Source organism: Dipodomys merriami, unplaced genomic scaffold (assembly GCF_024711535.1).
Source record: "Dipodomys merriami isolate MVZ:Mamm:240054 unplaced genomic scaffold, mDipMer1.0.p SCAF_524, whole genome shotgun sequence".
Classification (NCBI taxonomy): domain Eukaryota; kingdom Metazoa; phylum Chordata; class Mammalia; order Rodentia; family Heteromyidae; genus Dipodomys; species Dipodomys merriami.
Genome location: NW_027206096.1, coordinates 637627 through 765789, shown reverse-complemented (window position 1 = coordinate 765789; position 128163 = coordinate 637627). Strand labels below are relative to the sequence as shown.

Genomic DNA, 128163 nt, shown 5'->3' with positions numbered 1-128163 from the left:
GAATCTGGCACCAAAAGCACTTTATGCTTTAAATACTTCGCAAGGGCACCAAACAAGAGAACATAACTCTAAGAGGTACTCGAGTGCCTTTTGGGAGAGGCAAAATATTGTGTGAATTTACTCAGCTTTTAAGACACAGAGACATTTAAAGTTTTTAAAAAGCCATCAGCTACATACTTGTGATGAAAAAATACGCACCATTAAAAAACACACACATCTGCAGTATTCACAATCATTCACAAAATTTGTATAGCAGCCACACTTGAGCCGACTGAAGGTGCATTTGAAGATCGGGGGATATTGTTCCTTCTCTCCTTGCAGGCAATAATTGTCTCTGGGTAAATATAAGGTTGAATGAATATCGCTTTCCCCCCCCCCCCGGGTGGCTTTGTACCAGTGGGGGGAAAGCCCACAAAGAATTATAGGCAACTGTGATGGATGAACTCACTCTCCATCTGCTGCTGCCAGGAGCCTAGCATTGGTGGTCGGGTCTTCCTCCACAAGTTGGGATTTTATTTTTAATTTTTGCCATTCCTGGGTCTTGAACTCAGGGCCTGGGCGCTGTCCCTGAGAGTGCTAGCCTTGAGCCATAGCGCCTCTTCTGGCTTTTTCTGTGTGTGTGGTGCTGAGGAATGGAACCCAGGGCTTCATGCAGGTGAGGCAAGCGCGCTACCACGAAGCCATGCTCCCAGCCCACGATTGGGCTTTGGGCGTGGCAGTGACTGGAGGCCTGCTGTGAGCTGCAGAATGCTCTCCTTCAGGGACTTGGGCCTCGTTTGATCCCTCCCTCTGTAACCATCACTTCATCTCCATGGTAACGCACACTCCTGCTCAGGGGCAGCCTCCTTCTTTTAGGTCCAGCCCTGTAAATTTTACACGTTTTAAATACCGCCTCCCCCCCCCAAAAGAAAATAAAACCCACCTATTTAAAGCATAGGAAATACTCCTGAATATGATCATCATAGTTGAGGCTTCCTATTAGTTGCAGCCTGCAAGCATTTGTTAATTCATACTCCATCTTGTTGATTTCTGGGTCAGTGCCTCTCACACTAGGGTGTATTAGAAGACTCAAACACATTACTGGGTCCCACACTGAGTTTCTGCATTAGAGGTCAGGCATAAGGTCTGAGAATTTGCTAGCTTGCTTGCTTCCTTCTTTCTTCACTCTTTCCTTCTATCTCTCTTCCTGTCTATCTATCTATCTATCTATCTATCATCTATCTATCTATCATCTATCTATCTATCTATCTATCTATCTATCTATCTATCTATCTATCTATCTATCTATCTATCTATCTTATCTATCTATCACCAGAACTTAACTTAGGGCCTGGTGCTATTCCTTAGCTTTTTTGCTCAAAGTTGGCACTCTACCACATGAACCACAACTCTACTTCTGACTTTTGTAAGGGGGTTAATTGGAGGTAAGAGTCTTACAGACTTTCCTGTCCAGGCTAACTTCACACTTCGATCCTCAGATCTCAGTCTCCTCAGTGCCCAGCTGGATTTGCATTTCTGACAAGTTCCCAGATGTTATAAAGCTGTTTGGAAGCATACTTGGAGGACCACTGGAATCAAGACATTTTTCTTTTTCTTTTCAAATTTCTCATTATGGAAGACTTTATTTAGTTTTTTTTTTTTTTTTTTTACAGGTGTGAGCCACCAGCATCCAGCTTTTTTTTTGTTGGGGGGGGGGGCGTCAATCACGGGGTTTGAACTCCAGGTCCCTGAGCTCTTTTTACTCAAGGCTAGTGCTCAATCAGTTTAAGCCACAGCTCCACTCAGGTTTTCTGGTGGTTAATTGGAGTTAAGAGTCTCACAGATTTCCTGCGAGGCTGTCTTTGAGCTGCTCACTGAGAACTTCAGAGCTCAGCCTCTTGAGTTCCTAGGATTACAGGCGTGAGCCATCAGCGCCTGGCAGAAGATATATATATATATATATATATATATATATATATATATATATATTTTACTTAAAGCAATAACCACAAACCTTCCTCTATCCCAAAGATGTGAATGAAAAGTTGATATTCAGACTGCTAAAGCAATGGGAAATGGAAGTTGATGACTGTATACTTTGGAATCTGGAGTCTGAGACCTGGGTTCAAATCACAGCTCAGCTTTGTGTCAGCTGTCCATCTGAGCCTTTAGTTTCTCATTTGCATATAAAGTTGAATACATGGCCTACAAGCAGCTGCTGAGAAGACTGAATTTAGTGTAGTCACAGGCATGTGCACAAGCACAAAAAGTGTAAGTTTTTGTTTTGTTTTGCCCGGTCCTGGGGCTTGAACTCTGAGCCTGGGTGTTGTCTCTTAGCCTCTTTTTGCTCAAGGCTAGAGCTATACCACTTGGCTTTTTCTGAGTAGTTTTTAGAAGATAAAAGTTTCACAGACTTCCTTGCCTGGGCTGGCTTCAAACCACCATCCTGGGATTTCAGTCTCCTGAGTAGCTAGGATTACAGTGAACCACCATCACCCAGCTAGGTGGGTTTTAGAGGCAGCCTCTATAACTCAGGCTGGCCTCATTATTCCTATTTTTTCACTACACAATGTTCTGTTTCTCCAATGGTGACATACTGTGTTAAGATGCAAAAACACTGACACCCAGAGAGAAACATTTCTTCATTAATCTTACCTGTTACTTCATAGGACTTGAGATGCATACATACAAAGCCTCTTCTTCCACTTCCCTTTTTCCCTTGTTGATCTTTCTCATAGTTATGAGCTGTTCAAATATTATTAAAGCAAACACACCCTGGTAATGACATCAATTTGTCACTCAACTGAAGTGTCACAGCATCTTAATATTAAAATCTTCCAAAAAGCTGGGTGCTGGTGGCTCAAAACTGTAATCCTAGCTACTCAGAAGGCTGAGATCTGAGGATTGTGGTTCAAAGCCAGCCTAGGCAGGAAAATCTGTGAGACTCTTATCTCCAATTAACCACCAAAAAGCCGGAAGTGGTGCTGAGGCTCAAGTGGTAGAGTGCTCACTTTGAGCTGAGTAGCTCAGGGACAGTGCCCAGGCTCGAAGTTCAAGTGCCACAACCAACAACAACAACAAAACAGAAAAGAAAATCTTCCAAAAAAGATTTTTTTCAGTTCAAATCTTTAAAAGCCATTTTTCATTTGTAAGAGACATAAATCGAATGTAGTTGTGGAGGTGAGAGGGAAGGGATGGAAGGGGAAAAACAGAGGAGGAGGCAACAATGCTTGATAAGAAATGTACTCATTACCTTGCTCATGTGAACCCCTCTGTACAGTATTTTCACAATAAAAACTTATTAAATCTTATATTCTTCCCCAGATGCTATTCTTGATCAGGGATATTTTTGTCTGAACAGATGCAATCTCATAATCTCATAGATCTAAAAAAAGCAGATGGAAAACAACAAACCTGACAATATTGATTTCTGATATATAAAACTCCCCACTCAGCAAAGTAGAAGAGAATTTCCCCAGTCTTTTTGTAGGAAAGTGGCATTTCATTATAAGATATGCTGCTACAATTTATTACTTTACCTGTGAATGGTCACTTGAGTTATTTTTGCTATTCCAAGTAAAGTTAGGAATATGTCTTTTTTTTGAGGGGGGGGGGTCATTCATGGGCTTGGGCACTGTCCCTAAGCTCCTCAGTTCAAGGTTAGAGCTCTACCACTTGAGACACAGCACCACTTCCGGCTTTCTCTGCTTGTGGGGTGCTGAGGAATCGAACCCAGGGTCTCATGTATGCAAGGCAAGTACTCTACCACTGAGCCACCTTCCCAGCCCCCAGGAATATGTCTTGATATGGAAAAATGCTTAATTTACCTGAGCAAATACCTCATAGTAGGAGTGGCGACATATGATGGTGAGTATAATTTTCACTAAGCAAGTGCCAGGCTGATTTCTGACATGGCTGACTCCATCATGCCAGCACCAGCAGTGGGAGCCCCATTTGTTCCAGATCTTTAGCTTACTATGGTCAGTCTTTGAAAATACTGGTGTGCAGTGGCATCTGTCTGGTTGTGATTCGCGTCTTCCTAACTGGTACATGCTTATTGTATGTCTTCTTTGGTGAAGTATCTGGCCACATCTTACACCTATTTTTCACTGGATTGTTTGCTTTCTTGTTGTGGGACTTTTTTTTTTTTTGGTCGGCCGTGGGGCTTGAACTCTGGGCCTGGGTGCTGTCCCTCAGCTCTTCAGCTCAAGGCGAGTGCTCTACCACTTGAGCTACAGCGCCACTTCCGGTTTTCTGGTGGTTTATTGGAGATAGGAGTCTCACAGTCTCTCCTGCCCGGGCTGGCTTTGAACCGCGATCCTCAGATCTCAGCCTCCTGAGTAGTTAGGATTACAGGCGTGAGCCACCAGCACCCGGCTGTGGGGACTTTTTATATAGATATAAGACCATTGTCAGGTATGTCTTGCAATTTTATTTTTGCAGCCTGTGGCCCAGCTTCCTGTTTCTAACAGAATCTTTTTTTTTTTTTTTAAATGTGTGTTGGTTTTGAGGCTTGAACTCAGGGCCTGGGCACAGTTCCTTAGCTTTTTCTGCTTAGGGCTAGCCCTCTACCACTTGAGTCTCAGCTCCTTTTTCAGCTTTGTAGTAGTTATTGGACATAAAGTGTCTCATAGACTTTCCTGCTTGTGTTGGCTTTTAACCAGTCCTCAGGCTTCCTGAGTAGCTAGGATTATAGGTGTGATTCACCAGTGCCCACCTCTAACAGAATCTTCTGAAGAGAAATATTTTCTCAAGAAGTAATAGAAAACAGTCTTAAAGACATTTCAGCTGGTGCCGGTGGCTCACGCCTGTAATCCTAGCTATTCAAGAGGCTGAGATCTGAGAATTGCAGTTCAAAACCAGCGGGGACAGGAAAGTCCATGAGATTCTTATCTCTAACCACCTACCAGAACACCCTTAGTGGAGCTGTGGCTCAAAGTGGTAGAGCGCTAGCCTTGAGCAGAGGAAAGCTCAGGGACAGGGCCCAGGCTCTGAGTTCAAGCTCCATGACTGACCAAAAAAAAAAACAAAAACATTTCAATCTGTAGTTAAAGAAAGCTTGTGATAAGGAGAGCTTTCCTAATCCAGCATAGACTTCACTACTACAGCCCGTACAAATGCCTCTGGGAAATACAAATGGAAGGGAATGTTTCCCAACTCATTCTGTGATGGCAGTGCTTCCTAGATACCAAAACAGAAACCACACAGAAAGCCACAGAACATGCTCTATGAACACAGACACAACAATTCTTCATAAAATTTCACCGAATCATCTGGGTAAGGTGGCTCACGAATGTAATCCTAGTACTTATGAGGCTGAGGCAGGATTAAGGGTTCCTGAGCTACACAGGAAGACCCTGCCTCAAAAATACACACACACAGCTGGGCGCCAGTGGCTCATGCCTGTAATCCTAGCTACTCAGGAGGCTGAGATCTGAGGATCATGGTTCAAAGCCAGGCTGGCCAGGAAAGGCTGTGAATCTTATCTGCAATAAACCACCAGAAAACCGGAAGTGGCGCTGTGGCTTAAGTGGTAGAGGGTTCGCCTTGAGCTGAAGAGCTGAGGGACAGCGCCCAGGCCCAGAGTTCAAACCCATGACTGTCAAAATAAATAAATAAATAAAATATACACATCCCAGAAAATTCAATCAAAATGAAGAATATATAAAATAGATAACAGATGAGGACAAAGTGATATTTATCTTAGGAATGCAAGGTTGGTTTAACATCTGAAACTCAACGTAATTTACCTTACTGACAAAAAAGAAAACCATATGATTATGTCATAGATAGCAGAAAACTTCCTCAAACTTTTGCTTAAAATTTCCCAACAGCTTCTCATGACACACTTGGGATAAAAGCCCAATTCCTTGCAGTAGCCTTGACTCACAGAGCAACTTCTTTTAGCCATCTGTACCATTCACCCTTTAATACCACACCTGACACTTTCAACAACTCGATACTCTTTCAATCTATCAAGCATGTTCGCTACAGGGCCTTTGCATTTAATCCTTTTGCATAGAATGACCTTCCCTGAGTGGCCACATGACTTTATCTTTGTACTGGACTTCATGCAAGTTGATCCCCTACAAATCCACGCCCCCCTTTTCTTTTTCGTCGGTTATAGGGCTTGAACTCTGGGCCTTGGTGATGTCCCTGAGCTCTTCAGCACAAGGCGAGCCCTCTACTACTTCAGCCACAGTGCCTCTTGCAGTTTTTTGGTGGTTAATTGGAGATAAGAGTTTCAGACTTTCCTGCCTGGGCTGGCTTTGAACCGTGATCCTAAGATCTCAGCCTCCTGAGAGGCCAGATTACAGGTGTGAGCCGCTGGCCCTTGGCTCCAGATTCCCTTTATAGGACACCCTCCTGTCCCTTTTTTCTTCTTTGTATTTTTTTCCAATACTGGAGTTTAAACTCGGGGTCTTGTGCTAGCCTGGCTGGTGCTCCACCACTTGAACCATACCTTTAGCCTGGATTTTTTTCTGGTTACTTTGGATGGAATTTTGTTCTGCCTGGGCTGGCTTCAAACCATGATCCTCCAGATCTCAGCCTCCTGAGCAGATAGGATTACAGATATAATATATATGATCCTTAGAGAAGGGACATTGTTTAATTCTGTCCCTGGTACCCAGGGCATGACCAGAACACAGCAGCTACCCAGAAAAGTATTTGTTGCATAAACATATGAAATCTGAACAGAAAGGCCTAATTTTCCAATATCCTTACCAGGTATTACACAAATCTGCAAAAATCTTTTCCAATCTAAGATGTGGAAAATAGTATCTCTTTGTATTTCTTGGATGAGATTTTTTTTTTTTGGGGGTCCGGTTGTGGGGCCTGAACTCTGGGCCTGGGCGCTGTCCCTCAGCTCTTCAGCTCAAGGCTAGTGCTCTACCACTTGAGCCACAGCGCCACTTCCGGCTTTTTTCTTTTTGCTTATGTGGTGCTGAGGAATCGAACCCAGGGCCTCATGCATGCAAGGCGAGCACTCTACTACTGAGCCACCTTCCCAGCCGAGATTTTTTTTTTTGCAAACCTGGCCTCTCCCTCTGAAAATAACTTCTTATATTCTTTGTTTTGCAAATGACTTCTCATATTCTTTGTTTTGCAAGAACTACTGATAGACTAAAGAAACTCTTTTTTTGCCAGGCGCTGGTGTCTCACGCCTGTAATCCTAGCTACTCAGGAGGCTGAGATATGAGGATCACGTTTCAAAGCCAGCCTGGGCAGACAAGTCTGTGAGACTCTTACCTCCAATAAACCACCAGAAAAGCTGAAGAGTTACTGTGGCTCAAGTGGTACAGTGACAGCTTTGAGCTGAGGGACAGCGCCCAGGCCCCACAACTGACATATATAACTTAAAACTGCACATAGTGGTCCACACCTATAATCCCAGTACTCAGGAGCTAGAATCAGGAGGATCTCAATCAAGATCAGAAACAGCCTGGGTTATAGAGAAAGAGCCTGCCTAAAAAAAAAAATACACACACATGTACATATATGTGTATACACACAGATATGCATAACTATTTATAGACATACTTTATTCACATGTATATATACATGTAAGCAAAACACATTTAACTTTAGAATGAATACAAATTTCTAGATACCATTTGTACAATTTAATTTTTTCAAAAAATACCCACTTAAACTCAAAGATCACTTGTTTTACAATGTATATTTTCTTTTTTAACGTGTATTTTCATAAGTACATCTGACACACTCACATATACGTGTGTGTGCATGTATACGTATAAATATATGTGCAATAATTATATTTTCCACACTTTCCTGGAGTGTTATGTAACAATTGGTCATCATCATCACCATTATTTTTCCAAGAAGGTTCTACTTCATTTTTTCCATTTTTTTTTTTTGTTGTTGTTTGTTTTTGGGTCCGGTCTTGGGGCCTGAACTCTGGGCCTGGGCGCTGTCCCTCAGCTCTTCAGCTCAAGGCTAGCGCTCTACCACTTGAGCCACAGCGCCACTTCCGGCTTTTTTCTTTTTGCGTATGTGGTGCTGAGGAATCGAACCCAGGGCCTCTGGCATGCAAGGCAAGCGCTCTACCACTGAGCCACCTTCCCAGCCCTTTTTCCATTATTTTTTCTCTCTTTTGGATCTTGAAGAGCTCTGTTTTGCTTCACTGTATTTTTTTTTAAAAAGTTTTTTTTCTACTAAGCTTACTTCTTCATGGAGTAAGGAAGTCTTTATTCTCAGCAAGAAGGAGAATGCACTTATTATAAACTGGTAACTCAGTGAAAAATTTGACTCTTCATAGGTTGTCACATGTTTGCAGTAACTGGGAGAGGAAGAGAAAGGAACAAGTTATCTGTAGATGGTAATAGAGAGATACATGCATCTTTGCCTTTGAGCAGCCTCCAAGCAACTTCAAGTATAGAGGGCTAGTCTTAAATAGTACTGTGAGTTAGCGGGGACTTAGAACAATTAAAGTCCTTGATTATCCAAAGGGAAAAGTCTCCACGGCGTCCACACCCCTGCAGGAGACACAGCTGCAGGGGCAGCCAGGTCCTGCGAGTCCCCACGAGGAGAGACTCTCACATGGCCAATGCCCTTTTTCTCACCAGGGCCAACGCAAATAAGGGTGCACAGGGAGAGAACCAAGAATCCCTTGGTTCTTTTGGTGCTAGGGATGGAACCTGGGTTCTTGTTTCTGTGCACGGAGCCAGTCTGGACTTATTTTTAAAATAAACCAAGAAATCAAATAATCTGCAACCTTCCACCCAAAGTAAGACACTAGACTTATAATGCCATGTACACATTTGTATGCAATGTAGAAATAAGAGTTTGCTAAACAGTTTTATTTATTGTAAAACAGTAAACTGAATCTGAACAATTCTCTCAGTTCTCAACTGCTAATTCTCTTAACTAATAATGGTAACCCCAAAGTATGGTAGTCCAGTACTAGGGCTTGAACTCAGAGTCTGAATGCCATCCCGAGGCTGGTGCTCTACCACATGAACCACAGCTCTACTTCTGGCTTGTTAGTGGCTAACTAGAGAGATAAGAGTCTCATAGAATTTCCCGCCTGGGCTGGTCTTGAACCTTGATCCTTCGGATCCCAGTCTCCTGGGTAGCTAGGATTATACACATGAGCCACTGGTACCCAGTAGTAAATCTTTTTTAATTTTTTATTATAAAGATACTATACAGAGGGTTACAGTTACATGAGTAAGGTAATGAGTACACTTCCTGTTGAGCACTGTTACCCCCTCCATTGTTTTCCCCCTACTATCCCTTCCCTCCCTACCTTTCCCAAGGTTCTTTTTTTTTTTTTTTAAATTGTGATTAAGTGATTACATAATTTCCCAAATTTCACAGTATTGTGGAATAATGATGCTCATTTAAAGTCACAAGCTCATTCTAACTTTCCTGGAGCAAATTGTCTATCACGGTCTATAACATATAACGGTGTACACATATACACCATACATGTGATCAGCAGCATGGGGATATTTAGTAGTGGTTCGACCAGATGAGTGGAAGTTTTTTGTTTCTTAAGTCCTGTTAATTTTGTCGTATCACCTAACATTTAGGATTTAACATCCACTTATCAGGGAGACCATGTACCGTTTGTCTCTTTGCTCTTGGCTTACCTTGCTCAACATGATTTCTTCTAGCTCCATCCATTTCCCTGCAAATGCCATTATTTTGTCATTTCTAATGGCTGCATAATATTCCATTGTGTATAGATACCACAATTTTTGGCTCCATTCATCTGTGGTGGGGCATCTGGGTTGTTTCCATATCCTAGCTATTGTGAACAGTGCTGCAATAAACATGGAGGTGCACGTGTCCTTGTATATTGGTTCCTGTTGTTCAGGGTAGATGCCTAGAAGTGGTATGACTGGGTCGTAAGGGAGGTCAATCTTTAGCTTTCTAAGGATCCTCCAGACTGCTTTCCAAAGTGGTTGTATAAGTGTACATTCCCACCAGCAGCTAGTAGTAAATCTTAATGCAAACAACCTCATTGTACCATATCCTACTGTACTTTCTATATTTCATTTAGAAACTCTTTACACTTGGTGAGCATCAGCTCTGTGCTAGGTCCTCACAAGTAAGGAAAAACTTGAATTAGAACTAGGAGCAGATGAGGGCTGGGAAGGTGGCTCAGTTGTAGAGTGCTTGCCTTGCATGCATGAGGCCCTGGGTTCGATTCCTCAGCACCACATAAGCAGAAAAAGCCAGAAGTAGGGCTACGGCTCAAATGGTAGAGCACTAACCTTGAGCTGAAAAGCTGAGGGACAGCGCCCAGGCCCCAGAGTTCAGGCCCCAGGCCCGGCAAAAAAAAAAAAAAAAAAAAAAAGAACTAGGAGCAGATGAGAGTGACAGCTGCAATTCGCTCAGAAAAGGAATAGCAGTCTGTGGTAACAGCAGGCTCTCTGGTTGTACTGCTGCAGCTAGGGGAGCAGTTTGTGCTGTGTGAGGTCATCTTCCTTGATTCCCCAGCGGCCGCCCCCCCTCCCCCACAAGTTTTCTTACACAAGACTCAGTATAATTTGGACTCTCTGACTATGAGCTTCACATCTTCCAGGTGTTAGTAGAGGATCACTTAGCATGATCACGTAGCACGTGGCCCTGCTCAATACCCAGCACCAAAACAAAACAGAACATCCTCTTCTAATTCCAACTGATACACTAGTTGGCTCTTTTAAATATGTGGGTTTTCATTACTTACAAAATACATCTTCAGGCCATACTAGAGATTTTTTTTTTTGGGGGGGTCCAGTCCTGGAGCCTGAACTCTGGGCCTGGGTGCTGTCCCTCAGCTCTTCACCTCAAGGCTAGCGCTCTACCACTTGAGCCACAGTGCCACTTCTGGCTTTTTTCTTTTTGCTTATGTGGTGCTGAGGAATCGAACCCAGGGCCTCAGGCATGCAAGGCAAGCTCTCTACCACTGAGCCACCTTCCCAGCCCCCATAGTAGAGCTTTTATCATGTTTTTATTTCTCCTCAAGTTCTGAAAGAACCACGTACCTTTTACAGAATTTCTGGGTACTGAGCCAATACAATGAGTTCTTGGTCACTAGGGCCTGGCCTTTCTTTAGCAGGACTCCCTGGAGGCGATGGCTGTGGAAACAGGTGTCCTCCGCAGTCCAGCTGAACTGGAAGCTGGAAGGGGACTTTTTTTCAATAGTTGGTGTTGAATCAGCCAGTGTACTAAACTGTCTTTGTAGATTCTCCACCATTTCTGGAAATGGAGGAAAAGAGGCAAAGAAATAAAACAAAAAGTGGGGTGTAGTTGTGGAGGTGGGAGGGAAGGGATGGTAGGGGAAAAACAAAGGAAGAGGCAACAATGCTCGATAGGAAATGTACTCATGACCTTGCTCATGTAATGGTAACCCCTCTGTACACTATTTTTACAATAAAAAACGTACAAAAAAAAAAAAGAAATAAAAAAAGTTAAACCACAAAGAAAACCTTGGGTTTACTTGATTGGAATGCACCAACCCAAGTTGTCCTCTTGGCTTTTTGTCAGTCGTGTGGCTTGAACTCTGGGCCTGGGCACTGTTCCTCAGCTCTTTAGCCCAATGAAAGCACTCTACCACTTGAACCACAGTGCCACTTCTGATTTTCCGGAGATAAGAGTCTCATGGATTTTCCTGCCCAGGCTGGCTTTGAACCGCAATCCTCAGATCTCAGCCTACTGAGTAGCTGGGATTTTAGGTGTGAGCCACTGGCACCCAGTGACCTCTCAGCCTTTTTGTTGTTGTTGGTTGTGGTGCCTGAACTCTGGGCCTGGGTGCTGTCCCTCAGCTCTTCAGCTCAAGGCTAGCGCTCTACCACTTGAGCCACAGCGCCACTTCTGGCTTTTTCTGCTTATGTGGTGCTGAGGAATCGAACCCGGGGCCTCATGCATGCAAGGCAAGCACTCTACCCCTGAACTACCTTCCCAGCCCCCTTTTTAGTTTCTTGAGATAGGGTCTTGCTGGCTTGGAACTTGAGATGCTCTCACTTCAGCGTTTTGAGTGCTGGGATTATAAGCATGCACAACCACTCTCAGGTGGTTTTTCTGAGTTTTGATAAGAATGTGTGAGGGAAACATGAGGCAAAACTGTCACTGGATGAGGGGCAGACAGAAGCTGCTTAAAATGGCTACAATGGATGGCTGTAGCTGAAGTGGTAGAGTACCTAGCAAGCACAAGGCCCAGAGTTCAAAACCCCACGAATGCCAAAGGTGGGGGGGGGGAGGGAGACTACAAAGCTAAATTTTGTATGTACTTATCACAATTTTAGGAAAAAAATGAAGAAGATAATCTAAGGGCAATTCTCCAGACCGTTCTAAAAGAGACACACAGGATTTTAGATTCTGATGGGAATTTTGTATTTTAAGTAAAGACAATTTCCTGAAATAAATCCACAGATTTCTGGCAGAAGATAATGTTCCTTTGGATACATACTGGTACATTTCAAGTTAAAAATTCTATACAACTGTGGGTGAGGACGGGAGGGAAAAACTGGGACACTGTCCAAAAAAGAAACATATTCTTGGGCTGGGAAGATGGCTCAGTGGTAGAGCGCTTGCCTTGCATGCCTGAGGCCCTGGGTTCGATTCCTCAGCACCACATAAGCAAAACAAAAAAAGCCGGAAGTGGAGCTGTGACTCAAGTGGTAGAGCTCTAGCCTTGAGCTGAAGAGCTGAGGGACAGCGCCCAGGCCCAGAGTTCAGGCCCCACAACCGGACCCAAAAAAAAACAAAAACAAAAACAAAAACAAAAAAAAAAACCATATTCTTTACTTGACTTAATGTAACTGTAATCCCTCCGTACATCACCTTTGTAATAAAAATAAACAATTTTTTCAAAAAAGTTAAAAACTGAGGTGGGTACTAGTGGTTCATGCCTGTAATCCTAGCTACTCAGGAGGCTAAGATCTGAGGATTGCAGTTCAAAGCCAGCCTGAGCATGAAAGTCCATGAGACTCTTATCTCCAGTAAACGACTCAAAAAAGCCAGAGGTGGTGCTGTGGCTCAAGTGGTAGAGTGCTACCTTGAGCAAAAGAAGCTCAGAGACAGTGCCCAGGCCCAAAGTTCAAGCCTCAGGATGAGAGAAAAAAAAAACCTAAGAACTTACTGATGTACCACTTTTCAGGTCAAGATCCTTAGCTATTTGCAACTGTTTTGCTACCTGGTATTGGCAAGAAAAGAATCCAACTCACCTCTTCTTTTATAAGCTACTGGTCTGTCAGTGTGTGAGTAGTACAGCGGCTTTTCGCTTTTCCACATGTACCTGTGCAAGACAGAAAAAGAGCTGGTGTGTGGGGGGGAACACAGGTTGGAGGCGTTTCTCCAAAGCGACATGTGAAATTCCCAACGTCTGGTGCAGTAGCTTGGTGTGGAATGGTCTACGGGTCCACAGAGCTGCCATCTGAAGAGGCTCTGGTGAGAGCCGGCCAATGGTGTGCTGTGCTCTTCCCACATCTCCTAGCAGAAGCTACGAATTACACAAAGCAGGAATGGTTTCCCTCACCATTCATTTCCCTTGCTGTTTACTTACTCCTGTAAAGGAAAAATCACTCAACACATAACTCCTGCTTCTGCCTTAATGCACTTGGCCCGGCACTAAGTGCCAGACACTTCTAACTGACACCTCACACAAAGCAGATCGTGACTGACAGTTTCTTGGCACTCAATGACTGGAACTCTCTTAATCCCGGTGGGAATAAGAGAGCACACCTTACAATATCTCTGCACAGACTTAACCCTTTGAAGGGGGAAAGAGCAGTCAGGATGTTCCTTGTACTGGCTGGTGGGTGGATATGGCCCTCAGGGTCTCTGCTTGAGGGCAAAGACTAAGTTCCATCTGGCATCCCCCAGTGTTAGCAGTGACCAATCCTAGAATCAGGCCAAAGGAAGCAATCTGTATTGTTTGTGCTGCCAGTGGCCACCACTGGGCATCACCAGGCAGATGCTGTTCATCCCCTCCGCCCTTTCTTTAGAACTGAATGCAGGGCCTCAGACATACTAGGCCAGTGCTCTTCCACTGAACACCCCTAGCCCAAAAATAGTTTTTGATCTTGTTTCCATTCTCAGGTCCCCAGTTAGAGGTCTTCTAGAACCTATCGTCAAGAATAAGTTAGATCCTAGGCTACTTTTTACTTTAGAGAAACACTGTGGCAATAGAAAACACTGGCATCAGAACTGCTTTGCCATTTCTAGTGACCTCAGATGACAACTTCTAAAAGTCCTTAAGGGCACAGACGCGCTCAGTGTTTTTATGTTTTCAGCGCTGGCAGGCAATAATACAGAGTGGGTGCTCATTTAAATATTTGTTGATAAATGAACAGATGAGTAAGTAAATGAAAAAATGAATTTGGCATCTCTAACCTGTCTTCTGCTTTCATAGGACTGTTGTGAGGAATGATTAAAATAATGTATCTATTTCTGTCTGTCTATATGTTCTTTAAACCTAATACAACTATTAGAAGTAATTATGACTTAGCATTTGGCTAGTAGACACTTAAGAAATACCTCTAGAAAAGGGCTTTCTAGAAAAGATAAAAAGAAATAGGTCAGAAATACAGTATTTTAATTTTATTGTAGAAGGCTACAATTGTTGATTTTTCATTATTATTATATTATTTTTGTCAGTCATGGGGCTTGAACTCTGGGCCTGGGCGCTGTCCCTGAGCTCTTCAGCTGAAAGCAAGTGCTCTACCACTGGAGCCACAGCACCACTTCTGGTTTTCTGGTGGTTAATTGGAGATAAGAGTCTCACAGGCTTTCCTGCCTGTGCTGGCTTTGAACGGCGATCCTCAGATCTCAGCCTCCTGAGTAGCTAGGATGACAGGCGGGAGCCACTGGCTCCCAGTGTCACTATTCTTTCTTAATGCTAGAAGAAAACTACACACACACACACACACACACACACACACACACACACACACACACACACACACACACACACACACACACACAAATACGTGTATGTGTACACAAATACACACATATCTTTTTTCACATACAAATGTTAGTAATCATATGATAGCAAACCATCACTTTAACTGATTTAATAATTGAGATTTGCAGGGTGCCAGTGGTTCTTGCTTGTAATCCAAGCTACCCAGGAGGTGGAGAACTGGAGGACTGAGGTTCAAATCCAGCCAAGCAGAAAAAGACTCCAGGACTCCATCTCCAAAATAACTAGAAAAGGCTGGGCTAAAGGACTAGCTCAAGTGGTGGAGTACTTGCGCGTCAAGTTTGAGGTCCAGAGTTCAAATCTTGGAACCACCACCACCACTGACAAAAACCAAACACACACTTGAAATTTTTTTCAAAGACTTAAAAAAATACAAAATCCAATCAGTGTAATCATGGTCATACATAAAAGGGAGATGCTGACATTTTACTTGGAATTGGTTTAAAATGTTAAAGCCAGGTGCTGGCAGCTCACACCGTAACTCTAGCTAGTCAGGAGGCTGCCAGCCCATGAGACTCTTATCTCCAATAAACTACCAAAAACTTGAAAGTGGAGCTGTGGTTCAAGTGGTAGAGCACTAGCCTTGAGCAAAAAGCTAAGCGACAGACCCAGGCCCTGAGTTCAAGCCCCAATACCGGCACAGAAACAAAATGTTAAGACCAGAAATGAGATTTCTCCAGGTGTCAGGAAGCAGTAGAGATAGCATCAGTATTATATAGAATTCAGTCTTCTTGAAAAATACGTGTAAAGTAGATTTTGGGAAGTCATACCACATTTAAAATGTATAAGACAGCTTACCATTTAACCTTATGTTTAATGAGTCTGTGGGTTTTTTTAAATACCTTTTTTGTTATTTATTTTCTTAAATATGAGTTTAACAAACTCTCAAACGAAGAAGACCCCAGGGCAGGCTCATCCAAGCGCTCAGGCCTGCTGCTGTCAGGCATCCCTTATGACAGCCTCACCTAGACTGGATAATAAGGGCAGACCCAGCAGCACCTGCGGAACAGGGGAGGCTCGGGACTGCCTCAGGCCCTGTGCAGAGAGGATGGGAAGGGCTTTAAGATAACGCACAAGTATTTCACACCTCTTCTGAAACTAAAGCTTCAGAACCTTGCTTTACTTTGCCTACCTCTTTCCACTATAGAAAGCTAAAGAAACAGAGGTGTCACGAAGGTCTTAGATTTTCTAGTAGGGGATACCTGACTGATTCCCTAGTCTTTACCATTTATTTCCCTATTGCTTATTTGTTGATTCATTTGGGTGACATTCCTGAGGCTTGAACACAGGGCCTGGCTGCTATCCCTGACCTTTTGCTCAAGGGTAGCACTCTACTTCTGGCTTTTTTGGGATGGTTTTTAGTGGAGATAATGGTCTCACAGACTTTCCTGCTGTGGCTGGCTTCCAACTGCTATCATCAGATCTCAGACTCCTGAGTAGGTAGGATTACAGGCGTGAGCACCAGTGTTGGCCTCCCTCTTCATCTTTATCTTGGACAACTATGCTCTATTTTTCTGTCCCGGGAAGTTTAGCCATTTCAAAAAAATGGAACCATGCAGTGTCTTTCTCTTAGCAAAATGCTTTAGGGTAAGTGGCATTCATACTTTAGGAGCCTGTTCCTCGCACTGCTCAAGGTAACTGCACTGCCTGGCTGTAACACAGCTCATCAAGCCTCCAGCCTAGGAGCATGGGGGTTGCTGCCAGGTTTTGGTTAAGATTTTTGTGAGAACCCAGGTTTCATTTTACTCGGGTTAATATCTAGAAGTAGGAAGTACTAGGTATTTTTCTAGGTTATGTTTAGAGAATGAGAACTGTCAAACTTCCCAAGATGGTTATACCATTTTCTATTCCCATATCTGGTACATTGTTTTGTTATGAGCCATTCTGATTGGTATCTGATAATATTTAACTGTATTTTTAATTTGCATTTTTCTACTAAAGAGGTTAAATATCTTTTTATGTGCCATTTATCTTATTTGTTCATTTGAAAAACTGAGTCGTATTCTTACATTTGAAAATATTTTACATATCACAGATAAAAATCTTTAACCAGAAATGCAATTTGCGGGGCTGGGAAGGTGGCTCAGTGGTAGAGCACTTGCCTTGCATGCATGAGGCCCTGGGTTCGATTCCTCAGCACCACATAAACAAAAAGAAAAAAGCCGGAAGTGGTGCTGTGGCTCAAGTGGTAGAGTGCTAGCCTTGAGCTGAAGAGCTGAGGGACAGCGCCTAGGCCCAGAGTTCAGGCCCCACAACCAGACCCACCCCCCCATAAAAAAAAGAAAAAAATGCAATTTGCATAAAATTTCTGACTCTTGTTTTTTGTTTTTTTTTTGCTGGTCCTGGGGTTTGAAATCTGGGCCTGAGTGCTGTCCCTGGGCTTTTATGCTCAACGCTAGTTCTCTACAATTTTTTTTTTTTTTTTTTTTGGGTCCGGTCGTGGGGCCTGAACTCTGGGCCTGGGCGCTTGCTGTCCCTCAGCTCTTCAGTTCAAGGCTAGCGCTCTACCACTTGAGCCACAGCGCCACTTCCGGCTTTTTCCTTTTTGCTTATGTGGTGCTGAGGAATCGAACCCAGGGCCTTGAGCATGCAAGGCAAGCGCTCTACCACTGAGCCACCTTCCCAGCCCAGTTCTCTACAATTTGAGCCACAGCTCCATATTTTTTGTAGTTTACAGGAAACTTTCCTGCCCTTGCTGGCTTTGAACTTCAATCCTCAGATCTCAGCATCCCAAGTAGCTAGGATTACAGGCATGAGCCACTTGTGCCTGGCTCTTTTTCTTTTTTTTTTTTTTTTTGGGTCCGGTCGTGGGGCCTGAACTCTGGACCTGGGCGCTGTCCCTCAGCTCTTCAGCTCAAGGCTAGTGCTCTACCACCTGAGCCACAGCGCCACTTCCGGCTTTTTTCTTTTTGCTTATGTAGTGCTGAGGAATTGAACCCAGGGCCTCAGGCATGCAAGGCAAGCGCTCTACCACTGAGCCACCTTCCCAGCCATGGCTCTTTTTCTTGTAAGTATGCTTTGAAAAGTTCTTACTGATGATGCGGTGTTTTTTTGGTGGTTGTGGGGCCTGAACTCTGGGCCTGGGCACTGTCTTTAGCTAGCACTCTACCACTGAGCCACAGTACCACTTCTGGCTTTTTCTGCTTATGTGGTGCTGAGGAATTGAACCCAGGGCCTCATGCATGCAAGGCAAGCACTCTACCACTGAGCCACCTTCCCAGCCCCCAATTTCTAATTTTTTCTCTCATGGATCATGCTTTTGATGTGAGACCTCAAAAAATTTTGCCTCATCCAAACAGAAATTTTCTCCATGTGTTAGTTTTCTTCAGGTTCTTCTCCAGATCTTTAATTAACTGTCAGGCCTTCTATTTACTAATGTTGATCATCATGCTTAGCTATAGAAAATGCCTTAATAATTTTTATCTGACAACATGGAAAATGATGTTTACAAGAACAGGGAGAAAATGAGAAGCTGGGGATGATGTAGCTCAACTGTAGAGCAAGTGCTTAGCACGCATGGAATCCCTAGGTTGAATACTTACTTGTGTCAAAACAGGGTGGAGTCACACAGCTATCCTTAATGAACCCCAGCAATGGAGCTATCTTAGGATGATGGTTCAAAGAAGGTCAAACAGTGGGACTGACTGAATTAAACACACTTGCTGTCTGCTTAGTTTGGTCTTGGTTTTCACAGAGATTAGTATTCTAGGTGAGCATTCCATCTATACATGGCAGAGGGTAATAGTTGGTATCTTGGTAATGCTGGGCAGCATAGATGGGAGAGGTTAGAATACTAGAAATGCAAGCTGGACTCATACAAACTGTAAAAAGCTAAGTGCAATGTGGTACCCTGTAGAAGTGCGCCTGAATGTACAGTGCTAGAATTATAGAAAGCCCCTGTGTTGCTAAATGCATACGGATGAAGCTTCAGTTTCAAGCATGAAGTGGCTGACAGAGAAACAGTGCAGGTGGACCTGAGCAGAGGATACATACTTGGCCCTTGCTTCTTCCCAGTCTTGTTTCTTCTTGTCAAAACTTTTCTTCATAACTTGGTACCACTTTCTGAAGTTAAACCATGGCTTATCTGAAAAATACATAATCTGTACATAATTTGTGCATATGTGTGTGCATGCAGGTCCTGGGGCTTGGACTCAAGAGCCTGGGTGCTGTCCCTGAGATTTTGTGCTCAAGGCTAGTGCTCTACCACTTGAGGCTACTACACTTCCAGCATGTTGGTGGTTAAATGGAGGTAAGTGTTTCACAGACTTTCCTGCCTGGGCTGGCTTCAAACTGTGATCCTCAGATCTCAGCCTCCTAAGTATCTAGGACTATATGTATGAGCCACTGGTACTTGGTTGTACTTATTATTTTTTTCACCAGTCCTGAGGCTTGAATGCAGGGCCTGAGCACTGTCCCTGAGCTTATTTTTGCTCAAGGCTAGCACTCTACCACTTGAGCCACCATACCACTTTGGCTTTTTCTGTTTATGTGGTATTGAGGTATCAAATCCAGGGCTCCATACATGCTAGGCAAACACTCTATCACTAAGCCACTTTCCTAGCTCTGTACTTAACTTTTAAAAAGATTTTTGTTAGTATGTATTAAGTGTACAAGAGGGGAAGTTACTCTGAAGTTATTGCCACCCATGCATACTATTCATGATCAAACTCATTCCATCTCTCTCTCTCATCCCTTCTTCAAACAATTTCAGCAGGTTTCATTGTTCTATTTCATTTGAAATCCATACATATTAGAAGTCCCATAATAATAATTTTGTTCATATGGGTCTTCATTCATTGACGTATGTAACAGCTCTTGGAAATTGCAGCTGTGTCAGTGTCCCCACATTCTAATCTGAACAATTTGTTGCTCTTCCTTCTACGTTCCTAACCTGTACTGTGGCCCTGTCCAGCTTATCCTGAAACTTATCTCTACACACTCACTTCTAGACTTCATCAGTCATTATACAAATCTCCCTCAAATCTCACACTCAGCCTGGAAGCCGGCAGTGCTGGAAAATACATGAATTGAGACCAAATGACTGGTAAATGTGTAGCAGCACAACTGTGCAGCTCCCACTCTTCCTAGAGCTTGTGCAGACATGATACGGACGAGGAAGGAGGCGCTGCGCTGGGTCAGGATGGGAGGCTAGACAGGCGCAGTGTGCAGGAGAAGCTCTCTAGTGTGGGGTCAGCCTCACCTACGTAGTGAGACTGTCTCACAACCAAACACTGACAGGGGTTAGAGGCACAATGGCATTGAATGCGCCAGCATAAAAGGGACTGTTCTCCACTATTCTCTAAAAAAGTCAGTCTTCTGGGTGTTTAACTAAAATTTCTTTCAACTGGCTATGCCAATCATCACCTGCAACATAGTGTTGTGGGGTGCACAGCCAGAAGACAGGAAGTCACCCAAAGAACAGAACTTTGTGTTGACAATTAGCGCGATGAGTGAGGTGCAGCTTGAGGGGAGGAAGCAGATGGAGAGGAGCAGGATGGCAGAGCACAGAGCAACAGTGCTAGCCCTGTGACAGCACATCTACCTTCAGGTCTCTACGGGAGCGGTGGCACACATTCACAAAGTCTAAGCCACTTTCCCTTACTAGGGACGCTGGACAACCTTTCATTCTATGACCAGTGAATGTAACAATGCTGGAACAGAATTCAAACATTTACCAACTTCACGATGTTGCTCTTAGGCTAATTACTCTATTAGACACCAAAGATTAAAAAAAATAATAAAAGGTGAGACAGGGCTGCCCCTCCAGCAGCTTACAATGCTCCATTCTGCATGAGCTCAGGCTAGAGGGATTAGGATAGAGTGGTCACAGAGCTGTCACTAAGTTCAAAGTGTAGTTTGGTCACTCACTAGGTTTATGGCATAGTCTGGTCAGTGAGTGGCTGCTGGGAAAACAGCAAGTTTGTCTTTAAATACAGTAGGCCAGCAGTCACTGAAGTTGCTTAATGGCCCAAGGATATAAGAAGTCTATGCAAAACCAGCCCTGGTACAAGGTATTACCCCCACGCCCACCCCACGGCTGCCAAATACATACTATTTAAGTTTTTCCACTACCTTTCTTTCTTTCTTTCTTTCTTCCTTCCCTTTTCTCTCTCTCTTTCGTTCTTTCCCTCTTTCTTTCTCTCTCTTCCTCCCTCCCTCCCCCCACCTTTCTTTTTTGCCAGTCCTGGGGCTTGACTAAGTGCTGTCCTTGAATTTTTTTTTTGGTTGGTCGTGGGGCTTGAACTCCGCCTGGGGCTGTTCCTCAGCTCTTCATCTCAAGGCTAGCCCTCTACCACCTGAGCCGCAGCACTACTTTCAGCTTTTTTGGTGCATAATTGGCAATAAGAATCTCATGGAAGCCGGGCGCTGGTGACTCACGCCTGTAATCCTAGTTACTCAGGAGGCTGAGATCTGAGGATCGCAGTTCAAAGCCAGCCCGGGCAGGAGAGACCGTGAGACTCCTATCTCCAATAAACCACCAGAAAACCGGAAGTGGTGCTGTAGCTCAAGTGGTAGAGCGCTCGCCTTGAGCTGAAGAGCTGAGGGACAGCACCCAGGCCCAGAGTTCAAGCCCCACGGCCGACCAAAAAAAAAAAAAAAAGAATCTCATGGAGCTGGGCACCAGTGGCTCAGTAATCCTAGCTACTCAGGAGGCTGAGATCTGAGGATTGCAGTTCAAAGCCAGCCCAGGCAGGAAAAGCTTTGAGATTCTTATCTCTGATAAACCACTAGGAAACCAGAAGTGGTGCTGTGGCTCAAGTGGTAAAGCACTCACCCTGAGCTGAAGAGCTGAGGGACAGTGCCTAGGCCCAGAGTTCAAGCCCCGTGACTGACACCCCCACCCCCCAAAAAAAAAAAAAAAGAATCTCATGGATTTTCCTGTACTGGGCTGGCTCTAAACCACCATTCTTAGATCTCAGATCTCAGTGTCCTAAGTAGCTAGGATTGATTACAGGTGTGAACTACTGGCGCCAGGCTGACTTAGTGTATCTTTTGATTCATTATTTATAGCCACTTTGAACTTGGCTAATAAAAATTAAGTACCTTCATCATTCATTCCATTATACTCTTCAGCATGATCAGACAAAGACCTGGAGATAACAATAAATAAATCAATTTATTTAAAAATCATATATTTGGAGAGTTAAGTTTTGAATTCTTCTGAGAGAAAGTATAGAACAGTGCTTGAAACTAATACAAAGTTTTAATGGGGAAGCAATTTCTGAAAGCTGGGAGACTATGAATTCAGTCATTCCTTGCTGAATTTGGGAGGGGCAACACTGTAAGACTCCACTGGACTCTAAAATAAACTGAAGGACAGTGCTAGGAGTCTAAGGCACACAAAGTGGTAAATAATTGTATTTTAAATGAGAAACCTGGAATAAGGAGAAACAGAGCTTTCTAAAGAGCACTAGTAATGAACCATGAGCAGACCATCTACACAAGCTGAGTCAGTGTTAAGTGAGAATCACTGTTCCACTCAGTGCTGTCCATGTTCCATTTTCTACTGAACTAACACATGTATTCCTTTACTCTGGACCACCATGCAAAAGCAGTGTATTTTCCCTATTGTCTTAAAAAAAACTATCAGTGCAATGCAGTATTATCTACCACAAAGTTTTATGTCAGTTATACTTACCACTCTAAATTGTCATCCAATAGAAAGAGTAGCTTTAATACTACAACAATGACAGCTACAGCTTGCACATCGTATTTAACAGCCCTTTTCATTTTAGCTATTGGATCAAATGTCAGAAAATCCACTTCTCCTATTCCAGTCATTTTTACAACTTGGGAGGTTAAACCATGCATTTCATCTGTTGAAGAAAAAAAACAGCTAAATGTAATTAAACTTTTTGGCAAACTAGATCTGTAAGGTAACACACACACACACACACACACACACACACACACACACACACACACACACACACACACACACACACACACACACACACACACACACACACACACACACACACACACACACACACACACACACACACACACACACACACACTTTTTGAGACAGGGTCTCACTAGGTAGCCCAAGCTGGCTTTGAACTCATGATTTTTCTGCCTATGACCAGAGTGCTAGGATTACAGGCATGCTCAATAACCTTTACATATGTTTTGTAAATAAAATACACCAAAAATGTACAGAAAAAGTAATGGAAGAATCTTGGCAGGTCGTCTTTCCTGTTTTTAGTTCCTCAATGTGTGGGCCCCATTTTGGCATACTGCAGACAGCCACACATCCGTGCTATGCTGTTCCATGTGTGTCTCCTGATTCTCATCTGCGCCTCCGCAGAAAGGCACACTTACCCGAAACACACATTAGACCAAAAGCTTCGTGGCTGTCCAGGACCATGGTAAGCCCCAGAGGCCCCAATATGCATTTAAGTAGATGCTCTGTTTTCAAATATACCGTATGCTTCATATAGACTGTATTAGTCAAGGCTGAATAATGTAGGAATTGGGACCAGAAAACCTAGGGCCTATATTTATGCTTCTCAATCAGCATCCATGGGACTTTGGATTAGTCATTCAACCTCAATTTCCTTACTTGTTAAATGGGTTACCAAGAATTAAAAAGATTAAATAGGACAGGTAAATGCACTTTGAAAATTCTGTAACACAACAACTTTTTTTTTTTGGTCCGGTCGTGGGGCCTGAACTCTGGGCCTGGGCGCTGTCCCTCAGCTCTTCAGCTCAAGGCTAGCGCTCTTCCACTTGAGCCACAGCGTTACTTCCGGATTTTTCTTTTTGCTTATGTGGTGCTGAGGAATCAAACCCAGGGCCTCACGCATGCAAGGCAAGCGCTCTACCACTGAGCCACCTTCCCAGCCCCAACACAACAACTTTTTAACTAACCTAAGTATGCAAGACACACTGCATCCCACTCAAATTGAAGTATAACAAAAGCTTACAAAAACCTAAGGCACTGCATGGAACTGACCCAGGCCTGCGGTGTGCATTCAGTCAGCAGTGCTACTGGCTACTATTGCCTCCATGGACTGGAGCGTGCCACGCCAGCAGAACCGTGCTGCGTCGTCTGGAGGCCTGCTCATCCCTTATTAGCTCTGTGGTCTTGGGCATGATACATCATCTTCCCCCTCCACCGGCATAAAGCAAGAATGACAACAGTATGGATGATATCTATTAGGAAGACTACATGAGTTAACGTCCCTAAGGCACTCCAAGTTCTGCCAACCCTATCTCCTTTTCTCCTCTACTGCTGCTCCTCGGCTCACCCTATAACTAGACTCCTCTTTTCAGGTCTGACTCTGCTGTGGTCCAATCATCTCATTCTCCTTTTCTCATCAACCCATGAAAACTTGTAGCTACAGCCCCGTTACATCAAAGCCACTCACACACTTTCTGTTCTGCACAGACACTTTTGCCTCTTTGTCTAGAAAGTTTATTTTCCCCATTCCTCATGTCAAGCTCTGCTGGTCTGATCGTTACGTACAGCACAGATCTTGGCTATACCAATTCCTTCTTCTAAGCACACCAGTGTGACACCAGCAGGCTCCTTGGATGAGCCACTTGTGAGCACGAACACACTCTCCCAGGCTCTCAGCACCTCAAGAGCATATTACTTGTCTCTGTCTTAAACCTGAGAATGAGCCAGTCTTGCTGTGCCTTCCCAAATGCATCAACATACACAAAACTGCTGTTCACTGCACATTTATGGTAAAGGACGAGTCAACTACGAAGCAAGTTTCCTCCTTAACATATTTGAGTAAAACTTCACTAATCAGATCTGGGAATGGAGCTCAGTGACAAAAGCACTGACCTAGCACGCTGAGACCTTGGTTTAATTCCCAGGAATGCAAAAACAAGTAAATAAAAATTAAAATCTAGCCAGGTGCCAGGGGCTTACGACTGTAATCCTAGCTACTCAGGAGACTGAGATCTGAGGATCATGGTTCAAAGCCATCCTGGGCAGGAAACTCTGTGAGATACTATCTCCAATAAACCACCAAAAAACCAGAAGTAGTGCTGTGGCTCAAGTGGTAGAGCGCTAGCCTTGAGCTGAAGAGCTGAGGGACAGTACCCAGGCCCAGAGTTCAAGCCCCATGACTGACAAAAATAAATAAATAAAAATGAATAAATAAAAAATTAAAATCTCCAAAGCATCCACTAATAATTAAAATGTGCTTTGCTCACACAGAAATGAAACACATATATAGTACATTTGAAAACATGGCATCAAATTATCTTATATGTCTACTACAGTCTAATAACTTAGCTAAAGTTCTTACCTAAGAGTTCTTCATTCTTCAACAAGTTAGTATGCTCTGGGTACTTGACCTAGAGACAGCCCTTTTCCTCGGGAGCTCGGGGTTTAGTTACACGTAAGTTTCTAGTTTCTTCTAGATCTTATATTTTATACTGCTCCTCTTGTACCAGAAGCACAAGTAGAATAAAGCAGAAGTGGCAGAAGCAGGAGGAACAGAGCTGGGTGTGGGGAGAGCCCACTGTGGGGCAGAAGATGTGGTGTCAGAACCTTCTCTGCTTCTGACCACCTGAGTTTCTGAGTCTCTCAAGTTCTCAAGTATTAATGAAGGCCCCTACCTGCCTTCCCTCCCTACCTTTGCAGAGGAGAGATGTGGGGGGCACTCTGGAAATCCCAAAGGCCTCTAGAAATGACATATATTTGTGAAAGTGCCCAGAAACTCTACTGTGCAGACCTGCTCACGTCCACATGAAGCACCACACCGGCTCATTCCCAGTTGTCAAAGGGCCTGCAAAACTGTGTGTGGCAGGCTTGCTGAGGCTTTCTGGTCACATTTAAAAATCACTGAAGAAGCTGGGTGCTGGTGGCTCACACCTGCAATCCTAGCTACTCAGAAGGTGGAGATCTGAGTGAGGATCGCAGTTCAAAACCAGCCCAGGCAGGAAAGTCCATTGGACTCTTTTCTCCAGAAAACTGGAAGTGGCCTGGTGGGTCACTGTGACTGAGCACTAGCCTTCCATGAAAAAGCTCAGAGACAGGGCCCAGGTCCTGAGTTCAAGCCCCAAGAGCAACCAAACAAAAAGCAAACAAAAAAAGCACTGAGGAGCCAGGTATGGTGGCAAATGTCCAAAATTCCAGTGCTTGGTAGACAGGAAGATGATGAGTTCATGGTCTGGGCTACTTAGTGAGAGCCTGTCTCAAATAAAAAATCAAAACAATGAAGGGCACTAAGGAAGGGTATCTGTTGCTCTCACATGCTTAAAACCACTTTTAGCTCTCTTGAAAAAATTCCAAATACACAACTCTCCCTCATTTTCTTTGTGTCAGTCATAGGCACTGTTATTGAGCTTTTTGCTCAAGGTTGGTACTCTATCACTAGAGCCATAGCTCCACTTCTAGCTTTTTGGTGGTTAATTGGAGGTAAGAGTCTCAGATCTCAGCCTTCTGAGCAGCTAGGATTACAAGTGTGAGACACAGGCAGCCGACTCTTCCCCTTTTGAAAATTCTTCTGTCTGCTGCTGGACTGCACCTGACTTCCATGCATCTTAGATAGGCGGAAGCACACACGAGGCACAAAGCTACTTTGGAGATAGAGGCAGGAGGCTCACGTGAGCCCACAAGTTCAAGACCAATCTGGGCAACAGAGAGAGACTCGTCTCAAAAACAAATACATGCACACGTGTGTGTGTGCACACACACCCATACATAATAAAAATACACTCAAGCATATTTTTGGTATTGCTTAGGCAATGATGCAGTCATAGCATGTTTACATTTTAGGAATGAAAGTCCTAGGTTGGGTGTGGTGGTGCACAACTGTAATCTTAGTTCTCAAACTAAGGCTGGATCAGATCCTAGTTCCAGCTGCCTGGACCACACAGTGAGGGGCTCTGTCTCAAAACAGAAACAAACAAACAAAGCTCCTCCCATTTCTGGTCTAGCAGAGCTGGGGTTCAGGGGGGCTTCCCGCAGTGGGCCCTGCCTGCAGCCCTCGTCTTGTTGCTCTGGAAGGAGGCAGTAAGGCTGTCCTTGCCGCTGTCCTGTGGTACGTAGGATCTGACCAGACTTTGCCCTCTGTTTCTTTTAAGAGTTGGAAACAGGGCTGGGAAGGTGGCTCAGTGGTAGAGCGCTTGCCTTGCATGCCTGAGGCCCTGGGTTCGATTCCTCAGAACCACATAAGCAAAAAGAAAAAAGCCGGAAGTGGTGCTGTGGCTCAAGTGGTAGAGCACTAGCCTTGAGCTGAAGAGCTGAAGGACAGCACCCAGGCCCAGAGTTCAGGCCCCACGAGCGGACCCGCCCCCACCCCCCCCCCCCCCAAAAAAAAAAAGAGTTGGAAACAGTAAATGTTACTAAACAACAAAACTACCATACATCACCTTCTGGAGTTTTGTTGTTGCTGTGGGGTTTTTTTTTTTGTTGTTGTTTTTTTGCCAGCCTTACTAAGACCTAAACTCTGGGCCTGGGCACTGTTCTTGAGCTTTTTGCTTGAGGTGAGCACTCTACCACTTGAGCCACTGAGCCACTTCTGGTTTTTTCTGTGATAAACTGGAACTGGAGAAAGCAACTCACAGACATTCCTGCCTGGGCTGGTTTTGAACTGTGATGCTCAGATCTCAGCCTCCTGAATAGATAGGATTACAGGCATGGGCTACTGTTGCCTGGTGTTGCTGTTGCTTTTGAGACAGGGTCTCACTCTGTAGCCCAAGCTGGCCCTGAACTGCCCATCTTCTGGTCTCAGTCTCTTAACCTGCTGGGATTACAAACATGGGCCACCATGCTTGACTGGGGTTTTTCTTTTTTTTTTTTTTTTTTAAACCTTCATTATATAGTAATAATATTTCACGCAAATAAAGTGTTTTATTGAAAAAGAGAATAACTCATATTGAAATATTTGTGACTTTGCTTGCACTCAGCAGACTTTTTATATCTACTTTTTGTGCTAGTACTGAGGCTTGAATTCAAGGCCTGGGCACTGTCCCTTAGCTTTTTCCAATCAAAGCTGGTGCTCTACTACTAGAGCCACAGCTTTACTTCTGGCTTTTTGTAAAATGGTGGTTAACTGGAGAAAAGAGTCTCAGGGACTTTCTTGGACTGGCTTGGAGCCATGACCCTTGTATCTCAGCCTCCTGAGAAGCTAAGATTCCAGGAGCGAGCCCCAGGCACCTGGCTCAGACTTGCTATAAAGGCTACATATATTCTCAACACCAAAACAGAACTTTATTTCGGAACACTGCCCCTTTATGTATTTTAAGTAATTTGAATTAATTTTCAGACAGTATTATGAATTGAAGCTGGTTACTTCTAGACCCTTTCAGGCTATGGTAGACTGTGACTGGAAAGGAAGGTTTCTTATCTGCTTACCATAATCCCAAAGGTGAGGAATCCCCCACTGCCACCCCCTACCCCAAGGTCTACCACTCCTTACCAGGGAGATTGACTTCCATTAAGTATTTCATACACAAGACGTTGGGATGGAGGTAGCAGTCTTCAGTTATGTCTGGAAAACGTGGCAAGTCTAAAAATATGGCAATTTCAATCATGTTTTTATAGATCTCCTCATAGTCAGGCCAAGACTGAAATGAAAAATAGGTAATCAAGAGTGTGTGTGTGTGTGTTGGTCTCAGAGCATGAACTCAGGCCTTAAGCTCTTACTAGGCTCCCCGATCTCCCTGGCTCTATCATTTCCCTTTTTGCTGGTTAACTGGAATCTCAGATTTGTCTTCTAGGGCTGGCTTGGAACCACAGCCCTCAGATCTCGGCCTTCCGAAAAGACAGGATTACAGGTGTGAGCCACCAGTACCTCCAAGGTAACAATTCTTTTTTTTTGGTCTGGTTGTGGGGCCTGAACTCTGGGCCTGGGCACTGTCCCTCAGCTCCTCAGCTCAAGGCTAGCGCTCTACCACTTGAGCCACAGTGCCACTTCCGGCTTTTTTCTTTTTGCTTACGTGGTGCTGAGGAATCGAACCCAGGGCCTCAGGCATGCAAGGAAAGCGCTCTACCACTGAGCCACCTTCCCAGCCCCTAATTCTTAAAGAGCTGAAAGTATGGCTTGAGTGGTTGAGCACCTGCCTAGCAAGCACGAGCCTCAAGTTCTAACTCTAATACTATAAAAAACAATGAGAGCAATGCCTATAACATAAATTATTTAAAGAATATTTTCTGATTAAAAATAACATGTATCTATTGAATACATATTTGGAATGCAGAGAAAAATAGGAAGGGGAAAATACCCACAGATTCTTACTATCCTAACAGTAATTCTAAGCAGTAATAGTACTAAATTGAAAAGCCGTTAAAATTCTGTTTGGCTCATGAAACTCTTCCTGGCCTCATGAAGGCCACACTTCTTGCCATAGGAGCATCTGGAGAAGAGATAAGGCTGAGATGACACTCAACTACAGTCACTGCTGCCGTAACTACAACCATGTACAACCCCCCATGCCCATTCATCTTTAACTTCACCATAAGTGCATAGTCCCCTTCCCCCAGCAGTGTCACATGCCTCATGTGGGAGATGACATTAGGTTATTAGGTTCTGAGCAGGTAAAATCTATAACTCCATGTTGCACGCTCCTCCCACCCTTCCTCTGTCATTGGTCTAACCCCCTTCCTTGATTCCTTCCTCGATACCACAAGCTCCAGCTTCTTGGTATTCATTTTGTTAAACTGTACCTTAGTTTTCACACCATTTCTGTCCCAGGGGACCTCACTGAAAGCATCCAAATGTGCAGGAAGTGGTGGTGCACACCTGTAATCCCCTCACTTGGGAGGCTGAGCCAGGAGGACTGTGCATTCAAGGACAGCCTGAACTGCACAGCAAGACCTTATGAGACACACACACACACACACACACACACACACACACACACACACACACACACACACACGCATGCACGCACGCACGCATGCACGCACCAGAATGCCAGTCAGTTATGCCAATAGAGCTTGGCAGGGGCCCTTGGTCTCTCCTCACATTTGCTCCTAGTATAAATGAGCCAGCCCAGTCTAGTGCAGCAATATATCTAACCTTTGGCAGTGGCTTTGAGCGTTGCTGCTTAGTGTGTTTTTAGAGAGTAACAGGACCGTGCAACATTTTTGTCTCTGTCCCACTGTCCTTAGCCAAAGAGGATAAGATTATAAAACAGGAGCAACTACCACATAACAGCCATGGTACACAGTCAGTGACTTGTTAGACTGATTTGTAGAAGATACACTCACCTCTAGGACACACCTAAGGGAAGGACCTCTTAGAAGCTGTAGGCATTTGTACATATTTTCACTAGGTATTTAGAATTTCTGATGTATCAAATAGAATAAACAGAATTCTGTTTAAAACTGCAAGTTTTAAGCTGAGTGTGGTGATGCATGCTCCTAAACCTAGCTACTCAGGAGATAGAAGCAGGAGGATCATGAATTTGAGGCTAGACCAGGAAAAATCAGCAAGATACTATCTCAAAAACAAGCAAACAAAATATTCCCAAAAGACTGAGGGCAGAGCTCAAGTGTACCTCAGTACCACAAAAAGAAACCAACCAATACCAACACCCTAGCCTGACTAGTTAAGGCTTGTTGTTTATACTGACCCTTGGGTTATTTGCTAGTTCATCAAATACTATCTCAATTTTTGTGGAATGAAGTAGAACAAAGACAGGACAGGAAGAATGATAAGAATTATGTGCACTGCATAGAACAAATCGCTATGGGAATCACATGGAAGATGCTTATTCTGAGTGAAGGGTCTTCTTAGGTCCTACATTAGAACACTGGTCTGAGAAGATGCTGCTTAAATGACTTCTCTAGGAGTTTCCATTGTTTTTTTTTTTTTTTTTTCATTTTTAAAGACAGGGGCTCAGTTATGTGTAGAACTCACAACTCTTCTGCCCCAGCATTGATAGAATTATAGGTATGTGCCATCACACCTGTTTTTGTTGTTGTTGTTGTTGTCTTTTGAGAAAGTCTCCCTAAGTAACTCAGACTGGCTTTGAACACAGGCTCCTTCTGCCTCAGTCTCCCAATCTCTAGAGTATTTCTGTGTATGTATGCTGGACCTGGGGCTTGAACTCAGGACTTGGGTGCTGCCCCTGACCTTTTGTGCAGCAGTCTAGAGCACTTTGAGCCACAGTTCCACTTTTGGCTTTTTGGTAGTTAATTGGAGATGAGTCTCATGGACTGGCTTTGAACTATGACCCTCAGATCGAAGATTCCTGAATAGCTAGGTTTATGGCCACTGGTGCCTGGCTTCTTTTATTTTTATTCTTTTTGATCTGCGTTGCTTCCTTTCTCTCTCATTCCTCCCTCTTTCTCTTTTGTGCTGTTCCTGAGGCTTGAATTCAGAACTTTGGCACTGTCCCTGAGTTCTTGGGCTCAAGGCTAGTACTCTAACCACTTGAATCATCTCCAATTCTAGCCTTTTTTGGGGGGTGGGGAGTGGAGGGTGGGGTGGCAGTTAACTGGAGATAAGTCTCATGGACTTTCTTGCCCAGGCTGGTTCAAACTGTGATCCTCAGATCTCAGCCTCCTGAGTAGCTAGGATTGCCACTGGCCCCCAGCTTCCAGAATATTCTTTCTTATATACACAAAACTTCAGAACCCCTAAGAAGTAATAGAATTGCTGTGAATCCAGAGTTGAGGGGAACAGCAAACAACAAATAAAATGCAGTGCCTTCATTCTCCTTTTTCTTGTATATGGGCAGACACTCAGACCATTTTCTATGCCAGCTTGACAAGAGACATGTGCACACACAGTCCAGTGATGGCTAAAGCGTGGGAGGCCAGAACAAAAGACGCCATCCCCTGCCTCTCGCGGAGCTGTGAGGGGAGTGAGGGGATGTGAGAACACCTGTTGTCATTGCACTTACCTTCATTTCCCTGGGGGAGATCTGAAACTGTCAGATGTTATTCTAACAAAGATTGCACAAACACTCTCGAGGCCTGCCACAGTAAGATGGTGAGCACATCTGGAGTAAAGTTTGAAGACTGAGTGGACTAATATCTGACCCAAGGAGACCTTACTAGAGGTGCACCCGGAGGAGCTGACGGACAGTGCTGAAGAGTGTTTCTTCCTTCAGCCAAGAGACCCAGTTTCACAAGGGTGGAAGACCGCTCCAGGACGCGCGAGTCATCACGGCGAAGTGCCACCCGTGGGTTTGGCTGGACCTGTGCCACGTCTCCTCCTCTTGCTCATTCAAAAAGGAGAATGCTGTTGATCAACATTCAGAACACTGGAGGTGTGCTTCAGAATGAATTTCCAGTTTCATCTTTACCCCTTTCTCCTTGCTGCCTGCAGCAAGGCCTGACAAAATGACTGATTCTTGAGGATTTAGAAACATTGCCAAGGACAGTGGCAGGAGAATATGTACATCATATGTTATCTTTCTAGAACTGGTCTGCAGGTTCCCAATATAAAAGGAAAATCAAGGGCTGTAGGTATATTATGGCTAGCAAACCCCACGTCCCGAGTTCAAATCTCAGAAGAGAAGTGAGTGAGAGAAAGTGTGAGGGAGAAAGAAAGAGAGAGGGGATGTCCAAAAATAAGAAACTGACTTCCTGTCTAGCCCCTGAAAGAAATGGCGAGAATGAAGTGCAGGTGTATCTAGGTCTGACCGCTGGAGCCGCTGCCCTGAAGGAGACTCTCTTTCAGCTTATTCCCCCAGGTGAACAGGAAGATTTCTGGTGGAAGTAAATGATGTTTCAAGTCACCATTGTCCAGAAACTGGAGTCCAAACTGAAGAGGAAAAAGCAGGGGGAGATTATCTTCCAATTAAATAAGGAAATAAACTCCAGGCTGCTCATGCTGGGCTGGAAGTGACAACTCAGCAAAGACGACTGGAAATACAAAGGCCTTGCATTGCTCAAGTCAGGGTAATGGCGGGCGGGCCCAAGGAAACTGGCGAGGCCTGCGTCGAAAGACATGAATCAATGAACCACAATTCTCTGTATAGTGCTCCATTCCCTCCATTCTCAGTGGGTCTTCTCTCATCTGTTGTTGATGGGGCAGAAGAACTTAATGGAAAGAAATAGCTCACCTAGGATAAAGGTTTTGTTTTTTTAAGCCTTTGGAAGGTCAGGAAGGGTATTTTTAAGGCGTGTTCCACTTTCTGCGTAACAAAAATAAAAATCCAGACACAGAAGAAAAACCGTCCCAGCAGCCCACACACAAGTCCACTGGCAGGCATTATCTTCACCGCCATCTCTGAGCACAATTGCACCTTTTGTCATTTCTGGTGGAGGCTCAGCTGCTCAAGAAGCCAAGACTTAGTGGAGAGAGCTAAAACATGGAAGGGGAAGAAAATGCTTCCTTTGTTAGCGAAAAGCCGTTTCCATTTAAAAGTTTCAACATACTACAGAAGAGTGAATGAACTTTTGTGAGCAAAAGCAAAGCATACAAAGAAGAAAAGCTGCCTGTCAATTAAGTACACAGTCAGGCGAAGGCATCCCAGGCCCTCCCAGTTCTTAAGAAAGGGGGCCGGGTGGAGCATGGCCTGTTTCTCCACTGGGCTGCCACCTGCCTGGAAAGTGTCATAAACAGAGAGGGCTTCTGGAGTGGCACAGACCCACTTAATCACAATAGCAAGAAATCACTACGTCCTTTAAAGATGATAGAACTATAGTAAAGTACGTCTAGATGAAATAAAAAATGGAACTCTGGGAAAGCATTTTAATTGAATTTCACAAATATTCCAGTGAGTTTATTTTCCTTCATGAAGCAATGATTTAAGACAGGCAAGGACAAGCTAGAGTTTCTGTTACACAACAGCAGGCTCCGGTGATAAAGCAGATTACAATACTCTGTCAGAGATGAACTTCCTGCTCAGCTGTTTAAGACAAAAAGACCAGTGCCCCACCCTACGTACTGTTATTGTTGTTCTGAAGCTAAGACTCAGCTGAGAAACTAATGCTACATGCACCTGTTAATCCAAACCTGTCACCAGATTCTCGGTTACAAAGTAAAATTAATAAGGGAAAAAAAGCCAATCAGAAGTAATAGCAAAGCACTGTAATGGACTACTTATGGGAAAATAAAATGAATCCCACATATACAATTCATAAAGTAGTTCACCTTCTATTGTCAGTCTGCCAGAATTCTCTAATTTTTGGGTTAGCAGACATTTTTAGGAGAGGTTTTGCCGTATGTACACACAGTGCTTGGACCAAATCTCCTCTACCATCTTCCCCATCCCTCTTGCCCCCTGCAAACCTCTACCAACAGGATTTGGAGTTTCATGTTGTCTTCTTCTATTTGTATGTATGTTCTTTCAGGTGTCTTACTGGGTGTGAATCTCCCAGGTAGCAACAAACAATGCCCTCTTATATTCCAAGTCTAGTTTTCTGGGAGTCTATAGCACAGACACACTCACACTCAGACACACACAGACACATGACTCTGTATGTCCCAAGAGAACATTGCAGAAACATACTATCAATTTGCATGAACCACTGAAACTTGGGAACAAATACAAGATGATAAACTGATGGCCAATAGGACATGCCAAGTAAACAAGGGACAACAATTTGTTCTGTCCAGAAGATCAGAGGTAGGAAACCTTCTGAAGACCACTTAAAGACTTTTCCAAACACTCTGCTGGTAGTTTTTAAGTTCTACTTTCTCAGCCCTGTCCTATTATCTTTAGCCCAGGATCCAACTAAATAACAAGAGAATCCACATGAAATTGCTGGCTTCCCTTAGCAAACACAAAGTATCATTCTCCTAAAAGAAATATAAATGCAGTCTCATACAGCCACTTTCTAACTTGAATGATGCATTGTGAGTTTCAATATATCAGTGAAGAGTACAGATTAACTGATAGAAGATTACTGGCCTCATACACTGATTTTCATAAGAGTGATACTGACACTCCTGCTTTTAAATGTCCTTGCTCATAAGCAGAAGTTATAATAACCCTTAGGGAATTCCCATTAAAATGTAATGGGATTCTTTTTGTGTGTATACCTGGTCCTGGGGCTTGAACTCAGGGGCCTGGCTGCACAGCACAATAACAAAACAACAGAAATACATGTTAGCAATAATAGAATCTAGGTAGAGGCTCCATGAATCTCTCTGCAGTGTGTATTATTATGGTTATTATCTGCGGTACTGGGACTTGAGCTCAGGGTACTACTTTCAGTATTATGACTTCTCTATATATCTCTAATTATTCCAAAATAAAAAGGTAAAGAAAATTCTTGGGGCTGGCAAGTTGGCTCAGTGGTAGTGTGCTTGCCTTGCATGCATGAGGCCCTGGGTTCGATTCCCCAGCACCACATAAACAGAAAAAAGTAGGAAGTAGCGCTGTGGCTCAAGTGGTAGAGCACTAGCCTTGAGCTGAAGAGCTGAGGTGCAGTGCCCAGGTCCAGAGTTCAGCCCCCATGACTGAAAAAAAAAATCTTGGGCTATAGGGGTGGATCAAGAGATAGAGCACTTACCTAACAAGTTATCAGGCCCTGAGCTGAGAACCTCAGTATGTGAGAAAAACAAACTCTCCAAGAAGTGAAAAAGCAAACTGCAACGGCTGTTACCAAGTCAAAAAATCTCATTACTTTTATTTCCACCAAAATCTTCAAGAAATCTATTTTACCCCATCCCTTAGCTCAAGGTTAATTTTAAAAGATTAAAGATACTAGGTACTGGTAAAGACACAGAACAAAAGGAACTAGTACATTATTGGTGGGAATATAAATTAGAATAGTCATTATCATTTTCAGTATGGAGGGTCCTGAGAACCAACAATGAGGCAAAGATAGTTAGGCCCCCCAAAAGGTAGTTAGGCAAGACCCTATCTCAAACACAAGCAGAGCATGGTGGCTTATTTATGTAATCTCAGCTACTCAGAAGGCAGGAACCTGGGCAAAAGGACAAGACCTGATCTGACAAACTAAAGCAAAAAGAGCAAGGGGGCATGGCTCAGGTAATAGACTGCTTGCGACTTGTGAGTTCAAACTGTAGTACAATGAAAGAAAAGGAGAAGAAACAAAGCTACACTATAATCAGAACAATCATGCCCCTCCTTATTGGGCATCTCTGAGCCACAGGAAAGGAACCAAGGTGTGTAACCAACAACCTGTGTGGACTAAGGCATGACTCAAGTAGTAGAGCACCTGCAGAGCCAGCATGAGGCCCAATTCAAACCCCAGAAAGTCCCATCCCCTCAAAACAATCCCACAAGGAATGGGTAAAGAAAATGTGCCATATATATATATATATATATATATATATACACCTACACACATACACATACATATATATGTATACTTATACATATTCATATATACAAATATATACATATACATATATATGTACCATGCAAATGCAATGTTAAATAATTGTTACATTATATTGCTTAGGAAATAATGACAATTTCTGTCTATGGATTTAGGACCTGAAGATACAGAGATCCATAGGAAATCTATTTGAGCTTTAAATAACACTCTAATTCATAGCTTATGAATTATGAATAGTAATACTGAATGTTTAATTATAAAATGATTTGAACATGTGATTTCAAAGAGTTGTCGATGTGCTTGAGGCCCAGGGTCCAGCTACCAGTACCACAATCAATCACTCACTCCAATGGTGACACATGCTTCAATTCTCTACAGAAAAAGACCTGTTATGGAAAATTAGCTCCCATATATCCTACATATTTGGACATTCTATTCCTTCACGCACAAAAATATTACGTATAAACGAATGCTTTATTTACAGCAAACTTCATGAACCATCCAGATCAAATTAATTTAGAATTCGTGAAAAGTAAGAATGACTACTGCTGGGCATGGAGGTACATTCTTATCATCCTAGCCCTTGGCAGGTGAGAGTCTGGGGACCACATGTTGAAGGCCAGCCCAAGCTGTAGAGTAAGACCACTTAAAAAAAAAAAAAAAAGAAAAAGAAAAACAAATAAACAATTTGTAGGAAACCAGTGACTAACACTTGCAATATCTAAGAATCAGGATTTGCACACAGCCCAGGCATAAGACCTTTATATCCAATTAACCAGCAAAAAGCCAGAAGTAAAGCTGTGGCTCAAGTGGCAGAGTGCCAGTCTTGAGCATAAAAGAGAAGGGACAGTGCCCAGACCCTGAGTTCAAGCACAGGACCATTATAAAAAAATAAAATAGCCAGGCACTGGTGGCTTACGCCTGTAAAACTAGCTACTCAGGAGGCTGAGATCTGAGGATAGAGGTTCAAAGCCAGCCCAAGCAGGAAAGTCTGCAAGACTCTTTTTTTTTTTTTTTTGGATCTGGTCATGGGGCCTGAATTCTGGGCCTGGACGCTGTCCCTCAGCTCTTCAGCTCAAGGCTAGCACTCTACCACTTGAGCCACAGAGCCACTTCCGGCTTTTTTCTTTATGCTTATATGTGGTGCTGAGGAGTTGAACCCAGGGCCTCAGGCCTGCAAGGCAAGCGCTCTAGCACTGAACCACCTTCCCAGCCCCACTGCAAGACTCTTATCTCTAATTAACCACCAGAAAACCAGAAGTGGCACTGTGGCTCAAGTGGCAGAGAGCTGCCCTTGAGTTGAAGAGTGGAGGGACAGCACCCAAGCCAAGTCCCACGACTGACAAAAATAAGTTAAAAAAAAAGTTAAAAAAAAAAAGCAAACAAAACAGTGGCTACAATGGAAGAAATGGAAATAATTTAGTAGATGATTTTTATTTAAATGTAGCACTTTTTTTTTCTCTTTTGGATCTGGTTGTGGGGCCTGAACTCTGGGCCTGGGCACTGTCCCTCAGCTCTTCAGCTCAAGGCTAGTACTCTACCACTTGAGCCACAGCGCCACTTCCGGCTTTTTTTCTTTTTGCTTATGTGGTGCTGAGGAATCAAACCTAGGGCCTAAGGCATGCAAGGCAAGCACTCTATCACTGAGCCACCTTCCCAGCCCCATTAATGTAGCATTCTATATTTCTTCCTCCCCTCTCCTTCCCCCTTCCCCTTTTCCTCCTCCTTATTTTGACTGTACTGGTGTAATCAGGCTCTCTGCTTGCTAGGCAGAAACTCTACCACTTGAGAGATGTCCCAGTCCTTGTCTGCCATTACTTTTCACACAGGATCTCACATTTTTTGCTCTAGCCCAACCTTGGATGATGATCTTCCAATGTATGCCTCCTATGCAGCTGGATGACAGATAAATGCCATCATGCCCAGATTATTTTTTATTTTTGTGCCAGTCCTGGGGCTTGAACACAGAGCCTGAGTGCTATACCTGAATTTTTTTAGTCTAAGTTAGCACTCTACCACTTGAGCCACAGCTCCACTTACAGCTTTTTGCTGGTTAATTGGAGCAAGAGTCAGTGGGATGGCAGGATGTCACACCACTCTCAAATGGTGTGTTATTTAAAACTTCAGGTTAATTGGAGACAAGAGTCTCACAGGCTTTCCTCCCGGGCCTGGCTTTGAACTGTGATCCTCAGCCTCCTAAGTATCTAGGATTTCAGGCATGAGCAACAGGTACCTGGCTCCAGATTACTTCTTGAAATGGGGTATCACTGATTTTTTTAAAGTTTTTGTCTAGGCTGGCTTCCAATTACAATCTTTCTGATTTCTATGTAGGAACCCAGACTGTCCTGAACCCCAGTATACATTAAGACACTAACAACTAATAACAAACAAGTAACTGTTTTCAATAAAGGTAATGGTCTGGCAGACGATTTTTTTTGGCAGTAGTGGGGACTGATCTACGATACAGATTCTTGTATATATGTATGCGTTTATATTTTTCAAGGTACTCTGCAGGATGTGTGTGTTGTGGTAGACACGGACCACTTGATCCATATCTCCCTTCTTTTTGTTTTCTTTTTTTTTTCCAGGGCTGAGGACCGAACCCAGGGCCTTGAGCGCGCTGGGCGGACGCTCTTCCGCTGGGCTAAACCTCCAGCCCCTTGTTTTTGTTTTCAACTGGCCTTAAACTCATGATCATCTTGATTTTACTTCCTGAGTAGCTGGGATTACATGTGTACCATCATACCAGGTTAAACTCTTTTCTTTTTGTTTCTTGAAGTACTAGGAACTAAACTCAGTGTGCTTGACACTTGAGCCACACTCTTAGACCACTCAGGATGCATTATACTGGGGCTGGGCAGGTGGCTCAGTGGTAGAGTACTTGCCTTGCATGCATGAGGCCCTGGGTTCGATTCCTCAGCACCACATAAACAGATAAAGCTGGAAGTGGCACTGTAGTGGCTCAAGTAGTAGAGTGCTTGTCTGGAGCTGAAGAGCTAAGGGACAGTGCCCAGGCCCAGAGTTTGAGCCCCATGACTGACCAAAAACAACAACAACAACAAGATAAGCTAACTCTAGAGGAGAACTCAAAACAGTGCCTCCGAAAACCAGGTGTTAACTTCCTCTAAGGCGACACAGTGTGGAAGTAACAATAAAAACACAACTCTTCTGAAGAATTTAAAAGATTAAATTCCATTCTTCATTAAATTATCACTACGGTTCCTTACTTGAATAAAACAAAATTCAGATTTTTTTTTTAGAAAACAACAACAACAAATACTAAGGGAGAAAGTGAAGATAAATCAGTCTTATTAATGACTATGAAGTAATTTTTTTAAAAAAGGAGAAAAACAAGGACACGTGCACCTCCATGTTTATTGCAGCACTGTCCGCAATAGTTAGGATATGGAAACAACCTAGATGCCCCACCACAGATGAATGGATCCAAAAATTGTGGTATCTATACACAATGGAATATTATGCAGCCATTAGAAATGACAAAATAATGGCATTTGCAGGGAAATGGATGGAGCTAGAAGGAATCATGTTGAGCGAGGTAAGCCAAGAACGAAGAGACAAACAGTACATGGTCTCCCTGATAAGTGGATGATGAATCCAAAATGTTAGGTGATATGACAAAACTAACAGGACTTAAGAAACAAAGAACTCCCACTCATCTGGTTGAACCACTACTAAATATCCTCATGCTGCTGATCACATATATGGTATATAACATATGAGCACCGTTATATATTACAGACTGTGATAGACAATTTGCTCCAGGAAAGTTAGAATGAACTTGTAACTTTAAATGAGCATCATTATTCCACAATACTGTGAATTTCCGGAAATTAAGTAATCACTTAATCACAATCAAAAAAAAAAAAAAAAAAAAGAACCTTGGGGAAGGGAGGGAGGGAGGGGATGGTAGGGGGAAAACAATGGAGGGGGTAACAATGTTCAAGAGGAAGTGGAAGTGTACTCATTACCTCACTCATGTAACTGTAACCCTCTGTATAGTATCTTTACAATAAAAAAAAAAAAAACAATAAGCAATAAAAAATTAAAAAAAAAAAAAAAAAAAAAAAAAAAGGAGAAAAAAAACTTACCTCTATAGTAAAGATTCCTTTGTCTCGCCCATATAATTTCATCTCTTCTGGAAAATGCTGGTAAGCATTTATGTAGGGAATATGGTCCTCTTCAACAAATCTGTATTTCAAAAAGAGTCTCAATTAGAGTTATGTACTAACTAAGCAGAGTAAACTCTTCCTAATCTCTTTTCAAAGGGAAATTAAGAAATCAGTTAAGCAGCCAGGTGCTGGTGGCTCATGCTTGTAATCCTAGCTACTCAGGAGGCTGAGATGTGAGGATTGTGGTTCAAAGCCAGCCTGCGTAGGACAGTCCAGGAGAATCTTATCTCCAATTGACCACTCCCCTCCAAAACAAACAAGAAACCAGAAGTGGAACTATGACTCAAACTCAGGCACTGAGTTAAAGCCCCAGACTGATGCAAAAAAGAAAAAGAAAAAAAGAAATCAGTTGAGCACATTCTATTTCCCATACATGTCCTCCCCCTTCCTCTCTTCATTCGTCTGCCCTCCCCCTTCACATCCCCTCCCCACACCTTTCAAGTGTCAGTTTCCTGGTATTCATTTTATTAGACTGTTAGTTTTCTTTGTTTTATTTTGGCTGTCGTGGAGCTTGACCTCTGGGCCTGGGCGTTGTCCCTCAGCTCTTCAACTCAAGGTGAGCGCTCTACCACTAGAGCTACAGCGCCACTTCCAGTTTGGTTTTTTTTTAAAGGAATTATAGCATTTGAATTCTCCCCTGTAAATACTACATTTCAGTTAATACATTTTCTAACATTTGCATACAACCTTGTATATGTTTACTTACACATTTATAAATTAACTCTACCTTCTATATTAAAGAAAACATATGTCCTTTGTCCCTCTGGGCCTGACTTATTCCACTTAACACAATGTTTTCCAGATCCAGCAGTTCACCTTTTTCTTCTTTTTTTGTTTCAGTGTGTGTGGGGGGGGGGGGGCCTTGAACTCTAGGCCTGAGCACTGTCCCTCAGCTCTTCAGCTCAAGGCTAGTGCTCTACCACTTGAGCCACAGCACTACTTCTGGTTTTCTGGTGGTTAACTGGAGATAAGAGTCTCATGGACTTTCCTGCCTAGGCTGGCTTTAAACCCTGACCTGAGATCTCAGCCTCCTGAGTACCTAGGATTACAGGCATGAGCCACCGATGCCTGGTTTAGCTCCCTCCATTTTTTTTTTTTTTTTTTTTGGGTCCGGTTATGGGGCCTGAACTCTGGGCCTGGGCGCTGTCCCTCAGCTCTTCAGCTCAAGGCTAGTGCTCTACCACTTGAGCCACAGCGCCACTTCCGGCTTTTTACTTATGTGGTGCTGAGGAATCGAACCCAGGGCCTTGAGCATGCAAGGCAAGTGCTCTACCACTGAGCCACCTTCCCAGCCAAGCTCCCTCCATTTTTAATGGATGAATAGGACCAATCATTATCATGTCTACACTTCTGTATGTGAGACCACTTAGCCAGTAAGTTAAAGCAGATCTAGGAAGTGTGTCTGCTGTTATTTCACCACTAGCCTTCCTAATCCAGCATTCACCCTGCCCCTAGCTCCTTCAGCTGACTGGCTCCCAGTCATCCTGTTCATCCTCTTCCCTTTGCTCTCTGGTTTTCCTTGATAGTATGCCTCCTTGTGCCCTTAGGACCCTGGCAGAGGCTGGAGGAACCATTAGGGAAGGAACCTGGGCTGAGTGCTTACTTTTCCATTCCCATCTCTTATACACAGTAGCTCAAACAGGTTGAGTCAGGTATTCAATCTGGAAAAAAAAAAAATCACTCATACTTCCAGGTGGGTAAGTAGAGTTATTTACAACTCACACATTCATCCACAGAAATTCTTTAACGACTCTACGTGCAGCACCACTCAAGGTAGCAAGTGAGTAAAGCAGGTAAACAGTCCTGTTGCCATGAGTTAGCAGTCCAGGGAGAAAGAGCTGACCAACACAGCAAACCAGTGCGTCTGTATCATGTTAGGTAGGGAAAATAGGAGAAAAATTAAGCAGGGAAGGTGAGTAGAGGGGTCTTGTATGCTTATATACAATAAAATAAGAAGCAAAAAGGGAAATAAGACAGAACTAGCAGTAAGCACACAGAACAGAAAGCCTGTCTCTGCTGTCACCAGTCTCTGACATCCCGGATGTCAGTTTTCTAGAACTTAAAGAACAAGATCAACCCAAATTTAATTTTTTTTAACAAAGGAAATTGGAATTTTTATTCTGCATAAATCTTGTTACAAGACAAACAAAATAGTTTAAAAGCCAGAATTAGGAGAAAGGACTAGTTTTTAACGAGAATCTCATTGAACAGAACCCTGACTTAGAACTGAATCATAACTGAATGTGTAGTCTGTGAAGAAACAGAAAGCAGTAGATTTTTAAAGTGACATCATCATCAACATGAAAACGCTGTGTTCTATACCTCTCACGATAAGCTGTGACCCTGACACCTCCTCATCCTCGCCCCTGCTGAAGCCTGGTCCAGCAGTGCCTGGTGCTGCTTCTGACCTGTCCTTTCTAAAGCCACGCCAGTTGCATCTGAGGACTCCAAATACCCACCTTTGTTCATGCGAAGCTGTTTGGGCCACTGAGTTTCGTCCTTACATCTTTTAACTTTTTAAATTCTTTGTCATTGCCTTTCCTCCACTTCTCCCACATTTACTGTCATAACTTTGACTACCTTGTGCTTCACACATTTTGCCAAATTAACTGTCTCTTTCTCTCCACTCCTCTCCTCTTGCAATCCACAGAGCCCTCTGGAATCTGTTCTGAAATAAACATTCCTCATCTCTTTGTGAATGTGCTTCTCTGACTTATGATCACGAACAAGAATTCCTCTCTTCACCAGGTCATTACCTCTAGAGCAAGGACTCTCTCCTCCCATCTGACAATCACTCCAGAGGCTAGCCAGGGAGTTGCCACTGTTCTCTACCTACTTGGAGTCTCTTGTCCGCTGAGTAACCACTTCAGTTCAGTGGGGATTTATTAACTTGATTCATGCTTTTCATCATATTGCTAGACAGAGACCTGGAGGCAGATGACCCATGGCAATATATTTCTGGACCTTCTCAGTGTAGCTTCCTTGAATCTCTTTGCTTCTATCACCACACATTTCCAGGACATGTTTAGTTTGTCCCATCCACATACTATCATCCACCATTTCCCCTCCTGTTAGGCCAAATTTAATTTCAGTTAACGATATGACTTCTTTGACTCTTAGTATACTGAAAGTTGAGAATTAAATATGTTAAATTAAAAAGTGTGAAATATTCCCCCAGCTGGGTTTTCATTAGCTTATATGAACGCAATTATGCACAGAAGTCACTATTTATATTATTTTAGAACTACAATTTTGGTTTAACATTACTGTGTATAGTCATGTTGTAATATATGGATTCCTATGCTAATATACTATTACTTTGTCCTCCATGTGAAAGCATGTGCTAGCATGGGCAGTGTGCTGGGAGTTCTGAGATGAATAGGAGATGGAAGAGTATACCCACCCCACCCCACCCCACCCCACCCACGACGGGTCAGCCAGACAGCCTGCAGATGAGCCAGAAGAGGCGCTAGCTATCACAAGTGCACCCAGTGCTGCAGCAGCAGGGAAAGCACAGGAAACCTGCCTGGGGGGAAGCAGACTGCCCCAGGGCCCCGGGGCAGGTGAAGGCTGGACAGTTATTCACCACTCTTAACTGCTTTTTAAAGCTTTTTTATTTGAAATTCACTTTTAGAAGGTAAAATTCTTTTCTGACATGATGGCTACTGAATCAACGTTCTGAACAATCTATTTCCATTGGTAGGTATTCATTACCAGCTGGTTTTCTGGATCAATCCAGGAAGCTGAGAAATGGGCACTGACCGAAAGCATCCCAAATGTTGCTTTTTCCCAGCAGAGTACTACTTCAGTGATGTCCCCAGAAATAGTCTCTACTTAAATTTTATTACACTGTTTTCAAAGCTGCAGATCATTTAAGCAGCAGCTTTACAGGAGTTATGTAGGTGAGTCACATATATGCAAAACAGGTCCTGACCTATTTTCTTCCCAGTTCCCTCACTACCACTCCATCCAAGCCACCATCTCTTGTCTAGAGGACAGCAAGATTCCATTCTTCCCTTTGAAGAACCCATCTGCTGTCTGGGTGATCTTTTAAAACCACAGATCAGATCATGCCTCCCTTGTTGCAGCCTTCCAATGGCTTACAATCACACTTTGGTACCCTGAGTTCTAATGGGCATAAAGTTTCCTGTTGGCACAAATGTACTGAAAAAAGAGCGAACTTTAGCTCATAAATTATATTTCCACTTGCTAGCCTTGAAGAAAAAAGAGCTCAGGGACAGCACCTAGGCCCCAAGCTCAAGCCCTAGAACCAAAGGGGTTGGGGGGAAATCCCTATCACTGACAGACATTCACCTGCCCTACTTTCATCTCTCTGCCATCTCTCTTCTCCTTCCTCATCTGAATTCTCTTCCTTGGGTCACATTACTCAATTTTCTGTTCCTTGATCATATGAGCCTGTTCTTGCTTTGGGGTCCTCTATTCCGAGTGTGGAATGTGACCTAGGGCCCCGCAGGCTGGCTGTTCTCTCACTCATAGTGCACCTCAATTTCCACCCTCCCTAACAGCCTGTCTAGAGCAGCTATCTAGTCATGCTCTATGCCTCATCCTGGTACAGTCTTACACACTGAACTTCCCTGTCAGATCCACTTCTCATTTATTTATGTGTTTGCTCACCTGTATCTTCCTCTAGTCTTGAAATTCAGGAGAACAGGGACTTGACCTACACACTTAGTTCAAGGTCTGAACTTTAGACCAATATCTGAATATAGTACAGTCAATTAAATAATTGTAAAGTGAAGGGTCCTTTACAGGTACGTGATGAGATATAAATTGATCCAAAGGACTATGGACACTGACTGATAAAAGCCTTAAAGGAGAATGATGTACAAACAATGGGAGATGCATAGGCACTCTGGTGAGGCTAATACTTCACTGTCTTCAGATCCATTTTCTTAAGTTGTTTTTTCAAAGCTTGGCAGTAGTTCTCAACATTTAGCATCCATGATCCTTGGGAAGATTTATTACAACAGAGACTACAGGCCCTACTCCCAGAGTTTCTGTTTGGAAAGGTCAAGGATTTGCATTTCTATCACGTTTTCAGGTAATTCTGAAGTGGCTGGTCAGAAAGCCCTATTTTGAGAACTTGACTTAGAATTCTTTCCGAGAGAAAAGCAGATCAAGAGCCCCTTCTCCTATTGCCCCAAGCAATGTTCAGTTCCCAACTTGTACACAGGGAGCAAAATAAAAGCAAAGCCCTCTGGCTAAGGAGATCCAATCGCCTCAAAGGTATTTTAGAATATCTCCTAAAAGGTATTCTAGGGGGAGGAGGTTAAGAGGAAAGGAGTGGAGAAGCAAGGGCGAGAGTGGATCTTAACACACTACCCCCCCTCCCCCACCCCCACCTTTGTTTGTACTGGTCCTGGGCATTGAACTCAGGAACAGCTCCACACATACTTTCCTGTCCAGGATGGCTATAAACTACTGTCCTCAGATCTCAGCCTCTATTATAGCTAGGATTACAGGTGTCCAGCTCTTAATCCCATTCTTCCTCCCACATAAAATATTCTCCCTTAGAAGAATTTCAGTAACTACTTTCTCCCACTTAAGATTTATAGACTTTGCTGTCCACTTACAGATCATCCCGAGCAGGATAGCTAGCTCCTTGATCTGGCTTGGAAGACATGATTAGATTTATGTTTTTAAAAGATCCTTCTGGTTATCAGGAGAAAATGGACAGGAATGACACAAGACTGTAGACACAAGAGCTCTCTTGGGAAATCATGAAGTAATTCAGGTGAGGACAGAGATGCAGGGCATGGAGAAGAGAATGGCTTTGAGTGTTACTTTGGAAGTATGATTGCTCAGACATAATGGCTGACAGCATGTTGTTCAGAGACTAGGATGATCACTAGGTTTCTGGACAAAAAACAGGCCAGGCTCTATGGCATGTGCTAAGAACAAGAACACTGAAGAAGGAGCTGAACTGCTGACTTCAATACACCACAAAGACATCCACGTAGCTGTGTGCAGCTGGCAGCTGTAACGTGAGCACATGGCTTTGACCCTCAGCAGACAAGTCTGGGCTAGAGATAAAAATACGGGAGTCATCAGCATACAGATGATAATTAAAGCCTTGAGAGAGGATGATATCATCACCCTGTGAGGACATACAAAGCATGATGAGGTTTTCAACTTACAAGTAAAATTCACTGAATCATGAGCTATCTGCATGCAGTTAATCACACTTGAGAAAAGCCTTGTTACTTGCTTGATGTGGGCAAATTCAAAGGCTCTACCATCATTACTAGAAGCACTTTATTTAATAAAAGGGCCTAGTGCCAATAATGATGCTGATGACAACGATGACAGCGATGATGAAAACAAAAACAATCATGACTAGTACTGAGTTCTTCATATGTTCCAGACACAGTGCTAAGTGGCTCTGTGTAGTACTAATTACTGAAAGTAGTTACAACCCTATGAGGTAGTTCTTATTATCAGCCCCATTTACCAGTGAGGAAACAGGCAGGGAGAAACTGAAATACTTCCTCAAGGTCATATAGTGAATATGCAGCAGAGCCTGGAATTTGTTTCCAAATCTGTGTTCTTATAAGCACTCTATACACTGATTAAACCTAACATCATTCAAAATATGTACAAAGGAGACCTTGACAGAGATTACATTTCAGAATTCTGAACCCAGGATAACCAACTTTTCTAGTACCTCCCTTATTCCAGGACTTCTTGCCAGGCACCAAGGGCTCATGCCTATAATCCTAGCTACTTAGGAGACTGAAATCTGAGAATCACAGCCAGTCCAGGCAGGAAAGTCCATGAGACTCTTATCGCCAATGAATCACAAAAAAGCCAGAAGTGTATGATTTATTGAAACAAATTTCAGGAAATGGAAACATTTTTGTTTTGTTTTTGTTTTTGAAGTTACTGTTGGTGGTGGTAGTGGCAGTATTTGTTTTTGCTTTTAGATTTCTTTTCTTTGGGGGGGACAAAGGAACAATTATGCTATTCAGTATATACTATGTGCACAATAAACTATGTAATTTGTGGGTAGGGACAGGAGGGGGAAACTGGGGGAAAAGAAAAGAAGGGGTGACATTGTCCAAAAAGAAATATACTTATTACCTGACTTATGAAATGGTAACACTCACTGTATAGTTCCTCAATAATAACAATAAAATTGTATTTTTAAAAAGTCAGCAGTGGGGCTGGGAAGGTGGCTCAGTGGTAGAGTGCTTGCTTTGCATGCATGAGGCCCTGGGTTCGATTCCTTAGCACCACATAAGCAAAAAGAAGAAAAGCCGGAAGTGGCGCTGTAGCTCAAGTGGTAGAGCGCTAGCCTTGAGCTGAAGAACTAAGGGACAGCGCCCAGGCCCAGAGTTCAGGCCCCACGACCGGACCAAAAAAAAAAAAAGTCAGCAGCATGCTGGTGGCTCACGCCTGTACTCTTAGCCACTCAGGAGGCTGAGAATACTCAGAAGTATTGCCATTCAAAGCCAGCCTGGGCAGGAAAGTCCATGAGGCTCTTATCTCCAATTAACCACCAGAAAACTGGAAGTGGCAGGCACTGTGGCTCAAGTGGTAGAGCATTAGCCTTGAGCTGGAAGAGCTGAAGGACAGTGCCCAGGCCCAGAGTTCAAGCCCCATGACTGACCAAAAAAAATAAAAGTCAGAAGAGGAGCTGTGGCTCAAGTGGTAGCATGCTAGACTTGAGCACAGCACTGAGGCCCTGAGTTCAAACCCTAGTACCAACATTAAAAAAAAAAGATCCAAAGGCCATTCCCTTAGTTCACATAGGTATCCAGCAGAAGCATCATGCAGTAAGTTCAGCTTACCTCAGAAGATCTGAAAGAGCAATCGCCTCTCTCTGCCACAGCAGAGCCAGACCACAGAGAGCCAGCGTCCGCGGCACAGTCATCTTCACGATGCCCTTCTCCTTCCGGTCTGAGTACTCGACTCCATCAAGAGAGCCCGAACAGATGAACACAGACTCTTAGGGGGAAAAGCAAGATTTTTAAAAAATCAATTAACTGTTCTAGATAACAAAAGAACAGGAACTGAAGACATCTCAAAGTAGGTTATAATTGACCACCTTTGCACACACGTTTTGGCACTAATGCACAATGAAGGTTTAGAAGGAAATGAAGCAAATAGGCAGTGGAGCCATCTGTGAGAGCAGGAGAGGATGGGGCTCCAGAGAGACTTGAATGGTTTGAATTTTTAAATGGAAACATGAACAATTTTTCATCAATAAAAGGATGAACAATTACAAAGCAAAGTGAAAAATGAGCAAGTCCTTTAACCCAGGCGTCATTTTATAATAATGACCTCTTCTCAGGGGGACCCTGAAGCTGTCAAGCTAAAGCAGCACCTTCTCCCTTCCCATCTGCCAGGCCCCTTACATGACATTACTGTAGTCACAGCTGCTCTGTCAACAAGTACATATTTATCTCGTTCTCTGAGTTTTTTTTTTTTTGTTGTTGGTTGTGGGGCTTGAACTCTGGGCCTGGGCACTGTCCCTGAGCTCTTCAGCTCAAGGCAAGCGCTCTACCACTTGAACCACAGCACTACTTCTGGTTTTCTTATGGTTCATTGGAGATAAGAGTCTCACAGACTTTTCTGCCTGGGCTGGTTTTGAATGGCAATCCTCAGATCTCAGCCTCCTGAGTAGCTAGGATTACCGGCACCTGAGTTACTTTTTGAGGTCTGGGGAAATGATAGTGAGCAATATCTTGTCTCACTCAGAACTTTCTAGTAAACATAATGGACAGATGGTGCTGCATAGAAAAACAGCAATGGAAGGGATTCACTGATGGGGAGGGAGGCAAGGAGGAGAGAGGTGTTCTTTACATGGGTGGTCAGAGAGAGACCTCACTGGGAACATGACATCTAGGCAGAGGTCTAAAAGAACTCAGAATCAGTCCTGAGGGATCCAGGAAGGACACTAAGCACACCAGCAGAGATAAGACAGAGTGGGGTGTGGGGAGGAGCAAGAAGGCCAGCGTGGGGGGAGCTCCAAGAGTGAGTGAGGGAAAGTGTCAGAACACTATAGAAACTACAGTAAGAAACTACAATAAGAAACTACAGCAGATCCTTGGCGCCCCCAGCATATGGCTCCCAGCAGACCCCCACTAAGGAAAACTTGTGAATGCTCACAATGAATGACTCCAAAGTTCACTACTCTAAATGATATCCCTGTACTGTACAGGCAGAAGATGACAACCCCTAACTCGACAGTGTGTGGGGTAGGCTTCATCACTGTCACAGAAATTACTGTTGGTACACATTCACACTGCTCTTCATCTTTTGTGCAGATTTTTGGTTCATTTTTTCCTTAGGAAGACACTCGTAGCAGGTCACAAAAGTGACGAAGCCACAGCAGACAGTAATGAAGGAGAGCCTCGACTGAACCGTGTCACGTGTGCATAGGAACCTAACATTTTTGTTTGTGAAATTTGCTTTTTTTATTTCAAAAAACATTTTTACAATATGTTTGGTCAAAACCACACATCATAAACCCACACCTAAGGAAGGCCTTCCGTGTATTATGTAGTTTTGTGGAGCATTTTAGTTTGGATTTTATTCTAAGCATGGAAAGAACTGTCTGGAGAATTTTAATATGAGAACAGTACAATCTCTGTATGGAGAGACAGGAGGAGACAGGGGGCAGGTCGCTCTTCCACAGTGTTTGACAAGGAACGGCCCCAAGCACCTGCACTGTAGGTGGTGAGAAGTAGCTGAATTCTCACACATCTGAAAGCAGACCCTAAAGGATTTGGTGATTGTTTGGATGGAAAGTTTCAGAGAAAAAAAGAGACAAATTTAAGTAGAAGGCTTTCAAACTGAGAAATAACAAGAATGAAGAGACAAGGGAGATGACAAAAGAGCAGTGTGACAAGAGAAGTCACTGGCCAGGCATGTGACATAGCTTATAATACTAACACTTGGGACTCAGAATTGAGAGTTCAAGGCCAAACTGGATCACACAGTAAGACCCTGCTTTAAAAAAAAAGGATCAGGGAAGTGGCGCTGTAGCTCAAGTGGTAGAGCGCTCTCCTTGAGCTGAAGAGCTGAGGGACAGCACCCAGGCCCAGAGTTCAAGCCCCATGACAGACCAAAAAAAAAAAAAAAAAAGAATCAGACTGCATGTTTTATCGGAGACAAGGTCTTGCTATATAGCCTAGCTAGGCTCAAACTTGTGATCTTTCTGTCTCTATCTCCAGAGAGCTAGAATTACAGTCATGTACTACCAATCTCAGCCAGAACAACAATGTTAAGTGTGAGCTCTTTTTAAATATGACAATGGAAATGGTGAACAGGTAACTGAATCTCAAAATCCTATTATTAGTAAGCCAAAACAAAAAGGATCTACACAATGAGACTCTATCTGAAAGAAAGAAAAAAAAAAGGAAGAGGAAAGAAAGAAAAAAGAAATGGGGCAGGGAATGAGAAAAAAAACAAACAAAAACCGAGCAGCAGGAAAGTATGTGAACAGGTGATTACTGCATTGACTGACAGAACTAGATCCAAGCCAGCAGTGGGAAGGCAAAACAAAAGCAACTTTTCACTAGGGAAACCCTTACAGAAGGTTCAGGCACTGGTCAAACCATAGCCAGGAAACTAGAAGGAAGGAGGACTAACACCAGGAAGAGAGCTTGAAAGTCTGATAGATTCTTACCCCACGTTTATGGTGACTGTGACTAACCTTTCCAACCACAGCAGAACACTAGAAGTGTTGTCTCAGGTTTAGAAAGTAAGACAGAGTCCCTAGAAGAGGGTGTGTCAGTCCATACACAGGGCAGAACTGAAAACTGGAGGATTAAGTTTACATACTGAGTACTTCAACAACTCCCCACTCCCCCTTCTTCCCACCCAGTTCCCAGAACACTGATAGCCAAGATTATGCGCTTGCAAAAGAGACTACTCAGAGAGATTTCTCTGGAGAATCTGATCAGCTCAGGGGGAAAAGATTTTAATATGATAATGATTGAGGATCACCAAAAAAATAACCCAGCTAGCTCATCCCTGGGTATGGAAAAGAGCTGACAAGACTCACCGTGGGTTCAGTTTTCTTCTCCTTTTTTTCCCAGGGCCAAAGTCATGTGTATACAAAACCCACATTCTACCAGAAAGTCCATTTCTAAACAAAAGCCATCTTAGGCTCACTACTTAAAGAAAGGCTCTAATATTAAAAGACCCATAAAAAACAAAGGGACAAATAATATCCTTTGTGAAATTAAAAACTAAAAGGTGTTCCATGCAAATGGGTGAATAAACCAGGAAAGATGATGAAAATAGGGCCCAGGAAAAATGTAATACATAGGGAGGTGACAGGATCTCAGGAGGGCAATAAGAAGAGATCATGAGGCCAGCTGGGTCACTGTGTCTAAAGACACTGCTCTAGAGCAGCGAGAACATTGGGATTCCTAAGAGGCTCCTTTCAAATACTGACAAGGTAGAGAAAGGAGATTCTAAGAACTGGTAGGAAAACCGAAGATATATTAGAAACAAATTACAATTAAGCAATAAATAGAAAGTGAAATAAATAACAAAACAAAAATGATCAGATCCCAGGCTGGATGCTGGTGGTTCACACCTGTAACTCTAGCTACTCAGGAGGTGGAGGTTGGGAGGTTATGTGCAGAGGCCAGCCCAGGTAAAAAGGTTACAAGACTTCATTTCAACTGATAGCTGGGAACAGTGGCACATACTGTCATCCCAGTTGTGTGAGAGACGGAGATCAGGACAATCACAACTTCCAAGTCAGCCTGGGCAAAAAAGTTCACAAGACCCTATCTCAACAATACAAGCTGACGTGGTGGTGTGTACGGCAGGAAGCATAAGTAGCAGGATCGTGGTCCAGGCCAGCCTGGGAAAAAATAAGACTCAATCTCAAAAATAACCAGAACAAAAGAGGACTGAAGTGTGATGCAAGTGGTAGAACACCTGCCTACAAGTGTGAAGCTTTGAGTTCAAACCCCACCAGCACCACAATTTGCTCCGGGAAAACCAAAGGATACACACAAAATAAGGTAACCTTAGTGAACTACATGTTTTAGTTAAGAATAACATTTATACATTTACAATCATTTGACACCAAATAATGTCATAGTAAAATATTGCACCAAGAAGAATGAAACATACAGTCATGCTTTGGTGCCTATGTGGGGAGAAGAGGCAGTGAGGAGTGCACCAAGGAGCTAACGCTTCATCATCCACAGTGGGAAGTCTTCCCCATCTAATGCATGTGATACAATGGTGGGCAAGTTACACAACTGTGGAAAGTAAATGCTTCTAAGAAACAGAACATTTTGGGGGTCAAAAGACTATACTTCTGTTATTAATATTGCTGTAATTTTTCATAACAAGATGGAAGACTATCTGAATTACATATGTAGAAAGTGTTGGTGAAATTATCTAAAGAAGAACGATGCCACACATGGTACCTCATGCCTGTAATCCTAGCATTGAGGAGACTGAGACAGAATGATTTCAAGGCCAGCCCCTGAGTTCAAGGCTAGACTGAGGGATATAGTGAGATGATCACTCAAAACAATACTATCAAGAGTAAAGAATGAAGGGATAGTTCACATTAGGAACAAGATAAAACAATAAAAACTGTTACTTTGCTCCATATGAAGAAGAAACTTTCTGGCTGATCTATTATAGCAGTAGTGGTTATTTTGGGGTGGTACGGTAATGATTTTATTGTCTTTGAAACGATCTTCATTTCATAGGATTATATTGAGTTGTTATACCCATAATTTAGTTATTTCATTCTAAGAACTAAAACAAAGCTTTACAGATTAAGAAAAAAAAAAAAAGCAACAAGCAAGCAGTACTAGGGGCATGGGTCAAGTGGTTATAGCACCTGCCTAACAAGTACAAGTTTAAAAGCAAAACAAAGTAGGTTAGGAAAGCAATCAGGGTACATCAGAAAGAACTATCTTTTTTCCCCTGAAAGGACTGGATGATTTTAGAGTGGTAGTCTTCTAGTCTCCTGGGACCATGTTCAGGCTTGTCAGAAAACATGAAGGAGAAAACTCCAGAGATTCATTTCTGCTCAATAATTCTTTTCCTTTACTTTCTTTTCTTTTTCTTTTTAGCCATAGGGCTTGAACTCAGGTCCTGGGCACTGTCCCTGAGCTCTTTTGCGCAAGGATAGCACTCTATCACTTTAAGCCACAGCACCACTTCCTGTTTTCTGGTGTTTACTTGGAGATAAGAATGTCATGGTTAACTTTTCAGCCCAGGCTGCCTTTGAAATGCAATCCTCAAACTCAGTGCTAGTGGCTCCAGCAGGTAATCCTAGTTACTCAGGAGACTGAGATCTGAGGATTGCCATTCAAAGCCAGCCCAGGCAGAAAAGTCAGTAAGACCCTTATCTCCAATAAACCACAGAAAACTGGAAGTGATTCTGTAGCTCAAGCAGTAGAGCACTTGCCTTGAGCTGAAGAGTGCAGGGATAGCACCCAGGCCCAGAATTCAAGCCTCACGACCTATGACAACAACAAAAAAAAGTGCAATGCAATCCTCAGCCTCCTGAGTAGCCAGGATTGCAGGCATGAGCCACAGGCACTTGGCTACTCCTCAATTATTCTAAGATTCTAATACTACATTTCTTCAAGACAAAAAGTTACTCATCTGACACGTGTGTCCCTGTACAGTCCAGAAAGAATTGAGGAGGAGGCTTGCAAAACCAAAATAAAACAATGTCTAGATAAGGACTTTATCCTTATGTTTAAAACTCACATAAGCATATTTAACTCAATTTCAATAAAAATTCCCAACATCAAAGGAAGAACACTATCATCACACATCAAGATTCTTGTAACTGGGGTTGCAAGCGTGGCTCAGTTGGAAGAGCACCAGCCAATGAGCAAAAGTGGCAGGCACCAAGCTCAAGTCTTGGTCTTGGACCTACACAACAACAACAAAAAAAAGAAAGAAAGAAAGAAAAAAGAAAAAAAAAAGATTCCTGTAACTTAAAAACCTGGTAAGTCCACTGAGGTGCTTTCCACCACGATTATGTTTTTAAAATGTTGCAAGGGAATAACTAATGTGAATACACGCATTAGAGAAAAGGTCTATATTTATAAACTTAAATGCACATCTTGTCTATTTTAAGTTAGAGGATTAAACCAGAAAGTAGACATATAAAATTGTTTATGTGTAAACTGTACTTAGCTTGTTTTAGTCTATGCTTAGTAATTGAGCATATCATCTTTGGTTCTTGTCTATTTCATCATGTGATAAAGGTGTAACATTTTTCTGGGTCAACTTTATTTGAAAACTCTAAGCTTAGATGTATGTGTTGGTACTGGGACTTGAACTCAGGGCCTGGGCTCTGTCTTCCTATGTGTGCTCTTGTTTGAGCTGGTCTTTCTGAAACCACTTCATGTCCCTGAAAACCACACAAAAACACTTTCCTGGAAGCATGCCTTTTTAAAAATTGTGCTGAGAGTTTACTTAATTCACTTTCTTTTAGCCATAGGATCTGGCAAGTCATTTTTCCTTGCTAAACCAAGTTCTCTTCCTTAATCTTTATCAGAAACTAGGACTCAATTATTCTTTTTTTTTTTTTTGGGTCCAGTCGTGGGCCTGTGCTCTGTCCCTCAGCTCTTCAGCTCAAGGCTAGCTCTCTACCACTTGAGCCACAGCGCCACTTCCGGCTTTTTTCTTTTTGCTTATGTGGTGCTGAGGAATCGAACCCAGGGCCTCATGCATGCAAGGCAAGCGCTCTACCACTGAGCCACCTTCCCAGCCCAGGACTCAATTCTTCTTTTTTTGGGGGGGGGGTGGGGGGGTCCGGTCGTGGGGCCTGAACTCTGGGCCTGGGCGCTGACCCTCAGCTCTTCAGCTCAAGGCTAGCGCTCTACCACTTGAGCCACAGCGCCACTTCCGGTTTTTTTCTTTTTGCTTATGTGGTGCTGAGGAATCGAACCCAGGGCCTCAGGCATGCAAGGCAAGTGCTCTACCACTGAGCCACCTTCCCAGCCCTCAATTCTTCTTAAGGTGCAAAATAGCTTTAAAATTCTCAACAGTCTGGTGGTCACGTTTACCTGGTTGTGTTGCTCTGGTGCTGGGGAAATGCTTTGAGGTCTGGGAGTCAGACAGAGACTCGGCTCCGCTTTCAGGAGCCCAGGTAGAGTCGCTGAGCAGCTCAGGCTCGCTAGCCCAGTCTGAATGTGGCAGATTATCTTCTAATACCTGTTCACAAGATAATGTAATTAAGTTCACTGCAAAAGTGTGTAGAACGGTTATTTCTGTGAATTTAAGCAATCCCTGGCCACTACAAATACTATATAAGAAACCACTTCAGAGAACTGCACTGTCAGCTGAGTCCTTGCCTCTGAAAGGCCTTGCTGGTGGAACACAGTCCCTGACAGCGGCCACCACCTGCCTCAGGTCCTCCCAGTCTTCTGGAAGACCCCTTTGCAGCACTAGTGAGAACAGGGTGAGAATGGTGAAGCACTGAGCATCCAGCCTGACTGCATACTGGCTTCTGTCTATTGAACCTAGCTGGGAATTTTTACTTTGTATCTTGCTAATTCCATTTCTCCTGTCCGAACTGTGTCTTCTCCTTTCAACTCATTACTGCTGTCTTTCTACCCGATTCTTCTTCAATGATTTTCCGATAGCACTGTTAACAGCCTGTAACTGACAAGAACATACTCTCATACCTTTGATTATCAGACATGTACTACTGAAATGGTAGTGTCTCTACAAAAGCTGGTATTACCTTGAGGAACTGGTCAAAGTAAAAAAGCTAGTGGCTCACGCCAGTGGCTCATGCCTGTAATCCTAGCTACTGAGGCTGCAATCTGAGGATTGTAGCTCAAAGCCAGCTTAGACAGAAAAGTCCAAAAGACTCTTATCTCCAATTAACCAGCAAAAAACAAAACAACAACAACAACAACAACAAAAACCTGGAACTGTGGCTCAAGTGGCATAACACTAGCCTTGACAAAAAAAGAAAACTAAGGGACAGCACCCAGGACCTGAGTTCAAGCCACCCACCCAGCCCCAAACTGACTTGTTTAGAGGCTTTCAAGAGAATGAAGCAAAACCCATCAAAGGATGGGATAATGCAAGCATCCTCTGCCAAGCACGTCCCCTCCCGGTAGGCAGGCCACACGAGGGGAGAAGTATGTCACAAATCGGGCTGAGAATCATGGGCTCACTAAGAAAAGTGAAGCAACCAAAAGAAAATCTCATGGGTTCCTGCAGGAGACCAGCAGCAGCAGCAGCAGCAGCAGCAGCAGCAGCAGCAGCAGTGTCAGCATGTCCTCTGCTCTCTTCCCAATTCAGGATTATCTAATCTCCCATCCAAAGCCAGATTCTCTGTGTGCCCTCTCTGCCTCTTCTATTCACTTCTCTTCTTCTCCACCTTAATGACTGCTTCTCTCCTAAATCACACTAACAGTACATAAATATTACTTATCTTACTTAAAAAAAAAAAAAAACAAAACCCACAGCTGGGCACTGGTGGCTCATGCCTGTAATCCTAGTTACTCAGGAGGCTGAGATCTGAGGTTCACAGTTCAAAGTCAGCCTGGTCAGGAAAGTCCTGAGACTCTTATCTCCAATAAACCACTAGAAAGCCAGTAGTGGCGCTGTGGCTCGAGCAGTGGAGTCCTCGACTTGAGCTGAAGAGCGCAGGGACAGCGCCCAAGCCCAGTGTAAAAGGGCCATGACCAATAAATAAATAAATAAATAAATAAATATCACAACTTGCCTTTCATCCCAGTACCACACAATTTGCAGAAAATGCCTCAAGAAAGTTCAGATTTGTGCTTACAATCTCTTCCTGACCATCTCACTCTCCATTCCAGCATCCATCCAACACTGCTACCCCAGTTTATGATCAGATTGTAGGGCTCTCTTTTGCTGACCATGTGACACACTTAATCACAACGGACCACAGCCTGTGCCTGAATACCATGTCCCTCTTAGCTGACCTCCGACTGCACAAACTGCTCCTGGCTTCTTTGCTGGTTCCTCTTTTATCCTAAGCCCTAGTGACCTGGAGCTCAGTGCTCAGTCTTCTCTGTTCATGCCTTGGTGAGTTCAAGCAGTCTTAGGGTTTTTCTTTTTTTCTTTTTTCAAGTTTCAGAGATTTATTAATCAGTGTAATAAATCCAACAAATCAACATAATTATGACATGCATTTACAGGAGATATTTCCTGGCGAAGTGGAAAATTGTGCGGATGGCTTCTGAAAGACCTTCATTTTAAGCAGCATTATTGTGACTTTTTTTTAATTTAGAAGTCTGGACCTTCTTTCTTCAGTTTGCTGTAGTCCACATTCACAGAGTAGAACTTGTACTGATCATTGGAACCCAGTTTGTTCCAGGGTTCTAGGTTATTCTTCCTGTCCCAACAAACATCGGATTGAACAGGGCCAGGTGTGCCACATACAGGGCTGCTCCAGTGCCTCCCGCTCCAATAAATACAAAGAGGGGGATCAAGCTCGGATGCTTCTTGGCCTGACTGATGATCTGACGGAGCATGTTTGCAGCAGAGGCTTGACGTTCAAAAAGGATAAACAAACGTTCCAGGCACGAGATTAAGCCGTCTGCAAACCCTACCCGGGGTGGACGTCCAATAGTCTTAGGGTTTTCAATCCCTTTTCAATCCCAGTCACTGTAGTTTAACTCTCAATGTACTCCCTTCCCCTTATTTCCACACCCTTGCATCAAGGTGTATGTTACAGTTTGTCTATACTTAACTATGCTACCTTGTGGCATGTCATAATTTAGTTTATGGCATTCTTTTCTTTCTTTCGGTACTTATATTTTTTTGTCTGCGTTATGAACTACAGCACTTTAGATTTGATGATTATGGTGTAAACTGACAGCTTTGAAACTGCTATCTCAGACTTTCCTGAACTGCAGACTTGTACTCGACATTTCCTCTTGGATGTCTATCTAACAGCTGTCTCAAACTTAACACGTCCGACACCGAACGCCTGATCTTCCTGTTCCACCTGCTGTTTCAGGTGATGACAATTCCTTCCAGCTGCCCAGGCCAAACCCCTGTCATCCCCGACTCCTCTCCCACACCTCACATCTAGTCCGCTGGCTCTATCTCCAGTTTATTTCAATCAATCCTAACACTTGTCACTTCCATTGCTCTCATCCTCTCCCAGGGCCCTCAGCACTCTCACCTGCAGCGGTGCTTTGGTGTAGGTAGGAGGCACCTAGGGACCTGTAAACATGCAGATTTGGGTTCAGCTGGCCCAAGTGAGACCTGAAAGCCAGCTCCATGGTGACTTGCCAACTCCTCAGGCTCTCTTTCTACACCAATCCTCATTACACAGCACCTCTCTTTGCCCCCCTCTCTACCCTGCTTATCATCACTTCTTTTTTTTTGTTTTTTGGTGTTTTTCTTTTTTTAATTCCTGAAGATTCTAGAAACTCATCTCATCCAAAATCCCATAGCTCAGAACTAGGACCAGGATTCAAATGCAGGCCTCTAGAAGAGCTACATCCAAAGTTCTAAGGAAATAACTAGTAGCCAGGTATGGTGGCACAAAGGTATAATGCCAGCACTCAGAAGGCAGGTGCAGGAGGATTGAGTTTGAGGCCAGCCTGGGCTACAGTAGAGAGGCCCTATCTCTATAAACAAAACAAACAAACCCACCCAAATACACCGAGAAGACTAAGCTTCGATTTTTCTTTCCCTTGTAGTGTTAGGATCAAATCTAGGGCCTCAAGCTAATATGCAAGTATTCTACCTTTCAACTAAATTCACAACCCTTAAACTTTTAATTTAAAAGTAACTGTTTCCCTTTCTTTCAAGAGTGCTGATCCTAGAGCTTGAACTCGGCCTGGGCACTGATGTCCCTTAGCTTTTTTACTCAAGGCTAGCACTATATCACTTGAGTCATGGCTCCACTTCTAGCTTCTTGCTAGTTAATTGGAGATAGGAGTCTCACAGGACTTTTCTGCCTGGTCCAGCTTTGAACCACAATCCTCAGATCCCACCTCTTGAGCCACCGGCTCAGTCTATACTTGTGCTCTTGCAACAAAATTTATGTAAGTTTATATAAAACTTCTACTTCTTTACTTCTTATCAAGATTTTTAGTGTGATACTAATACTGTTTTCTATTGAGGAAAATATATGCAAATGATTATGAAATTTTTTTCTTATTTCTATTTTACCCATATGTTCATTCATATACCAACAAAACTGTCACACAGAATCCCAGGTTCTGATTTTTCTTTTCTATATATGTTTCTTTTTCAGTTACAGTGCATAAAAAATGTAAATACAAGCTGGGTGCTAGTGGCTCATGCCTGAATCCTAGCTACTCAGAAGGCTGAGATCTGAGGATCATGGTTCAAAGCCAGCCTGGGCAGGAAAGTCCATGAAACTCTTATGTCCAATTAACCACCAGAAAACTAGAAGTGGCACTGTGGCTCAAAGTAGAGTGCTTAGCTTGAGCTGAAGAGCTCAGGGACCATGCCCAGGCCCAGAGTTCAAGCCCCAGACCAAAAACAAACAAACAAACAAAAAACCCTAAATACATAAGCTACGAGATTTTAAGATCAAGTTATTATTAGCCTGGAAAATATTTTCCTTTTATAAAGTGTCACCTAAAAATCACATACAAGTATTTCTTGACAAATACATGTCAAGAAAATACCAAGAGGATAGTGTCATAACTATTATTATTACACGTTGTAATTTTCTAGTAAACTGAAGTAACTTTCCTTAAGCTTCTTTAAACTAATGGCTTCATATCTTAAAAAGGACATTTCCCGGGCTGGGAAGGTGGCTCAGTGGTAGAGCGCTTGCCTTGCATGCACGAGGCCCTGGGTTCGATTCCTCAGCACCACATAAGCAAAAAGAAAAAAGCCGGAAGTGGCGCTGTGGCTCAAGTGGTAGGGCGCTAGCCTTGAGCTGAAGAGCTGAGGGACAGTGCCCCAGCCCAGAGTTCAGGCCCCACAACCGGACCCAAAAAAAAAAAAAAAAAAAGAAAGAAAGAAAAAGAAAAACAAACAAACAATTTGTAGGACACCAGTGACTTACACCTGTAATATCTAAGAATCAGGATATGCACACAGCCCAGGCATGAGACCTTTACATCCAATTAACCAGCAAAAAGCCAGAAGTAAAGCTGTGGCTCAAGTGGCAGAATGCCAGTCTTGAGAAGGGACAGTGCCCAGACCCTGAGTTCAAGCACAGACCATTATAAAAAAATAAAGTAGCCAGGCACTGGTGGCTTACGCCTGTAAAACTAGCTACTCAGGAGGCTGAGATCTGAGGATAGAGTTTCAAAGCCAGCCCAAGCAAGGAAGTCTGCAAGACTCTTACCTCTAATTAACCACCAGAAAACCAGAAGTGGCACTGTGGCTCAAGTGGTAGAGAGCTAGCCTTGAGTTGAAGAGCTGAGGGACAGTGCTCAGGCCCAGAGTTCAAGCCCATGACTGACAAAAAGAAAAAAAAAATCTCTGGTATGTTTATGAAGTAGTTAAAAACAAACTCCTAAAAATATATATGCTCTGCTGGCAATGGGGGGGGGGGCACCCAGATTTGTTTTCCTTCACATCAAAGATTCTGAAAAGAGATAACTGAGCTCTATCTTAAAATGCCAGGTAAAGTAGATATCATGCGAAGGAGTAACACAGGCAAAAACACTTCTACTAGCACTGTGATGTAATTTTTTTCCGCTTCTAGGCTGGGGGTACAGTGTAGTGGTAGAGTGCTTGCTTAATACAAGGCCCTGGGTTCGAGTCTCAGCAGCTGAGAAAGGGCAAGGTTGAGGAAGGGAGGGAGGAGAAATCCCTTTAGCTCCCATCTGTAAAGTTAATTTAAAATTTTCTGGGGGAGGGGGAAGGAGATGGGAAGGGATAGGAAGGGGAAACAAAGAGGAGGCAACAATGCTTGATAAGAAATGTACTCATTATCTTGCCCATGTAATTGTAACTCCTCTGTACAGTATTTTCACAATTAAAAAACAAATTTCTTCATGTTAGCCGGGCGCCGGTGGCTCACGCCTGTAATCCTAGCTACTCAGGAGGCTGAGATCTGAGGATCACGGTTCAAAGCCAGCCTGGGCAGGAAAAGTCCAAGAAACTCTTATCTCCAATAAACCACCAGAAACTGGAAGTGGCACTGTAGCTCAAGTGGAAGAGTGCTAGCCTTGAGCTGAAGAGCTGAGGGACAGTGCTCAGGCCGAGTTCAAGCCCCACGACCGACAAAAAAAAAAAAAAAAAAAAAAAAAAAAAAAAAAAAATATATATATATATATATATATATATATATATATATTTACATTTCTTCATGTTTCACATAGTGTACACTGCATTCCAATGTCTCGATCAGGAAAGCTTCTTCTGGTCTATACCAGAAGTCTCTTCTGACAAGAAGTCTTTTGTCAGGTTAGTCCTGACAAGCATTACAATCACAGACACAAACGAAACACAAGCCCAACATCACTTCGTCTCACTCCCGGTTCAGACTCGTGGCCTACCTTCGCTTGCCTTCCACTGGTATATATTGGGTTTTTACAATATGCCTGCTTGCTCTTCTCAAGGTAGCGCTTCCAGAAATTATGTAAAACTTCATTCTAAAGAAAGAAGTGGTGGTTGAGAGTATGGTGACACATACAGGCACATCTGGACCAGAGAATCTCCTGTCCTTCACTACTGCCTTTGCCTGAATGCAGACACGTCTGCTTTTCCCTTAGAAGATCCTCATCACTATCACGTATATGGGAAACACTGGGTCCTTTCTTTTCCTAGTGCTGAGGGTTAAACTCCAGGCTTCAAAAGATCCCTCTTAATCTTAGATTTTAGAGAAGGAACACATTAAGATCACCTGACAGAAGCTCCTCCTTTTATTCATTTAGTAAATTAAGGATCAGAAAAGGAAACAATTTACACATGACTCCTTTCTGGTCAGGGCAAGCCACTGGTGTTAGGACTGGTCCCTCCTTAGTCTACTCTGAACCCTCCTCTTCAAGCAATGAAATGTAAAGCTAACATCTGGACAGACAGACTTACCTTTAACTCTGGGCCTACTCCGAGGGTCTTCAGGGCTTCTGCTTGGTGATAAAGTATGTACTGAAAACCTTCACACACATACCAATCACAGCCTTTCTCTAAATGACAAACAACGTATTTTACACATTTGTACCCTGATTTACTGTTATGTTCATGTACAATTACAATCTGTTAACCAGCTTGAAATTCTTTTCTACCCTTCTTTGAAAAGTGTTTCTATTCTATTCTTCCCTTCTCTTCCAATCTGGTAAATTTGTACAGGCATATTAAAACTAAGCATTTTATAATTTATGAGTTTATTTCCAATTATCTAAAGTTTAAAAAAATATTAACTTCAAAAAACAGAAAAAGTCTTGTGTTTAAAAACAAAACAAATAGGGCTGGGAAGGTGGCTCAGTGGTAGAGTGCTTGCCTTGCATTCATGAGGCCCTAGGTTTGATTCCTCAGCACCACATAAACAGAAAAAGCCAGAAGTGGGGCTGTGGCTCAAGTGGTAGAGCGCTGGTCTACAGCTGAAGAGCTGGAGGACAGCGCCCAGGCCCAGAGTTCAGGCCCCACAATTGGCATTAAAAAAAAAAACACAAACAAATAAAATCTAAGTTACAAAATATGAGCGAGAACTGGTGGCTCACACCTGTGATTGCAGCTACTCAGGAGGCTGCCATCTGAAGATCACGCTCAAAGGTATGCTTGTCAGGCAAGTCCGAGAGACTCTTATCTCCAACTTACCACCACACACACAAAAATGGTGAAGAGCTGTGGCTCAAGTGGTAGATGGTTAGCCTTGAGCAAAAAAGCTCAGGGTCAGCTCCTGGGCCCTGAGTTCAAGCACAAAAGAAAGAAAGGAAGAAAGGAAGAAAGAAAAAAAGAAGGAAAGAAAGAAGGAAGGAAGGAAGGAAGGAAGGAGGGAGGGAAGGAAGGAAGGAAGGAAGGAAGGGGGGGAGAGAAAGTGGGAGAGGAGCTTATTGGGTTTTTCTTTTTTGGTGATGGTGGTACTCAAGTTTGAATTCAGTGCCTTAGGTTTGCTAAGCAGGTACTCTACCACTTGAAGCACGCCTCCAATCCTTTTTGTTTTGGGTTATTTTTCAGATAGGCTTGGAACAATGATACTCCTATGTATGCCTCATGCACAGGTAGGACTATAAGCATGCACCAAACTAGGCTTGTTTGTTGAGTTGAGGACTCTCAACCTTTTACCTAGGCCACTCTCAAACTGAGATCCTTCTGATCTCTACCACTTGAGTAACTGGGATTACAGGTGTGAGTCTTCATGCCTGGCTTAAAAACGTATTTCTAAACAATACCTAGAAGAATTGTATATGAAAGTACTGTCATTGCGTCCAAAGATTTTCTTCCACTTTGGAATATTTGGTGAGTGAATAAGCAAATATCAAGAGCCAAGAGCTGATGGTACAGGACAGAGGAATAAGAACAGAAAATAAAAACAAAAACAAAATAACGGTTCAACGCCATTCTGTTCTTATGGAACTGGTCCTAAGTTACAGGGAAAAACTAAAATCCAGGGAAGGTCTGCCTAGGTGCCAACTGTGTGCTGGGCATTTTAAGCAGGCTATTTTTGTGAACCCTTAAAACAACCCTAAGAGATTATAAAGAAACCTGTCACCAAACAGAACACAGGTACTGTTTACTGTAAAGGCCCGTTAGACAAATGTTAAAATCTTTTATTCCTTATCGTCAAATACTGTAACTCTGAGAAGCGTATCAGCGAGGACTTTAACACACAGCTTGTGCAGTGGTGCTGACTCCCAGGTCCCTTCTCCCTGCACATGGCAGAGGACTACACCCTCTTCATTCCCCGAATGTCACCAGACAAAAAGACAAAAAAAAAAAAAAAAAAAAAAAGCAAAGCAAAAAACCTCCTAAAAGGTTTTGTTACTAGTAGAAGAATCTACTATTAACATTACCCTGGTTCCACACTTGAGAAGCTGGTCCTAGGCAGGCAGCCCAAGGACAGAAACCCTGCGCCTCAGACGCAGGGTTGGCTCATCACAGAGACATGGGACTAATGCAACAAGTGATCTTTCTATGCATACTCACGCTAAGGCTGTTGTAAGGGAAAACAAGCTTCCCTATTTGTTCAAAATTCAGTATGAAAAATGCGAGTTTCTGAAAGTTGAATATCATGTTTAAGTCACCCAACCTGATAATTCCATTGGCAAATCAATTTGGAAAATAAGCATTTTGCTTCAAAAACACAGAAAGTCATATTCAGAGGCAATAATAGAAGAATCTATGCCAGCAGAGAAAAAGAAGAAATGCCCCTTTGCTATTATTGTCTTTTGCATAATAGTTGCTCTACTGGAAATGCAACTCACCGACAGAAGCAGGGTTTTTGTACACACACACTGCTTCCGACTTTACCATAATTCTATACTGTATTATATGCTTTCAGATCTGGAATTTGCTCTGGAATCTACTTAAAATTCCACTCTATGTTAAAGATTCAACATTCATTTGAAATAAAGAACAGTAAGCACATATTAGGGTCTTACCAAGCTTTTTTTTGTTTTTCTGCCCCCTGCTGATGGCTTTTATCCTGGCATTTGGAATAGCCCCTGTGTCTGTAACTTCCTTAGATCTCTGTGGGAAACAAAAACAGGCAGTTTAGAAGAAAGTTTTACATCCCCCTAAGCACAAGTTTTCCAATATGTTTCTGGGAAGTATCAAGGATTCAAATTGTAAGTAATTAGACTACTTACCATAACATAAGGAAAATTATATAAATTGTAACATTCTGGTTAATCCTTAAGTTGCTTTTTAATTAAAAATGTATCCACTTCTAAAATAGGAATCCCAAACTGGAGCTAAAAGTAATTAAATTACTGGAACGATTATATGTGGAATATTTACATAGTCAATGAAAATATCTGCACATTTACAATAACAGGAAAAATTATTAATACAAATCTCCCTTTCCCCTCCTGTACACAGAAAGAGGGAGAGAAGGAGAGGGGAAGAGAGAGGGAGAAGCGAAAGGGGAGAGGGACAGAGACAGCTTAGAATAGGAAGCTGTTACTAAACTGTGTATTGAGATCACTGGTGGTAGGGGTTTTCATCTTCACAATTTCCAAATTTTCTCCAATAAGCCTGTGCATTGCTCTTATAATCATTACAAGAATCTATTAAGCTGGGCGCCAGTGGTTCATATCTGTAATCCTAACAATTTAGGATATCTGAAGGATTGAGTTCAAAGTCAACCCAAGTAGGAAAGTACATGAGACTCTGATCTTCAATGAACCACCAAAAGCCAAAAATGGAGTTGTGGCTCAAATGGTAGAACACTAGTCTAGAGGGGAAAAGCTCAGGAACAAGCCCAGGTGCCAGTGGCTCTCACCTATAATCTTAGCTACTCAGGAGGTTGAAATCTGAGGATCAGGGTTCAAAGCAGCTTGGACAGAAAAGTTCGTAAGACTCTCATCTCCAATTAACCACCAGAAAAATGGAAGTGAAGTAGTGGTACAAAGTGGTAGAGCACTAGCCTTGAGTGAAAAAGCTCAGGGACAGCGCCCCAGACTCTGACTTCAAGCCCCAGGACCAGCACAAAATTAATGAGTAAGTAAAATAAACATTTTATTAAATACCCACAAAATTCTTGAAAAAAGATCTACTTGTCTAAAACATAATTTAAGACCTCATTCTTTTTTTCCTGTGTAAAACACACTGGGATAAGCTGGTACTGGTGGCTCACAGCTGTAGTCCTAGTGACTCAGAAAGCTGAGAGCTGAGGATCATAGTTTGCCACCCCAGACAGGAAGGTCCATGAGACTTTATCTGCAATTAACCACCAAAAATCAAAGTGGAGTTGTGGCTCAAGTAGTAGAGTGCTAACCTTGAGCATGAAAGCTCAGGGAAAGTGTCTAGTCCCTGAGTTCCAGCCCTAGGACTGGCACAAACAAAAAACCCAGAGATAAATTTGTTCTTTTACCAACTCAGAATGCCTTTGCTCAGATTAGACAGAAGGCCTGGACCTGCAAGACATATAGAGTAAACTGGAGGACGATGACAGCAACAGAGCAATAGTTACAGCAAGCTGTACCACAACCTCCATGTTTCATAGTTGTAACCACTGTCTCACTGGCCCCTCCCCACCTGAGGATTTCAACACTACCTCACTCCAAGGAGCACCCTTCACATCACATTCTATGTTATGAGCATGCCTGCATGGCCATAAAGTAACCACTGAATTTGTGCAACAGATTTGCCCACTGTATGGAAGGGAGGCCCCAAGCTAGGATTATCTTCTCCATAAAAGATGGGTTGGGGCTGAGAATGTTCAGTGGTAGAGTGCTCCCCTAACTTGAAGCACTGGGTTCTCTCTATACTTATGTGCACACATACATATGTTCTACATATGCACATACATGTACACACACACATATATGTTTCCTACCTTCAAGAGCTATACACTCTTTGTTTTTGTTTTTGTTTTTTTTTTGTCGGTCATGGGGCTTGAACTCTGGGCCTGGGCGCTGTCCCTCAGCTCTTCAGCTCAAGGCGAGCGCTCTACCACTTGAGCTACAGCGCCACTTCCTAGAGCTATACATTCTTGACAACTTACTCCTTGTAGGCTGACAGTCTTTGATATGCAGAGCTAGGTAATGGTATTAGGATCTTTCAAATAGTTCCTTAAGACACAATCTTCCTTCTCATGTGCATTTTTTTTTTGTTTTTGCTTATGTGGTGCTGAGGAATCGAACCCAGGGCCTCATGCATGCAAGGCAAGCGCTCTACCACTGAGCCACCTTCCCAGCCCCCCATGTGCATTTTTTTTTTTTTTTTGTCAGTTGTGGGGCTTGAACTCTGGGCCTGGGCGCTGTCCCTCAGCTCTTCAGCTCAAGGCGAGCGCTCTACCGCTTGAGCTACAGCGCCACTTCCCCATGTGCATTTTTGCAGTACAAAGGTAACAGTAAGTAATACTACTCAGTGTGCATTAACACTAATTAAAGGAGAGGACCACAGTGAGTACATATCAAGTGCACAATCTGAGCATTTGTGTATGTACACACACACACACACACACACACTCATATATATATACACACACACACATATATTTTGAGCTACATGGGTGTATATCCATAAAATCATTGCCATAATCAAGAAAATGCTTACCATCACCCGAACAATTTCTTTGGTAAGTATGTATCTTGTTAATACCCTATCTTAGTAAGGAGACCATGAGCATTCCCTACACTCTGCAGAAAGATTACTATGCTGCGGGAAACCGTCATGGGACAGAGTTGTAAGCTAAATAACCTACTTTTCTCAAGGGAAATTTGTTTCACTTGTTTCATAGACTTTGACCAGGTTTTTTATTTCTTTCTTTCTTTTTAGAGTAAACAGAGGTTTGGGAATGTAGCTCAGTAGTAGAGTGCTTGCCTAGCATGCATGAAGCCCTGAGTTTGATTCCTCAGCACTACACAAACAGAAAAAAGCCTGAAGTGGCACTGTGGCTCAAGTGGTAGAGCACTAGCCTTGAGCCAAAGAAGCTCAGAGACAGTGCCCAGGCCCTGAGTTCAAGCCCCATGACAGGCTAAATAAGTAAATAAGCAGAATAAGTTTATTTTAAGGAAAGAAGCAAAACTCTGGATTTGTAAAAGGCCCCCAAAGAGGAGTCGCCAGGTTTTAATTTCTTAAAGTAGGAAGGGAAGTTAGCCCCTTTCACAACATGCTAAAGCTCAGTCACATTTACTTGTCCCAACCTGACTTCCTTAACTTTATGGTGAAGGTGAATTTGTTCTACCTGGCTCAGTAGATTTTCAGCAAATCCTTCTCTACGGAGAAGCATCCTGACATGGTTAGCCTGTCTAGCAGCAAACTGTCCAAACCCTTGATTATTTTGGTTATACTGGCCTGAAGCTATGGCCACCAGAACAGGATGTAAACTCCCAGGTGAAGGTAGCCCATCTACCAAGGTCACACCAGACAGTATCTATTTGAAGAAACAGGTGTGATGAGGTAAAATGAAGCCTGGAGTTGGAAAACTCAGGTTCAAGTCTTGCCTCAACACTGTGTGACTTTGGCAAACCCAATTTGTGAGCCCCACTTGTTCTATCTATGAATATATATTTATAACACCATATCTCATAAGGAGGAAATGAGATAAGAAATCATTTTGTTGCTGGGTTTGGTGGTACACAACTATAAATCTAGCTATTCAGGAGGCATAGATTTAGGAGGCTTCTAGCTTAAGACTAGCCTAGGCAAAAAGTTCAAGAGATCTCATCTGAATCAATTTTTAAAAAGTTGGCTGGGTGCCAGTGGCTCAGACCTGTAATCCTGGCTACATGTGAAGCTGAGATCTGAAGACTGTACTTTGAAGTTAGCCTGGGCCGAAGAGTCTGTGAGATTTTTATCTTCAATTCACCACCCAGAAGCCAGAAGTGTGTATATGGCTCAAGAAGTAGAGCACCAGCTTTAAGTGAAAAAAACTAAGGGACAGCACCCAGACCCAGCACACAACCACACACAAAAAAATATGGGCATGACAGCATGTACCTGTTATTCCAGCTATATGGGAAGTATAAATAAAAGACTATGCTCCAGACTGGCCAAAACATAAACATAAGACTCTACTGGAAAAACAACTGAAGCAAAAAGACCTGGAAGCATGGCTCAAGTGGTAGAGCACCTGCCTAGCATGTGCAAGGCCCCAGAGTCTAACGTCTAGTACCACCAAACTAACAAAAACACTTATAAGGTACTACACAAAGACAAAATAATAATGAAGGACATTTCCAATACTCCTAATGTTTTTTTCACATTTCATCTTCTGAATCACTAAGCTAGTGCAACACATTTAAAACTCTTACATACCAATAAAAATGAATGCATCACTTTCTAACTACAATGCTAATTATTTCTCCTTATATCATACAGTATCAAAAATTTATAAATGTGGCTCACACATACTCCCAAAATATCATTCTTGATCTGTTTACAAATGCCTTAAATCAAGAGTGAGCACTTGAAAATGACTTATATTCTCGGAATTTGGAAATGGTGCAAGTGATTAAAACACATCAATATGGGACAAACTAGGTATATGTCATGTTAAAACTGCAATTTCAAAAACAAAAGTGAATTCATAAATGGTATCTGTGACTTACCTCTGTAACATTGTGGCAAGAAGTGCAGTAATATTTGCCTTCATCAGTGAGACCCCAGGAGACAGCAGCACACTGGGAACAGCGTTCTTTAAACTCTTTCTATGAGAGAACACAGAGATGTTACTATCAAACCACCTTCAACACATATATCTAAACCCTTTGGCTCTTACTTCTTAAAGGGTTCCTAGCAATTGTATCCTAATACATGAAAAAAATCATAAACATTTGAACAAATTGAACTTCCAAATAGAACCTAAAAGATGACAAAATTAGAAATACCATTTGGAACTTCTCTAGGACACTAAAAAGAGTGCAAAGGAACTTAGACTTTTTTTGGAGTTGTTTCAAATTCTGATTCATTCACTGAGCAGTACAAAGGATATTAACTACATGTGTACTAGACTGGGTGATGAGACTCAATAGGGAGCAAAAGTCATGGTGACTACTCAGAGCATACATGTATGGGTTGTTGCAAATTTTTATCCATTTAGCATCTAGATATCAATCCCTCATTATCCAATTAACATTTTTTTGTACTTGTACTGGGGATGAACAAAGTCTGGGTGCTGTCCTTTCTCTTTTTTGCTCAAGGCTGCTGCTCTAATACTTGAGTCAAACCTTCACTTCTGGGTTTTTGATGGTTAATTGGAGATAAAGAGTCTCATCAACTTTTTTCTTGCCTGGGCTGGCTTCAAACCTCAATCCTCAGATCTCAGCTTCCTGAGTACCTAGGATTACAAGTCTGAACCACCAGCGTGGAGCTGAACTAATATTTGTTACCTATTATAAGGCCTTCTACCATCATGCTGTGTCTGTGCACACTTTTTTTAATATATCTTTTTTTTTTTGGGGGGGGGTTCAGTCGTGGGCCTGAAATCTGGGCCTGGACACTGTCCCTCAGCTCTTCAGCTCAAGGCTAGCGCTCTACCACTTGAGCCACAGTGCCACTTCCGGCTTTTTTCTTTTTGCTTATGTGGTGCTGAGGAATCGAACCCAGGGCCTTAAGCATGCAAGGCAAGCGCTCTACCACTGAGCCACCTTCCCAGCCTTGCACAAATACTTTGATTCCAAACTTATTGATGTTTATTATGATTGTTCTAACTATTGAATATTCGTGTAACAGCTCTAAAGTGAAGCACTTTATGTAGCAACTCAAAAATTCGTGACGACTCTGACAACTTGGGTCTATTGTTCAGTGATCCAGTATTGACTGACAACTACCGTAACACTTGTTATACAAAAACACATCTGGAGGAAGGAGCTGGTCCCCAAACCCGAACTGAACATCCCTGTAGCAGACATGGCCAAGACAGGTGTCTGCTCGCAGGCACTGGGGTTCCAGCCCCCCCCCCCACCTTAGCATGGAAGGGAACTGCAGGTCGCTCTGGATACACACCGAGCTGTGTGGGTGGCCACCCCACCAACCCAGAACTTCACCCTTCTCCTTAAACACGCCCCTAGCCACGTTCACTCCAGCCGTCTGGCCAGTGTCCCTGCCCAGAGCCTCCCTGGTCGGGCCTCCCCGCCAGGGCCTCCCCTCCCCAGAGCCACCTCCCCCCAAGTCCCCCGCGTACACGCGGCCCGCCAGGCCCACCCCGCGTCTCGCCCTCCTTTCGCAGAGATGCCCTCGAGCCGGCTGGCCTCTTCCTACCGCTGTGCCTCGACCTCCCTCCCCTCGCCCCCGCGGTCGGGGACAAGGCCCCGCCGCTTTCTCCCCCTCCCCCGCCTCCTCACCGCGTCCTCTCGGTCCATCACGGCGCCGCCCCCACAGCCGCGGAGTCCCGTTACCCCGGCAGCGAGGACACTTCCGGGAGCAGCGGGTGGAAACTTCCGGTTGGAAACTTCGCCCCTCACTTTAGGTTCTGCCGCACGGACGCCCTTGCGTAACGGAAGCCAGCCAATGACAGTCAAGGGGGCGGTGCCGGCGGGATTCGACCTTGCGGGATTCTCCGAGACCCGCGTGCGGGGCGGCGGCGCGGTGAGCGCGCTGCGCGAGCGCGGGGTCTCTGAGGGGAGCGCGCGGGGCTTTGCGGGTATCGCGCGACAGCCACCGTCCTGTTTGGGATTTTTAAATTTTCAGGGGCGCCTGTAACCCCAGCTGCTCGGGTGAGCGCTGAGGAGTGCGGTTCGAAGCCAGCCTGGGCAGGAACGTTCGAGAGGTTATCTCCAGTAACCACCACGGAGCCCGACGTGGAGGAGGGCCCCAGGGGGGAAGCCCAGCTCGGGGCGGGGGGGGGGGGGACGGGAGGGGGGGGGGCAAGCCGAGGAGCCGGCCCGGGCCCTCGGACCAGCCCCAAGCCAGAGCAGAGAGACAGGGAGGAGAGGAAGGAAACGTCCAGCAGACGGCTCCGCAGGCTGATGCTGGCTCTTTGAAAGGTGAAGAATTCGGTACACCTGAACGATGGAGACGAAGAGCAAAAATAACAGTATTCGGACAGGTAAAGGTGGTCTCACCGAAAGCCCTCGAGACGATAGGAAAGGTCAGAGAAAGATGCCAACAGCACATGTGGAAAAAGTTAATGGTCTCCCCGAGCCTGTGTGCTCCAGGCTGGCACTCTGCCACTTGGGTGTGAACCACTGCTGCACTTCTGGCTTTCTGGAAGTTAGTTGTAGATAAAAGTCTCAGGGGCTTTTGGGCCCAGGCTGGTATTGAACTGCAGTTCTCAGACCTCAGCCTCTTTACGTAACGAGGATCACAGGTGTGAGCCACCTGCACCCGGCTCATCTTGTTGTTTTTGTTTGTGTGTTGTGTGTTTGAGGCAGCCTCACAGGGTAGCCCTTGCTGACCTGGAACTCACAGTCTTCCTGCCTCTCTCCCCAGAGAGGGGAGATTGCATGTAATTTCCCCTAAGTAGTTGTGTTTTAAGACATTTTATGTTGAAGTAGCTGGTTGCATAGTCATAACGAAGCTAAAGAAGTTGGTCCTTGATGCAGAATAGTAATAGAACAAATCTAAAGCAGTGACGGAATAACAACCTCTATTTTGATGCCTCTTCTAGAACACATTAGGGAAAAAAGTGAAGGGGTGTCCCTATTCCATTAATATGTGGTTTTGTGTAAATTGTACACATGTAGGACTCTTCTGGTGATGCAGAAATATTCAGATGATGAGCCAAACATTTAAATGACTGAAGTAACTTTCACTGAAAATATTAGTACAATTTATGCCATGAAAGATTTCACTGAGTGTGTGTGTGTGCGCGCGCGCACGTGCACACACACGAGCTGGTATTAAGACTTGAACTAAAGAACTGGGTACCATCTCTACCACTTGAGCACAGCTCCAATTCCAGCTTTTTGCTGCTTAATTGGAGATAAGAGTCTTACGCACTTTTTCTGCCTAGGCTGGCTTTGAACTAAGAACCTTAGGTCTTAGTCTCCTGAGTAAGCTAGGATTACAAGCATGAGCCATGGGTGTCTGGCTACACAGTGACTTCTTCCCACATGAAACAAGGAGTGTTAGGTGTGTTCCTGGCTCTGTGTTAGCTCTTATAGGGAATAGAGCAATGAACAACAACAAAAACCTCTAACTTGTAAAGCCAACACTCTAGGTAGAGGATAAATATAACAAATATATCAGTAACTATAAACTATGTTGTATGAGAAAAAAACGGTTATGAACAAAAATAATGCAAGACACAAAGAGCCCAGCAAGTTGAGGTGTGGGAGTTGCTATTTTAGACGGGTTCTGGAAGACTTCTGACACCAGTGACATTTTTTTTTTTTTTTTTTTTTTGGTCAGTCGTGGGGCCTGAACTCTGGGCCTGGGCGCTGTCCCTCAGCTCTTCAGCTCAAGGCTAGCGCTCTACCACTTGAGCCACAGCGCCACTTCTGGCTTTTTCTGCTTATGTTGTGCTGCATGCAAGGCAAGCACTCTACCTACCACTGAGCCACCTTCCCAGCCCAGCAGTGACATTTGAAAGGAGATTTGGGAGCAGTGCAGGGCTCAGTCATAGCATGACTTGGGGAGAAGCACTCCAGTATACAGAGTGCGATGAAGTACTTGGGCTCATACAGGCTGCCAGGACCAGATCAGGAAGAAAGGCCTTGTGTGCTAGAGTAAGGGGCTGAGGTGTGGCTCAGAGGTGGAAAGCTCACTTAGCATGTGCAAGGGCTGGATTCAATCCCCAGGACCACAAAACAAAAAAATAATGAGAGCTGACATCTTCTCTTGTGCTTCATCTTAAAAGATTCTCTCGGGGCTGGGAAGGTGGCTCAGTGGTAGAGCGCTTGCCTTGCATGCCTGAGGCCCTGGGTTTGATTCCTCAGCACCACATAAGAAAAAAGCCGGAAGTGGCACTGTGGCTCAAGTGGTAGAGCGCTGGCCTTGAGCTGAAGAGCTGAGGGACAGCGCCCAGGCCCGGAGTTCAGGCCCCACAACTGGACCCCCCAAAATAAAAAGATTCTCTCACCATGGTGTTGGTCATTTCCATTTTTCTCTCTGCATTTTTTTATTCCCAGTGAGATGGGAGGCAGAAGATCTGACTCACAGTGCACAAGAGCATGTGTGGGTATGTGGAGAACAGATTGTAAAGAATCAGTGTTTTGAAATCATCCTGGAGAGGAAGTGCAGCATGGGAGTGCAACTATGGCTTTAGGCAGGAGGGTGGGTTGTGAGTTCTAGGCCAGCCTGGGATACATAATCTCAAAAACAAAAATCTAGGTGTGGGATGCCACTGGGTGACAGCAGTGATGCTGAAGAGAAAGGGTGAACTTCTAGATATATCTACGGTCCAAGCATGAAGTCTTTCCAGATTGATTGCATGTGGGAAGTGGAAGAGCAGAATTAGGAATGACTGCAGACTTCTGGGTCTGACCAGTGGTAAGAGGGCAGTTAGCATTAGCCTGGGCAGCAAGAGTTATGGGTGGATATGTTGCAGAGTCTGGAGTTAAAAAGCAGAATTCAGGGCTGGGAAGGTGGCTCAGTGGTAGAGCGCTTGCCTTGCATGCCTGAGGCCCTGGGTTCGATTCCTCAGCACCACATAAGAAAAAAGCCGGAAGTGGCACTGTGGCTCAAGTGGTAGAGCACTATCCTTGAGCTGAAGAGCTGAGGGACAGCGCCCAGGCCCCACAACCGGACCCAAAAAAAAAAAGAATTCACCTTGGGATGTGTTCGAGTGGATTAGATGGCGCAGATATCCAGAAGAAATGGCACCACCGGAAGTACACATTTGGGAAAACTTGGACAGATCACTAAGACTGGGATCAACCACACAGTAAAAGGGCTGAGACAGACCAGCAGAGCCCCAGGAGGTACAGCCATGGTGGAAGGAAAACCTAGCACCTGATTCCTAGAAGCCAGATGTGTCCACTCTAAGAGCCGCAGTGGCAGGAAAGTGGCGTCACCTTCCCATCTCCTAGACTGACCACTGGATACGGACATGGGGTCACCAGGGACCTGTACAAGAGCCATGTTACACTTCATTTTGATTGTCAAGATGAACAGTCGAACACTGTGGGTGTGTCTGTGAGGTTGTTTTCTGAGACCGCGAGTTGACATGAGTGTCATCACCCAGGAGATTGGGGGCTCAGAGGGAGCAAAGGTAGAAGAAAGAGGAAGCCAGCCAGTGTGCAAGCTCTGCTCTTCCCGAGCGAGTATCTCTCTTTAGGAAAGGGAAAAGAAAAGAAAAAGAAAAAGAGTGGAGGGAAGCAAGGCAAGAGGCAGAATAAAAGGAAGGAGAGAAAGGGAGGGGAGGGAAGGGAAAGAAAGGCCAGTAAGGAAGGAAAGGAAAGGGAATAGATCCCAAGGAGATGAAAAGGCCCTGAGGGAGAATGTTTGAGAAACCAAAGGCAGCCAGTGAGACGTTCGGGGTAATGGGTGAGAGGCAATTGTGGGACCAGAGGGTTGAGAAAGACCTGAATGTCTTCTGGGCCTGCAGGGCTGCTAGCCAGTGTACCTAGACAGCTTGAGCCCTTTGCTTGGGGAAAAAAGCACCAGCCAGCTGCTGGTGGTTCACACCTGTAATCCTAGCTATTCAGGAGGCTGATACCTGAGGATTGCAGTTCAAAGCCAGCCTGGACAGGACAGTCCATGAGACTCATCTCCAGTTCACCACAAAAAGCTGAAGTGGAGCTGTGGCTCAAGTGGCAGAGGACTATCCTTGAGCAAAAAAGCTCAGGAACAGTGCCCAGTCCATGAACACCGGTGTCCAGAGTTTCTTAAAATGCATCACATTCTTTGAATGTGGGGTACTAATGACATTAATTTTTATTAATGAGGTAAGAATGTTACTAGAATAATGCTCATGTTGCTCATCTCAGAGAGGCCAATATTTAGGCTACAATAATGATACTGAAAAACTGACATCTCAGTCGGGTCCTTTTTCCTCTATGACTCTCAACGAGTCCACAGACACAGAGGGAGAAGTAACCTGGCAAAGGGTTTATTGGAGGAAAAGATAAGTAGAGCTTCTGTTGGGGGGGAATGGGGGAGGGGGGCATTCCAGGGGAGGGCACCGCCTGGGAGACCTTGTATAGGGGTTAATAAGGCGTCTCTAGGAGGGAGCTACATGACTCAAGATCACTGGTCAGCCTGCGGGCCATATCAGTGCCCAAACCCAATCAGAGCTTTCCATGTGTCCTTAAGCCCCCTCTGATTGGATGCCCAATCCTGTGCACACCTCTGGAGTCCACTTGATTTGCTGTTCACATGCAAGTCTTCCAGGGTCAATGGGACACATGTGACCTGACCCGGGGCCTGCCTGTGTGACTCTTAACGGCCATGGTGATGTGCCGTCTAGGAATCCGCGCCTAGGACAGCTCAAGGCTATGGTCAGGGATGAGAACCTTCATGGAGGGACCTTCGTCCTGATGGTCTAGCAGGCTCCTTTTCTCTCTCACTGGCAGGAAGGAGTCAGGTTGCCAAGGACTAGCTCTGAAGATGGGGCTCTTGTCCTCAGGGCTCCATTTTGGGGGCTCAGGGACAAGGGCTTTTATAGGGAGGGAAAGAAGGAGCAAGGCAGGAAGGCTACGTGCTGAGTGGGTCTGTGTTATCTAGGGTCTGTGTCTTCATCACATGAACATTCCATAGTCCCTAGACATCTCGCCTCCTGGGGCTGGCTCCTGTTGGTTTTTGAGGGTTTTTTTTAGACAAATACATTAGCTTTCTGGAAGTGAAAGCTCACATCAGTTTGTGTGTTTTGTCCTAATTGACTGATTGGAACTGAGGACTAACAAGGGCCTTGCAATCATCCCTTGAAGCCAGCCCAGCCTGCAAAGTCCCTTGGTCTTTTCAGATTCATTTTTTAAAAAAATGACGAAATTAAAGTGTGTGCCCTTCTTCCTAGCTGCTGGGTAGACTCTCTCTAGCCCACTAATGTGGGCTATTTTGAGATCATACCTATCCAAGCACAGATCCGCCAGACGGCATATTTCCGCGGGAAGACTTACGTGTCAGGTGGCAATGGCAGCTGTTGCAGATTCACACCCACAGCAGCAGGGAGTGAGCATAGTTTCTCAAGACTGACTGGCTCTCCAGCTCCTTGACTTCCTTCTAGGCAATGTGATTATACTACCATCTTCCTTTGGCCCAAGAGATGCTTGCCCTGACCCCTGACCTCTCAGCAAGCATGAGCATGGATAGTAGGGCTTCTCTTCAGTATTTAGAATACCGGGCAAAAGCAAGGGGATGTTATTGCAAAAGGGTCAAGGAAGGATAATGACTTTGAAGAGGGCCAAAGGGAGAGAAAAGCAAAAGTAATTCTGCCAGAGGTCAGTTCCAAAGCAACAATCCTATTTCAAGAGGTGATGTGAATCTAGCATATATTTTTTTCAGTAAGGTACCATGTCAAGTGGTTTAACTCACTTCACAGAGGCTGAGCTAGTAAAAAACTAGCTAGTGCCTTAGACAAGTATGATGGCTCATGCCTGTAATCCCAGCTACTGAGCAGAGGTGGGAGGATTGTGGAGTGTTAGAGGCCAGCCCCAGGAAAAAAGACTTGGTCTTAAAAACAAAAGGACTGGAGGCATGGTTCATGGTAGAGTGCTTACCTAGTTGTCTTGAGGCCCTGGGCTTAACCACCAGTACTACAAAACAATAAAGCCAACAAACCAGGTAGCCTGGTGAAAGCACAATTCTGGCCCAGGTTTAAGATCCCTTCAGGCAGGACTAGGGCACCCCTAACTGAATATAGCAGTCCACAAACTCTTGGTGAGTTAGCCAAGATAGATTCAAAAAATGTAATATAATCATTCATCAGCATCTGATTTGGAGGTTTGATTCATTACCATAAACTGAAATTCTCTGTGTTGAGAGCACAAAGGACCTCGTGGCTCCTGATTCAACAGGGACGTCCCTGGAGGAGCCTGACGCATTCCCCCGTCATAGTGAGGCTCTCGAGGGTCATCCTTGAATTTGCAAGGCCATAGCCCTCGGAAGTTTATCCCAGTAAGTTCTGAAAGCCAATAGATGACTCAGATACTATTCAACTGACTCCGTACAGGCACTGCGCTGTTCTTCATTTCATAAGCAGTTTTATTATATGGATAAATAGATATAGTTTGGCTTACTCAGAAGTTAGATTGAGCCAGGCACCAGTGGCTCACACCTGTAATCCTAGCTACTCAGGAGGCTGAGATCTGAGCCAGCCTGGGCAGGAAAGTCTGTGAGACTCATCTCCAATAAACCACCAGAAAACTGGAAGTGGCGCTGTGGCTCAAGTGGTAGAGCACTCGCCTTGAGCTGAAGAGCTGAGGGACAGCACCCAGGCCCAGAGGTTCAAGCCCCATGACCGCCAAAAAAAAAAAAAAAAGCGTTAGATAGGAATATATTTTTAAATTTTGGCTCCTATAGAAACATGTTCATGGGTTTATAGTCCTCTACAAGTTGTTAACTCTGGACATTACTTTTTGGTGCTGTGATCAGGCATTTCAGTTTGATTCTATTGTGTTGAGAAGACAGAAGGATTTAAGTGGAGGAGTGATGTATTCTAATTTTTGCGGTGTGAATACCGTACCAGAGGACACAGTGAAGTGGGAGCAGGAGGTCATTATCACAGCCTGGAGTTGGCATTGCTTGGTGTTTGGGCTGGGCACTATGTGGGGCAGAGAGGATCGGCTCTATTTTGAAGGTGGAGCCAATGATACACTAGGTATGGCTGTGAGAAAAAGAAAGGCTCAGGATCTGAGAATCATGGTCCAAAGCCAGTGAGGGCTTTCCAGTTAACCACCAGAAAAAGCCAGAAGCAGAGCTGTGGCTCAGCTGGTAGAACACTAGCCATGAGTGAAAATGCTCAGGGATGATAGCACCTAGGCCCTAAGTTCAAGCCCCAGTACTGTCACATGCATGCCTGTGGGCACACGTGTGCACACACACATACACACACAGTGGTATACATTGTCATTAGATTTAATTGACTACATATTTCCACTATCTCTTCCACAAAATACCTTGAGGGGGGAGACATATCTCAGGACAAATTCCTCTCTGTGGCTTAATTTTCATAACTAGACTAAGGGTTTGTTTGGGGTTTTTTGGAGATAAGGAGCAAGTCCTGGCTCCTTGTGGGAGACTTCCCATTCTGTCGCTGACATAAATGAATGACTGCAAGATGGTCAGTTGAAAGGAACGTGGAGACATATAATTATGGGGATCCTATTAAACACTGATCACAAAGCACAGGGCTAATCCTGACCCTTCTCATACCCCAGCCCCTTCCTCCCTGGCTCCCCTCAACTGGAGAGAAAGGGTCTCCAGTCTCATCCCTAGGAAGGCCCCCTGTGTGCCCTGGCCTGCCGTCAGCTGCTCCGATCTTCACTGTAGCGCAAAGCCTCTGTGGTTTATGCAGACTTCGAGAGAAAGGAAAGGGAAGGGGAGGGATATTTTGCTGGGTAACTACTTGGTGTCAGACACCGTCCCAGGCCCATTATTCAAGTTATCTAATGAAGTTGAGATAGAATCACTGTCTGTATATTAAACAGTGAAGGAAACCAAGGCTCAGAAGGTCAAGTGAAGTCACAGGAACAGCAAAACATCAATTCTATCTGTTCCAAAGAGCCTGTTCTGCCGGCACCAGTGGCTCATGGCTGTCATCCTATCTACTCAGGAGGCTGAGATCTGAGGATCATAGTTTGAAGCCAGCCAAAGCAGGAACATCTGTGAGCCTCTTATCTCCAATGAACTAACTAAAAAGCTGGAAGTGGAGGTGTGGTTCAAGTGGCAGAGCACCAGTCTTGAGCTAAGGGACAGCACCTGGGCCCAGCAGTGGGGGTTGGGAGAAAGCCTGCTCTTTCTGCCCCAGGATATATGCTTTAGGAAGATTTCTTTAGTGAAGGACTAAAGTCTGTTGGATGCAGAACCACTTTGTCTGAGGACACCGGCTGAGAGGAAAGCTGCAGCCCCGTGAAGCAAGCAGAAGAACCTCCTTGATTCGTTCACCGGAGTGCGGCTTCAGTCACGCTGGGCTCCCTCAGCTCTTGAGCGATAAGATCGCAGGCGAGTTGCACGACCTGTCCAGGGCTGGTTTGTACATTTATAGGTTTGGAGACAAACATGGTCTGTCTCCCTTGTCCTTTCTAGGAAGAAGAGTTAACAGATAGCGAGGCTCTGGCCACAGACATTAAAGACACCGAAAGCTGATTCTGGAAACTGAGCAAGCAGCCTATGGTTAGGCCTGCCCACTCATTTGGGACACTTTCCCCCAAACGATAACACAGTCCCCCCCTCCCTCCCTCTGTCCCTCCCTTCCTTTTTTTCCTTTCTCTTCTTTTCTCTTTTGAAACAGGGCCAGACTAGGTAGCTATGCAGACTAGGCTGGTTTGGAACTCACAATTCTCCTTTCACCTCCTAAGTACTGGGATTGCAGACATGCGTTCCTATGCTGGGAAGAACTAGTAAGAAACCAAGATGGAGACAGCAGAGGGCTAAACCAAACAAGGGCGTCCTTCTGAGTCCAAGTCTGGGCACTGTGAAGGCTGTATACAGCCCTTCCCATGCCACGCAGATCCAAAGAAATGAAAAAACAGAGACTGGTTACCACACTGTTGGGAGCACCAAAAATAACAAACAAATAAAATCATCATGACATCTAAGTTCTGCTTTTTTGTTTGTTTGTTTTTTATTGCCAGTCCTGGGGCATGAACTCAGGGCCTGGGCACTATCCCTGAGCTTCTTTTGTTCAAGGCTAGTGGTCTTACCACTTGAGCCACAGCACCATTTCTAGCTTTTCAGTATATGTGGTACTGAGGAATCAAACCCAGGGCTTCATGCATGCTAGGCAAGCACTCTACCACTAAGCCACATTCCTAGCCTAGGTTCTGCTTTTGAGTTGTACCATTTCCAAATCAAAAGCATTTTAACATTCATCCAATCCTATTCTTTTTTTTTTTTTTTTTTTTTTTTATGCCTGTCCTGGGCCTGGGTGCTGTCCCTGGCCTCCTTTTATTGCTCAAGGCTAGTGCTCTACCACTTAAGCCACACACAGCTCCACCTCTGGCTTTTTTCTGTGATTAATTGGAGATTTGAGTCTCATGGACTTTTCCTGCCCAGTCTGTTTTCAAACTGTGATCCTCAGATCTCAGCTTCCTGTGTAACTAGGATTACCGGTGTGAGGCACCAGTGCTTGGCCAATTCTTCTGTTTTGTAGATGAGGGAATTGAGGCCCAGTCTGGAGCAGTGATTTGGGGGTGCTGGGGCGCCTGGGGCGGAGGCCAGCCCTCCTTGAAATGCTTTCGGGCTCCACAGAACAGGCGAGATGGAATAGGTGCGTTACTCACTTCCTTTGTCTTCCAGGCACACTAAAACCACAGTAAAATAAGAAGCAAGTCCACAAGGGAGAGCAAAAACCCAACCTGGAAATGGAGTACAACTCCAATGCGACTCTCCCCTTTCTAGAACAGTCTGAGCCGTTCCCCCGCAGCTCTGGAACCTTTCTCAGACTGACATTTGGGAATCTTCGTAGCCACAGGTCAGCCTGAAACTCAGTTTCAGCAAGAGCTGATGGCCAAGCACCTCCGACCCTGGCAGAAAGCTTCTAACTTGAGAGACCATAAACAAAAGAAATAAAAAAAAATCCAAGCTGGAGGCATGGCTCACGATAGAGCACCCGCCTAGCAAGTGTGAGCCCTGAGAGAGAACCCCAGTACTGCAAACACACCGAGCAGAGACAACTCCACACAAACAACTTCCCCCAAAAAGGTAGAGATGATTTTGTCACCAGGAAACAAAACCTAGAAACCCAAACTTCCAAGTAAATCCTAAATACAAGGGAAAGCTCTGTAAAGCGAAAAACATGAAGGTCACAATCAAAAACTAACATAAAAAAATAAATCTAGAGAAATGCCCAGAGGGCAGAACAAGAAAATCAGAAGATAGAAAATAGTGGAGAGGAGATCATAAAGAGCGGGGTACGGTAGCACATTCCTGAAATCCCGGCAGTCTGGAGGCAGAGGTAGGAGGGTTGTGAATTTGAGGCCAACTTGGGCTATAGAATAGGACTTTGTCCAAAAGAAGAGAGAGAAGAGAAGAGAAGGAAGGCAAGGAAGAAGGGAGAGGAAGGGAGTGGGGATGGGAAAGGAGAGGAAGGGGACGGGGGGGGGGGACGGAGGGGGGGGACGGAGTGGGGGGAGGCCAAGCTAGGAAGTTGAAAGGCAAGTACCAGAAATGCCAGAAAGAGAACAAAGATGGCCAAAATATCAAGGAAATAATAGAAGAAAAAAATTCCAGAACTAAAACAAGAGTTAAGCTAAACAGGCTCACAACAGGGACTAAAGAAGACCCACAATGAACACACCATTGGGAAACTTTAGGGTATCCTGGGTTCTGTGATGACTCTATAAACTTAAAGAGAAAAAAGAGACAGAAGCCGAGACTGCAGCAATAATACTGGAATCAGGTGGACTAGGGACCAATAGATGTGTTTTGTGTGTGTGTGTGTGTGTGTGTGTGTGTGTGTGTGTGTGTGTCTGTGTCTGTGTCTGTGTCTGTGTGAAAGAGAGACTGGGGGTAGGGGAGGCAGGCAGAGAGACTTTAAGTTCCCAGAGTTGAGCAAAAAGCAATTTGGTTAATTGGGGTTTGTAGTTAGCTGATTCTAGCTAAGTAAGATTTTACTGTATTTTGTACCCACACTAATAGCTCTGATTGCATCACACCCTGTGTTCAAAACCCTCCATTGGGAAATAATGATGGAGGCAGTCAAACAATGAAATGTCAATTTACAAAGGGAAAAATTGGAAATAACCAAGCAGGCTGATTAAGTGGATGATGCCACTTTCTTGTAGTGCAGCTTAGAATGGCGTTAAGCGCTGGGGTTTGCAGAAGGGGGTCACCGTGTCTTCCAGGGTCAGGCCTCGTCACAGCCTGTTCATGATCTGCTCACAGCAGCTCTAGTCCTTTTGGTTGTCAAGGTTATGTACAAGCAATTGATTCAAAATGGAGTTCCAGGCAGGGGCTGGTGATGGGTCACTCCTGTAATGCTAGCTACCGGGGAGGCTGAGAGCTGAAGAGCATGGTTTGAAGCCAGCCAGCGCAGGAAAGACAATGAGATTCTTACCTCCAGTTAACCAACGAAAAGCCAGAAGTGGGGTGTGGCTCAAGTGATGGAGTATCAGCCTTGAGCAAAACAACAACAAGAAAAAGCTCAGGGACAACACCCAGACCCTAGGTTTAAGCCTTAGGACTGGCATGTGTGCATGTATGTGTGTGTGCGCGCGCACACACACACACACACACTCACACCTCCTATAGGACCCTGCAATCCTGGGAGGCTAGGAGAAACTTCTGGATTCCCCAGATATACAGGGTGGGGGGAGAGTGGGCAACAGGGCTGTACCTCCCTCTCCCATAATGCTGGGAGCTGTTCACTAAACTATGCCGTTGTGTCTGGGGTCACGATGAACACATTCTGCTGAGCGGCCAACACCTACAGGACCTGGGGGAAGGGAGGCAGGGGCTTCCGGGACCACACTAGAGTTTGGAATTCAGGGCCTTCTAGGTCTAGAATCGGCATTCTTAACCCCTGGCCTCCCTTCCCCAGCCCCAGGGAGGAGCTGGAGGTCCACAGAGCCTGACCCATGACTCCATCAGGTTCCCGCTGCGGTTTGGCAACAGCCTTCCTGGGTTTGTTCTCCTGATCTTGCCCTTTGTCCTGGCTGTTGCCTTGGGAGGCCTTGGGCGAGTCCTCTATCCTCATTGGCCTTGGCCTCCTGGCCTGGGACCAGCCGGGCAGGACAGCGCCCTGGGCTCCTACACACACTCGTGGGTCCCCCGAGGCCCAGGCTGGGTGAAGAGCAGGACCTAGATTGGCCCATGTCGAGCAGAACCTTCAGAAATTCATAGGTGTGTAGTCTAGATGCTTTTAGGATCCTTATATTTGCAAACACCAACATAGCAACTGATCTTCCCAACAAGAAATGTCACATACTGAAACCAAAAGCATGAGGGACCCCCCCCATCTTTAGTGGGCACAGCATTGCCCACTAAAGGCAGGGTGCCACAGGAGACCCCACCACCCCACTTCTTAAAGATGCAGTAGTGCCACTCATACCTTCCTGGGCCAGGCAGCCATGGCGTGGTGGGAAGATGATAAGTCGGCATGTGATGTATGGTAGCCCCAGGGCAGCTCGTGGGAAACAGGCTGTGAGTAGGAGATACTCTGAGAAGGCCGGGACTTGTGGAGGGTCCTGGGCCCTGGAGCACGAACCCCTCTCTTCCCACCACAGGGCCTTTCCCACTGCTGGTAGCCCTGACAATTCTCAAGTCTTTGCACTCCTAGGAAAATACTGCTAGGAATGGAAATCACTTTTGGGGTCGCTGGTTTCCAGGTCAAATTGCCTGTCTGTGGGTGTGGGAGGATCCAGGCTCTTTCTGTTCTTTTCCTCCACCACACACGCACGCGCGTGTGCACACACACACACACACAGCTGAGGCAAGACACACTTGAACCTTCATCCTTTAAAATCAACTTAGAACACCCCACCCTCCCCGCTGCCACAACTCATAAGCACACAACTTAAATTTCCTCTAAGTGGAGGTGTTTCTTTTCTTTCTTACTTTGTTGTTGTTGTTGTTAGTCATGGGGCTCAAACTCTGGGCCTGGGCTCTGTCCCAGAACTCTTCAGCTCAAGGCAAGTGCTCTACCACTTGAGCCACAGCGCCACTTCTGGTTTTTCTGGTGGTTTATTGGAGATAAGAGTCTCACGGCCTTTCCTGCCTGGGTTAGCTTTGAACTTCGATCCTCAGACCTCAGCCTCCTGGGTAGCTAGGATTACAGGCGTGAGCCACCGGCACTCGGCTGACTGAGTTTCTATAAATCACTATGCATGAAAAAAGTGGACCATGATATAAGATTATCATTCCCAGGGGTTCTTGAGTCCCGCAGCTCCTTCTTCTCCACTGATGGCCACACTCTGGACTTCTAGTGCCATGGACTATTAGATTGTTCTGGGATTTATCTAAATGCAATCATTATATGCACACTCACACACACACGCATGCATTCACATGTGTCTGATGTCTGTGATTTCACCTTCTGTTTGTGAGAACTGTGTTACTGGGTGTGGCGGCAGCTTGTTTACATCCATTGTTGAATGCACTGCACCTTATAATAAACACACCTATCCCCCCATCCCTCCTCCTGTTGACCGTTGCAGGGGAGACCCTGTGGCCTGCACACGGCACTTGTCTCCTGTGGCTGGGCACACACGAAGGAGCGGAATTGCTGTACCCATACATTCAGCTAGATACTGCCAAACCTCCATAAGTGTGTTTAAGTTATAGCTGGAGGAATTACAGAAAGTGTTTGAGAAGGGGGCTTTCAAAGAGATGTAAATAACAGGGGAAGAAAGGGCAGGAAGAAGCCAGGGCCAGGGAATGCAGGTCAGACCTGCAGGCCAGCAAGGGGTTGGTGTCAGGAGCCATCCAGACCCTGGAGGATGGGATGTGAGCAAGTGACACTGTGGTAGTTGAAGCCCCTGGGCTCTTCCTGCTGTAGATTTTCATCAGTGAGAATGGGAAGAAATTAACGTCTCTTGTGGGGTCTGAAGAATACATTAAGCACATTCACGCATCATTACAGTGTTTTCTTTACTTTGGCTTTTTGGCCCTCATTTATGCTTCCTTCCCTGTGGAGGGGACAGAGCGTTTTAAACTATGACCGAGGGTTGGGGACATAGTTCAGTGGTGGAGTGTTTGTGTAGCATGTGCAGACAGGGCCCTGGATTAGATCCCCAGCATTTCAATGAACAAACGAGGCACAATCGCTTCTGTCTGAGTGTTCCCTCTGCAGACACTAGAGCCATCCACAGAGGCCTCCATACTGCAACACACACACAGATGTGAGCAATGCGGAATATCCCAACTGTGCCGGTGCTGGCGGATGGCAGATCTCTAGCTTCCAGGTGGTTGACACGGAGAAACACAAGTCCCTGCGCCTCCAGACCCCAAGTGGTTTAGTCACGTGGGTCAGTCTTGGGGCTCACCATGCCCAGCTATCTTCTGAACAGGTGACCTTTCTATTTGAGTAGGGCCCATGGCCCATGGTAAAGGACAGTTTCCTGAGAAGGAAAAGGAGGAGACAGACTCTACCCAAGAGTTCAGCTCTGGTTCGTAGGAGCCCTTCAGGTTTGATGCACCCAACATTTCTGCCTATGTTTCTCCTTCCTTCCTTCCTTCCTTCCTTCCTTCCTTCCTTCCTTCCTTCCTTTCTTCCTTCCTTCCTTCCTGCCTGCCTGCCTGCCTGCCTGCCTGCCTGCCTGCCTGCCTGCCTTTCTCCCGCCAACTCTCTCTTTTTATTTTCGTTTTCTGGTGCTTGTCCTGGGCCTTAAACTCAGGGCCCAGGCACTGTCCCTGAGCTCAAGGCTAGCACTCTACCACATGAACTCCATTTCTGGCTTTTTGGTGGTTAACTGGAGACAACAGTCCCTTAGACGTTCCTGCCTGGGCTGGCTTTGAATGGAGATCCTCAGATCTTAGCCTGCTGAGTAGCTAGGATTACAAACATGAGCCCCTGGTGCCCAACTCAGTCCCCAAACTGTAGTAAGCAAATGAAACTTCCTTTTATAAAGGCATGCATGTGTTTATGAAGGCATGCATGTATATGTGCATGAAATGAGTCTGTTGGGGATGTTAGAGACACAGGATTTGGGTCACTGAGCCTTGGTAAATGACATCATCTCGCTGAGCTACACACACACACACACACACACACACACACACACACACACACACACACACACACACGTTAAGGGCTCTGGGGCAGGGCAGAGCTGCACGCTGACCCTGGGCCAGCTGGCCACCCTGGGACGGCACTGTTGTCCTTGGGGATGGAGGCAGAGCCCTCTGGTTCAGGAGATGGTCGTAAAGTAAGCCCGCTTCTCTGATTGGAGGGAATCCTGAAGACTTCCTCCTTCTGTAGCCGGCTGACCCTCACGTGAGCCTGCCAGCTCTGCCGGCACTGTGGCCCCGCCACTCCTTGAGCAGGGGCGATGCACACGCTCCACCCGCTCACGCAGGGACTGGGAGCCTCCTGAGCTCTCTCTTGGAGCCTTGCGCAATGGGAGGGGGTTTGAAAGCCAATGCGGCCCCATACCTGCGGCGGCAAGGTGGCCTTCATGTCTGTGCAGGACAGCAGCTTCGGAGCAGTCCTCAATGTCCTGGGGCCACCAGTCAGATCGGGGACATTCTCCATTTCACAGATGGACAAGGGAAAAATGTGAACGCCATCCCCTGTCAGTTTCTTCAACCTCATTCTGGCCTTTATCTAAGGAGAAAGATTGGTATAAGGAAAATTATCGGCCGGTGACAGTTGCCTGTCATCCTAGTGACTCAAGAGACTAAGACCTGAGGATCTTGGTTTGAAGCCAGCCTGGGCAGGAAAGTCCAATTAACCACCCAAAAGCCACAAGTGGAGCTTTGGCTCAAATGGTAGCACACCATCCTTGAGCAAGAAAGCTAAAGGAGAGTGCCCAGGCCCTGAGTTCAAGCCCCAGTAGCAACATACACACATGTACACACAAAACTGTGGAAGCAGATGACTTCGTGAAAAAGATGCTGGAGGGGAATTTGTGTTCTGCACTGAGACCCAGAGAGAATGCTTAGATAAAACGACAACATCTTCCTGGAAGAAGTGAAATGCGTGCTGCAGGGCTGCTGATCGTATCACACGCCTGAGAGCAAGCAAGCCCGAGAGGCACCGATGAGAAGCCTGACAATTTCCCAATTACGGAAAGTGAACTTTTTATACATGACTTTGCAAAAAATGAATCTGTAAAATTGGATGTTATGCAACCAATGGATATGTAAGCAGACAATATGAACATTAAACTGAGGAAGGTTTAAAAACTCAGCCACAAAAGATTGGGATGGTTGGGTGTTGGTGGCTCATGCGTGTAAACCTACTTATTCAGGAGGCTGAGATCTGAGGATCGTGGGTTGAAGCCAGCCAATGCTGGAAAGTCTGTGAGACTCTTATCTCCAATTAACCAGCAAAAAGCTGGAAGTGGAGCTGTGGCTCAAGTGCTAGAACATTAACTTTGAACAAAAGGCTAAGGTCCAATGCCTAGACCCTGAGTTCAAGCCCGAGTACTGCCCTCCCCTCAAAAAGAAAAGAAAGGGAAAAAGAATGGGCTATCCTTTGGGGCTGGACCTTGAGAGGAAGACAGGGCCTGGGACCAAGGGGAGGCCACACATCTCAGACTCTCATGCGGCCATCAGGAGAAGGACATGGAAGACAGTGACCACGGAAGTGACGAGAACAGGGCATTCCTGATGACCCAGAACTGCTGTCGAAAACTAGGATCTTTCTGGAGGATCAGAGCTGACCCCTCGAGGGCCTTTCCCATCACTCATCGCTGAGCCCCTCACCCTAAAACCCCAGCTCCCCTTTTGTCAGCGCAGTCTCTGTCTTCCCCACCAAGTTCCTGCTGCTGAATTCATCCAGTGGTCCTGCAGCTCTTAGGCCTCATGGAGGCACGCGGGCGCCACCTGGTGGCAGCATGCCATCATTGCACCAATGGCTCATACCGAAACTGCCAAGTGGGACAGATGTCCCCAGATGTCAGGTGGGAAGACCCTGTTCTCCCAAATCATCATCCTGGCTTCTGAGCCCAGTTGCCCTGCCCCTCCCAGAGGAGAGGCCGCTGGGGTGCCAGGGCTGCCTGCCAGGGGAAGGAGTTTTAGCCATTTGAAGGGATGTCATGAGGCAGTCAGTGGCTAGGGTTGGGCTAGGTGGAGAGTGTGTCATTGGGGCCCCGGCACAAGGGGGTCGGCCCCCCACAGCCTTCCAGAGGGTCGACAGAGGAAGAGGTGAAGAGCCTCGCCCTCCCCCAGGAGCACCTACGCATTGGGGGGCACCAGGGAGGCACGGCCGCGCCGTCCAGTCGGACGGACAGCGGCACCCTGCGTGTCAGCAGAAAACACCGCTGGCCACCCCGTGTCAGCCACGAAGGGAGAGAACATGCTGGAAGAGAACCAGTGCACTGCCATTGTTTCCAGAACTGTGTGAAGAAATACCACCTCCCCCCACCCCCCATCCTTTTCCATGGGACCTCCAGCTTCAGAGAGAGGGGCCTCCAGCTTTGGGCAGAGCAGGGACCTGCTGGGCTCCCCCAAATCCCCACCCCACCCCTGGCAGTTTTGTTTGGGCCTTGCCAGGCCCCCCTGGGGAGAAGGTGTACCAGGGGAACAACCCCCTTTGCCAGGATGCCTGCATGTTCCCAGTGAGTCTGGACAGGAAGGAAGAAAGCATCCTTGGGTACCACTTTCCTGGATAGGTGGGCTTCCCTTCCAGAGCTCCGAATGTACTGGATCATTCTAGAACTTTCATCCGTGGGAGTGTTGGGAGCTTTTGTCTCAAGGCACCTTTAGGCCTCCACTGGGGCCGCCTCCCTCCCTCCCTGACCTGGCTCTGGGCCTGGAGTGCACCCACTCCTAGCCCTCCCTCCCTCACCCCACTCCCAGCCCTCCCTCCCTCACCCCACTCCCAGCCCTCCCTCCCCCCACCCCACTCCCAGCCCTCCCTCCCCCCACCCCACTCCCAGCCCTCCCTCCCCCCACCCCACTCCCAGCCCTCCCTCCCCCACCCCACTCCCAGCCCTCCCTCCCCCACCCCACTCCCAGCCCTCCCTCCCTCACCCCACTCCCAGCCCTCCCTCCCTCACCCCACTCCCAGCCCTCCCTCCCCCCACCCCACTCCCAGCCCTCCCTCCCCCACCCCACTCCCAGCCCTCCCTCCCCCACCCCACTCCCAGCCCCCCTCCCCCACCCCACTCCCAGCCCCCCTCCCCCACCCCAGCTTCCGGCCCCTTTCCCCCTCCCACCTGGTTCTGACTCACGGCAGCAACACGTCCCCATCCCTTCCCTGCACCAGGCCCAGTGCGGCAGGACCTGAATCTGGCCCTGAGTCACAGTGAGGTGGAGAGCAACCAGGCCAACAGGTCTGCAGGGGAGCCAGCCCCTCTCCAGTGGATGCGAACTCCGTGGGCTCTGGGAAACCTTCTTTCTCCCCATCACTGCCATGCCACGCACACATGCAAGCAAGGTCCCCGTGTGTGTGTGTGTGTGTGTGTGTGTGTGTGTGTGTGTGTGTGTGTGTGTGTGTGTCCCTCAACAATGAGCTCCAATCAGAGGTGGAAACTGGGGGCCAGTCAATCCCAAGAGCCCCCATTCTTCACTAAGCCAGGCAATGTGTTAGCTTCTTAGACTTAATAGAGTAAAATGCCACCAATGGGGCCGGGCGGGGGCTCGAAACAATAGGAATTCTGCCTCTTACAGTTCTCCATCAACTGTGCTCAGGACCTTGCTCAAACTCTGAGACCCTGACCAGCTCTGTCTCTGCTTCTGTTGGCCCTCGACATTCCTGCCTCTGTCCTTCAAGCGTGTCTGCTTCTGTGGCAGTCCCTTCTCCGTGCAAGGCACACGTGTGTGACGTAAGGCTTTGTCCTGACCTGGATGTAGCTACCAAGACTCTTATTTCTAAATACAGTCATCATTCACAGGGACAGCTCTTGTGTGGGGAGAGACCTCTGCTGAGGTCAGGAGCAGAGCTTGAAGCTGAGTTCCAGCTTGAAATGTCTTCCAAGTCCTGCAGTTCTAGCTGAAAAATGCCTGCATTATTCCCTAGTGTAGAAGCGGGGTTCGTTTAACATGAAATATTCTTTCTTCAAATCTTTGAAATGTCTGTGAGAAAGACCATGATTAACTTATGGTTTCATGAGCCTTCAGTACATTTCTGGATTCTGTCACGGGAACTGTGTGTGTGTGTGTGTGTGTGTGTGTGTGCTGGCTTGAACCCAGGGCCTGATCACTGTCCCTTAGCCTTTCCCACTCAATGCTTGAGTTGTATCACTTGCGCCATGACCCTCAGCTCTCCCCTCCTAAGGACCCAGCGTGACAGGTGTGAGCCTGCAGTGCCCGGCTTATCGAGGGCATTTATATCCCAGCTTGGAAAGTCAAAGCCCATGCCAATCCGTTGAGTTCCTACAAAACCCGGAAAAGGAAACTGAGGCTCCTGGGGAGGCTCGCTGGTCTGTGAAGGCTGCTCAGGCAGGGGGCCAAGGCCAGAACTCAGGCCTTTCGGTGTCCGGTGTCCGGATGGGACTTTGCTATGCACGGGCCAGAGGCGAGGGGAGGAGAGGAAGGAGTATCTCATGTAGGGAAGAAGATTTTTTTTTTTTTGTCGGTCGTGGGGCTTGAACTCTGGGCCTGGGCGCTGTCCCTCAGCTCTTCAGCTCAAGGCTAGCACTCTACCACTTGAGCTACAGCGCCACTTCCGGTTTTCTGGTGGTTTATTGGAGATGGAGTCTCACGGTCTTTCCTGCCCGGGCTGGCTTTGAACCGCGATCCTCAGATCTCAGCCTCCTGAGTAGCTAGGATTACAGGCGTGAGCCACCAGTGCCTGGCACAAGGGAGGAAGATTTTTGTCTGCTGTGAATTCTGAAACATAAAATTAGCAGTTTTCCTTCCTTCCTTCCTTCCTTCCTTCCTTCCTTCCTTCCTTCCTTCCTTTTTTCCCCTTCTTTCTTCTGTGTTGGTCCTGGGGCTTAGACTCAGGAGGGCCTGGCACTGTCCTTGAGCTTTTTCCTCGAGGCTAGTACTTTACCATTTGAGCCACTGCCCTACTTTTGGCTATTTTGTTGGCTAATTAGAGATAAGAGTTTTATGGACTTTCCTAGTCGGCTGGCTTCAAACCATGATCCTCGGATCTCAGTTTCCTGAGTAGCTAGGATCACAGTTATGAGCCACTTGTGCCTGGCTTGTATTGAGGTTGTTAAGAGAAACAGAGACCGAGGCAGAGAGATCTTGGAGGGCTGTCTCCCATAGTGCGGGGGTTGGTGAGCAGATTCTGCTATACGAGCCGCTCCTGCATGGACAAGAGAAAATGCGGCATCTTGAGCTCAAATTTTGAACAGTAGCTAGATGTCTGGGCTGGAATTTCTCAGACTGGATTTCTGGGCTGGAGTCTTGAGAATGATTCCTTTTTTCTTTCTCTCTTCTGGACTTCTGACATCTGGACTTCTGACATCTGGAAGCAGGTGCTGGCAGGATGGCTTCTGAGGCTGAGGGAGAAGTGTGTGTTCCAGGCCAGCCTTCTGCTTGTTACTGGGGCTTAGTACTCGACACACGAATGGTGGTGTTTAGCGTGCTTTAGCCATAAACTTGGTGGCTATAAACATAGGTTTACAGATTTAACGTTCTAGAAGGTCCAGGTGCCAGCAGACTCAGTCTGGCCAGGGGTGGCACCTTCTTGTTGTGTCCTCCCCGTGGTAGAAGTGGGCACTTTCCCAAGGGTGCTAATCCTGTGATTAGCGGCTCCTCCCTCTCGAGCAAACCAGCTCTGAAAGCTCCCTCCTAATAGCATTGAACGGAAGGCTACAGCTTCCGCAGATGAGCCGGCGGGCAGGGAGCCGAGGCCGGGCTAGAAGGGAGCAGAGCGAGGTGTGGACATGTCCACGGGTGGGTGGGTTTATTTTTTTCTAAGTGAGTTTATTTTTATTTTATTTATTTCTTGTGTTGGTTCTGGGGCTTGAACTCAGGGCCTGGGCATGATCCCTTTGCTTTTTACTCTACTGCTTTAGCTACAGCTCCACTTCTGGCTTTTTTTTTTTTTTTTGGTAGTCAATTGGAGCTAAGAATCTCACAGGTTTATTTTGCCCAAGCCGGCTTTGAACAGAGATCCTCAGCTCTCAGAGCCCTGCTGTTCCCTGTGAAGAGCTGCCTCCTTGCCTCTCAAGAAGACAGACAGCTGGGAGGCAGGAGGCGGGCGGGGTCCCCCAACTGTGTTCTGCGTGGGGGACACCCAGCTCTGGGCGGTGGGGAGCCGGGAGGAGGAGGAAGTGGAAGGCGTGGGGGCGTGGCCAAGGCTGCCCCACCTCTGTGGAGGAGGCTTGGTGCTTTCCTGGCCTGATTCTCGGAGAGTTTTCCCAGCTGTGTTGTGGCGGGGAGGCGCAGGTGTTGGGGTGCTGCCCAGCCCTGGCAGGGCGCCGAGAGCCCCAGGTGTCTCTGAGAGGTGTCATCGGCGCTGGCCACCAGCCAGCCCTCTTTTATCTGGAGCAGGTAAAAGCGCTGGAGCCGGTGGAGCAGGCTTGGCCCGGGCGGGCCAGTTCTGATGGCTGCCTTCGCTGTGTGCAGAGAAAGCTCGAGGCTGGAGCAGGATGCCCTGCTACTCAGGAGGCTGAGAGCTGAGGATCGAGGTTCAAAGCCAGCTAGCCTAAGCAGGAAAGTCCGTAGGGCTTTTATCTCCAATTAACCAACCCAAAGCCGGAAGTGGCGCTGTGGCTCAAGAGGTAGCGCACTAAGCCTTGAGCAGAAAAAGCTGAGGGACAGCGCCCAGGCCCTGAGTTCAAGCCCCAGGACCGACAGCAAACCAAACCAATCAACTAACAAAAAGCCCAAACAGAAAGCTCTAGGCTTGGCTTTCAGAGTCAAGTCTCCATCACGCAAAGGCTTGCGAAGGCCACAGCTATTCTTAGCTTCATAGAGAGAGGCAGCACCGGATTTCAGGTGTGCCGGCAGGGAAAATGTGCCAGAGCTAAGAGGACCCAGCAGACGTCCTGGGGACAGCACACCTCCTGCCAGAGACAAGGATGCCAGAATTGTAGGAGCTTTGGATGAGGCCGGGCCCAGAGAGGGTGAGCACTCAGACGGGTGGCAGCACAGCCCCCACAAGGCTGCTAGCACTCACACTGCTGTCTTGACATTTTCCAGACCGTCTCCCCCACCCCAGATTCATGAAGGAGTATTTGGGGGCACCGATGTGTGTATGTGGTGTGTGTGTGTGTGTGTGTGCGCGTGCGCGTGCGTGTGCACACTCTGGTACCTGGGCTTGAACTTAGGGCACCAAGCTCTTGCTTGGCCTTTTCTGCTCCAGGCTGGTGCTGTACCACTCAAGCCACAGCTCCACTTGCAACATTTAGGTAGTTACTTTGAGAGTCTCACAGCCTTTCCTGCCAGGACTGGCTTTGAAGCATGATCCTCAGATCTCAGCCTCCTGAGTAGCTAGGATTACAGGCATGAACCACCCACAGTCAGCTAGCACTGGGTTCTATAGAGTGACTTTTAATTGGGAGTGTGCAGTGCAAGAACAATTTAGGAAGAACCCTCTGCATGTTCTAATCAGCCTGACAAACCCCTGGTGCTACAAAGCTGCCAAGGCTCTTAACCCTGCGGTGCTCCCTCTGGGTAGGGCGGCTTGCTTGGAGACACCAGATGACAGTGAGCCCTGGTTAGGCCTGAGGGGAGGAGAAGGGGAGCAGCCCCTCGGAGGCCCTGTGGGCTCAGGACGCCTGTAGCTTTTGACACGGCCCAAGCTTTATGTCTTCTTTTGGCTCTGAGATGGATCCCCAATCACAAGCAGAACTTTTTAGGCCATGGGGCAACAAACTGAGCCATCCTGCCAGCACGGGGTACACTGAGGTTGGGGTGAAGGTGAGGGTTGAGATGGGGTTGCGTCAGCAGAGCTGCGCCCCTGGGGCTGAGCGGGGAGCTGAGCTCTTGGGCAGCTGAGGGCCTGGGATGTCCTCAACGCAGGCCACCATCTCTCTGGACTCAGCTGACTTGAGGCCCCGAACAGTGAGCCGGAAACACACAGGACGGTGGTCCTAGTACTTCGTCTCCAGGGCCTCTTAAGCTCTGGCCTGGGTGCTGCTCACACCCACCCGGGGCTGTGTCTGCCATTGGGAACCCCCCTTCCCCCTCCAGGTGGCAGTGGCCGGGGAACGGGGTTTGGATGTTTGTTAGGCCCTTGGAGGACATGCTTTGGGGTGCTAACAGAGGCTGGGAATCTGGGGGAGCAGTGGGCGAGGCCCTGCTGGTGAGACCCAGAGCCTTGGAGAAGCCACAGTCATGACAAACCCCATTTCCGGCCCGCCCAGAAACCTTTCCCTGGAGGCAGGGCTGAGTGGGCGGGAGCTTCCGAGGCCGGGTGCGGATCTAGCGTCTCTGTCTGACCACGTGGGTGCGTCCTGCTCAGGACCCCAGGTTTTCTGGCTCTAGTTCCAGCCAGTGCCTTCTCCACAGCCAGCTAGCCAGCCCTGAGGCCAACTTCGGGGTCCCGGAGGGGAGGGGCTCACGCACCTGCTTCTTGTTCAAGAGCCACCTCCTCAGAGCTGCCTCCCGTGACCCCACCTCCCTCATCCTGGCAGCCCCTCCCCACCTCGTCCTGGCAGCCCCCCCACCCCCTCCTAGTCCTTTAGGGCAGTTGCAGTGCTGAGTCAGAGAGACAGAGAGCTTTGAAAGGGGGCAGTCCGCCATGGAGCTTGCCTGGACCCCAGATCCTAGGGCTTATGAAGTCTTCAGGGGGAGCCGGGTGCCAGTGGCTCATGCCAGTAACCCTAGCTACTCGGGAGCCGAGATCTGAGGATTGTGATTTGAAGCCAGCTAGGGCGGAAAAATTCATGAGATTGTTATGTCTAACTAACCAGCAAAAAGCCACAAGTGGAGTTGTGGCTCAAGTGGTAAGAGTGAGCACCTAGAGTGAGCTCAGGGACAACACCCAGGCCCGAGCTCAAGCCCCATGATTGACAAAAAGAAAATAAGTTTAGGGACAGTGCCCAGGCCCTGAGTTCAAGCCCCAGGGACTCCCCTTCTCCCCCAGATTAAGAAGTCTTCAGGATTCTACTGGCAGGGTAGGAAAATCCCTTTGCTACAAAGGGTCTAAAATGATGTGATCCCTTTCTCACTCATAAAATCATTCATTCATTCATTTTTGCCTGTATGTCCATCTATTCTGGGACAGAGCAGGCCCAGCGGATATCCTGCATGCAACCTAACACAGGGAGCGGCCGCGGCTCCCAGGCTGGCCGCTGAAGCTGGCCTTCTCCTCTAGCAGGATGGAGCAGGTGATCTAAGAAGGTAGTGTGTGTGTGTGTGTGTGTGTGTGTGTGTGTGTGTGTGTGTGTGTGTGTGTGTGTCTGCTTGCCCAGGCTACAGTGCAGAGCTCTTCCTGAAAGCAGGAAAACACAGCCCTATGTCCAGGGTCTCAAGCACAGGAGCCAGGGACTTGCTCCAAGTTAGGTTCTATTATTATTTCCCCATTTTACACAAGAGGAATCAAAGGTTTAAAGGAAGTGTCTGACTCAAAAAGTCACACAAAGTGAAGACAAATCAGGTGACACCTTGGAAGAAAAGACAGGAAGGGACGAGAGATAGAGGGGAAGGAAAAGAAAAGGAGGGCTCTGGAGCTCAGGCTAGACCTATATCGCCATGCAGGGACTGTTCTACTCCTCTGCTCCTATGGCTTCACCCTCTCTGTCCTGGCCCTTCCCTGCCCTGCCCTTGAGCCAGATGCCCGGACCCACCCAATCGCGCCTTCTCTGGCCACAAGCCCTGTGTGCGCCTGCCCTCTAGTGGCTAGAGCCGGAAGCATGGTGTCATTGGTCCCAGCACTAATTAATCTGTGGTACAAGCCAGTCCTTTTCCCTCCCACTGTGTGCCAGCCAGGCTCTGGGCTGGAGACCCAGGGAAAGGAGCATGGTCTGATTCTGAGAGTGCACAGCATAGACAGGAGAGCGGACCGGGGCAGTACAGTGTTGTTGGGACTCAGTCGGGGAAGCTCAGCTCCAGGCAGCCCAGCGAAAGGCCCCACCGGGTCCAGGGACTGCAGGCCACACCTGCTGTGGCTGCTGCTCAGGCGTGTACTGGACCCTGGTGATTCCTAACAGTGTTCTAGCCGTAGCCAGGGCCCCACAGCCAGAAGGGAGCTGTGAGGAGGTTCGTAGGGTGTTGTCTGAGGTAGGGGTGTGGGGTGCGGTTAGGGAAGGAGGGGCGAGAGAGAACCATGCTCATCTCTTTGTTTGTTTGTGTTCTTTTGTGCCAGTACTGGGACTTGAACTGAGGGTCTGGGCGCTGTCCCTGAGGTTTTTTTGCTCAAGGCTATTTCTCTGCCAGTTGAGCCACAGCTCCAAGACAAGAATCTTACAGATTTGCCTGCCCAGACTTTCTTAGAACTTCGCTCCTTAGTCTCAGTTTCCTGAATAGCCTGGATTACAGGCACGATCGGGCTCCTGGCTCCCCTCTCTTTTTAAATCCAGTACAGCCCCCAATTCACACAGGCAGAAGAAGAGTTCCATAAATGCAGGGGCTTTAGAACAAGACCGCCTGGAGCCTTCGTGGTGCTGTGTGTGAGCCTGGGAAGTTACTCACTCTGGGCCTCAGTCTGCCGTCTGTGTACTGGTAATAAGAAGAGCCACGCCCACCTTCAAGGTTGCCACAAGGATGAAAGATACTGGCCCAGGCTGCGCAGGCAGAGTCGAGCAAGGTGTCTGCCAAGAGCTGACCACACCCCCTTGTCAATCATGCCACCGTTCTGGCCCTTCTTTCTTTGCCAGTGTCTCCCTCTAAGAGAGGGAGCCAGGCGCCGGTGGCTCACGCCTGTCATCCTAGCTACTCAGGAGGCTGAGATCTGAGGATCGAGGTTCAAAGCCAGCCAGAGCAGGAGACTCCGTGAGACTCTTATCTCCAATAAACCACTAGAAAACCGGAAGTGGCTCTGTGGCTTAAGCGGTAGAGTACTCACAGAGTGCAAGGACAGCGCCCAGACCCTGAGTTCAAGCCCCACGACCGACAAAAAAAAAAAAAAAGAGATCGTATTCACAAGGGGCGGGGCCTGGGGAGAAAAGGGGCTACCTTTGGAGGATGCTGGGGCTGCGACCAGCCTGTCACCGGGGCTTCTGGGACAGGAGCGGCTGCAGCCGGGTTTCCAGCCCCTGTGCCTCCCTCAGGGTGCCCTGACTCCCCAGGGCCCGCACTGCACCCCCGCATTGCAGGCCCCCTAGCAGTGCCAACGCCCCAGTGTCTACTGAAGTGCCCCTTAGCCGTGACATTGCTCTGGAACTTGTCTTTCTGGATGATCACAAGCTGGGACACCTCAAGATGGGGAGCAGTCTTCGAGCCAGCAGCGTCACCGGGAGCTGGTCCCAGATGAGACGCCTCCCTACCCCGGCCCTCTCCAGACCTTCAGACTCACAGGCAGCAGAATAAGACTTCGGGTGAATCCAGGAACAGGATGAGAAGGGGGAGGGGAGGGGCGGTGTCTTAAATTGCTGGGGTACAGTGATCAGTTGACTCTCAGGAGACTACCCAGCCCACCAAGGCTGTCCTGGGCAGTCTGATCTCTGGGGTGTTGCAAGCCCGCAGTCTGTCCTGGGTCCTATGCTCGGCAGTCTCTTCTGCTCCAGGCCAGCAAAGGCTGGTGGGAGAGAGAGAAGGCAGGCGCATCACAGCCGGCATGTGCCCGGGGCTTGGAGCTGAGGCTTGAGAGGGGGAGTTGGAAGGAATTGGACATGTGGCGGGGAGTCTGGGAAAGGTAGCAGCTGGTCAGAGCTCTGCCAGCCTCACTGAAACACTTGGGGGCCGAGGCACCTTTGAATTTGAGAGTCATACACCAAGCTCACAACACACCTTCCAGCCTCTTTCTCGGACACAGACACCTTCACGAGGACCTGGAAAGAGGGGTTCCATTTAGAATTTGGACCCCCGGGGATTCTGTGACGGAGAGCCAGCCCCTGGCTGAGTCTTCACCCTTCCCACCACGAAGACACGGGTATGTGTGCAGCCGGGCGGCACACACGCATGCGCGCACACACCCTGCACGCATTCATACAAGCCATGTGCTCGCCCACCGCCCACACGCCCTGCCCCCACAAACAGCTGCCCCTGGGGATACGGAAATCAGGTCAGCCACAGGACGGACGGACTCTGGGAAAAGCCCGTGAGAAAGGGGGAGGGGGTGGGCCATGGTGAGGGAGAGCTCCATCTGGAGAGACCCTGTGACATTTAGACTACAATACATACAGTACACTCTCCAGGATCAGATGCACCCTGATTTCAGGGATGTTAACGTGAGCGAGAGAGAGAGAAAAATGCATCTCCTGGTTGCAAAGGTCTTCTGATTCTCTGACCACGACGATCACTTTAAACCTGGTGTTGTGTTGAGTTGGTATAGCGATTTAAGTGCTGGCATTACAAATAGGAATAATTAAGACTCTCTTTGGCATTGCAGCTTTCAGTCCACACACATTAGGTGTCTTTTTATTTATTCAGGTCTTGATGTAATTTTCCATGTCAATGCCTCACCCTCCCTGACGGAGCATTTCAACATAATTTTTTAATTATCTTTAAGTAGTTGTCCAAAGGGGCTTCCAGTCAACATGTCCGTTTCTGAGGACAAGGCATCCTGATCAACCTGCTCCCTTCTCCCCCATCTCTCCCCGCCCCACCCCTCTCTCCCTGCTGCACCCCTCCCTGCAGGCTACCTGCTTCCATTTTCACATCTGTGAATGTGGAATGTTGAATATTATGGAATATTGTGACTGTATTCACCGGCCCTTCCTCTTGATTGAGCGTTTAGAAACCTCAGCTGGTCCCCAGCAGACTTAGACTACAGAGGGCAGCATGTCTCAGCCTGCGTAGAGATGGGGACGTCTGCGTAGCGATGGGGACGTCTGCGTAGCGATGGGGACGTCTGCGTAGCGATGGGGACGTCTGCGTAGAGATGGAGAAGCCCTGGAAGTAGAGGGAGGGGCAGGCGGAGGGGCAAGGGAAGCAGCTTCTCTGGCTGAACCCGGGGGTCTTAGCCTGAGGCTGCATTGAAAATCGCCTGAGCACTGATCTGAGGATCTTGGTTCGAAGCCAGCCCAGGCAGGAGAGTCTGGGAGATTCTTCTTTCCAATTAACCACCAAAAGCTGGAAGTAATGCTGAGGTTCAAGTGGTAGAGCACCAGCTTTAAGAGGAAAAATAAAGCTAAGGTTCAATGCCTGAGCCTTGAGTTCAAGCCCCAGCGCTGGCACACATGTGTGTACACACATAGTACTGGCGCGTGTATACACACAGTACTGGCGCGTGTATACACACACACACACACACACACACAGACATCACTGGTGTCCAGTGATGGAGGAAAAGTCAGGCTCTGCCCATCTGCAGAACACAACAGGGTATCTGTCATGGCAGCAGCCTGCCCAGGAGAGTGAGCGGCGTGGCTGGCACCCATTGGTGAGAGATGGAAGCTGATTTTTAATCATTTCTCACCTGTCTGCTTGCAGTAACTTGCCTGGAGGTGGAGGCAGGGGGTGCCAGCTTCAGACTCAGGTGCCAGATGGTCCTGGCAAATCTAGGCCCTGAGGGCTTCACCTCTTTGACCCTTGCCTATGATGATGATGATGATGATGATGATGATGATGATGATGATGATGATGATGATGATATAGTGATCCTCTTTATCTCTCAGTTAGAGCTGCTGGGGCTGCACTGGCCTGTAAGGACCACATGAGGGACCGAGCCAGATCTGGGCCTAGGCTTGATGAAGTTCACAGCTGCCTCCTTGAAGCCGGGCTCGCTGTTCAGAGTGCAGAGGAGAAGGTCCTGTCAGTGCCCTCGGCCCAGTGTCCGGCGGGAGGGAAGCTGCCTTGTCCCCTCTAGTGGCCTCTGTGTCAGCCAAATACCAGCAAGTGCTAATACCCAATACCAGCTACTGCTGTAAGAAACAGAAAAAAAAAAAAAAGTCTTAGTCTAGCCCCACCTGAATTCCTAACCCACAAAGTCATGAGATTGAATAAAACGGGGTCACGTTTAAAATAGCGGTGGGTGACTGGCTGTTCCGATTGCTTGCATCGACTCCGCACAGACCACTCCAGAACCAGAGAAGAGCTGACCTCCATGCCCCTGGCCAGCTAAAGCCCGCCTCCCACCCAGTGCCCACTGGCCAGCTAACACCCAGCTAACCCCGTGGGATGGACCCTGGCTATTTGCCTGGCTCTGTCTGGCTGTCCCAGCCGGCTGGACAGAGGGAAGTCCTGGGCTCAGCTCTAACGTGGGGGGTCAAAGCCAGAGAGGCCCATGGCTCACGTCTGTCATCCTGGCTGCCAGGAGGCTGAGACCTGAGGATCACGGTTCAAAGTCAGCCCGGGCAGGAAAGTGTGAGAGTCTTATCTCCAAGTAACTGCCAAAAAGCACAAGTGGAGCTGTTGCTCAAGTGGTAGAGCACTAGCACAGGGCAAACAGAAGCGCAGGGACAGTGCCCAGGCCCTGAGTACAAGCCCTAAGTAGAGCGCGTGTGTGCGCACACGCGTGTGCACACACTTACACACACATGCACACAAAGTTGGAAGGTTGTTCCTCCTTGTGTTGGGATCAGTTCCCATCTGCTGTGTGTGGGTGGGGTGCGGGATGGGGTTACTTACCTTACAGAGCTATTCATTCCTCTCTACATGTTAAGGATCTTCCCATGTGGGGGTCCTGGAGGTCCAAGAGCAACAAAAGTAGAAGTATTTCCCTTAGAGCTTGGGAGAGGGTCGGAGGCAGGAGCAGGCTCTGGGTGAGCGCTGATCTGGGAGAGCCCATGCCAGGCACCCTCCACCTGGGGTCGAAGAGCGGGAGTCCCAGGCAGAGGTCAGAGAATGTTCTAGATGGAAGCGACAGTGAACCCAGAGACGCAGAGCAGGGACAGAGGAGGAACGATGGCCAGTCCAGCAAGCGTGAGATCAGAGATCAGAAACGGGGTGCGGGTGGGACTGCAGTCCTGGGTCTTAGGGAGATGTCACCCAAGACCTGGGCAGGCATGGGGGAGGGGTGCGTGGCAGGCCTAGTTGAGGGTTTGGGGTCAAGTCAGAAGGGAGATGGGACGTTGTTCTGGAATTACGGCGAGGGTGGGGTCCGGGGCGCTGGCCGCTCCTCCTGACAGCAGCTCTCCCCTGGACCTCAGTGTGATTGTTCTGGAACCCAGCAGCTTCCCCTTTGGTGAGCTCCCTGCCACGTCCACCTCCGTGGCCTCTGACCCTCCCAGCTGAGGGGGAGCTAGCCAGCCGCGTGCCCAACTTTCTGGGGGAAAAGAGTGAGGCTGAGAGGGGCGAGGGAGCTGGGCCCAGCCCCTCACAGTTCTCGGGGCTCAGGACGGGGAACAGGCACCATCCACGGCAGCAGACTGCGCCAGACGGCAGGGGGAGTCCCGGCGGCCTCGCTGTGCTTTTTTAGGCTGGTTACTTAGCCTCTCTGTGCCTATGCCCCCCTATGCACACAGTGCTGAACAGCAGTGTCAATAACCTCTTGGGCTGATGCAGTGTCTGGCACCTAGCAGGCCCTCTGCGCCCTAGGATCCTCTGCTCCAATCTGGTGCGGTCCCTCTGGACTGTCCTTCGCTGGGAAGGTGCTGGCAACCTGGCTGTGAGTTTGTTTTGGGTCCGGGCTGGGAGGAGGAAGCAGATCCCCAGCATGGGGGGCCTGGGCAAGCGCCCCCCTCTCTGTGTTGGAAACGCCAGTGCCAGCCTGGAGTGGCCGGGCCGGGGCCGGCTGACCGGGCCTGCTGCGGCCGGGGGCTTCTGTCCTCCCTCCAGAACTTCACCTTGTTTTTTCCTGAGGTGTGACTCAGATGCAGGTGTCCACCGCACCCCACCCGGGCCCTGGCAGCCCCCAGGCCTGCAGAGGCTGGAGGAAGTTTGCAGTTTCCCACACTTCCGGCCAATCTCAGCTCCTGTCTGCCTCGTGGTGAGCAGTCTTCCCACACTAGACCCCAGCGGGCTGCTCCTCCCGTGGGGTGCTTCCTCAGTTCCAGTTCGGGTTCCTGGCTCATACTTCCTTCCTGCCTCCCTTTCCTACCCTCATCTCTGCCCCCCCAGCCTCTCATGCGTGTCCCATTTAGGGCTGAAGTAGCAGAGCGCCCTTTACCTCTGCGCAGCGCAAGCAGCTCCACAGCCCCCGCCCCACCGAGGCCTGGGAGCCCTGGCCTGTCACCCACCGGGGCCACGTAAGGTGAACTTTCCCCAACGAAGACCTTCTCCCCTTTACAAAATCTGCCCCCAGTTGCCAAGATGGCTTTTTTTTTTTTTTTTGCCAGTCCTGGGGCTTGAACTCAGGGCCTGGGCACTGTCTCTGAGCTGCTTTTGCTCAAGGCTAGCGCTCTACCACTTGAGCCAAGCGCCACTTCCGGCTTTTTCTGTGTTTGTGGTGCTGAGGAATCGAACCCAGGGCCTCATGCCTGCGAGGCAAGCCCTTACCACTGAGCCACCCGCCCAGCCCTGGCTTTTTTTTTTCCCCAAGTCCTTTTGGTCTTGTTATTATGTAAGTATTTGGATTGAATCTTTGTACTTATTTATTCTTTTAACTTCTTGTTCTGGTTGGAGACAGCCAAAAATAGGCCAAGAGCTGTTCCTTGGGTTTTGGCTGTTGTTGGACAATGTTCTTCACCCTTTCCCCACAAGTTCACCCCGCGGGGCAAAGCTCCTGCCTCTGGGCGCCCCTGGCTTCGGCAGGTCGTCCCTGTCCTGGCTTCTGGCAGAGTGTCCCCTTTGTCCAGGCACAGCTGTCTCCTGGGTCGCACAGAACAGGGCAGGGCAGGGCTGAGGAATGACAGGGAGAAAGGGCGCTGCACGGCCGGCTGGCCACGCGGACAGAGGGAACATCTCAGAGCTCGTGGTGTGGGAGCCAAACACCAAAAGGGGCCCTGGGAAGGAGCTGGTCCAGCCATGGATTTATTAATTTATTTGATTGCAAAATTAGTATCTCAGGTATTTAGAAACTGCTTTTAATGGAAGGCATTGGCCCATGAATGAACTGAACACAGGAGAAAAGCTTGGCATCCCTGCCTTCATTTTACATCTGTCTTTGCTCTGAGCAGTCACCTTGCAATCACCTTGGGCTCCAGTAGGACAGGGCTGATTGATAACATCTTGATAAAGAGGGGCTGAAAGTGTCCCCCCCCCCAAGAAAGGGCAGGCCACCGCCCATGGAGACAATTACCCACCCCCAAAGGCTTCTCCGGATTCTTCCACAGTGAAAACCAGACTGATGAGTGTGAGAAAAACTGTCTTTTCTATCAAAGTATGTTGCTTAAAACTTCCTGCTTTGGCCTGGTGGCTTGGCTCTGGTTAAGAAGAAGAGGAACTCTTTGCCAGGTGCCGGTAATCCTAGCTACTCAGGAGGCTGAGATCTGAGGATCATGGTTCAAAGCCAGCCTGGGCAGGAAAGTCCAGGAGACTCTTATCTCCAATAAATCACCAAAATGCTGGAAGTGGCGCTGTGGCTCAAGTGGTAGAGTACTCACCTTGAGCTGAAGAGCTCGGGACAGTACCTAAGCCCAGAGTTCAAGCCCCATAACTGACAAGAGAGAGAGAGAGAGAGAGAGAGAGAGAGAGAGAGAGAGAGAGAGAGAGAGAGAGAGAGAGAGAGAGAGAGAGAGGAACTGCTCTGAGATGAGAATGAATTTTGGCAATCGAAGGTTTTGTCTTAATCTGGGTTCTTTTCAAGATGGAATTAAGAAACCTCAGATTTTTCAAGAAATAGCAGAAGGTGAGGATTTATTTTTATTTTTTTGGTTGGTCGTGGGGCTTGAACTCTGGGCCTGGGCGCTGTCCCTCGGCTCTTCAGCTCAAGGCTAGCGCTCTACCACTTGAGCCACAGTGCCACTTCTGGCTTTTTCTGCTTATGTGGTGCTGAGGAATTGAACCCAGGGCCTCATGCCTGTGAGGCAAGCACTCTACCACTGAGCCACCTTCCCAGCCCAGGTGAGGATTTATTTTGAGATTACTATGTATTGTTAACTTTATTTCAAAGTCCTCCTGTAAATACATTTTACTATTCAAACTAGCCAATCGTGAGCAGATTGTGAACCTGAGTTCAACCAATCAGAGCAGAGTGGCGGGGCCTGCTGCATTAGGGCTAAACAGGGAAGCAGCCTGCCTGCTCTGTGTGCTTGCCTGCAAGGTTTTTGGCACCTTCCTGAAGAAGTGACTTTTGCCTTGCTGAGTCAGTTCTTAAGTTTTGTGTCTATCATGACTCCAGCGGTTCTTGGAGAGCATATTTATAGCATCAGTAAGCATCTTTTAGTCTTTAACTCTGCCCACCCTAATGAGCAGACATTTAGGGAAGGAAGGGCAGGAATGGGAGGGAGATGCAGGGAGGAGCTAGTGGCAGATGGAGGGCCCTTAAAGGAATGTTGCGGGGCCATGTGCCCTGGTAGGCAAGACACTTCAGATCAGATGTGGCCTATCCACCACACTCCGCCATGAGTGCGTTGATATGGCAGTTGGCCCGGGCTTGACCAGTGAGGTTTTCTGGAGGGCCAAGAGAGGTCAGAGTAGGGGTGGAGGCGATCCCAGGCAGTATCAGCCGGTCCTATTTCCCTCAGTATCACTGGGTAATGACAGAGCAAAGTCTCAGGTGGAGCTAGGCCTCCCCTCCTCAGATGACTAGTGGTCTGTGAAGGTGGCTGAGCCCTTGTTTGGGTGTCCCCATGTGGTCAGTGTGGTCAACAGGACACTACAAACAGAGTCACTGCAGAGACACCTTCCTGTGCTGCTCCCTGGGGTTACTATGCTAGGCTCAAGTGGTCGTGGGGCTTGAACTCTGGGCCTGGGCACTGTCCCTCAGCTCTTCTGCTCAAGGTGAGCGCTCTACCACTTGAGCCACAGCGCCACTTCTGAGTTGTTTATTAGAGATAAGAGTCTCAGGGCCTTTCCTGTCTGGGCTGGCTTTGACCCTGATCCTCAGATCTCGGCCTCCTGAGTAGCTAGGATTACAGGCGTCAGCCACCCGGTACCCTGTTCAAGTGGTCTTTTCGTGTCTACTTTTGATTTTGATCATGACTAGAGTAGGCTGAGCAGGCAACAAGAGGAGGAGACAGGAAGTGTGAGAGGAGCAGAGGCAGAGGCAGCGGTAGTGTGAGAGGGTTGCTGGAGGTCCAGACAGCGAGTGGAGCAGGAAAACAGACAGTACAAATAATAAAGGCTGCAGAGAAGAAGACCTCGCATTGTTGGAAACGTTCCAGGGTGCTGTGAAGTCTTAAGGGACGAGGGTCTCGGATGCTCTACACCTGAGAGCTGTAAAAGAAATCCCTGTTAGAGCCGAAGGTCCCAAGACCTAATATCTGAGGTCTGCCCTGGACCTATAACACTGGCACACACTTCCTTTTTGGTCCAATTGGAGAGAAGAGACTTTCTTGACTGGGCTGTCTTTGAACTGTGATCCTCAGATCTCAGCCTCCTGAGTAGCTAGGATGACAGATCTGAGCCCCAGTTCTTGACTTCATCTTTGGTTTTGATTGGAAAGAGAGGTCCACCATTGCTTAAACCAAACCATAACAACTTTCTCATGGTTGGATGGAGACCACTTCTATGACTTGTATGTGCTGCCAGCTGATACAAGATCAGTGAAGGACCACATTATTATTCACCTCAAAAGATTTTCACAAACCTTCAAAACAAAAAGATCAAAACTCCCCAAACCACATTCTTCTAGCTGAAATCTGTTCATACTTTCATTAGCCCAACAGCAACTTCATAGACTTAGAGGATTATTATAGACCACCATTCCTTTCTTGTTTTTAGTTTCTTTTTTATCTTTGTCATTCTGTCTAGGATATTCTTGGCTGCTTAAATACACCTAAATTTTATGTAGTCAAAGTAAAGGTTTTCCCAAGGGGGAGGGTGGGGGGGGGAGGGCTCAAAGTCAGCTGTTTGCCTATGGGGTTCCCAAAGGGTGCTACTATACCCTGAAGGCTTTTCCACAAATCTAGTGTCATTCTCCCTGTAGCAAGGGGGAGGGGAGGGGAGAGGAAATGTTTCCCCCTCCTCCCTCCCACCCTCCAGGAACACAGATGAATAATTGCAGAGCAGCCATGAGAACCTGGTTTCCTAAATTCCCAGCCCAGCAAGGGCGGCTTTGAAGGTTTTGATGCTGGAGGAGGAGGAGGAAGAGAAGGAGGAGGAGGAGAAAGAAAGAGTTTTGCAGCTCCCACCTGTAATTCTAGGAAAATCAAATCAGCTTCTTATTAATTTCCAAGATGAGTAAGAACCAGCTGTTTTTTACCTGTTTGCAGCCTGGCCTGGTGCTGATGTTACCGTGGCAACAGCTATCAACAGGAACATTGCCTCCCTTGAGCATATCATATCCTGCACTGTCAAAAATGTGTGCTACTGTGTGTCCTGCAAAACAGCGTGGGCCTCCAAGTCGGGCTGGCTCTCTTCCTCTGAGGACTGTTTATCTAGAACCTGAAGGAAATTTGCCTCTGGAATAGGATTTCCGTGATTCCAGGGCAACAGACATGGTTACAAGGACCGTGCTGAGACATGAATCGCCCTACAATATACGCCCTGCCTCGCCTTCAGAGAAAGGCCTGAGGTGAGCAAGTGACTCACCCGGTGACCCTGCAACTAAGTTCCACCAAAAGGGAACTCATAAAGGGAACTGATAAATTCCCTGGGTCAGATGAGGCGTCAGGTCCTGATAACTGGAAAGTTCATCTGGCAAGCAGCACCCCTCACCCAGTGGATGTGTACACAACGACAAGGACGAGGACCCCACAAATAAGCTCCTGGCCCCGGAAACCCCAGACCTGATGGATCCTACCTGGGCATGCACAGGTGCACATCTGGCTCATAGACACATCTGGCAGTCAACCTGCCCATCAGAGTTCATATGAAATGAAGGACAGCCCACACCTCCCCTGACTGACTCAAATAAAAGCCCAATGAAACAAAGCAGCTATGCTCTGGGGCCTCGCCGGGGCCCCCTGCTCTTTGCAGTTTATCTTACTTCTACTTTAACAGATGTTTCCATCATTGACATCATGCTTTGCCTCTTGCTTGAATCAAGGTTTAGCTGTGTTGATGTTCCGGTAGCAAAGAACCTGTTCTCTCTCAATCTCAGCATTCCCCTCTGAGGCCAAGGAGACCATGACCCATGCCCTGTCCTGACCAAGGGACGTGTCCAGGGTGGGCCAATGCCTCATGGATAGTGAAGTGACACACAAGTGTCATCGTGGAGGGAGGCCAGAGACTCCGAGTGACAGAGGACACAGCAGTAGCAGTGTGATGACCGACAGGCTCTCTGAGGCCCAGCGGGGGATGGATGAGTGCTTGCACAGGTCCAGAATCTTCTCAACCTGTCTGGACCAGCCTATCCTCCCCGCCAGGAGCTGCCAGGCCCACGAGGAAGTTTGCTCCGTTTCACAGAGGTGTCGCTGAACACAGGACACGAGGGGACAGAGCTTGCTGACAGTTGCAAGGACAACACAGGCTCCGCACAGCAAAGCAGGTCTACGGTTGCATCCATCTGCTGAATAGAAAAAGGAAGAAAACAAATACTGAGCCCTGCCTGATCCCCTGGAGAAGTCCTGGGTCTAGAGCTGGCAGGAGCCAAATGTACTGGGCTAGCACAGCATGGACCAGAGCAGCTGAGAGTGTGGAGGGAGAGAGACTCAGCATTCCCAGATCACAGAGCTGAGGAGACACAGCCCTAACTACACAGCACAGCCGCACAGCCTCGCACAGCCTCCAAACGCTGAGTCTGAGGCCTTGGGGATCATTTAGACAAAGCACCTTCATTTCAGAACTGCTGAACTCCTTGTCACGGCTATCAAGAATCGCCTCCACCCCTGCCTGCTCCCTTTAGATGGCCTCCCATCCCAGCTGCCTCCCCCTGGAGCTGGGAGATGGTGACAGTCCCTTCCTTTCCTTCCATGCTGCTGCCCCTTCCTGCTGGCTTCTACTCGCTTAGACACTGTGGTCCCTCCTGCTCAGAAACCAGGCAAGCCCCCCACCCCCGGCCAGGAAGATGCTGTCTGCCAACTTAGCTCAGCTGCTGTGCCTGCCCCTCCCTGCCTCTCCAATCTCAGCTTCCCCAAGGGGCCACATATTTGGTTGATAACAGGGAATATATTGGACTTGTATCTGAGATGCGGGCTGCTGTTCGCCCGTGGATCTTCCCATGGTGATTCTGAAACTCCCACACAGACCTCCTGATGCCCAGTAGTTCTGATTGTGACCCTTCTTAGAAATAGGGCTATTGGAGATGTGATTAGTCAGGATGATATACTGGGCAAGGTACAGTGGCTCACACCTGTAATCACAGCTACACAGGAGGCTGGAGGTTCAAGGGCAACCTGAGCAAAAAGTTCATAAGACCCCGCCTCCCCCCACTCAACCAATAAGCTGTGGCGGTATGAGCCTGACATTCCGGCAGTGTAAATACGAGCACTGTGGTCCAGGTCAGCCTGGGCAGAAACTAGAGACCATAGTTTAAAAATAACTAAAAAAGCCAAAAGGACTAGAGGTGTGGCTCAAATGGCAGAGCACCTACTTAGCAAGTTCAACGCCTTGAGTTCAAACATCAGCACCCCCGAAGAGAGAAAGGTAATGACATACTGGAGTAGGGTGAGCCTATTCAAATCTCACTGGCGTTCTTGTACAAGAGTGGTATTCTTGTATGTGCTTACACACACACACACACACACACACACACACACACACACACACACACACAGAATGCCATGTGAAACAGGCAAAAAGGTTGGGTCAAAGCCCCCACAGACCAATGCATGCCAAAGACAGCCAGCAACGCAGCAAAAGCGCTGTTCTCTTGTCCAGGTTTCCTTGCAGAGGCCATGACTGGGGAGTAGGGGGAGGGAGGGAGGGAGGGAGGCGGGGGCTCGTCTCCAGAGCTGTCAAGACCCACTGACAGAGAAGTGGGAGGGTGTGAACCAGGTCCCGGTGGCTCACCTCTGTCATCCTAGCTACTCAGGAGGCTGAGATCTGAGGATCACGGTTCAAAGCCAGCCAGGGCAGGAAAGGCCCTGAGACTCTTATCTCCAATAAGCCACCAGAAAACTGGAAGTAGCGCTGTGGCTCAAGGCTGAGTGCTTGCCTTGAGCTGAAGAGCTGAGGGACAGCGCCCAGGCCCAGAGTTCAAGCCCCACCACTGGCCAAAGAAAAAAGAAGTCGGAAGGTGTGTGGAGTTTTGCCTTGCTCCTGTCCCTTCCTCAGTGGCCTCGTGCACGTTACTATTTACCTCCAGCACTGTTTAGGACCAGAGGGGTTGGTTGACAGAAATGAAGCTGAGAAGTACAGAGCTCCCCCAAGCTCTGCAAGGTTGTTGCTGGCAGCTGGGAGGGGCTGGGCTGCTGGGCAGAGGCTTAGGGCCTGAGGTTCCACCTTCGCCAGCAGAGGAGCCGGTGCCCAGGATGGAGGCTGGAGAGCTGGGGCGGGGGGGGGGGGGGGGAGGGGTGGACCTGGCACTGGGCTGGGCGTGGATTGGGGATGAGAACTCGAGTCGTGGTGACACCGCTTGGCTTGCTGACGTCTGAGGCAGGACTGGGGTGCAGGAAGGGACGCAAGATGTGCGATGATATGGACACGGGACCACATGGGATGACACAGGATGTGCTGCGGGGCAAGGGGGGACGGGGAGCCCGACGGATGGCATTCTGGGGGAAGCCATCCAGATGATGCCAGGGGGAGGGTGGCCTTGCTCCCTCAAATGTCCCTCGTGTCCCCTAAGGGGCAGACATTTCTTAAGTAGGTCAGGACCTGGCGAACAAGAAGGGGCTGTGGAGACCCTGGCTTGCTGAGGTCTGTCACCAACATGTTAGAGTGAGCCTGGTGACCCGCGTGCCCAGGAGGAGATGGGGCTGGAGGGACGGGTGGGGGCAGGGAGGTCGTAAGGGATGGAGACTGCGTATCAAGTCCCCCTTCTCCAGAGCTTTGGGGGCCCCGGTACCTGTCTGGCGCCAGAGGATTTCCAAGGCCCGTGTCTCGGCCTCCTCTGTCCCCATTTGTGCTTTAAAAGAAATCTTTAAAGAAAAAGAAGAGCGTTTCTATTTTTGATGAGATGCCAATGAAATGAGGCCTTTACATGATTAAAATCCAGAAATAAATGATTGATTCAGGTCAATTATCAAACCACCTTTCGCTTCGTGAACACAAGTCTCTGCGTGCTCGGCCACTTTCCTGCTTACACGCGCCCCGCCGGCCTCCATTGGCCTCTCAGGCCCTGTGCGCTCCGTGCGCTCCCCTGTACAATAGATGGGCGCCCAGCAGAGGGCCACGTGGTCTGAGATTCAGCCTGAAGTCCCGGCCAAGGCAGCTTGCCCCAGGGCTCACACCGTACCCCACTCCCCTGCCAAACGCCACCCAAACCACCACCTCGCCACCAGACTGGAAGCTCCTTGAGTTCTGGGCCACCTTGGATGGATGTCGGCATTTCTAGACCCAGAACAATTCTGGAATGAGGGACGGATGTGAATGTGAATACAAGGCTTGGGGGGTGGGCTTCTTCTGCCCTGGAGGGGGGGCCGTGTTGGCCGGCTCAGGTCCCCCCTCCGTTTGAGTGGCTGCACTTCCCTAGCATTCCTACGGTTGTCTCTCCCTGAGGACTCAGTTCAAGAAGGAAGACATTGAGTTGCTATGACAACAGAATCCCGACCCCCCACCAGAGCAAACATTTCCATAGAAACCTCAAGAGATGCCATTGGGCATGGCGGGCACTGCCTCCCCTCCCATACCCATGATGCCTCTGGGCCCACAGTGGGTCCTCCTGACAGTCGCCCAAATGCCCTCGGGGAGGCCTGTCAGTTCCATGTGTGCTCACAGCCCGGGTCTGCAAGTCAAGCAGGGAGAAGGGTGGACCCCGCATTCTTGGCTCTGTGATTTCCTTGAATGCCGGGACCCCTCCTCTCCCCCCTCCCAGTGTCACAGCCTGCAGAGCCGACATCAGAGGAGATGGATGCTCAGCCCTGTCCCTCATTAGGAGACTGAGCTGGGGAAGTTAATTACTCTGTGTGTGTGTGTGTGTGTGTGTGTGTGTGTGTGTGTGTGTGTGTGTGTATGCACGCACGCGTGCGCGCTTTAACTCGGGGCCTCAAGTTCTTACTTGGCTTTTTCACTTTTACCACTTAGGCCACAGCTCCACGTCTGGCTTTTTGCTGGTTAATTGGAGCTAAGTAAATCTCATGGACTTTTCTGCCCAAGGTTGGCTTCGAGCTATCATCCTCAGCTCTCAGCTTCATGGGTGACCGAGATTACAGGTGTCAGCCACCAGCACCTGGCATCAATGAACTAGTCCTTCAGGACCTGTGACATGGGTACAGACAGAGCTCTTCCTTCTTGATTTCTTACGAGGAGGAATGAGTCGGGATACATGGGGAGGGGGCCTGGGAGAAGGCTGCTGTTTGTCTCCATGCTGCGGGCTGCAGGTTGCACCCCGGCTTCTGTTGCTCCGCTTGCCTCCCGTCTCCCACCGGGCACTTAGTAGGTGCTCACAGGAGCTGTTTGAACAGGCTGAGCATGGGCTCCCTCGCGCTGTCTTGTAGTCTCTCTTACACCCTGTTCTTGCAGTCTCTGACTTGGTGAGCCCGCTATAAACAGGGCTCGGTTTCCCCTGCTTTGTTCACAGAGATCCAGAGCTTGCAGGGACCTAGCGGGCTTTCAGCCAGTGTCATCCAGGTTGCAGCTTTTCAGTTGGGGACTCTTCACCCAGTCCACAGGCGTGAAGACTAGGGCTCAGTAAGGCAGAGTAGGTGGCCCACAGGCTCAAGCTTAGTGGCAGGGGCTGGCATTCTGCTCTGTGACTTGGTTCCCAATCCTGTGTGACTTCCTTCCACTGGCCTGCAGAGGAGGGCCGTGCGGAGCACGAGGAGTGTGAGGCGCAGCAGACTCTGGCCGCAATGCTGTTTCCCACACCAACCTCCAGCTCCCCTTCTCTGGTGGCCTCTGACTTGGCTGTGCCTCCACATCATTGTCCCCACAGTGGGGGACAGAAGTGGGGACTAGGCCTTGGTCATCCCACCTGGAGCCTATGTCCCAACGCAGAGCCTCCAACACCGCCCCCCCAATCCCCCAGGAGGATCTGTGGATGTGTGCTGTTCAGACGCCCACGCGGAGCCTGCCGCCTAGCACAGCATCTCCAGCTCTGGTCTCCATGGCAACCACCACCACCCCGAGCAGGACCACTGTGCTCAGCGAAGCTGAGGCCTGGCTCCTGCTCTCTGCTCTCTCCACCCACCTGCTTGGGCCAAGATGGAATGTTTTCTCATATGTCTGCCCCCACCCACAGGCTAGGGTGACAATGTACGGGTGTGCACAGGTGTGTGTGTGTGTGTGTGTGTGTGTGAAGTGTAAGGCTAGAAGCTGGCAGTGCTGACCTCTTATCTGATACTCTGAGGGTCTGTGGTATTTGGGAATCCCCAGTGTGCCTCATATTCATTTTGCATTTGTCAACATGCTTGTGCCTCTTTGATATGGGATTCTCTGTCTGTCTTTCTGTCTGTGTCTGCCTGTCCGTCTGCCTGCCTGCTTGTCTGCCTGCCTGTATGTCTGTCTGTCTGTCTGTCTCTTTCCCTCTCTCTCTCTCTCTCTCTCTCTCTCTCTCTCTCTCTCTCTCTCTCTCTGATATTGTGGCAGAGGGGCAGGTGCATCTGCCCATGTTTAGCAGACATGGGAATGACAGTACATTCCCCCCCCCCCACCACCACAGTTCAACAGAAGGGCTCTAGCATGTTCTCCAGGAAGCCCAGGGCCTGAGCTCCTGAAGGGGGCGACTCACACCATTTTTTTCTGAGAGGGCGCGGGGCAGAGAAGCCAAGGACAAGTTGAGTTCCACTTTGGCTCTGGAATCCCCATTGTTTTCTCTCCAGGCACGGCCCTGACTCCATTGTTTTTGTCAAAGATGGGAGTTACAGAAAGGCCCCTGGGCACGACGCTGGGAGACGAGCCTTCGTCTTGGTTCTGTGAGCAGCTGGGGTCCTGGCCTTGCACAACAGATGCCCTGTCTGTTGGCGATCGCTTGCGAGTTGTCCAATCTGTCGTCTAGAATTCCACTGCATAACAATGGGCTAAACACACAATTCTTTGGATGTATTTCTCTCATCAACACCGTGGCCAGTGGGGTGCTTGTGTCTCTGCCAGTTGATAAAGCTGAAGTACGAAGGGGTGCAATGCCTCCCCTCTCTGCCCACCTCCTCCCCTCACAAGGGATGATAATACATGGATTTCAGCAGGTGGTGGTGAGGACGAAGAACCTAATGTATGATTAAAATCAATGCTGGATAAAGGTGTTATTGTCCCAGGGGGCTGAAGAATGGGTGCTTTCTCTGCGGAGGAGAATGGGCTGCTGTTGAGTCCTGAGCTGGGGGAAGATAAGAATGGATGTAGACAGTGTTGGGAGTGAGTGGGAGGCGGAGGGCGAGCTTGGAGGCCAGCCCGGGCCGGGCCTGCTGGGCAGGGAGAGGCAGCAAGGACCGGATGGAGGCGTGAGGGAGAGACTGGCTTTCCTGAGGCAGAGCTACTTGGAGGTGGCATTGGACCACCTAGGGAGCCCCTCGGCCTCCCTGTGCCGGCCTGCCTGGCCTGCGGGCAGATGGCACGGCTTTCCCACTTCTCAGGGCTCAGCTGCCTCACTTGCAAGAGCTCAGGCCCACCCAGCGAGGCTCACCTGCAGGTCCCCGCCCCGCCCCCCGCCCGGCCCCCCGCCCCGCTGGCAACATCCCTTCCCAACAGGGTCTAAGCTGGCTGTGCAGACAACTCAGCCTCTTCAGAGGTACATTTGTCTGTGCGTGCGAACGGGAGGAGTGTTCACATGGGAGTCTGTGGGAAGGTGTGCAAAACCACAGGAGGGGCTGCACGTGTGTAAGCCTTGTGGGGGGCATAGTGTGGGGGGCGAGAAAGAAGAGCTGTTGAGCTTTGTGGTAGAACACCGCTTTGGCAAGCGGCTTCTGGGCACCGGGGAATTTCACGTCTGCCTTCATTTTTCTAACTTCACCAAGCACTACTGTGTGCTTTTTTTCCCCCCAAAAGTGAGCCAACCAAATAGAATTGTACTCATTACCTGACTTTCGAAGCGGTAACCTCCTCTGTACCTCACCTGAATAACAGCAATAACATTATCAGTTTATTTTAACAAATGAGCAAGCCAAGGGCAAGTTGGCAGATTGGAAACAATTCCCATTGTCACTCTGTGGATGAGAGGAATTGGGTGACACAAAAACGACCAGATTCTGAGGAGCAAAATAGTCAAAGAAAGTAGAAATGCCCGGAGGTCATGAGCATCGGGGACCGGGAAATCCCAGAGAAGCAAGCACAGCCTAGGGAGCGTGGTAAACAGTTTGGAACCAATGACCAGCTGTCCAGGCTGATAACAGGGAAACAAAAGACTGCGACTCCATAGCAAGTCAGCGAGTCCCACGGAGGGACCACCCAACTCACTTGTGGGAAAGCAGATAACCTGTAGGCCTCATTGCCCGCACAGGCACCTGGGAGGTGGGGACTAGTCCACTGTGAGAGGCTGGGCTGGGGGAATTAAGACACTCTGTGTCCCCCTCATCATCTTAGAGAGCAACAGAAAGTCTGTATCTTGAGCAAATTTCTCTGGAAGCTGAGAGACAAAGAGCAATATCAGCCTAACAACCTGCAGGACACTTTGCCATAGAACTTAGGCATAAATGAGTTGTAAGAGGCATGACAGGGCTGGGAAGGTGGCTCAGTGGTAGAGCGCTTGTCTCGCATGCATGAGGCCCTGGGTTCAATTCCTTAGCACCACATAAGCAGTAAAAGCCAGAAGTGGCGCTGTGGCTCAAGTGGTAGAGCACTAGCCTTGAGCTGAAGAGCCGAGGGTCAGTGCCCAGGCCCAGAGTTCAGGCCCCACGACTGACAAAAAGAAAAAAAAAGAGGCATGAGAGAGGAGAGCAGCCTTCAGTCTCCCTAGTGTGTCAATCAGTAGAGATATCAGCCGTCAGCTGGAACTCCAAAGAGCCTGCTGCATGTGAGGTCTTCTGACCTCAGACAAGTTCACACCCAGACCTAAAGTAGCCTTTTGCACCCCACAGAGGGGTCTAAATACAAATATACATATATAGACAAACAAAATTATGAAAATTTGGACCTTATGTAGAGAAACCTCTTTGTCCCTTTTTAGTATAATTAAGTATTGGCATTTTTCATTTCTGTAAATTGGATAAAGGCCATTTACTTTTTAATTTCTTCTTCCTGGCAGAGGCCTGTTACCTCTTCCCATTTAATTTTGTATTTCACATCTCCTTCTTTTCCTTTCCTTTGAAATGATCATACCTGAATCCCAATAGCTGCTTTCTAGTATTCTCTCCCAAATGATAGTACATTCATTTCCATAACTGCTCTATTTTTATACTTTACATCTATCTACAAGACGTTTTACTCATACTCTCTTCTCTCCTCCCTTCCCTCTCACCATTCTTCTTCATCCAGACAGCATGATCCAGCTGGTTTTACCCCAGGGATGCAAGGATGGTTTGACATATATAAATCAATAAATGTAATACATCACATAAACAGTATGGAAAACAAAAGTCACATGATCATCTTAATCAATGCAGAAAAATTCAACATCCTCTTATGACAAGGCTCTGAAAAACTTGGGAATAGAAGGCGCATAGCTGAACTAAATAAAGGCTATGTCTGACAAACCTATAGCCAACAGTGTTATTAAATGGGGAACAATTGGAAAAATTTCCCCAAAAGTCAAAAATAAGACAAGTGTCCACTCTTTACATTCTTAATCCATATGATACTAGAATTCCATCCAGAACAATGAGCCAGGAAAAAGAAATAAAATGATTCAAATAAGGAAGCAAGAAATAAAATTATCCCTATATGCTGGTGACATAATTCTGAACTTCTAGAACTGATAAATATCTTGGAAATGTAACAAGATACAAGGTCAATACTCAAAAATCAGTGACTTTTCTATACACCAAAAATAAACATGCAGAAAAAGAAATCAGGAAAACAATCCTACTCACAATCACTTCAAAAAAATAATAAAGCTGGGCGCCGGTGGCTCATGCCTGTAATCCTAGCTACTCAGGAGGCTGAGATCTGGGGATCGCAGTTCAAAGCCAGCCTGGGCAGGAAAGTCCATGAGACTCTTATCTCTAATAAACCTCTAGAAAACTGGAAGTGGCGCTGTGCTCAAGTGGTAGAGTGCTCGCGTTGAGCTGAAGAGCTGAGGGACAGCGCCCAAGCCCAGAGTTCAAGCCCCACAACCGACCAAAAAAATACAATAAAATATCTGGGTATTAATCAAGGACCTCTACAGTGAAAACTATCAAACTTTGAAGACATCAGAAGATAGAAAGAACCCCTTTGTTCATGGATTAGAAGAATGAATAGTGTGAAAATGTTCACACTGCTAAAAGCAATCATCAATGCTAAAATAATCAATTGCTAAAACCAATTCCAATGTAATTCCTCTCAACAATTAGAGAAATCAACCCCAAAGTTCATATGGAGGCATAAAATACTCCAAATAGTAAAATAATTCTAAGTAGATGCCACTAGAGGTATCACAATACCAGACTTCAAAATACACTACAGAGCCATCCTGACAAAACTAGCTTGGTATCGGCACAAAAACAGACCTAAAAACCAATAGAACAGTATAGAAGATTCATGAATAGGACCACACAATTATGGCCAATTAGTTATTGACAAAGGAGCAAAACGCATACTCTTGAGAAAAGATAGCCACTTCAACAAATGGTGCTGGGAAAACTGGGTGACATCCACTTAACAGGAGACTGAAACTGGACCTCCCTCTGTCTCCCCAAATCAATTCCAGTTGGAACAAAGAGCTCGAAGTAAGACCTGAGACCTTAAATCTACTGCTAGAAAACACTGGGAAAACCCTGGAAGTGATGAGCACAGGAAAATATTTTCCGAATAGGACTCAGCTGTCCAGAGGATGGGAGTGAGAAATGAAAAAATGAGAGTACATCAAATTAAAGAGTTTCTACAAAGCAGTACAATCCAGAATTAAGAGTCAAGAACCACAGAATGGGAGAAAATCTTTCCCAGCTATTCAACAGATAAAGAGTTACTATCCAGAATATACAAATAACTGAAGAAAAATTAAACAGAAGAAAAATTAAACAGCAAAAGAACAAATAATCTAATTTATAAATGGCCAGGCAAGCTAAACAGACAGTTCTCACAACATGAAATGTAAATGGCTAATAGATACATGAAGACTATTCAACACCCTAAGCCATAAAGGAAATGCAAATCAAAACCACACTAAGATTCCATCTCTCCAGGCTTTGGTGGCTCATGCCTGTAATCCCAACTACTCAGGAGGCCGAGATCTCAGGTCAGGGTTTAAAGCCAGCCCAGGCAGGAACATCCATGAGACTCTGTGTGTGTGTGTGTTGGGGGGGTGGGGTTTGTGGGGCTTGAACTTGGGTCTTGGGTACTGTCCCTGAGCTCTTTTTGCTCAAGGCTAGTGCTCTACCACTTTGAGCCACTTCTGATTTTCTGTGGTTCATTAAAGATCTCACAGCCTTTCCTGCCTGGGCTGGCTTTAAACTGCGATTCTCAGATCTCAGTCTCCTGAGTAGCTAGGATTACAGGTGTGAGCAACCAGCACCTGGCCTCCCTGAGACTTATCTCTAAGTAACCACTAAAAAACTAGAAGTGGAGCTGTGACTCAAGTGGCAGATCATCAGCTTTGGGTAAAAAAAACTAAGAGACAGTACTCAGGCCCTAAGTTCAAGTCCTAGGATTGTGGCATGTGGCACGCACATGCACACATATGCACAGGGTGACAATAACTCTCCTCCCTACCCACCATACCTCTATTTTGCATATATCTGAAGGAGAGTAAATCCATGTCAGAAAGGAGACCTGTATCCCTGTTGGTTGGTTATCTGTTATGAATCTTGTGCTGCTGCTCTTTGGACAAAACGAGCTATTCAGCTAGCACCTATGAACTAAATGCATCCTTTACCATTCCCGCCCACCGCACTTACTTTCCACCTGCTCCAGTAGCTCCCGGACTATTTTATTTGGCTTGAATAGAATTTCTGTGGGAGATTTGAGACTAGCCATCCTCACCCACTGGGCGGATTTTCCCCTGTAAGAGTATGGCAAAACCCTAAGAGCTAAGTGGTCCTTCTTGCCACCCACTCCCCTCAAGTCTTGTGCGCACCCTGAAATGTCCTACAGTCTGCTTTCCACATTCAGAGGCTCTGTGTGGAGCAGCTCTCTGCAGTTTTTCTCTCTGGTGTATTGTTCTTCCAAGTGATTATTCCAGAAACTCAGAAATTCTGGCGAAAATAAAAAAGAGAGAGCCCAATTCCCAGGATACCAAGTGGAAAAGCACAGGCTTAATTTCCAGACTCTGAGAGGGAGCCAGACAGAGTCACGCAAGCTGTGGGCGGTGGAGGTTCTGTCTGTACCAGGCCAAGTGCACAGGACCCAATGGCTACTTGAAGCGCTATTAGCATCCAGAGCCTCCATCAGCAGAATTCTCTCTGAACTGCCAAGCTGGGAAATAAATAACGAACGAAGGCAGATTGTACTCTGTGCCTCCGAGGCCACTCACGACCGACCTTTGCCATGTCTGGGAGCCCCCAGAAAGTCACAGAAAAAGCCTGGCTCCCCAAAAGGAACTCCCAATGAGCTTCATTCTACCATGCAAACAAAATTAACACTGCTTGCCAAAGACCTTCCTTGCCAATATACAGTTGGGTCTCTATTAGTCACCGTGAGCCGGCTGTCTGGATGCAACGCCTTGCTGAGCTGGTACAAGGTCTGCCTGGAGGTTTGGGGGAGCAGACAGCCCGTGCCCACATATTTAACAAGCGCTGGGCTTTCTTTTGGCTCCAGGGCCAAACTCATTATCCAAGGAACATGTGAAGTAAGGAGGTTGCACAGTGCCCGAGAGCCCATTCAAAGACGCGGGCGGCACCGTGCCAGGAAGCTCCCGGAAGCTCTGGTTTTCAGCAGTCTGTGTTCACCCCCAATCACCTCTCCCAACTTTGAGGTGCTCAGCCTCAAAACCACCTCACAGGCGGACCCTGTGCAGGCCCAGTGACCCCAGCACACACAGCCAGGAGATGCAGCGCCTTTCCCTCAACTCTTGATTTAATCCTCTCATTCTTCAAACAAGAACCACGTGAGGTCTTTTTTTTTTTTTTCTTCTTCTAAATTCCTGTACCTCAAATGCACTCAAGCTTCACTAACTTAACTCCCACCTGTGTGCTTTCTCAAAGCCAGAGCTCCAGAGTAGATCCAACCTTCTAGGCCTGGTATGGTGATGCACTCCTGTAATTTCAGAATCTGAGACAGAGGGATGGAAATAAAAGTCTCTGCCATCTATACATCTGAGAAAGTTTAATAACCAGACAAGGAGACAAGGAGCTTCAAAATTAAACCCTCAAAGAATCAATAACCAAATTCCTAAATGCCAAAGAGACTAAATCAAACAGTTCTTGGAAGTAAAACACAAATGGCCAGCCAATAAATGAACAAATGCTCAACATCTCTGGCTCTACAGGAAAGGCAAATCAAACCAGCACTGAGATTATATCTCCCTCCAGTTAGAACAACCAGCATCAAGAATATAAAGAAGAAAATGCCAGTGAGGAATGCTAATATATACATTTTCTGGTGGAAATGTAACTGGAGCAACCATGAGGGAGATCAGCACGGGGGTTCCTTAAAGAATTAAAACTATAACTACCAGCCGGGCGCTGGTGGCTCACGCCTGTAATCCTAGCTACTCAGGAGGCTGAGATCTGAGGATCGCGGTTCAAAGCCAGCCCGGGCAGGAAAGACCGTGAGACTCCTATCTCCAATAAACCACCAGAAAACCGGAAGTGGCGCTGTAGCTCAAGTGGTAGAGCGCTCGCCTTGAGCTGAAGAGCTGAGGGACAGCGCCCAGGCCCAGAGTTCAGGCCCCACGACCGACCAAAAAAAAAAAAACAAAAAAAACAACAACAAAAAAAAACTATAACTACCTGTCATCCAAATACAACACACATGGGCACTTATCTTAAAGAATGTAAGTCAGGACATGATAATGGCCCTTACACACCCATGTGCATTGCTGCACTAGCCACTGTAGCCAAGTCATGGAAACAGCCCACATGCCCTAGAACTGATCAAGAAAATGGGGTACCTGCATGAATGTGTGCGTGTGCGCATACACACACACACACACACACACACACACACACACACACACAGTGGGATTTTATTCATCCATCGGGAAGAATAAAATTATGCCATTTGCAAGGAAATGGGCTGAGCTGGGAAAATGTCATATCAAAACAGAAATGAAAGGACAAAGGATGAACAGCAGCAAAGCTACTCACTAGACACTATGTTGAAAATCAGCTTGTGGGCAGGGATGGGAGAGAAAACTGGGAGAGAGCAAGGGAAGGGTGACATTGTCCAAAGAAACTCGTTACCTGACTTATGAAACAGTAACCCCTCTGTACATCACCTTTATAATCACAATAAAATTGATCATTAAGATTTATTTTATAAATCACATTGAGTTAAGTAAGCTAGGCTCAGAAAGAGATCTAACAGCTCATATGTGGCTGTTAGACCTAATACACACACACATACAAACACACACACACACACACATCTATCTATCTATCTATCTATCTATCTATCTATCTATCTATCTATCTATCGAGATAGAGTCATATGTACATGTATGTGTATATGTATACTCATACATGATGATCAAACTGTCTAAAGTATTGTATCCACCAGGGTGACTTTCCCTAGTGTGGCCCCTCTGAGGAATTAACAGAAAGTTTAACAAAATGAACGTATCAGGAAGCTGCAATGCATTTTGACTGGGGAGAGGGAACAAATAGAGAGGGAAGGGCGGGGGCATATGTAACAATGAAACCATGGGGGAAAAGGTGGGAGAGGAGAGGGGAAGGAAGCAGTGTGTGACTCTGATGGACATGCACTAAAATGGACAGTTATATCAAACTCTCCTCATACAAGTATTTGAAGTTAAGAATTTCTTAAAGAGAGAACAAGCACAAGACAAGCGAACCATCTGGTGCGTAAATGGTTAGTAGCTGCTGCGGGCTAGACCTGGACCCAGGAGCTCAGAATTGACACTGCACTCAGAGCCCTGTGAGATCTCCCACCCGCACTGGACAGCCAGAACTGTCTCCCTGTGGGGCCTGGCATTAAGTTGGCGTTCTGTGTGGGTTTGCACCCATGAGCGTGAAGCTGTACACGCGGCCTGCACAGAGCTGACTGTGTCTTTGGCTGAAGGAGGCAGAAGTTTCCAGCAATCCTCTTTTTTCAGCCTAAGCACTGCTTCCCCTTGGCCTTGGTTTTTTGTTTTTTTTTGGGGGGGGGAACGTTTGCGGGGGAGGGGGGTCCAGTCGTGGGGCCTGAACTCTGGGCCTGGGCGCTGTCCCTCAGCTCTTCAGCTCAAGGCTAGTGCTCTACTACTTGAGCCACAGCACCACTTCTGGCTTTTTCTGCTTATGTGGTACTGAGGAATGGAACCCAGGGCCTCATGCATGCAAGGCAAGCACTCTACCACTGAGCCACCTTCCCAGCCCATGGCCTTGGTTTTTATCTCACTCTGTGTGTGTGTGTGTGTGTGTGTGTGTGTGTGTGTGTGTGTGTGTGTGTGTGTATGTGTATGCGCATGCTTGCACATACACTAGTCCTAGTGTTTGAACTCAGGGGCCTATGCACTATTCCTGAGCTTTTCAAGGCTAGTGTTCTAGCACTGGAGCTACAGCTCCACTTCTAGCTTTTCTGGTGGTTCATTGGAGATCAGAGTCTCATGGACTTTCCTGCCCAGGCTGTCTTTGAACCACGATCTTCAGATCTCAGCCTCCTGGGTAGATAGTATTACAGGCCTGAGCCACCTGTGCCTGGCTCTTATCTCACTCTTTAGCTGCACTGGTCCAGGGAAGTGTGTGTGTGTGTGTGTGTGTGTGTGTGTGTGTGTGTGTGTGTGTGTGTGGTGTGTCCCGCTCCAGAGTAATATGAGTTCTGGCTATGAATGTTCTGTGTGATTTGGACCAGTTCTCAGAGTCTCTGTGACTCTGTTTATCTACACACTTATACACAAAGCCAACTTGGGAGTCCGTGGTCAGGAGCCCAGAGGGCCCGGGCCACAGGCACATGCAGGCATCTAGAAGGTGAAGACAAAACCAAAGAACCTGACCTGTTTCAGCAATGGTGGTTTTCATGATTTTTCTATTTCCTTTTTTTTCCCTTGGCTTCAGTTCACATCTGTTACATTTCCTCCCTGGTGTAAATTCTCCCCGAGGTAATCCTCACAAACGTTGAAGAGCAAGCAGGTTTATCTAGTATTTATGAAGTGCTGAGGTGCTGCGCAGTGCATCTTCCTCCAAAGCCCGTGAGGAGGAATTATCCGTGTCACGTGTGGGGAAGGGACAGCATCAGAGGTCAGAGAACTTGCCCAGGCCTCAAAGCGAGGGAGGAGAACTCACACCAATTTGGATCGCAAGTTCTAGGTGTTGCTACTGCGTTGAGCTGCTTCCTGAAGGGTGGGAGGGAGGAGGGAGTACAGGAGGGAGTAGCTGTCCAAGAAAGTGGAGGGAAGAGACGTTTCTGGATCCACCAGGATACCTAGCGGCTCCATCTTGAATCCTTTCCTCTCTTGACACAAAATGAAGTCAGAGCTGCGCACTTGTGGCTCACACCTGTAATCCTAATTACTCAGGAGGCTGAGATCTGAGGATCATGGTGCAAAGCCAGCCTGGGCAGAAAACTCCCATAAGACTCTTCTCTCCAATTAATCACTCAAAAACCGGAAGTGGAGCTGTGGCTCAAGTGGTAGAGTGCTAGCTCTGAGCAGAGAGCTCAGGGACAGCGCCCAGGCTCCAACTTCAAGCCTCAGGAGAAACTGGCACACAAACAAAAACAACAACAAATCCCCAAACCCAACAACAACCCAATGAGGCTGGGAAAGAGACAGGTGGGGGCAGGTCCCGGCCGCCGCCAGCCAGCTGCAGGGGCTGCTTTGCAGTAGTTAGAGCAGGGCTATAGGCCCCCTTCCTGAGGCAGGGTGGGGACACTCTGAGCCTGGAGCCCTATTTCCAAGGTTCTAGGAGGAAGAATGGGTGGTCGGTGTGGTGACAGCTCCCTCCTTGGAGGCAGCTGCCTAGGGTGTGGAGGCTGCTGGCCTCTTCCAGTAGGCAGGCTTCAACAGAGGGAGAAGGAGAATTTTGTTGTTGTTGTTGTTTATTGGAGGTAAGAATCTCATGGACTTTCCTGCCTGGGCTGACTTCCAATTGCAATCCTCAGATCTCCTGAGTAGCCAGGACCACAGGTGCAAGTCCAACTTAGGAGACTTTTTACAGGAGTTTATAAAACTCTTTTACAACAAAACCCCACATGGTAGCGATTGTGCTTTTAGGATCTATAATTGAGAAAACGTGTAAGCACAAAAAGCCACTGTCAATTGAACACTGCCTTTGAAGGGCTATATTTTATTAATCGCGCAGCATCCGCAGCTGTGTTTAAATAATCATAAGCATGGGGCAGGGTTTGGGATCAGCCTGAGAAGCCAGGAGCTGACCCCAGACCACGTCAACGGCCTGGGCAGGTGACCGGAGTTTTCACACGTGCTTTCTGTTGGCACGGCTCACTAGAGCCAGCCTGCCTCACCCAGGAGCAGCTCTGGCTTCTCTCCTCCCATTTGTTTGCAGCCCAGGCCAGCCCAGCCCAGCTCGGCTCAGCCCAGCTCAGCACAGCCTAGCTCAGCCCAGGCCAGCCCAGCCCAGCCCAGCTCAGCTCCGCCAAGCACAGCACAGCACAGCCCAGCCCAGCACAGCACAGAACAGCTCAGCCTAGCGCAGCACGGCACAGCACGGCACAGCACGGTCCCCCCACATCCCTGAACCTTGGTAATGACCAAGGTTCCTGCAGCCACTTGTCCCCAGTCACAGTCATCCATCTTCTCCCAGACATTTGGAACTGAGCGTGGAGACACTTCACCTGGAGACACTTCACCTGGATGCTAACTACTGTCTGGAGTGGAGATAGTTTTCTTCTTAAGAAATGTGACTGTCTCATGCCATGTGTACTGAGAAGGAGAAAAATCTCTGAGATGAGATGGATGGATGGATGATGGATGGATGTTGGATGATGGATGATGGATGGATGGATGGATGGGTGATGGATGAAGGATGGATGGATGGATGGATGTTGGATGATGGATGATGGATGGATGGATGATGGATGGATGGATGGATGTTGGATGATGGATAGATGGACATTGGATGAAGGATGGATATTGGATGAAGGATGGATAGATGGATGGATAGATGGATGATGGATGGATGGATGGCACATAGGTGGATGGATGAGTCAGTGGGTGGGTGGGTAGAGAAATGACATAGAGACCCAAATAAGAGCTGGGATGAGGCAATGAGAAGGTGTTTCGATGACCTTCGCTGTCCCCTCCGCTGTCTCCTCCCCTGTCCTAATTTACCCTCAGATTCTGTGAAATTCCCTAAATCCTTATCATTCTCCCCTTGCAATGGAGATGGAGTTCTGCCACGTGACGCTAAAATACACCTACCACGCCGCCTGCCCAAGAGCCCCACCCAGGTCACGCAGGCTGAGCAGCCTCCTCCGCACAGCCGGGCCTCCCCCATTGCTCCTGACGCCAAGTGGAGCACAGACAAGAGCTCACGGCCACAAGTCTCCCGTTCCTGGGGCAGTGTGTGAGGCTGGCCGGTGCGGGTCTTCCAGAGACAAGAATCTCGGCTCACAGAGGTTGAGGCAGCACCAGGGTGAGCAGGCTGGAAAGCTGGAGTTCCACACAGCTGACCCTGCCAGTATTCCCCGCGCTACACCCACAGGTCACCCACCCCGCTGCCACTGTAGGTGAATGAGGTCTCTGGGATGTGTACCCTTGGTCGTCCATAGCCACTAGAGAGATAAGAGCCGCCAGTGAGCCTGAAAGCCGACCACCAGGACCACAACCAAAGAGGGTCTCACACATGGAATGTCAGCACACCTCCTTTGGAAGACCAGGCAGGCAATTATGATGGGATGTATTCATGGTGGATTGGAAGATGGCGGTCACAGTGCTGTGGCTGTAGCAGGTGTGGAGCGGGGGGAGTAGAGGACGCAGCCCGTCCTCCTCTCTCCATGCTGGTGAGGACTTCCCACAGGTTCTGTCAAGGCCAGGGTCCCCAGCATCCCCTGAGACCTGGGCCTCAGCGTAGAGGTCCTGGGAGCAGCGTGACCTGCATCACCCTGGAGAGGCCTGGGACATGTCCAGAAGGCAGAGACCTGCCTAAAAAAATAATCCCAGCTCTGCTCAGACACCGTACTGAGCCACCATGAAGAGATCTAGGTTTGTACAAAGATCCTACTTCTTTGTTGTTGTTGGTGGTGGTGGTGGTTGTGGGGCTTGAACTTAGAGCCTGGGTACTGTCTCTGAGCTCTTTAGTTCAAGGCTAGTGCTCTACCACTTTGAGCCACAGCTTCACTTCTGTTTTTTGTATGGTTAGACAGAAGACTCTTATGAGACTTTTCTGCCCAGGCTGGCTTTGCACTATGATCTTCAGATCTCAGCCTCTTAAGTAGCAAGAATTATAGGCATGAGCCACCAGTGCCCAGCTCAAAGATCCTACCTCTAATGCAAATAGGGCCATGTCTCAGTAAGGGTGGGTGGGTGAGTAGATGGATGGACGAGTGGATATATGGATGAATAATGGATAGATAATGGATAATGGATGGATGGATAAATGGACATATGGATGGATGGATGGACAAAGGAAGAACAACACAAATGGAGGGAAGAGATCTGTTTCTAGCAAAAATGTTGTTCCTTACCTGCTACCACATTTGTGCCTTGTAGTGCATTTAAGGACCCAGTGGTGTGGATTCTGGTCCAGGCAAACCACCACCCATGGCACAGACCTGGCCAGCATTTGTGAGGAAGCACCTGGCATGCCCACACCCTGGACACGTGCCTTCATCTGGAGAGAAATGCCAAGTAAAGTCCACGCGAAGCAACAGTGGAGTCCTGGCTCTGAGCTCTGGGAGAGGAGAGACAGAGAGAAGGACTGGGGCACAGAATCCCAGGCCTAGAGGATGGTCATCCCACCATAGCTCCGGAGGAAGGGGCCAGGGGTGGCTGAGGGGACTCAGAGAACTCGGAACAGAAGCAGGCCGGGGGTGGGGGGGCCTTGCCAGGGACCAATACAGACAGATCTTCTCAATCCGACAGAGGTACGTAAGCAAGAGACAGCCTTGCTCCTTCCCTATGACCGGCCCTCACCGGAAGGGACATGGACAGCTGTTTGTCCCCCCAAACTGCTCATGGCCCTCTTGATGCTGGGTGGAGAAAGGAACCATTGTGGGAGCACTTCTCTGGCCACTCAGTTTTGCTGTTCTCAGAGATGTAGGCACCAGAAAGGGACAGGGGGTGCGTGAGGTGCAGCCGGCGGCCCCCTGACACCACTGGGCTGGGCTGGGAACGGGAAAGCTCTGAATTGGGTCTTGCCCATTGCCTGGGCCTATGGCCAGGACTCATGGCCGTGGCCACGATTTGCTCTCTCCCAGGCTTAGTTTCCTAATTCGTAAGGCGATGATCAGCATTTCTCGTGGTGATATCCCAGGCCCACGCCCGTTCCAGCCGGAGCGGGCTTCATTTAGGAGAAGTAGAACCCCGCCCCACTGGGGTGAGTCTTGAACAAGCAGCTCACTTCATTCTGACTAATGGGACACAAAGGACAGTTTCTGGGGGAACTTGGGGAAAGTTTCTCTCACCAGGAAGAAGAAACACAAAGAAAGGGACTTTCTCTTATTCTGGTGATGTTGGGTGAAGTGATGATAGGTGGAGCTGCTGCAGCCAGTTTGTGAGGTAAACACAAAAGCCAAGAGGCAAAACATAAGGAAGAAAAGACCCAAATCCTCGGTGAAGCCTTGACTTCTTGCATGGATTAATTGCCCTGGGACGTCTTCTCACATGACACCTGCTGTCCTCCGGTTGGCACTGTCAAGAGCCAAGGCTGTGCAACCAGACACTCAAATCCAGGCTCTCACACTTACAACTTTGGGTCTATTTCTTTTGTTTTTCTCAGTCGCCCCATCTGGAAAATGGGGCAAGGATAACAACCCCTTTTCTTTATAATTTGTAATCAAATGAGTTCCTGGAGCTTTAGTGCTATGTGAGCGTTCACTACCACTGCTGTGTTTGGAGCCTGTTCTGTAATTTCCTGATAAAGGCAGGAAGATAGAAGGAGCGTGCAGCGGGTTTTCAATCCATCCATAGCTGTGCTCCTGGCTCAGTGGACTAGATGACCACGTGTCTCCATGTGTGGCATGAGCCACCCGATGGACTTCTCCAGTGGGAGGTCACGGGGCCCCTGGTGTATACCCCAAGTGTGGCTCCCACAGGACTAAGGATAAGGGCAGCCAGGAGAGAAACTCCAAAGTAGGGTAGGGGGGGATGAAGGCCCAGAGATGAGTACTGCAGAAAGAGCGAGCGGGCCGGCCCAGCTGAGGAGGAGTTCAGGGCTAGAGGAGGAACGAGAGGATTCTGAGACAGCAGGGAGGAGGGCCGCCATCAGCCCCGGGTGATGAAATGCTGGCCTCGTTCACAGGATGGCAATGGAGGTGTGCCCAGGCCTCTGAGCAAGGACGCGTGGTTGGCAGGAGGTAGAGGAAGCCCCCTCAGCCATCTGCTGGCTGCTGTAATAAACCCCGCAGACCTGCGGCTAGGCTGCGCCAGCACGCTTTGTGGGAGGTGGAAGTCTGACGTGCGCTCC

The 128163-nt window shown here is 47.0% G+C and overlaps 1 protein-coding gene across 1 annotated transcript; it reads right to left on the bottom strand.

Annotated features, from left to right (window-relative positions):
- Window positions 1-7603: 7603 nt before the first annotated feature.
- LOC138811400 (TATA box-binding protein-associated factor RNA polymerase I subunit B-like) lies at window positions 7604-71207 on the bottom strand. The gene is made up of 15 exons (XM_069999141.1): window positions 71143-71207; window positions 69409-69507; window positions 64792-64879; window positions 62279-62376; window positions 61747-61842; window positions 55327-55474; window positions 48100-48256; window positions 40208-40307; window positions 28306-28453; window positions 22557-22734; window positions 21962-22008; window positions 18911-19001; window positions 13158-13228; window positions 10977-11190; window positions 7604-8281 (listed from the first exon to the last, which is right to left on the bottom strand). The coding sequence occupies exons 1-15, from the start codon at window positions 71158-71160 to the stop codon at window positions 8080-8082; spliced, it is 1755 nt and encodes a 584-aa protein (XP_069855242.1). The 5' UTR covers window positions 71161-71207; the 3' UTR covers window positions 7604-8079.
- Between the last annotated feature and the right edge of the window lie 56956 nt (window positions 71208-128163).

Bases quoted from the DNA above. Each gene is read 5' to 3' on its own strand.
- LOC138811400 (XM_069999141.1), bottom strand. The intron at 22,735-28,305 runs GTAAGGAGTGGT...TTTCTTCAACAG, and splicing joins AATGGAAGTCAATCTCCCTG to ATGAAATGCATGGTTTAACC. The intron at 22,009-22,556 runs GTAAGTATAACT...TGTTATCTCCAG, and splicing joins TTGGATGACAATTTAGAGTG to GTCTTTGTCTGATCATGCTG.